The sequence below is a fragment of the Pseudopodoces humilis genome, chromosome 3, assembly GCF_049639895.1.
Source record: "Pseudopodoces humilis isolate 2021_Gansu_Grassland_sample_001 chromosome 3, ASM4963989v1, whole genome shotgun sequence".
NCBI lineage: Eukaryota > Metazoa > Chordata > Aves > Passeriformes > Paridae > Pseudopodoces > Pseudopodoces humilis.
In genome coordinates, this window is record NC_142202.1 from 64,070,909 (window position 1) to 64,215,087 (window position 144,179).

General features: G+C 35.6%; 1 protein-coding gene across 3 annotated transcripts; it reads left to right on the forward strand.

Moving 5' to 3' along the window:
- Positions 1-31,158: 31,158 nt before the first annotated feature.
- On the forward strand, positions 31,159-106,047 carry TBC1D32 (TBC1 domain family member 32). 3 transcript variants are annotated; one of them, XM_088052931.1, is made up of 34 exons: positions 31,159-31,227; positions 33,338-33,492; positions 36,796-36,957; positions 38,160-38,337; positions 38,960-39,031; positions 40,195-40,320; positions 41,188-41,266; positions 41,424-41,524; positions 41,611-41,672; positions 42,178-42,322; positions 43,042-43,101; positions 44,797-44,896; positions 45,165-45,302; positions 46,693-46,785; positions 47,039-47,181; positions 47,896-48,020; positions 48,963-49,164; positions 52,420-52,502; positions 54,131-54,269; positions 54,776-54,863; positions 56,314-56,432; positions 57,038-57,154; positions 60,583-60,671; positions 70,874-70,996; positions 72,284-72,392; positions 73,241-73,334; positions 81,962-82,087; positions 88,807-88,890; positions 97,475-97,544; positions 98,336-98,451; positions 99,435-99,589; positions 101,040-101,180; positions 102,983-103,171; positions 105,434-106,047. In XM_088052931.1, exons 1-34 carry the CDS (start codon positions 31,159-31,161, stop codon positions 105,551-105,553), a joined length of 3,972 nt encoding a protein of 1,323 aa, XP_087909057.1. In that variant the 3' UTR covers positions 105,554-106,047. The 3 variants fall into 3 exon arrangements, with proteins under 3 accessions (XP_087909057.1, XP_087909058.1, XP_087909060.1); XM_088052932.1 differs by lacking the exon at positions 31,159-31,227 and adding an exon at positions 32,871-32,951; XM_088052934.1 differs by lacking the exon at positions 31,159-31,227 and adding an exon at positions 33,079-33,084.
- Positions 106,048-144,179: the final 38,132 nt, after the last annotated feature.

Below are 144,179 nucleotides of genomic sequence, written 5' to 3' on the forward strand. Positions count from 1 at the left end.
AAACATAATTCAGCACCAGAAACATTGTGTGTCTTTAAACCAAAAATCTTTGACTTAATTCCAAATGTTATGCTGAGACGTAATCTTTCTTTCTGTCCCTGTTAATTACCGGTTTTACGACAAGCTCACATTTCTAATCAGCTCTGTAGACCAAGGTTGCAGAGAGATATTAGACACAATTTTCACATTATGCCAAGAAGAATAACTGCTGCTGGGCAAAAAGCCCAAAGGACTGTTTTGACATCCCAATCCTAACCAGGGTTGGAAGTTTTGGTGGCTAGAAAGAAGCATAATCTGCCAATACAACAAATTAGCCTCGAAGACACTGAAGGACGTAACATAAGAGTTTTTACATTGCCCCTATTCAGATTTGCTATACATCTGAATACAAAATAAATTCTATACTTAGGAAAAAAATAGACATAAAGCCACAACAAAATGCTCAAAACAAAGTTGTTTTTTTTTAATCCTAAAAAGTCTCTTTTACTGTTATTTTTATATTTCGATACTAAATAATTTAAAGGTAGGAATTTTGATTTATGCCAGACTGCAGAAGAAGAAGGAGGCAGGAGTTGGGCCGGGGGGAGCCGGGGCCGGGCAGGACGTCCGCGTTTCCAGCAGGTGCCGCCAGGGGGCGGTGCGAGACAGGGGAGCCCTCTGCCCCGCGGTGCGGGTGGGAACCAACCTCTGCTGGGGTTTGGTTTTTTGGGGCTATTTGTTTGGTTTGGTTTGCTTTGTTTTGTTTAGTTTTTGTTTCTGTTTAGTTTTGTTATGTTTTGTTCGTCTCAGAATTGACGAAATGTTAAAGAGAACATTTATGTTCTTTTGTTTCACTTATGATGTCAGGAGTCTCGGTTCATCGTAACCATTCCTCTCCTAGCTCAGGAATGAATATCTGAGAATTATAAACTAGCGCGTTCAGAAGGGCTTCCAATTGAAAGTAATGATTCTTGAAATGCATTTCAAAGTCTTTAAAATCATGGTCTATAATACAATCTTGTCATACCATTTTCAGACTTTGACAAACTGATCAACAACATTTTATTTGGTTCTGTTTTTCCCGTAAAAGCCAAGATAAGATGGCAGAATTCTCGCTTGGCTATCTATCAGCTTGGATATTCTGGAAGATCAATCTGCTTTCAACAAAGAGAGTACACCTCAGAAAGTTAATCCTTGCTTTTAATTTGTGTACCAGGATTTCTGCACGTCACAGAATCACACAATAAACTGCGTTGGAAGGGACCCTCAAGGATCATAAAGTCCAATGCCCAGACTTGCACAGGACAGCCCAAGGGTTACACCATGTGCCTAAGAGCGCTGTCCAAACACTTCTTAAACTCTGCCAGACTTGGTGCTGTGATCACTTCCCTGGGGAGTCTGTTCCAGTGCCCAGCCATCTTCTGGGTAAAGAGCTGTTTTCTAATATCCAACCTAAACCTTCCCTGACACAGCTTGAATCAATTCTCTTCAGTCCTGTCACTGGTCACCACAGAGACAAGATCAGTGCCTGCCCTTCCTCTTTCTTCCATCAGGAAGCTGTAATTGCCATGAGGTCTCCCCTCAGTCTCCTTTTCTCCAGGCTGAACTGACCTCATCTGCTCCTCATATGGCTTCACCTCAAGGATGCTATCCAGTGATTTAATCTCTTTTTTTATATTGTGGCTGTCAAAACTGCCCCCAGCACTTGAGGTGAGGCTACCCCAGTGCAGAGCAGAGTGGGACAATCCCCTGCCTTGCCCAGCTGGCCATGCTGTGCCTGATGCATCCCGGGACACATTTACCATTCACATGCTGTAGTGTTTTGGCTAGTACCCCAGGGTTTTAAAGGTCTATTAGTACAACTAATTAATTGTCATTAATTGTCTTCTTGGTGCTTTTCTGTCATTCATATTACTCTATTAAAATGTTTTGGTTCTTCTGGGAGCAATACGTTGCATACTTTTGTCAATAAACTACAGCACAGTCATTTTTCATTAAAAGTGTCAGTCAGTTGCACAGAATGTGAGTGATTACTTGTAATTGATTTGGTCAATTCCTTCTGGGAAATATAATAGAGCAATTGTTTTAACAACATTTCCAATTTCAGGGACTGTATGTCAAGTCTTAGTTTTTTTCTCTGAAGATTATGTTTACCTGCAGAAAAAAAGGACACTTAGATCACTTGAGATGTAATTATCTCTAGACACACTGAAATTCCTTTACAGTAAGTTAATAGGAAAAAAGTGTCAACTGGTAATGATACTTGAGGACATGTTCCCATCTGATGTCACTTCTAGAAAGGGCACTGAATGCATTTGGGAGAAGAAGAACAAAACAAGCTCTAAGGTAAATAACCTTAGGTAATATGTGGAGTCACTGGTGGATGTAAACAGCAGGAGTTTAAACACTTTTTTCACTGCTCTTTATAGGATAATCAAAGCACAGGAGGCCCTCCACTTGTACTGTAGATACAAGTTAATGTTGCAGTAAATAAATTAACAAAAAGTCAAGAATTCCATAAAAAAAGTTAGGAGTTCCATTAGTCTTAAGCTGTAGCAGTCATGCAATAGTAAATTATAACCATAGTAAATAGAATATCTCATTAATTTAGACAATTCATGTAGGCACTTAAATGGGATTTCCATGCACAGTTTGATAATTACCAAATTATCTATTTTTCAGCACTATCCATTTAAATATTTACATTCATGTATTTTAGGAATGTCCTAGGAATGCTTCTGTAACGTGTAATTCCAGCTCTTTATTTCCAGCATGAGTTATTTGTAAACTACAGTTTGTGGTTGCTGTATTGATTGACTTCTTAAACCCACAAAGGACCTTCCAGAATGTGTACTCCTCTTTTTCACCCCTAAAAATAAGACATGTTAATAAATAACCCATATTAATTTGTTTATAATATTTAATTTTCAGAAAAAAAACACTGATAATTAGACAAATCCTTTATGACTGTCCTGAAGGGAATGTAGAATACAGCATAAGATAGTAGACAAAACAGTTCCATCTAAACTCCAGCCTAGTAATAAAAGTAGAAATGAAGGACAGTTGTAAAGTTTGGGATTATCTTGTTTGCCTGATTATTTGGTTTTGTGCAGGGAAGGTGAGAAAATACAGTAAGTGAAAATGAAAGGTAGAAAGATGATCTTGAATGAAGGAAAGTATTTTCCAGCTGCCAGGGAAATGAGAATTTTTGTTCTCAGTCTTTGTATGGCCTGAGTTGTTTATAACTCACAAACCCCCAAAAGACAACATTTTTGAAACAGCAAAACCCTAGTTGAGAGGACATAATGAAAGCTAATTTCTAGCTCTAAATCTTCTGATTTTGCATTTCAACAATTGGGGTCTTCTCCTTCATTGTACTGGGGAGACTTGATGTATAGCCATAGGAAAAATGAAAGATGTCCTTTTCTTGTGTCTTCTTTGAAGGCTTTGAAGATCAGATGTTTTTAAACATCAAATCACAGAAGATGAAACTACCTGAAAAAGAAAGAAGGCATACAGTGATGAAAACTCCTTATTGAAAGCCATGCACTGCCTGATGGATATGCACAAACTTATTCAATATTGCTACATACTTTTCTAGTGAACTGCTATCTCTTTAGAATATATATTTTAGAATTACAGTAGCTGGAAGGAACAGGGAGTTGCTCTTAACAGTGGTGCATCCTTCAGAAGCGTGAGGGATTTTTATGGAAGAAAAATGCACGTAGGTCTGTGCAAAATATTAATCGTACAAAAGAGATAGTGATGTGATTAATGCTTCAATATGGGTTATATTTCTATAAATGTAATATAATTTGTTCTTGAAACAACCATATTGAGGCATGTATTTTATTGTGATCATTACACTCACGTAGATTTTCAGTTTGCCTTTTCAGTTTGGGTATTTGTTTGTCTTTTTATCTTGTTTTCTATTTGTTCTCATAATAAGCAGTGTGCCCTGCTCAGTATTAAACACTTTCCTGGATTAACAAAGTTCTCAGAATCAGATTTAGTACTGAAATAACTGGGACTTTAAATCAGGGCTCAGGGTGGAGCAAATAACGGATAAAGTAGGTAATGGGAATTATCTCTGTTTTAAGGGCTTAATTTGAAAGATAATTTCTAGAAGTATCTCATTTATGTGAGATTTAATGTTTGGATAGACTTAATAAGAAGTGTACCTCCATTATGAATTTTGTGCAAAGTTTTGGAGTGCACATATAGAGTTCTGCACCATTAGTGGTTTTTCTAGATCTTACTCTAACTCATTTGGTTACCTTTTTTTCACCAGTTTTTGGAAACTATTCTCTTTTTATCAAGTAGGGTTATATTTGACATATACCACCTGTGGCAATGTATTGAAGTAAGACATAGCTACGAATGAGGCTGTATTAAAAGAAAGATTCAAATTTTTTCAATGTAAAACTTCTGTGGTACCCATTTTATCTACTGTACCTTGGATAGATAGTCAGCCTTAAAGCTCAGTATTAGAAAAATCAAAATAACTGACATCTTGTAAGCAGGTGCAAACTTTTTTTTGGAGATGAAAGGCGAACAAGGTAATCATTTGGGGACTGTGATTACTAAATAGGGAATGATATTCCAGTCTGCAAGTCTGTGTCTCCTCCCAAAGCTGAAGGTTCACAGGTCTTCAGTTATCCCTGATCTAATTTCCTTTGTAGGTTAGTCCTTCCTGTACTCCAGACTGTGAACCAGTAATTGTTTCCAAGGCTGAGCTTTTGCACAGGTAAGTGCACTAGTGTGATTTGCCAAATGATCAACAGGTTCATATCTTTTCCCCATATCTTAGTACCAATAGTTCAAAACAAACTTTTTTTCCACTTTCTGAGATCAAAACTCCCATTTTTGCGGAGACAGGGTCTTTCCTAGCAGTGATTCTTCATGTGGTTCTAAGAGCTGGTTGCCTTACTGCCTTACCCTGAAATTTTCCTCCAGTTGTTAACACAAACACAGGAATATAAATTCCTGTCAGGTGGTTTGCAAAATACCTTGGTTATAGAAGGATTAGTATTCAATATCTGTTGCATAGTGTTCTTCCATCCAAAGCATAATTTGGCAAAAGACTTGAATTTTCTTTCTGTCTTGAATTGGCTGTTTTATGCATGTTTTTTTCATTTTGGAGTTTAATTACTAAAATTCTCAGGATCTGAATTTGCTGAATTATTAAATATTGCTGCAGGGCAATGTAGTTTTTACATGGTCTTTCCATTTTAAAGCATGCTGGCAATTTTATCTGTTTTAAATAATTATTCATACTTAGACCAAAATAGTTATTAATTAATGTGAACAGTTCTGTCATATGGAAGCAAGGATATTCATGGCTGTGTATTTGTTGGAATGCAGAACAAAATTATACTAAACCCTTTTTATACAAGGCCCTTTACCCTTCAGCAGCTGAAGTTTTCTTCTATTATTTATTTGAATAATGTAATAATCTGTTGCAGCACAATTAAAAAGACAGATTGGACTGAACCCAATGCTGCTGTAAAATTCTGCTTAATTGGCACTGAAATTGGCTGCACTTACCTTTCTACGTAAATTACTGTAGCCAACTAAAGTGCAATGTTTCCATACCTGTAAAATATTCAGTATAATCAGGAAGGAGCAAGTTGTGCTTTAGGGTTTTCAGACTCGCCTACAGATGTAGCAGAATGCACTCACAAATAAAATCTTTGCCAGTATCAAAGTAGCAGATTACAGAACTGGCAAATAAATTCAGATTTGTTAAAAAGACAACACAGCTATTCAATAATTAAGAGTTGAATCCATTACTTTCTTGTTCTGAAAACAAATCTGTTAATGTTTGATGTGCTCAGTAAAGACAGGCTGTGCTCTGTGTGTGTTTACGTAAGAGAGAGCAAGAGGAAGACTCACTAAGCACAGAAACATTAAGCTCCACATGTTCTCAATAGCTGCACAAGCTGGAAAATTGCTGGGCAATATCAGTCTAGCTATGTCACCTGCCTGAGAGCCTAGGGTGCATGGTTTTAATGTCACAGTCAAATTGCTGCATATGCTGCTGTCTCAATAATTGTTGTGGAGATGCAGCCTGTTCCACAAGCACCCTTCACCTTCCAAATGATTTCAGTGAAACTTGACTAGTGAAATTTAGTGAAATAGTGAGTTTCTGCCCAGGAACTCCTACAGAGATTCAGTGGGATGACTTCCAAGACAAGAGACTGCTTTGCTGAGAAAAGCTGGCAATCTTTGTGAATGGAGAATGGATTAGGTGGGAAAAGCTGAGGCATAACATAATATTTCTTTACAAAAAATAGTTTCTTTATATTTTTGATAATTTTTCATCATCAAGAATATAAATTTCTATCTGGGCACCAGGAATTTTAGTAAGTGGGAGCTGCACTGAAGGGGTTTGCCACCAAAGCATGATAGTTTTGTATCAGAGATATCCATTTGCTTGTCTGATCCTTCCAGCTGCCATGAACTCTTTCTGCTGATCCTACCTCTTCTGGCAGCAGCAGGGCATGGATTTATTCTTATGGAATACCTCTTGTGGTCCACCCTTGACACAGCTCAGGGACCTCAATGGAAGCAGTATGGTGCCAAATTACCAAGCACGAGTAGTTCATTGGTCCACAGTATCAATCAAATTTACCTCAGTAAAACACAGAATTAAATCCATTTCTCACTTGTCACTACAATATTATAAAATTGTTTCTATTGACACATTCTAAAGCTCTGCCTCCATTTGTCTTTGAGAGGCTAAGTTCTTTGAGAGAACTAAGTTCTGTGTTCCCGCTATGAAACTCACACCCTTTTGATGGCCTCTGAACTGGAGCTCTTCCTGGGGCTTGGTAAAGAACTCTTCAAGGTGACTTGAACTGTGCAGCTTTGAAATATGTTTTTGTAGTAGGAGCTTGACAAGTATCACATTTCTACCTTGTGCATCTTTATTTTAAAAGATAACTACAATCAGATGCTAATATGCCAAACATCCATGCCTCTTTCACCTGTCACCTAAAAAGAAATATTTTCTTGATATAGAAAACTAGCTTTTTATATTTTTTTTATTTTTTTTTTATTATTCCTGGAAAACAAAAGACTATGGGCTCTAACTTGAGTTAACCTGGGAAAACTCAAAATTGATAAGAACAGCAGATTCTAACAGAGATGTAACTTGGAGGAAAAAACTTGTATAACAATGGGGGTCTTCTGTGTTAAAAAGCATGTTAAGACAGTGGCAGGGCTGAATTGATCCTTCCACCAGAAATCATAAGCCACTGTATTTTATTTATAAAATAAAGAGAAGGAATTGTCTTTCATTTTCATTTGTTTAATTTCTGTCTTCACCACTCTGATCTCACACACATTATGTTGCTCAGAGTTAAGGGGGATGAGTGTATTAGTGAAAAGCAAATAGACTGAACTGACATGGTAGACTTCAGTGACAGGTATGGTTTCATACACAGGATGTAGGAGCCTAAACAGAAATTAAGTAAATGTTAAGGATAAAATCTAGTTGCATGAATTGCACATGCCTATATTTACAGGTGACTAGGGCCATTTGGTCCACTTTGGATATTCATGGGACAGAACAGAAATACAGGAGATGCTCAGCTCTTTTACAAGACTTTTCTTTAAGTTCAACTAAAGTTGGTTCCTACATTAGTTGGCTTAAACCCAGTTTCAGTTTAAGCTCACCTGAAAGTGAGCTTACACTGAAGGATTGATTCAGCAGACTCAGACACTGAGTGCCATTTGGGATGCTATAGGGCATTTCAGATATGTGCATGTGTCTGGCAGATGTGACACAGGACAAACAGGATGCCCACACTGTTCTGGAGCATCTGGATACCACACACTGGGCCCAAGAATATCTCAAACTAAATGCCATTCAGAGATAACTGAATCTGATGCTTATTGTCCCACAAAAGCTTTCAAAAGAATCACCCACAATAATGTATTGTAATATAGCAAAAGGAGGCCACACTTAACCCAGGAATTTTCATGCGAATTGCTCTACAACAGAAAATGGATTTTGTTAACAGATGGACCATTTTCCCATTGTTATTTTTATGTTGTTCCAAATCATGTTCCCTGCAATTGCAGGGTACTTTATAGTCCTCATTGTCAATGAAAACTCACAAATATCAAGTAAGATGCCCAGTTCTGCACAGCAGGGTGGCTTCACATAGCCACATAGCTACTTGCCCACATGCCACTGCTATTCCACCAGATAGGGACGGAAACAACTTTATGAGATTCCTTTGAGTTCACTAAACAGAATGTTTTAATCAATTGTCATTTGTACTTTCATTCTCAGCACTGATGATGTGGAAATTAATGACCCATACACAGACAGAGCTGAAGCAAAGGCTGGTGGTTGCTGCAAGAGCCCCTGAACACTGGAGCACTTCTGTCACTTGCAGTCTGTCAGGGGAAAGGGGTACACAGTTACATGCCAAAGGAGGCCAGGCAGAAAAGAACTTTAGCATGAAGTCTATGACTCCATGCCTTAACATGGGCCTCACCTGAGTTAATTCAGTTTGTGTTTCCTGTGGGCTGCTGTTTATGTGAATGGTACTGATGGAGATTTTGAATGCCTTTTTAGCCAGGTGCTCCCATCAGTTAGAATATTATAAATGGAGGCTGACTTCCAATGGACTAACTTGGTGGTGTAAAATAAGCAAAAATAGGGAGAGAAATCAAATCATTTTAGATTTCCTGCATGCCTTCTATCCATTTACCACTATGCCATTAAATCCCTTCTGATTTTGTTTTGTTTATTCTTCTAGTTAGCAGCCTCTCAGTTAAAGAATTCATTTTTGCCTTGTTTGTTATTCTTAGAATAATACTCTTGGAATAATCTAAAATAACTGACTTCAGTAGTATATAAACTAACTGGTTTATAATCCAGTTCCACTGAATAATTTTCATCAGCATAAACACTTTAAACAAATTAAGTGCTCTTCCCTCTTGTAAGGTTTGAGATTAACAGTTCTAAATTACTTCAGCTTTATCCAGCAGGATACTTAATAATAATAATTCAAGAAGAATGCAAGTCAGTGAGTTTTCAGAGTTAGAATAGGTAAATTAAAGAACTTTGAAGGTTGAGAAAGTCATGGGAAAATATTAAATTGAAAAAAAATCAATACTAACAGTGTAGCACTTTTGAAGAGAGGTGCTAAGTGTATGCAAACATTAATAGGGTAAAATGTCTACTATAGAGGAAGTATTATAGCAGTGCCAAGCTGAAAAGCACAGGACAAAGTTTGGGAGTATACAGAGACAAAGAATTGCTCACTGAAGGAATCCAGTTATGGTGAAAGGAAAAAAAAATAGTATTATAATCTCACTTTTTTTAGGAAGCACAGAAAAACCTTAAACACAGAAGGTTCCATGTTTCATTTGAAAACCACACTGCTTTTTAGTAATAACTATTAATCCATGTCATCCCCAAGCTGTATTGCCGGAAACTGAAGGAAAAAAAAAAAATCAGTAAACCAAATGAAAAGAGTGTCAGAAGTTAAAACCATACAGACAAAAAGAAGGATGCCAAAGAAAAGAGAATGCCAGGGATTCTGTATTCCTTCAGGAGCTTCTTTGCTGTTATTTTTTAGCTGGAAGACGACCAGATATTGTGATAATGAATTGGAGTATAAAACTATATTGAGTTATTTTCAAAATAGTAGCAGTGAGACTGGCTAAACACAATGCAAATCTGATTATGTGAACTCTCACAAAGGTTGTCATTTCTGCCACAGCAAAAAAATCCTAACAAAACAAGGCAAGCATGCACTAGAAAACTCTCCTGGAATATCTTGTAGGGGAAAATTCCTTGTCAGACTTTAGGACAGAGGATATGACCTTAAGAGCCAACTTTCAAAGGGCTTTCATCTTTGGCTGTAAATCGAGTATGTTGCCTGCAGGCACAAACAGGATCTATGCTTGCAGATAAGATTTTGCAATGTTCTCAGATCACTGCTGGGTCACTCACTCACTTGCATGTAGTAGACCTGCAAGAGACCATTAAAGACTCATGTAAAGTTGCTATGACAGGTCATTTCCTTCTCTAATTCAAGCATTTCTGAAACAGACCATGCTAATCTATGAATAGCTTATAGCATTAACATGTTCAGGAATGTTCCACCCTCTACATCCAGCAAGACACTGTTTCCATCAGCAAGAGCAAATGGCATTAAGCACTGAGTTTATTCCATCAGCAGGCTCATAGCTTTGCGCTACTGGGAGTGTAATGTCATTATATAATTTTAATGTCAACTTTAATTTCATTGTGTCTGTCTTCAACTTACCTCTTTCATTGTAGTTTCCTCAACCCTTTTTCTCTTTTTCTTCTGGTCTTTCATGCTGGTCCTTCTCTCTTTTTCTGCAAAAATCCTAGCTCCTACTCCAGCCAAAAGTATCTGCTCTGAGTCTGCAAGAGGCTGTGGGTTTTATTGTGCTTTCTGGCATCCTTATACTGAGGGTTTATTTTCAAAAGTAGTTGAACTGGAAGAATGCAAACTCTTTATTCAGCTTTCTTAAATAGAAATTTCAAATTTCAATTTCCTGCTGTTATGGGCAAGCACTACATGATAAACTGGCACACACACAGAACAGATGCCATTAGCTGGAGAGGAAGAGTGCACAAACAGAAGTTGGAATGCTTTATCCACAGAGGATATTCATTCTTGTGATGCTAAAGTGGCTCTTTTAATTAATTTTGGGATGCTTCTCCCATCACTTAGAACTGATGCAGGAAGGTAGCCTGAGATTTTCAGCAGTGGCTGGCAGCGATGTGTGCAACAGAGACACAAAGGAGCTGTGCGGAACATGAATACACAGCATTTCCTAAAGAGCATGCCCCACTAAAGTTCCTTAAAATATGCTTAAACACCCCAAAAATCAACTCTGTTTTCTAAAAACCCTCATCTCCACCTCTGAATAAGCACTCTGAGGGAGCTCTGAATGGCCATCCCCTTTCTCCTCCTAGTGGAACCTTCTTCCATACCCACTGAAATTAGTCAAATCACTTACACAGTGATCAAAATTAACACAAGAACCCCAGTGTGTTTTGTTGCATTAAAGGAGCTGCCACTATTACTTTAAATAATCAAATTCAGGTGGTATTTTGTTTCAAGCCTCCAGAAACCACTGCAAAAACCACGTGACAGAAATAACCCCTCAATACAAGCACACATCTAGCCTCCCTGCCTTTCCTTTATCCTTGATGCAACCACTTCTTTCCTGCCACTCAACACATAGATTCTGTTTTCTTTGCATCCAGTCTTCTATTAAAATGCATTGAGAAATCACTGTGTAGCTATAATTAATTTTTCTTCTCTTGCCCTCAAAAGACATGCTCAGGGTGCAGTGAGGGCTGAGTGCTCCTCAAGTGTTATAACTGCACTAAACCATGCCAAAGCCTCAAAATTTAGAGGATATCTTAGCTAGAAGCACAATGAAAAAATGACGGAAGTTTAGAAAAGATCCTCAAGTATCTGTGTTGGAGCAAACCAAGTAATAACCACAGTATCTGTAAATTTTCTTTTAATTAGCAAAGAAAAATAATATTTCATGTGCCATTTTATTAAACATAATGTAGCTAAATATCCTAGTAGCTTTTAAAGCAAACACACAGCCCCATCAATTTTTCATGTTTCTCTTTTTTCTTTTTTTCTTTTTTTTTTTTTTTTTGTATAATTACAATGGAAGTTGCAATATGGGACAGAAGGGTATCATCAGTAGATAGAGGGAAAGAAGAGGCTGCTGTGACTTCTATTGAATCGCACAGACACAGCACACATAGCAAGGTGTATAACCAGTGTTTAACAAGTATGCAGCACTGGTCAAACACTCTCCTCCTTGGTGGAAAAAGTGGGAACTTTATGGCCAGCTCAAATGTTCAGTCTCTGATCTATCAAAGGTTCATATGGCTCACTGGACACTGTACAGCTGCTTGCTTGCTTTCTCCACTGGACTGTGGGTTTTTAGTACTTTGTACTAGTCAGACACAGGCTGAATGGTCAAGGGCAGGGAAGGTAATATTGTTATAAATTCATGATGTGAGCATTATTTCTGACATTTATAATGGAAAATTAAAATGTTTGCTGTACACTTTTATAGTGTGTGACTAGGAATATGAGGCACTATGGTGTTGTGCTGAAGCAAAAGCCTAAAGCAATGGAAATTCTTATTTCTTAAATATTTCTGCCACCATCACATCATTATATTACTAGATAGAACTACTGTTGCTCTTGCTGTTAATCTCTTACTCAGTACATGCATAATCAGCATGGGTCTAATGACTTGTATTTGTAGCTAGATCAGTGGCCATAGGCACTGGCATATGGACTGTATGCTTCCTGAACTGTGCACTTTATTAGGCAGAGCTCATTACCAAAGGAGAAATGCTCCAGCCCTGCTGGGTGGGCAGGGATCCTGTTCTGGTTTCCTGGGACCAGCTTCCTATTCCAGGCACCTTGCATCTAGAGACCAAGACAGGATTTAGATTGTGAATGGCTTCATTTATCCTTTGAGTAAATAAAGTTCTACAGTTTAAAACTCGCATTACTGACTCTGGGTTTTTCCCCACTGAAAAAAATAGCAAGGAAAGGAATTCACTGTGCCCAGACCCATTGATTGGACTGAAATGCAGCTCAGCTAACACTGCAGCACCATCTCCTCAGGTCCATTAGACTTGTTAAGTGCCATCTGAAGGTCTGCTCAGGAACACTGATAGCAGAAGCCTTTACAACAGTCTGGTCCCATTAAAAATAACTGAAAATGATTTTGCAGCCTAGGGAAAAAAAAAGTAGGGATATGAATGAAATTAACTCTGACTTGTCTAACAGTAACTTAGTAATTCTAAAGAATAAGAATTTATCGAAAATTATTCTCCACTGTTCCCCCAAAATCTGACTCAAATATTTATTAGCTAAATAACTGCTTTAGATTTAGTGTTTTGTCCTGAAGATCTGAGAAAATTTAGACTTTGTGGGTTTTTTGGCCCCTCCAACCCTGTACAGCCTAATTCAGTCCAATAATCTTCAAAATACTTTAACTCTTAATTTACCACACAGTAAGCTATATTTTCATGTAAAATTGGTTTAATTTTCCTGTTAATAAAACCATTTAAAGCAACATTCAGTAATGTAGTGAAAACAGGTCTATAGATTGACTTCTTGTAACACAAGTTACCAATCGTCATGCGGAGAGGGAAAAACAGTACAGTAAAGCAAAATGCCTGATCAAGAGGAATACATCTAAAATTCAACAAGCAGAGTATCACTTCTACAAAGTACATCCATCCATAATTCTTCAAATGACTGTAAAGAATTAATAAAATTTTAAAATGCAGTTTCAGCTTTTTAAGAAGGAGTTAGTGAGGCACCTTGCCACTATGCTGCAATCCTTTTGCTGCTTGGTGCCTGCAGACACATTTTTCTGTCCGATTTCATGCTTTGCTCTTCTCCCTCACTTCAGCAGACCACCAGACAACAACCACAGGCACAATGGGGAAATGTTCCTATGATGTGGTTTCTGAAATTTGTCTGTTTTTCTTTTCTTGGCAAAAGCATATTAATTTTGAGCTCTGTGCCAGTCCTGTTCCCACTAAATGATAGCTGTGTGAATATATGTGAGTGCTGAATTTGGTTTTTTGTGTTTAGCTAGTTTCACAATGACTTTTTCTGACTCAGCACTCATTCTGGCAAATAAATTCAAATTCTAGTTAGTAGGGTTGCCACTTAGCAAATAAGCAATTTTTTTATCAGTAAATAGATTTATTCCCACTACTTTGATTTTCTTTTCTTTTTCTCTGACATTTAAAATCAAATCCTCATTTTTAAGAATCCTCTAGAGTCTACACTAGATTAAATTTTCAGGTGTTAGTAAGCTGTTGTTCAACCTCAACAGGGCTCAGTTGTGCCTGGCGCCTACTGTAAGCAGTTTAAAAAGTTACTGGCATGATAAGAACAGTCTTTCAAAAGGAAAAAAAATAGTATAATAATAATAATATTTCTAAACATATCCTCTACAGAATGCAGACACTGACAGTTGTTCAAAGGCTATATGATAAAAATGCTTGGGAGGTCTTTTCTGCAGCCCTGCTACAGAAGGCTCAGTGCTGGGGTTGGACTGGGATGCTCCTTTCTTGTTCAAACAGAACAGGTCCCAGGGCAGATGCACTGGTGGCACTCCACTGCCACCAGCCTCCAGGTAAACACAATCCTCTAACTACTCTTTGTCCTTTGAGCCCAACCATCCAACTGCTTTTTAACCAATTATCTGTCCACCCATCAACAGTGCAATGACTCAACTTAGTTCCAAGAATTTTGAAGGAGACTCTGTTGGAAGCCTTGCTAAAGTCAAGGTAAATGACACCCACTGCTGTCAGTTTGGTAAGGTGTGATTGATCACTCACCGGAAAATCCATGCCGTCTGTTGCCAAGCTCTTATTTCTTCACCTGCCCCCAAAATATCCTTCAAGAGGACTTGCTCCATGGTTTTCCCTGGGATCAGTGTTCTGGAAACTACTCTAACTAGTAGAAATTTTTCCAACTTCTATGTAAAATAAATTGTATTGCATGTCCTTCTCTACTACTAGACCGATTTGAAATCTTCAGAGTGGATACCACATTTAATTAATCACTGAACTTCATTTTAAGTTGGTGTCTTCAAGAGCCCCATTCATTAAATTCTACTTCTTTCATAATATCTTTTGTCCATTGTTTGACAGCAGAATTTAAGGCTTAGTTTATAAAATCCCCATCCAAGCTGCTGAAATCTATAGGTGAAGGAAACTTTTTTTATCCCAAAGAAAAATGATGACCATAATTAATTCATTTGAATTCAGTATAGGATAATGCCTTCATTTTAATTTATTATTCGAGTGATATGTTTATTTGCACACTCTTAATTGTCTGTTTTTAAAGAAACCTGAGTTATGGTTTTAAAGGTTAAACACAAAAAAAGTTAGAAAATATATTGCTTTGTGTACTAAACCTGTATTTGGGGTATACGCCCAATCCTAGTATATAAGTGCCTACTAAGATGCCCAAAAGCTGGTTTTGCAAGAAAAGTTCACTTGTAATTTCCAAATTCTGACTCAGAAAGTACATATATTTTTAGCATATTGCTTCTTGCTTTCTCCTATTATTTTTATTCTGTGACTGTAAACTGACAGGGACTGTTCTTTCTGTGTTTAGACAGCACCTGGGCAATGCAGCCCTGGTGAGTGACTGAGGCTCCTGGCAACAGTGAAAGGATCTGCAACATCCATCTAGTTGCTAAATTCTGAGACACTTCTAGATTATGTGTCACTGCCCAAAACGATTTTGCCATAGCTGTATTTCCTTCCTTCCCTTCTCCATACACATGTAGCTTAATATGATGAAATGGGGGTTACAGTTGCCTGGTTTGTGTGGGAGACAATTAACAAGAACTCAGCTTTTCTTCTCCCTGCTCCTGCTCTGCATATCATGCTTCAGGGAAACACAAAATTTGGGGGTACTGCAGCAGATTTGGAGATAGAGCTAATTCCAGTCCTAACTGTGTATTTTGGCATTCCATTAGAAGAATAACTGTTTTTTGCTTTGGCTTCTGAATCAGCCCAGCCACAGAGTTCCACAGTCTGTGAATACTTCAGCTTGCTTGTCTTTACTTGTGGTTCATGAGTTAAAGAAGGTCAACGGCAGTATGAGGCATTTACATCTCAGCAGAAGCTTACCAGAATTTAACAGGACAAAGAAATATTTCATCAACTATAAGTACTCCTCCTCTCAAAAATCCTCCTGCAAATATAGTATATATAGATGTATCTATCTATCTATCTATCTATCTATCTATCTATCTATCTATCTATCTATATATATATATATATTAAGAGTCTCGTAGAAAAATTTGAAAGAATGCTATTAATGCAAAGTGTATAAAAGCTGATATTTAGCAGAGTTTCAAGTTAGTAAAAAGAGCGTAACTTTTAATTACATCTCTGTAGGCTATCTGCAGAGCTATTAGCCAACAAAAATGAGGATATGCTTTAAGAACTGTGTCCAGTTTTCAACTCCACAATTCAAAAAAAGACATGCACAGCCTAGAGAGGGTCCAGATGAGGGCCACGGAGATGATTCAGTTGCTGGAGAACCTGACTTACACAGAAAACTGAAGTAATTAGGCCTTTCCTCTCATGAGAAGACTCATGTGACCTCATCACAATTTTCTAGTACTTAAAGGGCAGTTAAAAAGCAGACAGAAGGTCACTTCACAAGGATACACATGAAGAGGACAAGGGACAGTGGGCTCAAGCTCCTTAAGGACAGGTTTCATCTTGAAATAAGATACAGATTTTTCACAGTGAGAAGAATCAGCCATTGGAACGATCTCCCAGTTATGTGATAGTCTCCATCAGTGTAGGTTTTTAAGATAACACTGGACAGGGTGCTAGATAATGTCATTAGGGCTCCCTTTCACATGAAAGTTTGAACCAGATGAACTTCCTATCTTTTCCAACTTAGGCTATTCTATTATTCTATGCCCCATTTACTACTTTTTGTTAGCATTTGGACATGCATTATTAATCAGTTTACTTTTGCTGGGGGCTTTTTGTTTGGCTGCTTTTTGTTTTGTTGTGGGGGGTGAGTGTTTTGTTGGAGTTCTTTGTTCTGGTTTTCTTTTTTGTTTTTAATACAGGAATTCCATCCAAGCCTGAAATTTAGAAGCAGATGGGACAATTTACCATTTGCTTGCCTGAACAAGATAACACCAGAGATCTCTTCAAAATGTTTTATTATCTCCTTTGTCTCATCCTCCTTACAATTCTCCTGGAATCTAAACCAGATTTGATAAATTATTTGAGGATTTGATTTTGACATGAACAGCTGTCTTCTGCTGTGGCTCAAATTCATAGCATGGAACAAATGGCTTATCTGCCTCACACTACTATTCTTCGTCTGTCTGAAATAGCAAAATTATCAGTGTTGCAGTGACCTCTTTTTTTCCATGATGAAGGATCATGCTGACGTTTTTTAATAAACTAAATTACTTTGAACATCTAAGTTGGCAGGGATAAGAAATTAGAAAAAAAAAATTCTACAGTTGAGAAATTGCAGTAAAATGAGAGGAAAGGATTATAAATATCAACCAACAAAATGTAATTTGTGGCTCAGCTTGCACAGATTTTATACTACCTTCATTTGACGTAACTTTAAAGCACAAATCCAGCACATAAACCCCCAGGATTTAAAAACACATGAAATTCAGAAAAAAAAAATACTCCAGGGGATATTCTGATTTATTCTTAAAGGCTGGAAAAATTGCATCTTGAGGTCAGAAGTGACTGTGAAAAAAAAAAAAATTACAGAGGAAAGATCTTATGTAACTTATGCCAAGAACTCACAAATACTCAGGTATGCATAGTTAGGATATATGTGCCAAGAAGAAAATTAGAAGTTCCAAGACATGCAAAGTAATTTCTTTAATAGGCCATTAAAAACATTAATGCATCATGCCCACCTTGCTACACAAATTTACCAGTCAAATATTGAAATTTGAATAGGACAATTTGGCTAATAGATCAAGAATTTTTAAACTACTTTCAACAAGTAGAAAAACATTATAAGTTAAGAAATTCAGTGAAGAGTAACAGAAGTGGTCAGAATGTTGGGACTAATTTTAGGTACAATTAAGTATTGAATACCTCAAACATAGCAAGGAGTTGACTGAAGGACAAGTAACCAGTTACGGATATTTCTTTAAAAATGTTAACATTAATACGATATGGATGAAATAAACTAGGAAACAATTGTGTAAATATAAGTAAAAATTAGGAATAAGCATTTTATGGTTTTCTTTATGAAAAATAAAGAAATTGCATACCATAGGAATATTTGGTATGTGAAGCTTCACTGTAAAAGTGCAGATGTATTATATGATGCAGTTGGCCACTTTTTTATTAAAAAAGGAGGCTTTTTTTGTGGAAAGAGAGCAAAAATTCATAACATTGCAATCACAGAAAAAGTATATTTCCAATAGCTCAAGAAACCAATCAAGAAAGAGTTTCTCACTGCTGCTGTAGCTACCACTGACTATAACAGTGAACAAGTGTTTTTGAGAATGAGGGTAAGCCGTGGCATTCCCCTGAATTCCTGGATAAAGTTGCTACAGAAAGAAATTCTGACCAACACAGCCACAGTCTCACGGCCAGTACCAAAACCTCCCAGAAATTATTGGAGTCTTTCCATGAATTTAAATAGACTTTGACATTCTGCTATAGTGAAATGAACTTATGGCTTCAAGTTCAAGAAAGCCCCGAGGACAAGGTCCTAGTCTTTCTATGCCTAACAAAGGGAAAGAAGAAAAGAAAAGAAAAAAAAGGAAAGAACAGTAAGGGAGGAGGGCAGGCAGAAGAATGGTGGAGGCATAAATGAGAATAGCAACTCTGGGCTATGTACCTCTTGGATAAACTGATAGGGAAGAGAAAAGAGATGATCAAAGGAAACTGGCTTAAGGAAGAGGGAGGAAGAAGAACCTGGCAGAGGGACATGAATAACACAGTTGGCAGACGCTTCATGGACCTGCAAGGATTCAATATCCTCCAAGGACCTCTCCCACTTTCCTATTCCTATTGCAAATTCCAAGAAAACTGAAAGCAAAAAAGCAAAGAAGACAAAGAGGAAAGCTTTTCTGTTGGTGGCAAGAAGTAAGTATGCTAGTTATGAGAAAAAGAGAGAATGCAAATCACAGACTAACAAAATACATATTCTCAGATTCTTGCATTCATAAGTTAACAGTGGAGAGAAGGTTTTAGTTTAGATAAACACTTTTTGGTTAAAGAGAAAGACATATAATCCAAAAAGATGATTAGCTATCGGCATGATAAAAACGGTCCTATATTACTCATGAGCATGCATGAAGCAGAATGGGTGGCCTTAGAAAGGAATTATGGGAAGAGATGGAGAAAAAACAGAGCAGCCACATCAAAAAACTGATGAAATCCATAACAGCAATAAGCTTGTATTAAAAATATTTTAACCTAAGACTGCACGAAGAGAGCCTTAAAATTTTTCATCCTGGGAGATGGTGAGCAGACCAGCTTTACCTATTGATGAAGGCACAGTTCCTCACTGAGGCATGGGTCATGGTCCAGGTGGCAGGTGCTTCTCAGAGCTTTCACCAGCAGTGACTTGAGTGGAAGGGTTTTGCCTCTCTTCCCCTGCCAGGCAGTCCAAGCATTAATATTTATTCAAATGGGATAAACAGTAGAAACAATTTTTGGAAGAAATAGAAATTCAGTTTATTAAGACTATGGAAACTCAATACCAGATATTTAAAAGTATAATCAAGCACTTAGGTCCAGCCATAACATTTAGATTCTATTTAATCCTAATGTATTTTTGTAACTGATTTTTGATGAATCAGCCTCTTAAAAATTTTTACATAAACTGTTCTTTGGATTTATATGCAAATACTATCCTTTGTAAACCAAAATGTTGGCATATATTCCTACCACAGTTTACAAGTAGCCCTACAATTTACCCATCAGATTATTCCTACATTTTCGATGGAAAATAGCATCCAAAGAAAGGAAAGTGCTACCTTTTGGTATACTGCTACAATAAACCCGTAGAGATCACAAAAATTCCCTATGTTAACATTCTTGCAAGAAAGCTAATCTGAATCTGATGGGTTAGCTCAATTTTGTCCTGATTGCTTGACATATGCATTAAGAACAGTTTGGGAAATTATCCACATTATACATGAGCTACTTCAAAGACTGCTAGAGTTTGCCAAAAGTCATGCCATCTTGCAATGTTTTTAGTTGACCAAAATGGTATTCTTACCTCCAGCTGAAGTGAGACACCTGAATAGCACAAAATTCAAAACAGGCCACAAAGCAATAGCTTAAAGACTTGTTGATCTTCTGTACCAGGTCTGCTGTAGAAAAAGGGAAAGAACCTTTCACTTCCTTATGCGCCCTGCCTGCTACAGCAATGTGTGCTTTTTAAATTTCTCAAGACACTTGCTTCTGCCTACTCCTATAGAAACTTCCACACTTACATGTTTGCCTTTGTGCTACAGATATCATACAGATATTCCTGTCCAGTAAACTGGAGTGGTCAAAAAAGTCAGAGAAGTTACAGAAAACAAAAGTCACAGTCTGAGGTAACAGAATAAGCAGTGAAACAATTATTTGGCATAGCTAGCTTAAAATATAGTGAAGGGCCCAAAAAATGGCCTGTCAGAGCAAAAAGTCTCGAACCTTTTAAGAGGAGCAGAGATTCAAACTTTATCTTGCATCACCTCAGATTTCCAAGAGTTCTTCCCACACTCTACATTGCGGGTGACAGTGAAAGCTGTAATTTCTGTGAAATTTTGATAATATTCATTCTGCATTTTGGTGCAGTCTATAATTACAAGCTCCTACAGAGGCTTTCGGGGCTACTTCATTTATGTATTTCTCACAGTAAACCCTGTGAGTAAAATACCCTGCTTAACATACAGAAATATATAAAACCCCTTCAACAACACATTGTTACATCAGGCACCACACCGCTGGTCCAACATCATGTCACACAATTTTTAGCTAGTACATTCTATGTAAACACCCTCGAATATCACATTTGAAATGCAAACACACATGATAAGACATAATGAAATAATTTACTATGCATCTATCTATTTATGTATATAGATATCTATCTAGACATAAAACATAATGTAACATAAAGACAAAGCAATATTTTATTTTTCTCATCAGCCAATTAAATTTTGCTCAAACAGGCACTATACATAGTTAGGATTCAAGGAGTGAGACATTTTGAAGAGTTCAGACAAAGCTCTATACAATACTGAAATGTAGATAACAAATGTAACAAGGTTTACCTAGGGACACTTTAAGCTCATTGCCACGTATGTTCTTTAAACGTACTTTGTCCCTTGGTGGTGCAGAAGCAAATTAACAACAAGGGAAATCTACTAAGGAAAGCAGAAGGTGTACATTAATTTCACACCTAATTATTAACTAATTTTCTCAGGCTCTGCCAGAATAATCAGCACTTGAAACAGCTTCACTTGTTCCCAATGAGCCTCTGCTGCGCCTGTGTTTAAAATTCCAGGGGGGGACAGTTACAGCAGGATGAATAATAATGATTGCACGGAGCCTGAGTCTGGGCCTGGCTTGGGCACTCTTTCCATGGGGCTGGCACCACATTCCTTCATAGTACCAAGAATGACTAGGACACTAATGCTAGTGCAGATAGATGTAATTTCTTTCTGATAGCTGTGCTACACTAGCATAAAACTGAAGGGGAGGATGATACAAGTGAGGTAGCTCCATTGGTTTTGTGTTGCTATAAAATTGTAACAGGATTAAGACAAAGTCTGTGTTATTCACACTGGAAAAATTATTCAGGACAAATTAATTTTCATGAAGTATTATGAATGAAGGCTTTGGTGCTCTGATACAAACAATATGTAGTGTTGGGAGATGACAGGTTCAGCTAACAATAAATGAAATACAAATAATCTTTGACAGACAGATGACATGAAAGGCTGACAGGAGTTTTTTCTACATGCTGCCTCTTTTGTAGATAAAACTTCTAAACATACAGCACACTTAATCAGTTCCTTATATGTTTGATCCAGATTGCCCTTCACTTCCTTCTGTACCCCATGCAGATTTTAATTTGCTGTAACATCTGTCTGATAAAAAGTCTTACATTTATACAAAATAAGTGAAAATTTGAAAAAACCATTATGCTTACATAAAGATACAAACACCTTCTACACCCTATTCTTATTATATTATTCTAGGTAACAGAAATTGATATATAACCTGTCATTGACCTAGAGAAAGAAGCACATGTGAAAAATGGAAGACATTTAGGACCAGATTCAGAAGGTCTGAAACTGAAAATTAGGGTGCAGCCTCCTATTTGGCTCTGAAAACACCAAATGCCTACACAACTCTTTACACTTCAGTCTCACAGTGCCCACTGACAGTATCTAACTCAGCTCCAGGAACTGGGAACTCAAAACAAATCTGCTCCTAGGAGAATTTTTTAGTGTCTGAGAAGCAGGCTAGGCTGAGCAGGGCTTTCTTCTTCTGCTGAAGATTTGTGAAGGAGGTCACGATTTGCCAAAGAGGGAGGGAAAGCCAACAAATGGAAACTTGTCTCTGCAGAGACTCTTGGGTAGGAATGAGTTGTGGGACTGTCTCTATTGTCAGGACTGATCATCCATTTTATATTAAACAGTGACTGGACTTCATAAAAACAAAAAGTACCAACACTCCCACATTAGTACTTAACCACAACGCTACAGTCAAGCTTCATCACTGTGTAAGATTTCAAGGAATTGGGGTGTCATGGTTAACATGCAAAAAAAAAATCTGCATGGGGTAAATACCAAAAAGAATAAATGGTTCTGATCTGCAAAGTCAGATTCTTGGCATCCATTGCCTTCAGAAACAATTGAGAATGTGCAATGACACTCAGGAGTGATCTTCAGGTAGCTCTGAGGCAAAGCATTACAAATATAAACTAATTTTCAAAGACAAGAGCAAAAACCATAAAATCCTAGCAGAGCTTATTTACTGCTTTATACCAAGATCTATGCTTCCATAAGACTTTATGGAATTGCACCTAATTTACCATGGATTATTTCTTGAATAAAAACTAGGAAGAAAGGGAATAATAATTTCCCCATAATTTTATATTATTTTCATCACAGTAGGTAACCTACCTATAATAAAAATCCTCCAACTCTGTTTTGTAATACTATGTTTATTATTGAGTTATATGCAATATAATACACATCAATACCATATGGTGCATAAGCAGTAACATAAAGAGTATGAAACACAATGGCATTACAATTATTTAGTGCTATAAACACTATAAAGCATCAAAGCTAGCAAAATTAATCTAAAAGTAAGCAGAAATGTATTTTTAAAGTGTTCTGAGAGCTTTGAGAACTACTCATCTGTGAGTAAATCCTCCTTCCTCCTTAAAACAGGTTGAATCCTCCACTGGTATATTTTGATAGATCCATCAGCATAAATCAAATAAATCAACCTACAATAGCCTAGAATCTACATCCACATGGATTCTTTCTTCCAGCTACTGCATTATCCTCCAGTGCAAGCCCAGGAACCTCAGTTAAGCAGAAAAGAGTGCACCAAAAGGGAATCTAGTTTTAAAATAATAATTATCACATTCTTAGCATACTTTCCATGCTACAGGAGTGCTCCAAGGATTCCAAGTAGAATAATCAATCTCCAGTCAAATCACAAGTTCACAAAACCCATCTGACAGATGACAAAGGGATAAAGTTTACACTCAGCCTTATCAAAATGGAATATGCTCCCACTTGCTTTGACTGTAAAGCCAGGTAAATGAATTTCCAACCCCCATCTTTACTCCAGAATCACTTTACTTTTAGTCCAGAATCACAGTTTTTTCCACCACAGCAGCACTGACGCGCACACTGCAGGTCTGGTATAGTAAACAAGATCATTGACAAGTTGGAAAAAACATACCTTCTGAATCAAGAGACCTGAGTCACATCTTGTGTATTCAAATAAACTTCTAACCCAGGAGAACAGGGGCTCAGTGTGTGTTTGTTCTGGCTATTGCCCAGACAGGTGCATAAGTACAATTGCCTAGATGGAGAAGGTGATTCCCAAAAAAAAAAAGAATTGAAAAGATGAATTTTCTGAACTGAAGAGCAGAGAAGGGATCTGGACAGGCTGGATTGATGGACCAAAGCTAGTTGTCTGAGGTTCAACAAGGCCAAGCTCCAAGTTGTGCCTTTCGGTCACAACAACCCAGCTTTACAGGCTGTATGATAAAATATGCATTGCAAAATTTGTAAGAGTCCATGAGCAGGTGTATCAAGATATAGAAGTGTTTGTCCTATTGCTCAGTGAAAGGAGTTGGACTGACAAAATCCTGTCTCTATTGGAATTTCAGTCACATCATGAGGGCACTAAAAAATACCAGTGAAAATATTAAATATTCTTATTATTATTTAGAGATTATTTTTCATGTCAAAGAAATCGGTATTTGCAGATTTACTGAATCAAATTCGTTCTTAACACTAAAATTCACTGGAATTATATTGAGATGAGGGTGGCATATTGACTTCAATAATGCAAAACTGTAACACTTTTTTTTTCCAAAGACATTAGATTCATTATCTTAAGGAATGTGTGTTACTAATTAGATTCCATTGCACAACAGATTACATAATAATCTTAAAACAATTTTTTATTAAAAGACCATGTTTTGTGTATTAAGGCATTCAGGACTGGTGTTTTCCATCACCCATCTTTCTTTATTTCAGACACTGTATTCGTTCAGAAAATATCCAAAAATCTTTCTAAGATGTAATATTCTGTTAGGATCACAGACATTATATAAGCAAAATAAAAGAAAAAGTAAAACCAAGTGTTTTCTAGAATTTAAATAAACAGTGTTGTTACCAAGCAATGCTTTTACTATTTCTTTAAAACATCACTTTGAGGAGGAGGTCACAGTTTGCTAGGACACAAAATATTTGAAAAACAAAGCACACAGTTCATGTTGCTGTAAGTACGCAAAGGAATAAAGCATGGCAAAGGATGGGCCAAATTCTGTCTTCCTGGGCCTGTCTTTCAAAGAGTACAGCTTCAAACAAGCAGCAAAGAGTATGATTTGCTTACTTTTCAAACATTTTACAACATTCCAAAAATGAACAGAACAAAGTTATCTGTGCGTCACATCTGGCTAGATTAATCTGTACTTGTAGAAGAGACTCTTAAAAGAAGATCATAACTTATATTAACAAGAGAATATAAAACAACAGCTTACGTAGCAAATGTCTCCAGTATTTGACTCCCTGCAAATATTAAGATTACAGACAGCACTTGGTTGATGATGCAGGAAGGAAAATGTATTGTGTTTGACACTGGGATTCAGAACTATAGCAGGATAAGCCATTGGGTAAAGAGAGCAGTAGTTTATCTGGACGGGTACAATTTCCAGAAGACAAATGGGAAACAGGAAAGGGAAGGTGTGGTGGCTCAACACTTCAACCACAAGTAACAAAATCACTTTTATCACTTGTAGTAATAATGGTGTAATAAAGGAAGTGATAACAATGACACATTTTAGCGAAATCTAAGAGGGAGCAGAAATGCAAAGAGGAGTAGCAGTCAGTGTCTGCAAAAGAATACATCAGCAGCTCAGAGGAGCTGATGAATGAATTCTGAAGTGCAGGAATTAATGCTGATCTTGAGAGGAAGTCTGAAGGAAGTTACTTTAGCAATATTTTACTAAGGATGAACATAAATTGAGCAATTATAAAAATATTCAACTTCAGGATATCAAAGTACTGTTTTGAGATGTAGCACAAACAGTCATTGGTAAGGACAAAAAGAAAGATGGACAATACTAAGGCACAGGAATATTCACATACAATTACTGAAAAAGGCCAAGTTTGCTGAGCAAACTCCTTAAGAAGCACAGTGTAATAAATTCTGTCAGCATAATTTAAAATTGTAGCATTTGTGTTCCATGCACATTTAGAAGTGGAAATTATTTAAAAAAAAAAAAAAGAAAGAAAAAAAAGAAAAAAAAGAAAAAAAAGCCCACAATTTCTTCCTTACTTTTCTCTCAGGATGAAACATTCAGATCTGAAGGCATGCAAGGATTAGAGAGTCCATTTGGACCAGTGAAGACTCACAAAGGAGCCCCTGCTTATGTTTTGCATTTTCTTTGGAAGCATGGTCATTAGCAGCTACGCAATTGACAGAATCACAGCATAGGTAAGGATAGAAGGGACCACGGGAAGTCATCTGGTCTAAACTCCCTGCTCAAGTCACACAGCACAGGATTGTGTCCAGGTGGTTCTTAAACATCTCTAGAGGGAGAGACTCCACAACCTCTCTGGGCAACCTGTTTCAGTGTGTGGCCACCTGCACAGTAAAGAAGTTCTTTCTCATGTTCAGGTGGAACTTCCTGTGCATCAGTTTCTGCCCATTGCCTCTTGTCCTATTGCTTGGCACCACTGAGCACAGCCTGGATCCATTGTCTTGACACTCCCCTTCAGATACTGGTAGACATTGATGAGGTCCCCTCTCAGCTGTCTCTTCTCAAGGCTGAACAGGCCCAGCTCCCTCAGCCTTTCCTCTTAAAAGAGATGCTCCAGGTCCCCTCATCATCCTCATAGTCTTCTGCTGGACCGCAACAGGAGCTCCATGACTCTCTTGTACTGAGTCATCAAAGTGGCATTTCTGGGACAGCAGTACCAGTACCTGGGCCCTTGTCCTGGATGCATTGTGAGGGCAGCCCTGGAGCTGACAGAAGAGTGCAGGCAGAAGAATGAACTGACATAATGCAGTTCTGTTAGTGAAAGACAAAGGGGAGGAGAGCACTGCTGCAGAGATATCTTTGTGGGCTTCCATGATCCTCCATTTAAACTGCAGTGGGATCTGCAATTCCCTGACCAGGCAACCACTAGCAAAATGAAAGGAGACAAAAATTCTCTAAATTATTTTGTATTTCTAATGTTGATGCAACTGCCTTGCCTCAGTAGCAGAAGCATTTTACAACCATGCAGTGTACCACATCTGAAGCAAAAGCAGAAGTGTTAAAGTTTCTTTTTTAGTTAAAACTCTGCAATGCTGTGAGGTAGTTGGCCTGAGTGGCTCTAGCAGTGATTTTAAATGATTAAGATCAAATGGTGGAACTGAAAGGAATCCTACAGACAGGCTATAATCTTTTTTCAGTGATCACACATACTATTTGTAGTGTTTTGAACTGCTCATGTAGTGTCATTTACAACAAATGAGCTTACAGTTCACTTCAGAAAAGGCGTACAATACAGGCTTCAATGAAGACAATGAAATGGATAATTTTAACTGCAAGCAATAGTAAACAGTTACTTAAAAATATTTAATACTTTTGGAATCCTCTTTAGCTTACAAATATTTATCATACAAAAGAATAAGCAATTCTAACACTCCAGGTCAACATAGTTTCTTCATATTTTCTAGTGATATTGTACATCCTATGTCTACAACTACAATTATGTCATCAAATTTTTATTTAAGCATATTATTAACATACATAAATACAAGTATATTTACATTGAAAGAAATGTTGCATTAGAGGTCAATAGGTTCAATTCACGCAACTCCTGAATATTGCTGCCACCTTCAGGAAATACATGACAAAAAAGGACCAAAGTATTAATTAGAAAAGAAATGGAAAATTAAGTCAAGGTCTATGATGCCACTTGTTTATTATGTTGTACTTCTGTGAGATTAATTTTCATAATGGCATATAAAGATAATTTCATTATTCTCAATTTCCAACAAAGACCTAAGTCTGATGATAAGAGGTCTGCCTAAGGCCAGTCAGAGCTAGTAACACATGTCCTTGGCTCCTTGAAGTTTCATCAAAAGAAAGTTGTGGATTGGAAAATTATTTTATTGGCACTTGGATATTTATATTATCATTGAAGCTTATTTTGTCTTTGATTCTTTGAGGTAGTTACTTAGCATTCCAGTATAGATTTTATCCCCTCAGTTCCGGTAGTTATTTTTACAACCACAATCAGAGCACCTATTGAAAACTGCATCATAAAATACAGATGGAAAAATCAGTACCTATATATTCATTAAGTTATATTTTTAATCAATAACATTCCTGATTGGTATTGGACAGGCTGATTCAGAGTTGGTGTTTAACAATGTTATGCGAGAGTTCTATCGATTTCCTGACAGTTTCTCACTTTTCAGAAAAAAGAGATCAGAACAGCAAAGTAAGATCTTCAGCCTTTTTGAAGTGTCAGCATAACTGAAATTTAATCACCAAATAAGCAAACTGACCTAATTTGATTTTTGATTCCTGTAATAGTTTACATGCATCTTATACCAGCTTAGCTCTCAACAGGTATGTACAAAGTCATCTGATGTAACTCTAGACCTGTCAGGACACTTTACATTTTCCCTGTTACGGAACTGATATAAATTCTGTTTGCGTGTATTCTTACACAAGACTTCTAAGTGCAGCTGATAGCATAAGTTCTCCAGCCTGCAACCCTTGTGACCATTTACCCACCATTTCCTTAGTGTTTGTTTTAACGGAAACATCTATCCAGGGGTTAGTATTTCCCCAGAGTGCACAGGGAGGAAAGGACAGATGGTCTCCAAAACAGAAAATTTCCTTTGGAGATTATTTAAAAATATTTTCCCATAAGCAGTAATATTTTAAGCAGTTTCCTTTTTGATATTTATGATTAGATTATGATCTAAAGATGTCTTAAAACATGTTCATTGTTCCTCCAAATTTGGGAAACTGCCATAGATGTGACGTGCGAGGGCAACAAATGCCACAGCATTCATACAAGGCTTGATGAAGTGTCCTCGTTTTTTACTTGCAAGCTCAAGAACTGCTTAAGGAATGTCAGTGAGCAGAAAAGTGGTGAAGACTTCTTGTGCTACCTCCAGAACCAGAATTCACACTTTTTTCTCCTTTCCTAACTTATTTCTTCCTTTTCATATCTTAGTCCCAGTCTGGGAAACTCTAAAGTGAGGAAACCTTTGCTCCTTCTGATCACTTAGCTCTGAAATGGGAGAATAGAATATTGCTTTTGTTTGGGTTTGGTTGAGTTTGTCCTAGTCAAGTGGAGTTTGCCTTCCCTTTTAGTTCTTTGGTATATAATCCTTTGTAAACTGTATCAGCCAAGGAAAGGCTGATAAACTGGAATTTCAATAGATACTGGCTGTGCTACATTTTTTTATGAGATACTAAACCCCAATTCCTTTAGTAGGTCCTACATGCAGAGTTTGTGAAAGTCTTAGCTAGAGTCTTGGAGAAGCTAACAGTTGTGTATCAACTACATAAATCAAAAATTTCTCCAGACTTTGTGTATCATCCAGAAAAAGTACTCTTGTGGGAAGTTACAGTGAAGAAAAAAAGCTAGAAAGAGCAGAAAGTGGGGAAAGAAATTGTGTTTCTGGGCACTAACACAAGCTGTTTCCACTACTACCAGCTGTAAAGAAGATTACTCTCTTTTCCACAGTTTCCTTTTTTTTTTCTGGTCTGCCACATTGAAGACACTGCAGAAACTTTTCAAATTTACAGAAATTTGGCATAAAATGATAATTCAAATATTGGGACATGTTCAAGGTATGAGGAGAAAACTATATCAATTAAATTTAACTTCTCTATAATACTTAAATTACTCTATAATACTTAAATTACTCACATTCCTATAATGTTTTTCAGTTTGAAACTCTGCTTACTTTATATGCTAAACACTCTAGGAAGTTGTGTACTTGTATCCTTTAATTTTCTAAAATTAAAGAAGTCAGCACTGTAACTTTCTGATGATGCTGAGATCTTACGAAGAGTTATTTTATCTCATGCCTTCCTGAACTGGAGTTAGGAGCCAGGCCTTCCTGTTTGTACAACTGAGAGAGAACATCTGGAATATTTTTATCAAGGAGAAGGAATTTCTAAAGTAAGAGAGAGTGTAATTTCACCAGTGTGAAATCCACACGAACAATTTCACAGTGACTGCAACCTCTCTCATGTGACAGACATCCATCCATGTAAACATACTGTACTTGAGAATAGTGTTCACTCTGGAGTATCACCCTTGGAGGGTGTCTGTCTGGATGCATCCTTATAATCATGGCCAATGGCATCTGAGGTGTGCCGGCTTTATTCACAAGAAAAGGCTTCAGGTTCCAATGGCTACAAAGCGCGGCTAAAGAAGCTGGATGCAACACAGAGGGTGGGAGAGGGTAGAAAGAAATTGAAGGATTTCAGGAACATCACAAGGACATCTTTCTGTGATGACACTACAAGTGTAACTTTTCTTATAAGGTGTTTTATAAGATAAGGAAGGCTTCTTAAAGTGGAGGCTCTTTCAATGAGGACTACAGATGCTGAACAATATATACATAGATTTTTTTTTCTATTCCTTATCAGCTATGAAACTGAGATGCTGTCACTTGAATCAGTGCTTGTGAAGTGATAAAGGAATTAGAAGTGTTGCACCACAGCTCTCAGTTGGTATGAGGACAGAAAAGAAGCAAACCATTCTGCTGCCTGTGAAAGAAGAACCTGGCATGGATGAGGAATAAACTGCTGTCACTTGTAGCCCATTCCAAACAGTGCACTTTAGAAGATGGGAGAGTGCATGGCCAAGCTAACAGGACTTTGGTCAGTTTACTGGTGGCCCTTTGCAAGCAGCAGTCAGCAGAAAATTTCTCCAGTTTTATTTTGTGGGTACCTGAGGGCACTGGCCATGTTCAAGCACCGAAGAGCTCACTGCTAAAGGTATCACAGAAAATTTGTTGCAACCCATTAAAATCTGGTTTCTGAGAATAGGCAGTAAGAGAGATTTGTGTTCCTCCCGAATCATCCCTTTTCAATAGAAGTACTGTGGTTTACAAACTTAATTCAACTGTGCAAGTGGATGCCCACAACTAAGTAGAGCGCTGTTAACTGAAGGGGCTACAGGTCCAGTTAAAGGAACCAGCCCTCATGGAAGATTAGTGTTACATGGAAGATAACATTTAAGGGACACATCATCGTGGAAGATTAGCATCACCCAACATCAGAATCACTAGAAAAATGTAGGAGGAAAGGAAACTAATGCACTGTGTAATACCTTGCATGCAAGCACTGATGAACATCGTTATGAGTGCTTACAGTAACTAAATTCTGGTTTATTATAGCTGACCCAATAGAAAAAATTTCATATCAAACTGCTTTTCCTGTTTTTGTGTTATGCAAAACGTTATGTTTGATGTATTTATTTGAGAGAAAAAAAGTTTGTTATTTTTAATATTTCCTTAATTACAGGAGGGAATGTAGAGTTAAAGAGGACTGAAAAATTCCTTGCCATTCATTATTTTATTTATTGAGACAGCCTGCTCCCCTGCTGATGCAAATTGGGAATAACAGCACGACTGTATTCCTTTGAGTGGGAAACCTGGGGGCCACCACCCCCGGCTAAACAGAGAGAAGCCTGAAGCCAGGAGTGCTGAGCATTCCTGAGCTCTGCTGGGGATGCCCGTACAGCAAACACATCCCCGCGCCGGCCGAGCTCCTCTCCCGCCGCCCTCACGGAGCCCTCACGGCGGCCGCCACCGCGGCAGCGCCACCCCGCGCGCCCGGGCGGCCCACGCGGCTTCTCGCGATGTTTCCAGGGCCCGGCGAGACTCGGCGGCGGCGGCGCCGCGGTTGCCAAGGGCCGCGGCCGGCCAAGGTGAATCCCGCGGGCCGGGCAGCGGCGCGGGCTGCGGGCAGGGAGCCGGCCCGGGGCTGGGAATGCGGGGCTCCCGGGGCACGGGGGAGCGTGGCGGAGCTGAGCGGGTGGGAGGGGCGAGCGCATCCGAGGTGCCCGGGCAGAGGTCGCTCGCGCTGTCAGTGATAGCTGAGGGAAGCGCCTGAGCAGGGGTAGCATCTCCCGACGCTTGGGAAGAGAACGTCGCCTCTCCTCCTGCGTGGCTTGTCCCAGGAATGCTGGTTGTTGGCCAGCCCTGGTGCGAAGCCGAAGGACGGGGGTAAAGCGCCAGAAGGGGCAGGGGTTCTCGCACTGCTCGCGTTCTGGGAGCTGCTCTCCTCGGTTTGTTGCTAAAATTGCTTCCCTGTCCAGGCGGAGGCTTGTGTATGGATAAATGCTGGCAAAAACAGGCCGCTTCTGAATCGTTGCCTGAGTTGTGGGGCAGGATTTGCATTTGGGATAGTGCCGGGACCTTGAAAAGAGTGCCCAAACTGGACTTTGGGTAAAGCTGTAATTTAGGGAGAAAACGACCATTTAAATGTTGCCTGGAAACTGAATGGGGGATATGCCTGCTGGGCAAATAACCTCCAAAGCAACAACCACCAAAAAAACCCAAGCACAACAAACCACAGACTTTCACTAATGAAGTGTAAGATATGTATCTTTGTTAGTGGTTGCATAAGCCAGGTTAGACTTTTCAAGGCAAACTGGAGGTGAAGCTGCAATATTCTTACGATTTCTCTCTGAATAACCTGAGCAGGGCTTTGCATTGACTGCCAGCCAGTGTCTGGATACCTTGCACTTCTAAAAATGCCTATTTATACCAAAATACTTGGTGATTTTTTTTTCCTCCCCCAGGGAATTAGGATATTGTCTTATGTTTATATAGACCTAAAAGAGCATTGACTTTAAGTATCTTGAGATTCTATAAGACAGCTGCAAATCAGTAAGTTAAGATTATTGCAAGGGATTTGGGGTGTTTTGTTTGTTTGCCCTGAGTTTTAGTTTAATGAAATTTCTGGTAACATGATTGAGTTAATGTTGAATTATGATCAAAGTGGTCAGCTTTACTTACCACAGAAAAGTGCTACGTTGAGGATCTCAGCTGGTGCTATACTGCTGCTTTTTTTTTTTTTTTTTTCCTGCTTGATACTATTTGATACTTAAGCAGTAATTTACTATGTTGTCTCTTCCAGGTGTGTGTGTATAGTTTATTCACAGTTGCTTAGAGGGTCTTTAATTTTTAATTCAAAAAAGTCAAATATCTCTAAGTAATTTTTCCTTAAATAGGCTAGAAATGTATAAGCTAAAACTGCCTCTGAGGTTTGAATGTATTCCATGGCATATAAATATTTTTAAGCCATTGACTAATCAAGATCAAAAATGAGCTGGTGTATTTTTTTTTCAGCCTTTGAAAATTTAACTGATGTCTATCTCCTGGACTTGACAGATGTTTCCAGTTTCTCACTGCTTCTTCTCCTCCTAGTTTTTCCCAGCAGTTTCTGTTTAATTTAACAAGACTCTGTCAGGTCACTGCTGTTGATTAGCACAGGGCAATTAAACTGTTCTGATAATTCCATCTGGCCCTTGCAAAAGCTGGCAGTACTTTCAGTCATGGGCACAGCAATAGCTCTGAGCAGGGGGACTCCAAGGTCAAAACTGGGTAGTAATAGTGGGTGAGAAGCAGGTGAAAGACTATTTATAAGGTTTTCTTATCAAGATACAGTCATTACATCTGTAAAACTTTCCCTCCTTTTTTTTCTTTTTTTTAGCTTACTGTGTGGTCTTGTGCCTCTGTGATGGGCAAGTACAAATAGGAATATTCATGCTTTTCTTAATGTATAGTATATCTCCTTTAACTACATTATGCTACAATATCAGGAGTTTTAGTGAAACTGATTTGATTGATTTGTTTTCAATTTGTCTGAAGATAAGCTCTATCAAATATTTCCTGTCTGTGGTTGTGTCTTTTGATAGAAAATCCTGTTGATAACAGTAAAAAAGTGGCAATTTAAGGGATTTAAGGCTTTTCTTAGCATCTTGAGGAAAAACAAAACAATGAGTTTCTTTTCCTTCTATTTGTTTTCTACAGATGTCTCACTTTACAAGTGAAGATGAAGCTCTATTACAATCTATGCTTAGACAGTTGCTGCTGAGTGTGAAGGAAAAAATCACTGGAGCCCCATCAGTAGAATGTGCAGAAGAAATTCTCCTGCATTTGGAGGAAACTGATGAGAATTTTCACAAGTAAAGATAATTTTTTTTGCTATTTTTAATATTTAGAAGAAGTTGGTATGTGTTAAGCTGTATTATTCCTGGGAAATGTCTACACTTTATATTGCTTTGTAAATGTGTATGTACTTGTACATTTATAGATATTTCTGCCACTAATCAACTCTCAGATGATGCTAATTTAAAGAATAAAATTGATGTCATTTTCTTGGTTTGCTTTTTTCCCCATCCACTCTTGCTAATATATTTTTTTTACTGTAGTAGTGATTAATTAACTGTTTGTGAAAGAGGAATTTACAAAGCTCTGGTGCATGTGCACACATAATGTACTAAATGCACATGTGAAAAGGTGCTAGAAGAAGTAATCACTGAGACTCTCAGTATATTTGACACCTGCTAGACATCACAGTCTTGTTTTTCAAAATAGGGTTCTTTTTCAGAGGGCCATTTGGCTTTCATATTTGATTGTTCTCTCTGGCCTATATTACTGAAAATGTCTATCTTATCAATCTATTCAAATCATTATTTTAATTTATTTTTTAAGTAAAACAGACATGTATCCCCATCACACAGCCGTTAAGTCAGATTTGACAGTGTGACCTCACTTACATGCAATCTAGATTTCCAGATCCCACACTCCTCTTTCCTTTCCATGATGTTATAACTTGATTATTTTTTTGCTACGTGGGAGATTTTTAGTACATATTTTATGGCAAGCCAAGAGAATATCAAGCTGAAATGACTTGAATACATTTTAGTAAGAAACAGATCTCTGTGACATGATTTCTTCTGAGAAATCTGCTTTCCTATAATTTTTTTTCAGAAGTGGCACTATTTACATTCTCTTAAATTTACCTAGGTATTAGCATTCCTTTGTCAGTAGTAGGAGTTAGGTAAAAGTAAATAAGTGAAATAGAACTAGGGTTTATCTAAAATTTCACTGTAATTTTAAAATCTTGATGCTTGCATGTGTTTTGAAGATTCTTTAAAAGGTATTTTAGCTCAGTTTTAGTTTTTGTTACAAATTGTATTGGATTACACTGTTGCTTGTACTCTTGTGAATTTTGAGTAGTAGGTTGCTGGGTGACAAGCATGAGAATAAAAGAATTTGGTTGTAAACATATCAAAGTTGAAAGACATGTAATTCTGAAAGAAAAACATTTAAGAGAAGATATATACAATAAATCTCAAACAAAAAAAATTGGAATTATTTTTGTCATTTTTTTCTAAGAACCTAATAGAATAGGCAGGGTGAGGGAGTAGTCTGTAAGTGGTTGAAGCAATGCCTGTGTAGCTTTTCCTTTTACATCCATTACTCTTTCTTTTATTTTAGAAAATTTGTGATCTGATATATTTTATTTTCATGAGAACAGTTTTAATTTACATTTAATGGAAAATCAAGTGATCTTAAAATTCAGAACATGAAGATTACTGTCTGGTGCTGCAATATTTCTGGAGGTATTCTTGTCTTGTTTGTGACCCATGGCAGTAGAGAATGGTTTTCATGGAAAGTCAGAGAGGTCATATGGTCATTTATAAGTGAGGTAATTAATAAAATTTCTCCTTAACCTATCAATCGAGATAGCAAGGTCTGTTATTAGTAGTGTGTGCTTTTGGACTGTCCAGTGCTCTAGTTCAGCTCAGCATTTTCAGCAGTACTGTGTCTGCCTGCCTCATGTTTACTTGCAGGCAGTAATTTTACCAGGTTTAGAGGCCTTACTTTACATTTTGATCCCACTTTGATGTAGAAAAGACAGAAATCCAGGATCCTTAGAAAGCTAATAAAAAGGAAAATTGAATCAAGTACAAAACTTCTGTGCAGTAGTAGACATCAGAATTTTAAACTACATAATTAACATGTTTTCTGTTACATTAGAGGTATTTTTAACACCACCCCAAGTGTGATACCTTTGTAAATCCTACCAGATCAGTCTGAATTGTTTCTGTTTGTGAAGAAGTAATGCTGTCATTGCTGAAACATATAGTTGTTACAAAACATGTCTAAGGTGGAAGAATAATGCAGAAGGTGAAGACTAAAGTAGTGGTGTGAAGAGTGATGTGGTTACTCTGTATTTCAGAGTGAAGGAGTCACTGCAAAAACATATAGCCTGGAAGTGTTGCCCTTGTAAAACAAAGGGGAGACAGTTTCATGAAAGCTTTAATGCAGTGGAGAGTTGTGTGCAATTTCACTAATGAACACAGAAATAAATATGTTTTGCATCCTTCTTGAGCTGTATTTCTGTTACTTTCACTGAGAGCAAGAATGGAAAGGTAGGGGAAAAGAAATACACTGACCTTATGGAAACTGAAGTAGGCAATCTAGTGAGGAGGTATCTATCATGATATAATTTTGTGTGCGTTTTTTTGTTTGTTTTGGGGTTTTTTATCCAAGTTAGTGTGAAGTAGTTGCACATCTACTTTTGATACAAATCAGATTAAATTATGCATCTGCTCTTACTATATGATTACTTTTTTGTGTGTTTCTGTTTGCCTTGCCCTTTATGTAAATCACAAAACTATCCAAAAATGAAAACTGATTTATTCTGAGCAGTACTCTTTAGTAATTTCTATAGCTAATAAAAAGTTGGAGGACCCAGGGAGAGTCTTTAGTTTGAGATCTCCGTCTGATTATTCTATTCTTTCAGCAAGTGTCTGTGGGTATCTGATCATAAGATTGCATAGCAGTGAATCCTTGAATTTAATATGTTTGTGTACTCACAGACAGCTGTTTTGTCAGTTTGACTGAGATCTGTGTATTTTCATGGCACATAGAGTTTCATAGGCCATAGGTGTTCTCATATGTTCTAATTTATAAACTATGTTTTCTGTGTATCTTCTAATTTTGTATGCATAATGCATAAATAATATTAGGAGACAGTTTATACTCTTAAGGCAGTCTTAGACAGTTTATACTCCAAGACATGATCAGAGTGCTATAAGGAACGTTTCTTTTGGAATTTGAAATTTCTTGATACTTTGTTTCTTTTTTTAATACTTGACCTTTTGTCTGAGTGGATTTCTACTTTTAGAAGAAGTATAAAGTGAAATTGTGCTATTTGATAAACTAACTATTGGTTTGTTTCTTCTATTTGATATTGTTTCTTCTTACAATATGCTGATAATGACCATATTGAAGAAAATCAAACTGTAATGTGTTATTTTACACTCCTGAAATTTATTTCTATGCAAGTCATAAGCTCTTTCCTCCGGGTAACAGATCTACTGGGAGAGAAGATAGTGGTTGTTGATATAATGTTGAAAATGTTCCATGGTGAATTAAAGGAGATATTACATTTTAATTTTGCATATTTCTTGCAGCTATGAGTTTGTGAAATACCTCAGACAATACATAAAAAATACTGTGGGACCTGTGATTGAAGAAGAAACAGAAAAATGTACCTCTGCGCAAAATCAGAGTGAAATATCTGGCTATGACACACTTGTCCAACATCTTACTAAGAAAGCCCGTGAATCAAAAGAGTGAGTATATATCTGTAATTCACATCTCTATTTCTTCTTTTGTCTTAGTCTTCCTTTCACTTTTCTGTAACATATTTTGAAAAAATAAGATCTGAACCAATAAAAATTCTGAACCTGTAACCAAAATCAGTGCTAAGAAATTCAGATATTGCTGCCCTACATTGCAGTTTATCATGCTTTGTCTCACACTGGAATTAAGGTTGTGAACAATTGCATAAAATGATAGGTAGAAAATATGTGAAATTTTTGAGGTATTTAGGATTTTAGCATCATCAGTTATTTTAATGTGTTGCAAAATAAGAAAACAGGAAAATAAATGTTAGGATGACCATTTTTCAGACTGTTGAAATATGCTGTTTGCATAATTTTGTTTCAAGGATCAGGACCTTAGGGTTTTGTGCCCATTCAAATTGGTAGAACAAACTCCAGTGAGCTAAATATGTATCTTATATTTTTAATTTGACATGTAGGAGGATATTAAAGCACAATATGATAATTTGTATCTTTGATGACTGTAAAATAAATAATTGTAGCATTAACATAAAAAATAATTTGAAATAAAATATCAACATTTTACAACAGTAAGCTTCTTTGAAGCATTTTTTTATTTTGAATTGCTTCCCTGTGGATATTATTTTTCAATTTATGGAAATTAGAAAAACCCTGGTTTTGTTGAAAGAAAATTATTTTGTGTGCATATCCTGTACTCAAGATCTTGAATCAGGATGATGTGTTCATGTCTACTGGTTCTGCTTGAAGTTTATAGCAACAGTAAAATTGGATGATGAACTATGAGAAACAAACAGTAACAAGGATGAAAGCTGGCCAGTTTTTTCAGGGACAAATCCTCCTGTCCCTGAAAAGGAGGGTCCCTCTCTTCTAAAAAGGAGGCTTTTTGGTGGATTCATGTTGTTCTTTCTTGAGAACATCCAAAAATAGAATTATGATAGTGGTATTTCATTGAATATTTCTGGAAGGGAAAAAAGGAGTTTTTATTGTAATTTTAAAATATCATTAACTGAAACACGTCAAGTACATTTATGTTTCCTTGGATTTGGTATTCATTAATTGCTGTAAATTCAGTGAGTTCAAGTCAAATTAGCATTATGTCATTTTCAGTTATTCATGATGTAGCAATTTCTTTTTCTTATTTTTTACATAGTGATTTTTATGCTCTTATAAAAATCATCTTTACTTTTAAGATACAGAGAAATGATATATGCCTTGAAGAATGTCATGATGGCTGTGGTAGAATCTTTGATTAACAAGTTTGAAGAAGATCGGATGCATGATAAGGAGCTGGCTAGTAAAGCAAAGGAAGAACATCAGAGTGGCTGTTACACAGACAACTGTTCTGACAGTGACTCCTCCTTCAACCAAGTACAATGGGGTTTTTCTCTGTGTTATGAAATAATCATGATACTGCAAAATTGTTAAGCTTCTGTCAATGGAGTGGCCCTAGAGGAAGACTAATTTTTCCCATCTTTGTTGTATCTTAAACACAAATTATTTGCTTTTCTTTCAGTTTTAAGTACAAAGCTTATACTAGCTACTATAGGCATCATATGCTAGATGAGATCAATATATCAAGCCTATATGCTCCAAAGTACCTATCCAAGTATGGTATAGGAAGATAAAGTTAGTACATCATCTAACTTTTATGATTTTACTTTAGAAGCCAAATAACATGCAGTTCATTTCCAGGCTACTGAGCTATGCTACATTTCTTGCTGAATGAATTATTATAAGGGATTTATTGAAGATATAGAAAACATTGAAGTAAAGCCAACAATATATGTCATAGTAATTTCATTATCTTAAGTTTAACTTTGGGCAAATAGCAGAAAACATTTGGAATGTTGACTTTATAGTAAAATTAGTATAAATGTTGAAGTCCTAATTATTAAAAGTAACTTAGGTATCAGAAAGACTGATGATTTTAATCTTCTGGTGTTCAGTTTAATAAAATATACTAATGATCATTTTATAATGTGTATTACAGAGTTATGCATTCATGAGTCAAGAACAATTGCAGCTGCTCACAGAAAGGCTTGACCCTAGTCAGCCCAAGGAAGTAAGTTTAAAAGGAGAGATGAAATGTTAATACAAATGAATGTTTATGACATACTGGGGAGCAGCTTGTATGCACATAAAAGTTCATATGTGGAAACTTGTCTTTGTTGGTTCATCTCTCTTACCTTTAGTGCAGAAGCTACTCTGCAGTGCAGCTACTTCATTGTTTGTAACTCTTTGGTTCAAAAACTAGAGTTGCAGCAAGTATCTTTTATTTCTTTTTAGAGATGTATGTGCTATAGATTGGCATTTTTAGTTAAAAAGAAAAAAAAAAAGTTGTTCCATGATAAATAAAGTTACTGAACATTATTTGTCCTGTATACATGTCCCTTACCCTTCTTGGTAACTTCTGTGTTGCCCTTTGAGTTACCTCTGTCAGAAGAGAGAGAGATACCTGCTGATTTGCCAACAACCTGCTGCCAAATGGAAAATATAAGTCCAAGTTAGGTTTGCTGTCCTGTCAGTGGCAGTACTAATTTGTGTCTCTAACCAACAATCAGCACCAGCTGCTGGTATTTTTGAAGCTTGGAGAAATATCAGTTTGAGTGTGCTGTCTTGGTAAGACTTGTTGGGGCTTGTCTGGCAGTTGAAAAAGGCATGGTATGTAGGAGCTGCTACAAACATTGTTATGGAGTTTTATTAGAAAACTAGGTAAAAAGTCTGATGCTGTTAAATGTTATTAACATGTCCTACAGTTTCTTTCAGTAAGATGAAATAAATTGCTAGAGATGACACTTTCCTATGAATTAAAAAAAGCTTTACTTGAAATTATTTAGAATGCAGATGAAAATTCAGTAGTACAAAACAATGTTTAATAACTGTGTTTGCTTCTAGCTGTGAGCTTTAGTGACTATATACCTCAATAGCAAAATATTTGATTATAGGCAGAAAGTAGAACATAAACCTTGCATTCAGTATCAAAAACTCATTTAAAATGGTTTTATTACTTCTTTGAATGCATGCATTTCCCCACTCAGTGATGTAGTGTTTTGTCTAAATAGCCATAAAAAATATAGGAGAAGATAAGTATTTGTTATTCCTTATCCATTCTACAGCCAGATTCTGTACCTTCCTGTCCTTTCTCCCTCCCTCTGACTTGTAAATTACATATTTCAGAGGTTACTGTGAATGTTTTTTTGGTGTTTGTCTTTTTGACTGCTCCAGGTTCGCCAAGAAGCTTTGCAGACGCTGTGCTTGGCCCCAGCCTCTGATATCCTGAGCTCTGAGAGTTGGCCAAATCTGCGTAAGCATCTGACGATCTCCCTTGCAGATCCTGATGCAACATTCAGTGTAAGGGAATGTTTTGTATCTAATTATCTGATTTGTATACAAAGAAAGGACTACCAAAGAGGTGTATGAAGTTACACACATAAGTAGTCCAGCAGGGTTCAAGACATTTTATTATTATATAGACATATTTTCTGAAGTAACACAAATACAGGATTACAGTAAATTAAAAGTCCTTTGGTTTAAAGGACTGCAAGAGGCTTTCAATAGGATATTTAGACACCGAAGTACTCATTTGGATTTCTTTTAATGACAGTGAAGACTTCTTTTGAATTTCTTTTCGCAAAAATGCACGAAAAAAACATGGACAGAACTGCTTTGTAAAATAGGTCATGTTAATATTTTCTGCTCAAGTCAGGTTTATGCTCCATGATGATGAGAAAATGATACATAGTAATAATACACAGGCAGTGATGAGGAAGAAATGAGAGCTGCTTAAATGGCTTTTAGATTATTTGTTATGTCAAACTTCTTTGCTTCTTCAAATTTTAAAGTGATTACCAAATAAATAGGAAAGTGGCCCCAGATGCTGCCATATATTTCTCTTTCACCTGAGTTCTACAATTTCTTTTAAAACTGCGATAGTTACAAGTCACTGATTCTTAATGGAAAAGTAATGTTCCTTGGTCTGCTCTGTAACTCGGTGAAGCTTTGCATTGGTGCTGTAGTTCAAGTATTTGAATAAAATTTCCTTTGAACTGGAGATTTCTGTGATCAGGAACTATATTTTTATAAAAACATGTTTAACATCTGTACAGATGTCTAGATAAATAATACACAATATTAAGAATGATGATATATTGATTATTTTGCAGTTACAATACACAGTTAATGACTATTTCATACACTGCTTGCTTTTTTCACCCTTAGGAGAAAATTCTCAGGTTCTATGCAAAAACCTTTTCTTCTTCTCCATTTAATATGACAAAAGAAGTCTATACAAGTTTAGGTATGTGCATTTAATTACATTTTAAACTTCATGGGTCATGTACTTTTTGAAAAGTTAAATCTTATAATTATGACTGTATAAGACAGCCTGTTTTTTCATTGTTGTCATGGAGGTGAAATAGTTTTTTGTTGTTGGGTTTCTCTTTTTTTTTTTTTAGCAAGACACTTGGAATTGTACTTTCTTTCTGGAGAATATTCTCTTCATATTTCAGCTGGTCTGGATGTATCTAGCTCAGATGTAAATCGTTTACTTAAAAAGGTAAAAATGAACTTCCTGTACCTTTTCTATCAGTACTGAAACATTATGCATGAATTATTTTTTAATTTTAATAATTACGTTTTCAGGTTCGCCTTCTAAATGAGTACCAAAAGGAAGCACCATCTTCCTGGATTCGACATCCAGAAAAGTATGTCACCTTCAAAACCCTGTAACTGTTTCTTAATTTAATAGTTATTGACAGAAAATAAGATGCATGTAATTTTGGCAAAGGCTTGATTATAGGATGCACAGTGGCTGGTCAGTGATAACAGGGGAAATAAAATTAGAAGCTGGGAAAAATAAAATGGGGAAGTTACATAGGAGTAGTCATATTAAGCTGCTTACTTAGCTTTTGGAGTGTTCTAAGTACTTTTGAACAAAAATAATTGGGATGTAAGTGTAGCAAGTGGAATACTCAGCACTTAAAAGATGTAATAATTTAGGAGGATATAGATACATATTAGTTTTATTTGTAGTATTACAAAGAACTAATGCCCATACAAGATCAAGGTAAAGATAATGCTGTTGATACTTATGATTTGTCTGAACAAGGCTTTATGAGAAGTTTGTTCTTGAGCATTACTGGTGGAAGAACTTCAGTGACTTCAGATATTTTTGTTTTCTGCCCATTTTTTCCCCATTTGTGTCATAAGGTACATGGAAGAAGTAGTGGAGAGTACCTTGTCACTTCTATCATTAAAACACAAGCCTAATCATCCTGCCTCTCCAGATTTCTTGAGTCCAATGCACTTCTTGGCTCTGCTAGATATCAAAGCAGTGTGGTTTAAGAAGTGGACGGTAAGCAAATAACCTGCAACCCAACAATTCACAGCTTGTTCATGTCAGACATTTATTTTGAAAAGTTACAGTTCTGACATCATGGACCTATTGTGTCCTATAACAGCCTATACTGAGAACTGTAATTAAGGAAGTGTAGGGGTTTTTAAGACTTTGATGGTCACTGCTTTTCAATATTACTATCCACCTCAATTTCTGTTCAGCTACTTGTTTTCATGAAATTTCTGATTATTTTCTGTGCTTTATGTCTTCATTTCCTTTGGTAGAATTGACTGACAGCCATCAAAAGATACAAGTATTTTTTTGGAAGAAGTGATGAACATGAAAGGATAGTTATATATATTACACACTACACACAACTTGCAAACTTCAGTGGCCATTAGATATTTTTCCAGCCTACCATATATAAACTTAAAATTTAGGAATTGCTTGGCAATTTCAAAATGCATAGTTTAGCATTTCAGCATAGTTATATGTTTTCTGTTTTAACTGTGTGTTTTACTACACTTTCTTCTAATGATGTAGTTTCTTTTTGTCATAAATGTACTGCAAACAAAAGTCTCAGTTGAGAATAATACTGGCTTACTTGAGCTGGAGTTCAATACACTGAATATGTACTGTATATGGGATGTCTGCTAGGACAGAGATAATTTCTACTTTTTAGTTAAAAACCAGAACTTTTCTCTGCAGTTGACATTACATCTTCTTTGTCATTCAAGCATGCATATTACAGCAGAAGAGTAGTATTTAGGCTTCTAGAGAAGAAATATAAATCTTTGGTAAGTACTTCTATTAATATACTTTATTGATTATATATTCAATAATAGTCTGTAAATAAAATTTATTGATAGAAGACAGGGTAATGGCTTGAAACTGAAGGAGAGTAGATTTAGATTAGATATTAGGAGGAACTTTTTTTCTGTGAGATTGGTGAGACATTGGAAAAGATTCCCCAGAGAAGTTGTGGATGCCCCTTCGCCCATGGCATTGTTTGGAACTAGACGATCTTTAAGGTCCCTTTCAGCCCAGGTGATTCTATGAATTGCCGAGGCAAATTTACTTGCAATTTAGTCTTTTTTTTTTTTTTTTTTGAGCTGTTCCATGTTCTTCACCTAGAAAAATTTTAAATTTTTTTGTTTGTTTGTTTTTATTTGCTTAAATGGATTGTTGATAAACACAAAGAAGTATATAAGTATATATATATATGGCCGGCGCTGAGTAAGGGGAATTTGAATATTTTATTGCAGGTGTTTACTTAGGATTGTAATTTATTAATTTGTTATGTTTCATTCATATTTTGGATTATTTCCAAAAAAACATAGAAATGACAAATGGTGCATGATAACCACTGTAAATACACTGTGCTGAATTTGGATTTTTGATGAAAAGAGGCTAAAAAAACTGCATGGTATTCTTTGAAACATTAAGGGTTCAAAGTTGGCAAGATAAATCAAAATGGGAAAACACATTTAGTAATATAGCTGTTAAGCTATCATATATTTTGTCTGGGCAGATCTCTTTACAGGGATGGAATTTTCATTGTTTTTAGTAAGACCACTGTAGGTATGAGATCCGTTCATATAAAAAGGACTTGGCTTTGTTTTATAAAATCTTGTCATACAAATGAAATCAAATGTAAAACATATGGGATTGATAAAAATATAGAAAAGGACACAGACAACTATAAGAGACCTTATCTTTTCTATCTCCATGCATAGAACATGACATAGAATAAAGCATGATTCATACAACAGAGTTTATAATAGAAAGTCCATGAGCAGGGTAGTCTAATCTAATTTATAATCTGATTAAGGTGGGGTCTTTTTTTTATTGTGTATATCTGTATTTTTACACTTGTGAATAAATCTTGGCGGCTCCAAGCTGTAATAAATCTAACTATTCTTCTTGGATCATAAGAAAATAGAAAAAAATAACTCTATCCCGACTGAAACCAGGACAATATGTTTTGTTTTTCCTTGCTACAACAATGCTTAAAATTTTTAAAATTTTATATACCTTGATTAGATTATAGTGCTATGACAATGATACACCACCAAGAGCAGCACTAGCACTGACAGCACCTAGCAACTAAACCTACAGTTTAGTAAGTGTATTCAAGACAAACTTTTTCACATGTGGAAATTTAAAATCTTTAACAGTAATGACAGTAGGGCATTCATAGATTGCTGTTGACTTCTCAAAACACTTCCATGTTCTCTGTACTCCTTTTCATAAACTGTCTTTATGTGTATAGAGCTGATTGTGTGATAATGTAATAATAATGGTGATATATTTTAATAGTCCTGTAAATTTTGCCTCCTCTTGGTTAATCCATCCAAAGCACTGAAAAATGAAGTCGTTGAAGTGAAGTGGATATTTAAGTTCTTGTGTTAAAGGACAGTACTTGGATACAAGAGAGAATGAGTTTATTGTGAAATATCAGGTACTTTATTATTTTGTGCTTTATTCCACAGATTAATGCAGCGGTCCAGCAATGTCTTGATTATTTTGAATTTTGCAAGGCAGCAGTTAATAAAAATTCCGAAGTCAGTGACTTCTCCCAGCAGCACTGTGGTGAGTATCTTTGCATGTCTCACATTATATGCGCACACATCCTCATTATTTAGGCTTTTGAGCATGCTACCTCAAGAGCAAGACATTCTTCTATATTTCTTCCCCAAATATTGTATGATTATCTTTTAAGAGAAAACTAATAGCAGCAGTTAATTAACTTAAGGTGTCTTTATATACAAAATTATCTGCTTATGTTGCAGGAAGTAGCTAGGTACTGTAAAGTAAACTACAGGAGTAAAGTTCTAATGTTTTTGCTTTATTGTTACAGGTGATATGCAGAATTTTTCTTACACTGGACCAGAGTTGCAGTACATCTATTTTGTTCATTCACTGTGCCTCTTAGGAAGATTGTTGATCTATAAGCAAGGCCAGAATCTCTTTCCAGTACAACTGAAAAATAAAAAAGGTAGGATGAGAGTTGAGGAGAATGGAACCTGTTGAAAACAACTGTATCCATTCTTGGTATTTGTTTATATATTTTCACTGCAATAGTGTGGACAATGAAGAACAATACTTTGTTTACCGGTTCTGGGCCTGGAAACTTTCATAAAGGTGGTCTCTGTGTATATATCTATAAATGAACATCTATACACAGTTTTTCATTCTTTGATGGTTGTGGTTGAATGGTTTGCTAATGTGTTTTACTTTTAATATATTAATTTAGTGTTGAAGGACAGTTGGACCAGTGTGTAAGTGATTCAGTTTTTCTAGGTGTGAGTAATAGCTTCTGTCAAACCATTTGATGTAATTGGTTGGAAGAAAGACATGTCCAGGGACCAGAACTGTTTTTCAGGTCTGAAAGAAAAATCAGTATTTTAATATCAGCTAATAGCAAATTGAAAACAAGTGCTCTGAGCTTAATCTATTAATTAAGATAGAAGTAGAAGAAACGTTCTCTACCTGTGGAACAGAAGTGTTAATAGGGACACAAGGTATGAGATAGAAAAGTTCTTGGACAGCCAGAGAGATCTACATGGTGCAGAGCTGTCAAGAAGAAGTTCGTGAGGGCAATTGTAGCATTCCATTGCTTTAACGTCTTTATTAATTCAATGTGGAATTTGAAACATTACTGGATGCTAGTTCTGTGACTTGTCTTTTGTCCTTCTGGTTAGAGGATCAAATCTTGATTAATCCCATGTGGAGTAGTTGTAAGAAAGGTCTACTAATAAAGTGCTTTTCTAATTTATGCATTACCTGTGTAGCACCCATCCAGCAGAGATCTAGGGATGGTGGTTGCTTTTTGTTTCCTGTAAAAATGTAACAATCTTGCCATTTCTTAACAGTGTCCTTCTCAGTTTCATAGAAGGTAACTCTTTCCTCACAAATTGGCCGATCTATTACCATTATTACATTAAACTCAGAGCAATTGTTCCCATCTTGCATTTAGCTACATTAGTTGTTTTTGTTTCAGATCTGAGAGAGTTGTGTGACAGCCTCTCTCTTTTCCAGTTTCACTTAATCTAATAGTAAAGTAATGCTTTTTTTCTACAGTCATGTATATTCAGTATTTTCAAATGTTGGCTGCCATTTGTTGCAGTGAAAGATATTATAAAATTTCAATTGGCTAAATTGAGAGCAAGATCAAGTCTTAAAAGTCGATCATGAAATACCGTAGTAGAGTCCCAAGGACTTATATGTCCTTTGTTTTATCACTTATGTTATACATAACTGATTTCCTCTATACAGCAAAGCATTTTTACGTATATTTACAAAATCCATTTTTAATTTGGAAAATTAAGCTTAGTCTTTAATTTACAAAATACTTTCTCTTTTTTTAATTTTATTTTTCTTAATAGATAGCATATCGATAACTGATGTGTTGGTATTATTTGTTCAACTTATTTATTACTCTCCAAGTCACCCAAACACAGCTTTAGAAGCAAATACAGGTAAATGGTTTTTTTTTCCTTATACACTAATATATTTAGTTATAATGAGGCGTATGATAACTTCTTTTGCAATTTTTAATTAATGTCTGTTACTAGTGCAGTTTTTTTCTTACCCCTTCCACCCTTACCATTTTTTCCTCTATGTTGAATCAGCACTTAATAAAATTATTATTAATTCAGAAGCAACTACATAAATCATATAGAAATATTTGTCTAAGTTAAAATATGAATAAATATTTCTTGTGTTCACCAGACAATTATTCTCCAGAAAGTCTTGTTATGGAGATTCTGCAAGTTTTTTGTGATCAAACAGGATGTGCTGCTGAGTGTTTGTATACAGATACAGTGATTGATGCCCTGCTTCATCCTGTTCAAAGTTTGCTGAGTGGCACAGAGGTTTGTAATAATCTTCCAAATGATTTTTACATTGTAGAATATTATGCTTTTTCCATATTTTCTGTGTAAAAGGTTTTTTTACTCACGTACTTCTGTAATATTTTATACATTAATTATCATAGCATGTATTGAATAGTTTTGTTTGTTACTGTGAATGGTGTGACATGGAAGTCTTGTGAATAGTAGCAAAAATTGTGCTGTAGTGAGACTACTTTCCTTGGGAAAAAACACACTGTTTATTTTTTCTCATTGGTTTTGTCTTTTTTCTGATGCCATTTAGACATTTCTTGGATGAATATTTTCTCTACCTTTATTTGAAAAACAACCTACTTTTATTTTTAAATTCAGTTGGCAACTTGTAAGTTAGGTGTTCTCAATAACTAGTGTAAGTAAAATATATAATTCTACATGGAAAGCTACTATTTTCTGGATTGATAAAAGAAAAAGGTTTTTCTTGGTTTTTTTTTTGGTTTTTTTATTATAAACATTTCTGTAAGAATCATGAAAATATTGGGAAATTGTGCTCTTTGTGATGAAGATTTCTGTGTGCTGACATTTGAATGTAGACTGGTAACTTACTGTGTTTTAAGACATTAAGAAATCATCAGAAAGATGGCCTTCAAGTTCTGCATACATAAGACAGACTTGGAAAAACAGCTTTCACAAAAGCATTGAATTTAAAGCTTTCTTTTTTGATTTTCCTCTTCCAAATAGGTGTATATAAACTGTATTGAAACCACTTTACTTGATGTAGCTGATATTTTGGCAAGGATTGCTGGTTCAGAAGATGGTCTTTCTCTTCTTCTTTATGGAGAAAATGAAAAAAATGCCAAAGACAGGTAAGAGTGCATTAATGCATGGCATTAGTGAGCACTTCATTGAATTACATTGTTCTTATGAAACTCGTTTGCTCATCTTTCATTTGTCTATAACGTGATACATTTTGGTTTTGTTTGAGTAAAATATCTGATTATAAATTAGAGTAGTAAGTGTTTCATAGCTGTATGGGGGAGATATTTATGTGTAGGTCCAGGTGAAATGATGATTAACAAAATGCTTACAATAAGAGAGATTTTCATATTTTTCTTCTTTTTCTAATTAATTTGTAATTAAATGTTTCCCTTTCCGAATATAGTTCCATTATATTCATAGTGTTGCTTTTCAGACCAAAGGCCTCTCTTCTTCAATTGTATTTGTTATTAGAATAAGTGTTAAAACCAACCAAATTTATTGAAAGAATAGATTTAATGTAGCATTCACATTTCAATACATTTAGTAGAGACAGATCTTGTGTAAGAAGCTGCCATGTGTAACACTGTACCTAATTCAGGATCAGTGTGTTCCTATGGATGGAATATAGTTAGCTGATGCTAAAACTTGTAACAGCAGTAAAACTGAGATGAGCCTTTGAAAATAGCTAAGATGCAGGTCATGAAAACGTTTGGAGTGTATGTCTTCTAAGTGGAGAAATCTCAAAATTGTATTCCCAGCTGGACTCCTATAAAACACAGTGTGTAGTTCATAGTCCTGAAGGCTGAGTGGGAGGAATGGATATATTTTTGCATTGAATAGTTGTTTGCCAAAGTGACATCACTTGTGTGATGACATTTCTTTTCTTCTGACTGGCGTTACAAGTTATAATATAGTTTGTCCTTCCATAGTGGGTCATAGTCTCTTTCCATAGTTTCTTTTCCCCTAAAAAATGTAAATAAATTTAGTCAGAGGATTTGTTGCAAGGCTTACTACAAAACAAAATTTCAAGTGTATTATTTTATTTCTAGTCCTACAGCTGCTCATGTACTTGTTCAGTTTACAAAGAAACTTCTTCATGATGACATTCCTCTTTTATCTGGATCTGAACTTATGTCAGTTGTTAAAGGAACTTTCATTTTTGTATGCCGTCAAATATACAGAACTTGTGAAGGCCTACAGATGCTAATTCCTTATGGCTTGCATGAATCTATTGCAGAGGCCTGGAGAAAGGTAAATTTTGCTTTTGAATTGGAAAAAATCTTACTGTGAGAGGTTCAGCTTGTGTAATAGTTGTTCTTACAGGTTAATTATTTTTAAGCAGTTAGATAGTACTTGAAACTGTTGTCAAAAAAGTTCTACTTGCAAATTTTCCTTCTGAATGTGAACCTAGCTGAAGTTTAATTTGAGACTTCTATGCCTAAGATTAAATCAGAAACTCTTGATGCATTGGGAGACCTGTCATTCATTGTCCTTGATGGTACAAGTAACTTGGTGTCATGATAACCACTGACAGCCACAGATCTTGCCTTCATTCTTGATTTGGGATATTTTGAAAGAAGAAAATACTCCTGAGATGTGCTCTTACTAATTTTTAGTTGAACTGGTTTGTGTCAAGTGGGATATATGGAGAAAAAAAAAAAACAGATTGCAATTGTTAGTGAGGTAACATTGAAATATTCTCAAGAGACCATAGTGAGAAGTGTCAGGCAGGAGTTTTTGTCTTACCTGAGTACATGGATTTGTTAGGAAGTTTAGACTCTGTACTTCAACTTCAGTTTGATTGCTAGTCCTGTGTTTTTTCTACATGAGAGAAAGTGCTTGAATCCAACAGTTCTGTGTATTTTGCTTTCTGTTATCACAGAACCACAGAATGGGTAAGATGGGAAGAGACCACAATGGCTCAACTGGTCCAACCTCCCTGCTCAAGCAGGATAATCCTGTAGCATGTAGCACAGGATTGTGTCCAGAGGGTTCTTGTCTATCTGCAGTGGGGGAGACTCCACCATCTCTCTGGGGAATCTGGTCTAGTGCTTATTCACCTGCACAGTAAGGAAGTTTTTTTATGTTCAGGTGGAACTTTTTTGTGCATCAGTTTCTACCCATTGCCTCTTGCCCTATTGCTTGACACCAGTGACAGGAGCCTTAGTCCCTCCTCTTGACACCCTCCTTTCAGATATTGACAGATACTGCTGAGGAACCCTCTCAGTTGTCTCTTCTCAAGACTGAGCAAGCCCAGCTCTCTTAGACTTGCTTCATAAATGATGATGCTCCAGTCCCCTCATCATTGTCAGTTCTATTTTCATTGTTCTAATAGTCACATGCAGTGTGAAAATTCTTGTGATTGTAAAAAATTACTTACGATGGAGAAATTACGTCAGATTCTGCAAATGCTGTTTTCAAAAAGTTCACAGAGAAGCAAATTCCAACATTTGAATCATTAAAATAACATTGGCACAATTTAGGTAAAGACAGCAAACAAATCTTCAACTTTGGCTTCCAGCTTAACTGAAAGCATATTTAAACTGTATGTATTAGGACTCGTAGTGGAAAACCAGAGTCTAGGTGTGTTAATCACTTTACACTGAAAAGTGGGACTATCTTTTTTATATCTTAGAGAGGGATCAGATCAAACTGGAACAAAGAATGGACTAAAAGACTAAATTTGTTATTTCTGGAGGCGAGGAAGTGGGAGGGAAAATGAATGCAAGGGAAAAAAGAATGGAACAGCTGTTCTTCCTTCTTGTATGCTTCTACTGTATGCTTTTATTATGATGAGGTATTTAAAAATACAGTCACAATGTAAACTGAGGCAGAAAATACCAGAAGGGTAAAACATGAATAGAAGATACTTACATCACCAGTTTGTGGGTATTTCTCACTGTTTCATATATTAATATTGCTATGATGGCATACATTGTCTTAAAAATAAAATATATTAATATTTAAAATCATAATTACATCCCAATAAATTCTGTTTCTCATCAAAGAATGTTGGTTTTGAAACTTATATTCTTTCTTGCATTGACACTCGAGGATTTTTGTTGAATCAAGGAGCTTAGTTCACTTGATTCATGCTGTAATTGACGTAACTCAGCAGTCTTCTTTTTGATGCTTTCCTATTGTGTAACTCATCAGTTTTACTCAAAGTGGTCTGTTTTTATTCTATTTAGTGTTTATCACAGGCAGAGTGTTAAGAGCTTTTGATGGGCATTTCCAGTTATTTTCTCTAAAAATCCACAGCATTTGCACTTTGTACAGACTTCTTTCGACATTAAACTAGCTTATTATGCTATATAACATAATTTAGACAAATTGTCTTGACATGTACAAGATAAGTAGACTAAATGTGTTGAATAAAAACAAAGTCTACCCTACAAAATGCTATTTCTTCACTTCACTTTGGTATATATAAACTGAAGTAGAATCAACATATTCTTGACTTCAAGAATCAGGAAGTTATTACAGGAAAGTCAACTCCATCATCTTACTACTTGTAATAATATTTTATATCACTTTTCAATTTTAAAACACCTGAAGCTTACAAAATATATTACCATTTATAGAGTAACAAAAAACAGTGGACTATGTTGGAGTCTTTCCAAGCAGTAGTATCAATTTTTTAATGGTTGGACTGGTAACTTATATCCTTTTCTTTTACATATCTCCCAGAGTTTTAAGACTAATGGAGAAAGAAATTAATTTTCTTCTTTGCAGAATCTGATGGAATTCTGAGACAGAATTTATAGACATGATAATAACAGGGGAGCAACAGATCCAGTACAATTGATTAGTTTAATAGAATCTTTTGTTGATTTTGTGCATCAGATTTATAAGGCAGTAAATTAATAACTGCTCACTTTTATTTCAATGGTGTAATTTGACTTTTCTCCCATAAACATAAAGCAACTTAAATAACTAATTTTAAATATGCTGTCTTTCATGCCAGTTATTTTCAAATACAATTTAAATGATCAAATATAAAACTACGTATATAAATTTATGTCTGTAACTTTAATGACATCAATAACAATATAGATACATTTATATAATTTATAAAAAAATAAATAATGGCAGAATTAATTAATTAATAAGTTTGGTATAGTGAGTCTAGAGGCTGTTATTTCCATGGACAGAAATGGAGTTAAAGAGTTGTGTTACAATTTTTTCTTTTTTTCCTTTTCTTCATTTTTTTCTTTTAAATGCCAGTTTTTAATTTGGGAGTCTCCAGTTGGAAAGTAAAGTAAAATAAAAATATTTAAAATATACTATCTTTAAAATTGTTTATACCCAAGGAAGAAGTTAAAAATAAGCTTTTCTGGAATAAAAACAGTGTAGTGGATTAGTGTATTCTGTGCCAAAGACTAGACTGCAACTAATCACTGTGTTTTTTTCCTTTTGTATATAACAAGAGAATGAACAAGATCTGGAGTTTAAAAATGGTGTAAATAAACATTTAGGAGGTGTTTGTTTATTTTCATTTTACAGGCAAGTTTGCTTTCAGAAAGAGTGCCTACTCCTGTAACTGATGCAGACTCCACTTCATCAATAAGTCAAGAATCAAAAAACAGGTAATTTGGTACTTGACTTATGCACGTGAATAAGTGTGAACACACACTGCTGCTTTAACTACAGCTGAGACGTCTTGTAACCCCATGTCTTTGTTGTAGTTTGATTCCAGCTGGCAACTAAATGCCGTACAGCCATTTGCATCCCAATGGCATGGGGAGGAATATCAGGAAAATGAATTATTGGTTGAGATACAAACAGTCTAATAATTGAAACAAAATAAAATACAGTAATACTAATAATACTAATAATACTAATAATACTAATACTACTAATTGTAATAATAATATTAATAGTAATGAAAAGAAGAGAGAGAAGTAACACACAAGAGAAACAAGTGACGTACAATTCGATTGCTCATTACTCTCCAACCAATGCCCAGCTCATCCCTTAACAGTGATTTTTGGCCAACTCCCTGCAGTTTATTGTACTATGCATGACTTTCCATGCTATGGGATATCCCCTTGGCCAGTTTAGCTCAGCTCTCCTAGCTGTGCTCTCTGGTGGTTTCTTGTGTACCTGCTCACGTGCAGAGCATGAGAAACTAGAAAGTTCATGACTTTGATTAGCAGTACTTGGCAGTAACTAAAATATCTGTGTGTTACCAATATTATTCTCATCCTAAATCCAAAAAACCAGCACTTTACCGACTGCTTAGAAGAAAATGCACTCTATCCCAGCCAAACCCAGTATTTTTGCCAAAAGGATAGTGGTAGGTAGAGAAAGTATCCTAGCATTGGTCTCACTAGAGCTACAAAATTCTTCCTGACCTTTAACAACTTTTTTGGCTTAGACAGTCTGATCTATGTAAAATTGGCTTATGGTTGATTCTCTCTGACTTAAGAATTTGGTTCAAGGAAAATGTGAATTAGAAAGCACAGAAGAAAATAGCTGTCTGTTTATCTTATGCCTTTGATCTGGTGCTAATTTAAAATGCTCTTCTGCTGAATCATATTTACACCTTCAAAATACTATGTAGCAAGATTGGCAGCATTTTGGCTGAAAGCCTAATACATACCAAGTGAAAGGTGTCCTTCCTTTTGTACTGAAACTTAATGTCCCTTTATAGAAGTTTGTGTTCATTATGAGGAGAAATACACAAGTATTTGGGAATCTGAAAATTCAGTACGTTGATTTTCCATTTACTGCTCTTAGTATGTAAAGTTATTGTGTAAATACAGCACCTTTCTTCATAATTCTATACCAAGTTCTTGCAGGAGCCTTTACCTTCTCAAATGTGAGTTCCTCGTAGTGTTTTTACATTTTTGAGAAATTCTGTGCCTGTTTTGACAACATGTAACTGCCATGTTAACATCTTTAGACTGTATAGAGTCAGGTTGTAAGTCATATTTAAGGATAGCATGGGTCTTTTAGGTTCCCCTGTAGATCATCTCTCTTTTCTGAGTTCCTACCTAACCTTAGTTTTGCCACACTGAATTTGATTGTTTGAACAAAATGCAAAGTATATTATCTCTTTTCCCAAATGCTTCTTTTAATCTAACATAAACTTATAAATTAAGCATAGTGTCCAGTGAGTAAAGTACTGTTGCTCCTCAAAGGTTAGGAATTGTGCTTTTTTTTTCATGCCTTTTACATATTGTTTTTAATTACTATTTTGTTACTCTTGCAGTTTGTTATGGGAAGAGACTTTGTTAGATGCGTTGTTAAGTTTTTCTACCACACCCAAAGGACTATTTCTGCTTCATAGTACAGGCGCCATGAATGACTGCGTGAACTTTATGTTTAACAGTTTATCAAAAAAAGTCCAGGTAAGCATTGCAGAGTCCTTATAGTTTACTTTTTACTGTAAAGTTTGAAGTGCTAAAAAAAAATATTATTTTCTTCTAAGTGCAAATTCTTTTAGACAATGTTAGTAGGTCACGTTGAAATCTAAATATGCTAGACAAAGCTCGAAATATAAACAAAAAAATCAAATAATGTGCATTTTTATGACAAAAAAAAGTAATGCCAAAGGCATCCTACTGAATGTGTACAAGAACGTTATAATACTAATGGTTTTATTTGCTTATATTGCATGTCTCAACCACAGTATTTTGTGTTTAAATTTTTATAAGATATTTTATAAAGGTGTTTGGTTAGGAATCTGACCCTCGTAAGTCTGTAGAGGATGGTATCTATGAACTGTTCAAGTCTAAGCATAAAGTGGATTAAATTCTGTAAACAAGGGTAAGAAAGATCAATATTTAAGAGATCATTTGAGAGTTTCATGTCTTCTGAATTACCTACACTGCACTTTTATACTTCTTATCAACAGACAAATGAATATGAAGACTTTGGTAATAGAGTCATTGTTACACAAATGGCAACAACACCAATGGCTGCAGTAGCTCTGCAGAATTCAGGTAAATTGAAGAATGATGTTATTATGAGTAATTGCATGCTGTAGTCTTGCATTTTGGAAAAAGACAGTGAGAAAGATGTTAGAAAAAGATCAGCTGTGTAAAATAATTACACAGTACTAACAAAAACTCCTAAATGTTTGTTAATTTCTTCTTGGTGGAAATTAATTCTCTACCGCTTTCAAGTCATTCATTAATCTTGATGCAGCATTTTAGGTTGTTTTTTTTCCCTCTGATATTACACAAAATTTTTACTTCACTAGTTTGATTTCCAGAAATTTTCTGTATGTGTGTGAAGACATTTGTGCTGTTTAAAAATAAGTTTGCAGGTGTTTCTTATTGATCTGCAGATCAGAATTAATATCTGTTGATGTCTCTAATTTGTATGTACATTTCCATGGTTACTGACTGTCAAAAGGTGAGGAATTGCAAGGGCCTAAATGTCATTCATGCAGTTACATATTAGTGAGATGTAAATGAGATTGTGCTCCAAGAAGAATTGTCAATTCAGGCAACGTCCCTTCAGAGTGAATTTCAGATAACCCAACTGTTACCATATCATCAACAGTCCAAGTATCCATTATATTAAAACTAGAATTTCATCAATAAAATTAAGGTAGTGTCTTAAGTTGCTAAAGTCCAGGAGGTACCAAGGTTGCAAATCATCTCTCTGAGTATCTAGAAGTGGCTGGTGTTGACTGAAAGACTGTCAGAAAGGCAGGAAAATTCTGCCACTCAAGGAAACTGATGAGTTTTTTAGTTACTATTTATGCCTCTGGGATTTTTCACAAAGCAGGGAGCAGATCTACCAAGGAGTTACCCATCTGTCCTGTTGTAAGGTTTTCAGCCAAATTACTTCTTATGGCCTTTTTATACCCTTTGGTGTCAGAGACAAATTATATACCAAAAATATTCAGCATTGATTTTCAGCCCTTACATTTGAAGATTTCAGAGTTAGATGACTCTTTCCTCTTCTATTTAAATATTTAACTTTTTAAATTTTAACAATTTAAATTCAGCTAGTAGTGCTTCTCTTAAAGTTGGGGGATTTCTTGTCCTTTTCGCTGTGGTATGTTTTAATTTATTAATGAGTTATAGTGAATCTGTATTTTAGAACCACAGAGACAATACTAGCTAATCTTTAATCCATTGCAGTTAACTTTTTGAAGAAGGTCAGAAGCTCATTTACATAGAAGATATATAAATACAATTCTACTCTAGTGTAATGATCTTTGGAAACCATTGCTGCAGATTGTAGATAGAACAAAAGCAGACTGCTCTAGAAAGGTCGTTTTGAGTAAAGGATTGAGAATAGAAGGGATAGTAACCCTAAGGCAATCTGTGTTGTGAAATTTCAGCCTTCAGCATAGAGAATTTTGTCAATCTTGGTTAGAATTGTGTTGTAAAATATTCCTAATATGAACCTCATAATTAGAACAAACATTTGTTTTAGGCTTTATAAAGGCACTTGTAACTGAATTATGGGCTCTTCTGGAGTGTGGAAAAGATGATTTGAGAATAACTCAACCAAGATCTACTCCAGTTGATCCTATTGACCAAAGTTGTCAGAAGGTGAGAAATTATTTAATCTTATGCTTTTGTATGGAAAGAAACAGTGCTCTGGTTCAGATAGAATGATACATACCTTTCTGTAAATTTTTATTACAACTATACCTGCTTCTTGGCACAGGTATCAAAATTGGTATAATACACTAGTTAAATGATGACTGATAAAGGATTCTTGTGTTGCATAGCAGTTCACAATACCAAGGATTAACTATTAAATAATGAATAACAATCATGACAAAACTAAGTCTTAAATGCTGGCCATCAGTTTATGTCCGGATTACCATATTAAAATCAGGAAGAGTGGTGCGTTTAGAGTATTTTTTGTCTCTAGATTTTAGAATTATGTGGTAATGAAATACTGTAATTTTCAAAATTGCTTGTCTATCTAATTTGATAGATAATAGATATTTCAGACACTACCGCCCTTTTAGATTACACGAATGCCTACCAGGATATGCAGTCTTATTTAGGGCAGGTCTCTATGTTAAATTCAGCTTATGAAGCGTAAGAACAAAGGTAATGTAAATGGCAAATAATTGCTAACATTTACTTGGTTGCCCTTAACTGATTAATATTCCCTGCTTTCTCTCCTTTTTTTCTTTCTCTAGTCTTTTTTGTTTCTGGTAAATATGCTCACTTATCCAGCAGTTTTTGAACTCCTGAGTAAACAAGATATAGCAAATAAACCTATGTACTCATTCCGTGAAATACCCACAGATATAATTGTAAGTATTTTGAAAGAAGAATACTTCTGTGAAGACATTTTTTTCCTGAGAAAATGTTATTGTTACAAAAGAATAATTATTTTTTCTTATTGAAAGATTTTGAATTTTTCTGCATTTTGTATTATATACAGCATGAGGGCAGTATATGCACATAACACTTCATATTAACTTAAATTTTCATTTTGAAATCTTAAAGGTAATATAAATTTTGATGCCTGATTTAAAGATCGTCTTTCTTCACTTGTGTTAGAATTGTGTTTTCCCACAGAAAAAATGTAACATAAATAGACATGTTTGTAGGTGCATACAGGTGCATACAGGTGCATACAGGAAAATATTGGAAAATATGTATATACTTGTATTTTTTACAGCATGGCTCTACCACATTATCTGTGGATTTAAAAAGAGTAAAGGAAAAAAAACCAAAACAAAATGGAAACACAAAAGCCACATACCTCAGGCTATTTTTTTTAAAAGGACATATGATTCACACAAAGGAAAAAATCATCACTTGGAAAGCTACTGATTAAGCATACTTCAGAAAAATAGCTTCACCATTTCTGTATTTAGTATTATTTTGTATTCAATCATTCTACTCCAGTCAGTTACATCTTTTTCTCATCTACAAAGCACAGACAAGTAATTTGTGACCTTGTGTGACAGTTAAAATCAGGTTTTTTCCTAATGAGTTAGCATTTTAAATTGGTGTTACATTGAAATGTTTGTTTAGCACAGGCTCTGGATTGGTGATATTTTAAGTTGTTGAGACAGAGTTTGTCATAATACTGTATGTTATATTTGGAAGGGATTTTTGAGTTCTTTTTTGCAATATTGTTTTGCTGATTTTGGGAAGAAATTGCATGATAAATTTAATTTTTCCAGTCTACTCAGTGCTAGTGTGTTTACTGATAGATAGCTTTGTTCATTTATCAAGGTTTTAAGGAACTGGGAGTGAGGAAGATAGATCTATGCTGAGGATGATAAATACTTGAGAGCATTCAAATTGTGGTAGATCTCAAGAATGATTTTTGTAACTTTTGAAAGCCAGTGTTATTTTAGCTTTTGAGTTGCTTGAGTATTTTTATGAAATTTTCTAGGTTTCTAGAAATGCCAGTACTGATACAATTGTTCAAAGTTCCCTGGGGAGATATAGATATTTTGGATGAGGTTTGTCTCAACAACTACAGTGTAGCAGTGGGTTTTGTAAGCCTAACAATCCATTTGTAATCCATTTGCATCCAAGATTATGTAGTTAACAGAAAGGAAATAGTCAGATCCTCTAACATTAATTTAACTTATAATGGCTGAGACTAAGTACCCAGAAAACTTCTGAAGTTAAGAGATACAGGTTTGTTATAACCATGTTTTTGGGCAGCAATTGCAGAAAGCAAAAGATAAAAGATTTTGATCAGATATAACTACAGGAAGCAAAGTAAAAGCAGCTTCTCTGCCACTAGAAGATTTGAATGGAAGAACTAACTACTTTGTTTTCCTTGCTTTTTTCTCTATTTCTGAATTGTGTCACATTGCCACAGAATGTGGCTTGTTCATGCTAAACTATATTTGCTAATGCACAACACTTAATCGTTTTTGTATATCCTTTATTTCTTGAATACCCGGGATTTAAAAAATTTTTACCTCCTTTGTATTTTTATCTGACTAGCTATATCACTGGTTGAACAGATTATCAGTTGAGCTTTTACGACTTTTAACTGAAGACTAATCAGTTTTTTATTTGTGCCCTTAGGAAAATTTTTATTAATTCATGCAAGATTTCTCTGTACTATGTTTGGCATGTAAAATTATTTTAGAAAATGGAATCCATAAGTGAGGGTTCTTCTCCCTGCCTTTAGTCTATGAAGATTTCTGCAGTATATATATATATGTTCACTGGAATCTAGTTTGGAAGGTACCTTCTAGACCTGTAGCTTTGTAAGATATTAGAACAGGTGATTTTCTTCAGTGATTCTGAAGAATCTTAGATGGTTTGTGGCATTCAAAGTAGATTATATCTGACCTGTAATATTTAAGATATGCTCTGTAGCTGAGCAGAGCAGATCTATCCACACATTTTTGGGTGTAATCTTGTGTTAGGCCTTGTTCATTATCTTCCTTCCTAAAATCCCAAATCAGAGCTTAGTCTCCTTTCTCAGTAGTCCTTTCACTGTGCCTGGTCTTTGTACTCTTTTGCAGCTCCAAGCTTTGATTTATAAATGAGAGAAGGAAGTTGATGGCAGAGAAATGTCCCTTAGCATTTAAAACTCTTTGTGTGTACAAATATCTAAAAAAATCTTAAATCCCAAACAAATCAATTGTTTGCATTATCATTTTTATGGGCAGCCTTGAGGTTTAAGTTGAGTTTTTTAATAGAGAATTTTATTGTAAGTGTACTAAGTGAAAAAAGCAGTCTCCCCCACTGTCGCAAAAATCTAACAGGAAAAATATGCTTTCACTGTGTTTTAAATGAGTACATTCTATGAAGACAGTTTACTTTGAAAAGTTCTAATCTTTTTGTTCTACTATTGTGAGCTTTACTCATGATTTCTACTTTTCTTTGTTGAAAACCAGAGCTTTTGTGGATTTCATGAATGTATGGGTTTTAACTTTCCCTTCATATCTTATTGAAATGACTCAGTGATCTAATTAGGTAAATAATAACTCCCTCTGCTGTCTCTGAAACTGTACTTCTAAAATGCGGAGAAAATAAAACTCTGTATTTAATTGAGATTAAAGAAAGCTCATAAGGATTTTGTAATCTGTTTCTTCAAGCCATAGCATAGCAATCTGTCTCTGACATAATAACATCACTGAAAGTTTTTGTTCATTCCTTAGTTTTTTTAATGAAATAATTTCTTCAGAAACAGTTTGCATATGCAGAATGCCAGAGGGGAAGATAATTAGATTGGCTTTGTGGAAGAAGTGAGAAGTAGCCACAAGTCATTGTCTGTCATCCAAGATGAAAGGTATAAGCCTCAACATCTGAGCCAAGCCTTGCTATACTGAGACTAAATGGCTGTGTCTTGAAGCATGTAGTACCAGCCAGTATGAGAAAGGGTTATTGTACTAAAGAAGTTGCTGTTCTCTTCATTAAAATAGACATGTACACACTTCAAGCATACAAAAAATATTTAACTTTTTTTTGGTGGTTTAATAATAAAGAACTAGGATAGTTGATATGCAAAGATCTTTTTTTATGTTTATATTTTTAAACAGATTTTTTTTTTCTAACCTTCTACATGGGTAGGAAATTTTTACCATTTTCCTCTTCATTTTTGCAGTTGACTGTTGATAATAATTACATAAAATAATTAATTTCAGTATGTGTTTTAATAATAGGTTTCATTCAATAATAAATATCCCTATGAAACTATGATGTGCATAAATTATAAAAGCATACATGATTTTTTAAATTTCTCTTCCTTTGACAGGATATCATTGACAGGCTTATAATTTTGAACTCAGAAGCTAAAATTCATTCCTTATTCAATTATGAACAATCCCATATATTTGGTCTGAGGTAAGATGCAGGTTTTTTATTCTCTGGTCACATTAACTAAATAGGATATAATATGCTTGGATGTGTTACTTCTGACAAGATAACATTGTTTGGGTTTTATTATTTATAAAGGTGAAATTCCCCCCTTTTTTACTATAAGAAGATTAAATGAAAAATAGCCTACAAAATGAGAACAGTGGTGAATCTAATCCTATTATCTGTAAATGGATATATTGTAATATGAGAAGCAGTGATAGAAATTGCATGTTATTTTACCTACTTGACTGTAAAAAACAAGTTGTACATTTGCTGTACACCAAAATACTAAAATTATTTTTACTATGTTTATGTCACTTCGGTTTATGTAGCCTTCCTATACTTTTAATTGGTTTTTTAAGTATTTGTTTAATTATCACCTATTTCACAAACTTAGTTTGAAGACGGTAGTATTTCATTCCAAATATTTCTAGAACTTGAAGGTACACTTAAAAGATGCTTACACTGTTATGCTCATGTATTGAAATATTCAGTGCTTTATAATTTAAACAGAGAAATTAGTTTCTGCAGTTTTTTCTGTTTTCCAACAATGAATACATAAATCCTTGAATTCATATTTTTTTTAGGAATTTATTTTGGACAGTTGAGATGAAAATCTATTGGACTGTACTTCATAATATGGAAAACTTTGATAGCCTTGCTTGAGCAAGATATAGCCCAACTGATTAAATTCTGAAACTACCTTTTTGCAACCATATTTGTACTTTGATATCAGAGTAAAATTATTTCATAGTATATATGAGTAACTGTAAGATACAGTATACTTTGTTGATAAAGATGAGCATAGAGGAGATGAACAATGGCAGAAATTGGAGTTGGGAGATACATGACTGGGACTTATAAATCAGAAGTTATAAATGCTGCTTTGGAGGAAATCACTTGTTTATATAGGAATGAGAAGTCTTAAGATGAAATTTGAAAACTAAAATATTATTTTTCATTTAGGATTAGATTGATTCCATAGAAAGCTTGACAGAACTTCCATTGATTTAAATAGGATCAAGAGAAAATGAGAAGTTTTACAGTTTAAAATAAATGGTGGTCAGGCACTGGAGCAGGCTCCCCAGGGAAGTGGTCAAAGCACCAAGCCTAACAGAGTTCAAAAACGTATTTGGACAACACTCTAAGGCATGGGGTGTGATTCTTGCATTGTCCTTGTGGTGCAGGGCCAGAAGTTGTACTAGATCCTGATGAGTCCCTTCTAAATCAGGATTTACAATATTAAGACTTATTTAGATTATTAAGACTTGCAAGTAACTGTCGCCTATATTGCCTGAACATGAGAAGTATACAGTTCATTTTAAAGTTCCATGATCTTTTCTGTGAATGATACTGACTACAGACACCCATGTTCTGTAAAAGGAACCTTTCTTTGTGTAGTTGGTTTGCTCCTTGACCAAATTCCATCAAGAGTTCTAACTTCAGCAGGAGTTAGACCAAATAATATTAGGTGCTTAACAGATCTGAAAATGTGGAAATTAGAGCAAAAGATCTACATTTCTCTTTGCTGTTATGTAGAAATTAAATATTTAGGTGTTTGTGATAATTGCAGCATTGAAAAACAGTATGATTTTGTGAAGCATGTCTACAAAATTTTCTGCTAGACTTAATACCAATAGTACAGCCAAACCTACATTTTTTTAATTATTCACAGATCTACACAGCCATACACTCTATTTATATATGTGGTGCCCCCAGAGCTGAGTGCTGAACTTCAGATCAGTTTAACTTACAGGTTATACTTTAAAGTCCTTCTTTTGTTGTTCAAAACAGTTACACATTTATTTATTTGATGGTTAAACAGCTTCTGCAATTTAGAATATTTTCCTTATTGTGTATACTGAGCTTTAGTGTCTTAAATTATTTTAGTTATTAGCTGTGTAATTGCATATAAAACATAAAATACATAGGTATTTCCACAGCCTGTTTAATCCAAAATGCACAGGTGTATATATTTATGTTTGTAGTGTTATTATTGCATTCTCTGGTGGATAATTTTCTTCATTTTGAATAAGTATGAATTCTGAATTATAAATTTAAAGACAGTCTGGTAGAGGCACTGCTGTCAACTTCTCTTTTTAAGCTTAAACACTCTGTAAAGTGGTGTGCATGCAGTAGAAATCAAAGGGAAAACATAGGGAAGCTAGATATGCTGTGCATAGCCAATATCTCCCCATCTTTAAATGTCTACCACCAAAGACCACAATGGTGGTCTGTGAAAGGTGCAGTCATATAGATTAGGATTTCTGTGGTCAAGGGCAGAATACTAAATTCCACCACAAGCTGTAGCTAATTTCAAACCTGTGGTTCCTTTGGTTTTCTTGTGGTTATTTTTTGGTTTTGTTAGGTTTTGTTTGTTTGTTTGTGTTTTTTTGCTTGTGTTTTAATTTTTTAAGTTCTCAGAATTATCTTGGCCTAGGATGGTTATTCAGTTATTTCAGAGACATCTGGTCGCATTAATTGCATCAATTGTGTGTTTCTGTGATGAGATTTTTTCACTTGAAGGTCCTTTTAAGCTAACTGGAAAAACAAAAAGGGGTTATTATCTTTATAATTATTATTTATTTATTGGAAGTGAAACATATTAGGCAAGAAGTTGGAGATAGGAATAGAAATGTGCAAGTATATAGACAGTCCCTAATTTGTGTATAGAAAGATTTTCAAACTGTCAGTTCAGCTTTCAGCTTCAAAGCAGATTTACACTTACTTACAATTGATAAGTCTCCCAGTTGGCCAATATCAGTTGAAAAAAGAACACTGAAGGCTGTCTCAGCCACTGTTTTGTACAGGTTGAAAATCTGGATGCACAGGAACTAATGCAGAAATTCCCAGTGGTTTTTCTGATTTATGAGGCCCTGAACTTTGTTCTGAGCACAAATCTTACAGAAAGGAAATTCAGAGCCATAATTAAAGCAATATTTTTTTAACATACTAAATACAGAGTATTTCCTTAACTTACTGATCAGGTTTATTTCTCTGATACAAGTGTACCCATTGATCTGATTTTAAAAGATATTGCATATCAGAAATAACAGTATTCTTTAAATGTGACACTAGAAGTCTTCACCGCCTCTCATTTAAGGCCAAGCTCTTTGAATGTCTAACTTACATTAATAAAGGAATCTTTCAGATTAATGATTTTATATATTATCAACACAATTTGTCTAGTATTTCAGTACAGTAAATATATTCATGGGTTTTGAGTTTTTACAGCCTGCCAAGAAATTATATGCATAATATATATATTTTCAAAGTCTTTGCCTGAAGCATTATCCAGGCATTTACATATTGCTATTCTCTCTGTTCAGAAAATAAGTTTCCTGTGAATGTTAGTGACACCTTTTTGTTAGCTGAATTAAAGTGTGGCAGAGTAAAAATTTCTACCTTTGATAAACAGGTTCCTGTCTCTAGACAGTATCAATACCCCAAAATAAATTCAAAGATACTCAATTAGCATTGGCTTGAGTGAAAAACAGGAGAAACAACATTATTGGAATATGCATAGACTGTGGGCAGTGGGAGGGGATAAGAGCCGGTTTACAGGTAGTTTGCAAAAATTCCCTTTACTTGATAGAATACTTTTGTAACACACTGTTCCTGGAATCTCTTTTTTGTGGATATATGATAATATGGCAGTATGGGGTATTTGAATACTTTAAAGAGTAGACCTGTTCTTTCTTTGGCTATCTTAGTTTTTCCCCGCTGTCTTATTTTGACCATAAGTAAATAAAACTCTTAAATACTGTGAAGTTAAAAGGTCTTTTGTATGTACATGCTGAATCAGAAGAATCTTTGTTAGCTCCGCACTTGTTCACTAAGGTGCTAATGCTAATGAGCATCAAGCAACAAGGAGAGCACTCTGTTAAAGAGTTTGGCCTTCTGCAGGGAAATACCTGGAAAATTCTAAGGGTAAACCCTTTTCCTTCAGCTGTGCAAATTGTGACTGTTTAAGTTGAAGGACACAATGTGTTTGCCTATCATTAGAGATATCTGAAGATAACCCATTTTGTAGAAGTGTAATTTGAACTGCAATGAGAAATAGATCTATTTTAGATTTCTGTAAGGCAAGGCTGAAAACACAGTTTTTATTACAATGCTCTGTGTGAATAAATGCATTTCTGTTTCCGTGGAATTATAGAAAATTGTAAATATTAGTCTAAGTCATATGCTCATCTCTATTAGCCTCAGGATTGTAAAGCTACTGTCTGCTGCAAATATAAAAAGATTATTGGCTTGTTATTTTCAGGTTTGTGTAATAAGGATTTTGACATTGTTAGGTCACATTTTCTTTGTTATATGAAATATCATGGTAAATATATTTTTTATGTTTTCTCGCTTACCAAATGAGTGCAGAAAATGATAAAAATGCAGTGTATCTGTTTCTGTTGCCCTAAAAAACTAGCAGAGAAAGATTTAGGGAATAAAATTTAAATGGCTTATACTATAGTGACATCAAAATCAATCAGCATCTTGAAATTTGCCTTAAAGCAGTATGTATCTGTCAAAATTTCATCTAGAACACTTCAGTGAAATCCAGGTGAATAAATTAAATGAAAAGAAAAAATGTTAGGAAAAAGATAATTTGGTGAGTTTAGGAAATACAAATAATAAACACCTCCATTACTTTTGTCAGCTGCATTGTAAACACCTCACCCTTATCTTATTGAATTTTAGTAGTGAGGTAGCCTGAGCATATGAAATAGGTCATTCCTTAATTGTATTTGCATTATGTGTATTGTTAATTAAGAGAATGTGTGATTTTAATGATTGCAACACAATGCTGTTTATATTTAGTCTCTCTTTTCCTTTTTCTTTATTTGAAAGCATTATGAGTAGAAGAATCCAAAGGTAAAAGGAGACAGGGTATGGGTTAGATTAGTGACTACTAGTGATGGGGATTTGCAACAGGATTATGTGACAGTGCTTCCACATTATCTGTCATCATGTAGTTACATAGTTAATACAATTTTTTGCTAATTTCATACATTAATAGAAGTTTGTTAGGTTTAGTAATTTAAAACAAATAATTATTAATAAAATAGGAACTGTAGATTCTGTGATCAGATGTCACTTGTTGACTTTTTTTTTTCTTTACTTAACTGAGGGAAATTAAAACTCATCACTTCTGAGTCCTCTAGACTGGCAAGTGATGTTCACGAAAAGCATTTTTGTTTAGCTGGGGAAACTTTTTATCATTAGCAACCACATTACATGTCATTTGTAGGTACATTGGATAGCTGAAGCAGGTGCTCTTTTGAAAATTTTTTCATGTGGAAAACATTGTAAGGAATACATTAGTCTCTGAATTTTCTTTCTGGGAAAAACATGACTGCCCTGAGGTAGTACCTTCCAGCGCCCTAGGCACTAAAGGTATAACTTCTGTAGCCAGAAATTCATATTTTTTTCAAAACCATGTACTTCCTTCAGTGGAATAATTAGAAGCCTCAATCCTTTACCTAGACCAAATGCAGAGGCATTCTCTATCTGCTCACTGCTAATGCCTTACGTTCAGTTTGCAAAGGCAGTATGCAAAGCTTTGTTTGGCTGAAGTTTCCAAATGTCCTTCATGTTCTAACTGAGTGGTTTTTGACTTCTTTAGGGTTTTTTTGTTAGCCATTGCCTTTGTCTGCTGGTCTGGTACTTGATAATAACTACCATTCACTGTATGGATCCACGTCCTTATTGATGTTTAGGCTCTTACTCAAAGCATAATAAAGAATAAATCAAATTGTTAATGTAAGCTCTGATGTTAAATGCTTTGAGGCTGTCCCAAATAATGATGACATGGGAATTTTTTAAAGCAAATTTGGCTTTGGATTTCACCCTTGTTCTACATACTCATTTAGTGAAAAGGAGGTCCTGCTAATGCAAAGAGTTTCCAGTCTTTATTTTATTGCTCTTCAGTTTTTAATATTTATTCCCGAGAGATAAAAAAACCCACAATCTTACCTTGTCCCACAGCTGAGCTCTCTACAAATATCATGCTACATATTTTGCACTGGCCTGATTCAGCCATGCCTGTATCTGTAGAAGGCAGTAACTACAAGCCAAAAGAAAAGCTTTTGCTAAAGACTAGTTTAGTTCTCTATGCCAGCATCATGTTACTGTCTGTAGCAGTGATGTAAGTATTTTGTGTTTAGTTGGCCATTTTATGCTGCATGTAAACATCTATTACTGAGATTACAGTATAGTTTACTTTGAATGAGCTGCTTTATTTTTTCTATATGGTGGAAATTTCATCCTGCTTATAGCATAAAATTTTATTTCGTCTTGCTGGACTGTGTACGGACTGGGGTTAAGTATTTTAGTAGCACCCCACATGGGTGCTTCGTTTTGAATTTGGGACTAAAAGTGTATTGATAGCACAGCATGTTTCTACTGATGCTGTGTAAGAACTGCTTAGCAACAGAGCTTGCTTTTTTATCAACAGTACCCGGCAAGTTGGCTAAGAATGTGCAAGAGTTTGGGAATGAAAACAGCCAGGACAGCAGACCTGAACTGATCAGAGGAATGTTTTATACCATATAACATCCCTCTCAGTAATAAAAACTGAGGGGCTTGGAGGTTAGTCTTGCAGGTCTCATTGGTCAGAGACAGGCCAGGCACGCATGGCAAGGGAGTGAGCAGCTTAGTTGCTGACTGGTGACAACCCACCACAGACTGTTACAGCTTCTGTGTTCAAGAATAGTATCTTGTATCTTTCACCACCAGCTGAGCATTAGCAGATATGCCTGCAGTGAGGACAGAACATCAGAGTGGCTTTGGAAAGAACATATATTATGAAAGTAAGGAAGAATAGTGTATGGTGGTGTAGTGGGAACTGCAGAAAAATAGAATTGGGTTTACCATAATAAGGGTCATGTTTGAGAGAAACATGGTTTGACATTGGGAAAAAGAACAAGAGACATAATGTTTTGTGTTCTTAAAAGGAACTCGTATAAAAGGTATTGAGATGTTAAAAAGCTATCCTCATAATACACATTTTTAGCAACTCAGAGTAAATCATGGGCAGTTTAATTATATTATTTTCAGGCAAAAAAAATTAGAGAGACAACATAAAAATAGCAAGGTTTATTTACTTGCTGATTTATCTTCCATAAAGGACCTTTTGTTCTGTCATAATTAAAGAAGTCATTATGATTCCACATACCAAAACCAAGAAGATAGCCTGTGGAACAAAACACTAGTTAGAATACCTTCTTTTAGATTAGAGTTTTCTACCCTAATCTAAAGTGAATTTCTAAGTGAAGTATTAGTTGTGAAATTATAGTTGAAGGGGTGGAATCCAGGGAGCACCTTTCAAGTCAGATAGGGCAGGAAATGCAAAACAGAATTACTTCTAGCATATTTTCACAACTATGATATGTATTTTGATATTTCTGAATTTCTTTGAAATTATTCTTCTATAAAGGACTGCCTTCAGATAATCTTTTATTTTATATGCAATGCAGTTTGTTCCTCGGTATATGGTATATCATATTAGTAGTGATCACAGAATCGTATAATCAGAATTGAAAGGGAAATGGAAGATTGTGTAGTACAACTGCTCTGCTCAAAGTGGGTTCAACTACAGAGCACTACTCAGGGCTGTGTCCAGTCTGGTTTAGAATATTATCAAGCCTGGTGATCCTGCAGCATCTCTGGGCAATTTGTTCCACTATTTTACCACCATCAGAGTATATTAAAATGAAATTTCCTGTCTTTCAATTCATGCCATTTACATCTAATCCTTTCACTGAGTATCACTGAAAAGAGTCTGACTCAGTTTTCAAACCTTCCTGTTTGATATTTATATACATTGACAGGATGTCCCCTGAGGAGCCTCTTCTCCAGACTGAGCAGTCATAGCTCTCTCAGCTTTTCCCTATGTCAGATGGCCCAAGCCTTAGTCAACCTCTTGGCCTTTTGCTGGACCTGCTCTAGTGCGTCTGTGTGATGCTGTTACTGGGGAGCCCAGAACTAGACCCAGCACTCCAGGAATGACTTTACCAGAACCAAAGAGGGGCAGGGTCACCTCCCTCAAGCGACTTTTGGCTTCGTTACACAGCCCAGGAGGGCATGTTTCTGGCTCATGCCATCAGGACCCCCCCAGTCCTTGTCTGCAAAGCTGCTTTCTGACTGATTGGTCCCCGGACTATATTGTTGCATTGGGTTCTTCCCAGCTACAAGAACCTTATCAAAGTGTATCTTCCAATTTTCAGCACTGTTCAGGTTGGGAATTCTGTCTTCTGCTTTCCAAAGGAAATTTTAAAACATTTCTCAGAAATATATGCTTTAATCTTATTGTGTTATATCTTAAAAGGTTTCATACATTCTCATAAGCATGTACTTCTTCTAGATGAGATATTGAGATGGGCAGTCTGTACCAGTTCTTATGTTCCAAAAACAAACAAAAAAAAACTTCATAGCTCTATTCAAACATGGTTACAGATATACTCACTATAAAGTGTGTTTGTGTTTTTTAATTGTAAACTTTATATGTTTATGACTTTGGAAGGTAATTAATGGAATATCACATTAAACCAAATAACCTGTACTTCCATAATAGCATTTTTAAATATATTTTTCTGTATAGGTGAAAACTGAATTTGAATGCCCAAGCAGCAGCTTCTCACACTAGATCTTGTATATCTTGTCATTTATTTCACCACAGTTCCATATACCTAATTTTATTTGCTCATGGTTGGTTGTTCTTGTTCGGTTGGTTTTTTTTTCACTCTGCCTTGCCTACCAGAAGAGATGTTATAAAGCATTCTCAACTACTAGTCTTCTCCCAAGTGGTTTTTAACTGCTGGAAATAGGTCTTTGTCATTTATTGTACTTAACAGAAAAAAATTATCCCTCTTCATAATGGTTTCAGTGCTCTTATCTGGGTTTTTTTCTTCTAAATAATAAAAATTATAGTTGAATTGTCATTTCTTCTGTAACTTAGAAAAGTACTCAGAACAAACTGATGTCACAAAACAGTTAATGTAAAAGAAATAAAGCTGAAGAGTACTGAAACTGAACAGATCAAGTTGTTTTAAAAAAACAGGAAAAAAACCGAGACATATTCTCATCTTGACTGTTTAATCCTTGGCCACAACTGTATGAATTTTCAGGTGTTAAATTATTGAGAGAATGGCTTATGAATTTTGCTATTGTCAGAAATAGCAAATTCATATTTGGAAATGTATTAGGAATTACAGGGAAGAAAATAAACTTTGACTAACAGACTATGAATTTAAAACAGTATATTTTCTGGTTCATATCAATTCTTATGTGAATGCAAAATATAATGATGATCAGGCTTAATTTATGTTGAATTTTATGACTGTGTTAAAGTAGGAAATAAAATCAGTAACAAGAATGTTTAGTTACATTGTTTTCCTTGAACTAGAAGCCCTCAATGAAATTATTTTGTTGTGGTTATAGAGTGAATAGATTACTTAAAAGTAAATGTAATATGATTTGGATTGCTTTATTTCAGATTTATATGAAAATATATTTGAGTACTTACCCTGTTAATTTGCCCCAAAGTTATGGAAGAAAATTGTATATAATGTACTGTCTTGCACGTTTCTTATTATTAATTTCATTTACTATTTGTTTTTCTCTAAAAAATCCCTACCCAGCAGATTTATTGGTTATGTTACATGTTAAATCTTTTATTGCTTTTGAACTGTGTTAAATTTGCTTATGCAGAAGGGCTTAAAAGCCTTTTTTTCTAAAGGAAATATATTTTTTTACCTCCCTGCCTTCCTCCTCCTTCAGACAACCTAATTCTGAGTTGCCTTACCAGCCTATTATTGTATAATTTCCTTACATTTCATATGGAATGTCTTTCTAAGCCTGTATCATTTTTGTGACACTGTGATGTAAACTCAAAAGCAGACTGAGCTGACCAGTGAGTATTTCTCTGGTTGCTCAGTGCACATGAAAAAACTGTTGGGAACCATTCCCTGTTTGCTTAGGGTTGTGCCACCTTAGTGGTTAAAAGGGATATAAATGAGCGTTCCTAACTTATTTGTTTTGGTTTTTTTCAGACACTTCAAGTGGGTTTTTTTGTTGTTTTTTCCTCCCCTTCCTTTCCATTGCAAGATCTCATAAACATGTTCACCCTTGTCTTTCTGTGTGTTACTGGAGTCCCGACTGATGTGTTGCCATTTCAATGTGTCCTTCTGCAGGCTGTTAAATGTGCTGTGCTGTGAGCTCAATACCCTTTTACTCTTGGAGACTCAGTATAAGGTGTCTCAAGTTTTACTAACTGCTCAGGAGGAAAATGTCACAGAAACTTCAGAAGGACCAGGGTAAGAAATGATTGATGTAAATGTTATTTTAACTATCAAACTCTTCTTCTGAAAACAAGTACATGAATGCCTTAGTGGCTTTAAACATACAAATGCTTTCACTTAAGCTGACTTCTAATGTCCTAGTGTAAGTTTCCCTACATGCAGGATTGCCAGCAGTATTAAATTATGAAAAGATGCAATAGCTTTCTCTTTCTCCCATATTCACCCCAATAGTATAAGAAATAAAAAAGGAATTATTTTTCTACTTTTTACTTATATTACTCTTAAGTTGTTTCTTAAACAAAAAGGGTTTAAGACTTGTGAATGTAAGTATTTTATTAAATTTTTTATTAAAATTTTAATTTAATTTTTTTAAATGCTATGTATTTAATATAAAATCAGGGTATTGTTTTAATGTTTATGAATTAATCAGCATCATCAGTACTTTGAAGTTTTTATGGGTGAGTATTTTTGTTGTTGTTTTTATTGTTTGGTTTGTAGCTTTGTCAACACTCCAACAGTATACTTGTAGATCAGTCAGCTCTCCAGCTTCTATGACTTTCCACTGCTATCTTTTAAAAGAAATTGCACAGCACATCCTTTCAAAAGGAAAAGAGTATTTTTGGGACAGAAGAGGACAGTCATTTAGTTACAGACATTTTTTTTCCTTTCTCACAGCATGCTGAGTTTTAAGTATTTTCCTGTTTGTTATATGGGACCATTACAGAATGTAAGTCAAACAGTGTGGGTGATGATAGTTATTTTCTGTTTGAAGATGAAACCTGCTATTTCCCTACTAATGCTTAATAACTTAATAACTTTTATTAAGAAACTTTGTGAATTTTTACTGCTTTCAGAAATCCTGTACCTTGGGCTGCACAGTGACTTCATACAGCATGTTGTCTGTGTTTCAAATAGTGAATAACCCTGCTTATTTGTGACAGCAGAAGTATAGTGGTAGGCCAATTAAGGAACAAATTTTGATGGTAGATTAACTGTCACTGCCCTAATTATATAATTTTTATGTGACATAAGAAAACTTGTGAGATTTTCTACTCTTTTGGGTCTGGTACTTGCTCAAATGTTTCTAATCAGGTAGGGAAGCACAAAGTTAGAACAATGCTTGGAGACATCTCAAAATGCTTCATGTTTCTGTTTATTTATGCCTGTATGTATTCCAGGCTGTGTTTTAACTCCAGTATGTTTCTCAAAATATTCTTGCTTCTTTAATTTTTTTTAAATTAAATAGTCAGTTCATCAGAGTTTCTAATTTTGTTGTGTTTTGTTTGGGTTTTTTTTCCACAGAGTTTTTATAATTGATGGTCTGTCAGTGGAGAGAAACCATGTTCTTGTAAGGATAAATCTGATCGGAGGACCACAGGAAAGGATTTTGCCTTTGAGAGAATTAGATAAGGTTAGAACCTAAAGTTTACAAGTTTCTCTTTCTGTAACATCTGCCTTCATTAACTGAACATTTTTGCTGATAATTCAGCATATGAAAAATTATTTAGCACCAGAACACCTTTAGCTTTATGAAGTGTTAACATTTTAAAGAAGGAATACTCTGAGCAAATACATTGCTCCTGCTCTCTGGGGATTGTCATGTACCTAGGACATATTACATTCTGATGACATGTTTATTTTGCTCCATTTTAATGTTATTTTTAAGCAAATACAATTTGTCTGTGATTTTTTTCTTTTACTTTTAAATTTCTGTGTTTTCTTTACTAGCTTTCCATTTATCTTCATTGTATTTGATATTTTTTCCATGCTTGGATTTTCATATGCAGCATCTAATACGTGGAGCTTTCATTGATGTTTTAACAATGGAGTGTTTGTTAAGCAACTTCTTTAAATGTTCTACTTCTCACTGGCTGTCAGTCTCATAAAGATGAAATGCAGATTACTGTCAGCACAACAAAGACACCTAAAGCAATGTATAAATTTGGAAATACAGTTTAGTAGGTTGTTGGGGATTTTTTTAATAATTTTTATAAAACTTCCAATTTCCTTTGTGGTTGAAAAAAGGAACTGTAAAATCAAAACTGTCAGTGGAATATACACCATAAAAAATTATATTCTCAAATGCTTTTAGGATTTTCTATCTTTTTTTTAGTTATAGCACATCTCATTGGAAATTGTAGTATCAAGCATAATTTTAGTGCATAGGCAGTAATTCTGGGAACTGTACCTTTGCGTGTTAATCGAGAAAAAGCTATTAATTTTTCTGCTAAATTAATTTGTTTCTGGTCCTGTTTTTAGGGCAGTGGTCTATATCCTTGGCCAATGTTTTCATCATTGCCTGTGCCAAAGTGCTATCTTGCAGAAATACCTAGGAAAGTTGAATTCAGACAAGGTATGAAGAAAGCACACAAGCAGTGTAGATTTCATGAAAATATCTCAGTCAATTTAAAAAAATTTCTTTTTCCTTTCTCCCTGCACTCTGCTCCCCACCCTCACATCCCACAGATTATAATCTCATTAAGTACTTAAGGTTATTTCAGTGTTGGCTGCAATTGTAGCTAAATGAGTTGGTTTGGTTTTGCTTGTTTGGCTTTGTGCAGCTGTCAATCTGCAAAGCTCTGTTTGGTAATCTAATTCTTATGCAAACTTCAAGATTAACCTCCTGGCTCGTCTCTGGTGGGTGACTCATAAGGTACATTTATATCATCTCTCTAGTAACTGAAGCAAGACAGTTTGCTTAAACTGCAGAGTTTTTTGTACACTATTTTCGTGATTCACATCCCTGTGTTTACAGAGCTTGGTGGTGTGTGAAATAGACAGTGCTTAGGATAGTTGGTTTCCACACTGAACATCAATTTGGAATGTGAGCAGACTGAAGAATCCTTTGAAGAACTACCTAGGCACAGCAGTTTATTTCACACAGAGAAACTGTTTAAAGGTTTTAGTTTGCATAGACAATGCAGAAGAATCTGGTCAATGGTTTGGTAAATAAATAATTCATTGTATTTGTTCATGTTTACTATATCCCTGAGATGAACTTATTAGAAATTATTTGTGAATATCCTTAGCAGAGACAGATTTACAGAACTGATAGAAATTCTACATGAACTGTGGACTATAAAATAGTCTGTTTGTATATATCTGGGTGAAAAAAATTTAAAAGGTGATTTCCTGCTCTGATCAGAGGAAAGGCCATATAAGTTATAAAAGAAGGAATTTTTCTGTATCTTAGCTTTTTAATACCGTTCCAGGCTTCCTAAGGCAAGTTTCATAAGACAGCAATCAGATAATGGTAAAGTGGGTGTCTTCAAGGAGGCAGTAGTACCACTCCTGGGCTGGAAACACATTTTGTATTATTATTATTCTCATGATGTATTCAAAGGATCCCTGTGTTCTCTTGTTCAGAATAATTTTGTTGCTCATCATTACCCAGTGGGATAAAGAAACTGATATTAGAGTTGTCACCTTTGTGGGTGAGAGCCAACTAAGAAAACTTGGGTAAAAACTTTGGCTAACAGTAAATCTGCCGAAACGAAGTTTCAAAGGTTTGCAAATTTTTGATGTTAATGGTAACAGAAGTAAAAGATTGTATAACTGCAAAATGAACAGAAGGTTTGGTAGTGGAGTCAAAATATTATGTGTTTCTTGTTTGAAAATAAAAGGGAAATAAACCATTGAAAGTGTTCTATTTCAGTACTAGGTTAAAAAAAACAACAAATCACTGAACTGTGAACATATGATTTGTCAGATTGAAGCTTTCAGGATATGTAAGTTATTTTGAAAGAAAGCGTTAGAATAAATAGATCAAAAAAATAAAAGAATGAAATTCATAAATTGCTGTTGTAGTGCTTGCAAAAAACAAAATCAAGAGCATGAATAGAAAATGGAGAATGTGTGAACTATATTTTTAAGCACTATGATATAGAAGTGATAGACGTTTTCTTTCACAAAGAGAGGTTAAAAATACGATTACGAGATGGATCCATGAGATACATTTATACAAGATCTTACAACTCTGTTGTGAATATTCAGAATGCATGTTGTGTGTTTGGAGATTGCCTGGAGTTTAGAAAAATACTTCTTAAATTTTCATTCTGCTTTAGTGCAAGGAGATAGACAGGGTTCACACAGACTTTTGACTGGCAAGGGTTCTGCAGCCATGGTGTGAGTGGGAATGCATGACTGCTTCATTGTATCTGTTGACAAGGCTTGAAGGCCAGCTCCGTGTCTCTGGTTCCCTGAACCTGTCTGTGCTCAGATTTCATACTGTGGTATTTCATTATGTAACCTCTGAGGTATCATTCCAGTCCTCTTAATTTGAGTGTTTCTATGACATGAATAATTAAGACTAGTGGATTCTTAGTACTGTTTAAGAATGTATAGTTTCTTTGGCTGAAAAAGCTGTATCTGTAGGTTTTATTCTGTCTGTCCTGACTCTTATTTGTGTCCTCTTTTATTGTTCAAGAGACATGGACACCTCAAGAGAAGCTTACCTTTTCTTTCTTTCTGAAAATGCAAAGATCCTATATCCATCCTATATCCATCACGTAATTGTGATGGCAGGTTTAAAAAAAGTAACCTGAGTTGATTTTTTAATATATTTATATAATAGATATTGGAGATGGCTGGTGAGAGTAAAAAAAATATTTGCAGATGTGCTCTTGAATATGATACTGCTAATACTTCTGTTTCTAACCCTCCCTTCAAATGGAGTTGAATGACAGATGCCATAACAGAACATTTTGGAACTAGTGTGGCCAAACTAGATCAGGGAAAAGGAAGCTTCATTTCTAGATCCCTGGACTTCATTTATCCTGTGACTGTATCTGGTATAATGGAAACCATGGATAAAACTGAAAGTAGCTTATGAGGGGTAGTTACTTAAAAGGACTTGTTCACACTTAGTTTTCTAGCATGAAAACCCAAGAAGTGGGTAGGGTTTTTATTCTACAAATTCTTTTGAAGTGGTAAACGTGCAACACTGACACCTTATGGTTCAGTCTGGGGTACAAAGGGAGGAGAACTAATGAGCTGTAATAAAAAGCAGAGCAGTGGTAATTCTGACAGTGTATGGAACATGTTTACCAGCACCAAGGCAGAAGACTCTGTAATATAACTTTTTTTTTAACACTCTTCCTTTATTCATATAATTACGGTGATCACAGACGCTGGCAAGTGCATATTTTGATTCACTGAATAAAAAAGGACTCTAATGTAATTTGTGTTGGTAAATTTAGTAACTGAATTTGAGTAGTGGAGTATCTCTTCCATTTCATGGGGACACTTTAAGTAAGCAGACTCACTCAAAAAATATGTTTGTATTTGAGGAAAATTTGTAGTGTATCAGTGTTTACAGATGTTAGGTGTTTGTCTGTGTGGTATATGGGTCTGCAGGAAAGGATTTATGGAAAAATAAATTTGGTTGATTGTATATTAATATGCTCTAATCATTTCAGCTGGTAGTTAGAGTTTGAAAACTATTGGATAGTAGTATATTAATGATTCACTTCTGTCAAAGGTAATTTATAGTGAAACTTCAAATGATAACGTGGATCATTATTTACATATGAAAATTAATTCTGCCATTTCTACCTGTTTACACTGCAGCAAGATAGCCTGTTGATTTTCTTGTTTTAACTGTTCAGTTATTGTTTCATTAAGGTAATTTGAGGAAGAGCTATTAAGTGGTTTTCAAAGAATGACATAATCCTTTCATATTCAGCATACAACTGTGAAAAGTTTTGGGTTTTTTTTTTACTTGTTGTATTAATTATAGTGTAGATTATTAAAAGTTAAACCATTTTGAAGGCTATTAAATGGTAATATTCATTCTTGTATTTGCACAGAATATGTTTTCCTTTTCTAGTCCTAGCTCTGAAGTTATGACAGTAGGTGATGACTGTGGCTGAAGAATATTGTCCCTAAATGTCCTGCAACTGATGAAGATGCATTCACTGCTTAGCATTTCCCTAAACTTGGGTATCCCACCATTCATTAATCTTATTTTCTTCTACAGTCCAAAAGTCTGTGGCTATATCTTATCAAAAATATTTTGATACTTTATCTCAGCCACGGTTCTCTGTGTTCTTTGCTTTATACTTCTAACTTGAATGGGAACTTGCTGCCATGTTTCAGTTTTGATTTCATTGAGGATTTCTTGATTGTTTTGTTTGGTTTTGTTTTCTAAATGTGATTTCAGACTTTTTTTTCTTTTAATACCTAGTATTAGCAGTCTCATTAATTTTTTTTCTAAACTTTCTCTGTCAAAGAATCAGTCGTCTTCCCTGTCGCATAAATGCCTTTATCACCTACACTTCTTTCACTTGTTCTCCTATTTATATTTGGTATTCATGGTCATGGTATTCATGTATGAGACTATTGCCTTTTCCTTTTAAATCCAGTCAGTTAAAAAAAGATGAATGAGTAGTAAGTAGAAATGCAAATGAAGTTTCCTAAATTATATATCTCTGTACAGATTTGTTTCTATGTCAAATAAATTGTAGTCAGGTTATTCATCTCTCAGTTTAGATTTTGAGTAAGATATGCATGGATTTACAGGTCTTAGTTATTAATCACAAAGCACAGTCAGATGAGAAGGGGCTTGTTGCTTTTCTTGTGTTTTCTAAAACATTAATGAATTTTTCTAGTTCTTACTTGCTTTTGAAGAGCTAAACAAGCTAGCTAAAGAATTATTAGAAGAATTATAAAGCAGCATCTTTTAGAAAAGGGAGATCAATTTAAATTTGCGATTATGATGTAGTATGTAGTATGATTAGATTCCATACATGCATGTATGTGTAGCTTATTTATGCTACAATTTCAGAGCTTCATAAACTAGTAGATGTGGGGGTTTTGGCTTTTTTTTCATGGGATTACACAGAACAGCCAATGCTAGCACAGTGTAAGTCCAAGCAAGAGATGGGATGGCAAAATTTAACCACTTATGAAGATGAGAGAAGGAGTGCAGTAGATAAATTAAATTGACATTAGCTTCTTTTCAATCATGACCATATTTAAAAGCTTGTTAGTGTCAGTAGAGGAAGGTCTTAGTCATTTTCTTCCTCATATTTTCTCTTCTCTTTTTTTTCTCCATCCCATGTTCCCTCACCTTCTATTCTTCACATCATTCAGCAGGTCTAGTATTTTTTCAGGAAAAAAATAAAATATAGGTCATTAATTTATGATAACTAGTGAACTCATATAGTGACAAATCAGAAAAGAGAAGAAATAAAAGTAGGACTTCTGTTTCTTGGTGGTGTTGTGTTTAGAATACCTCTAGTCATAGTGGTAGTGTGACAGCCTGCCCTCAGAAACATGTAATGTGCATAGCCCAGAACTGTGTTGTTACTTAAGTTTCAGCTGCAAGGTAATACTGTTGGGAAAGTTATTGTTGCCTACTAAATTGTGAAAGTGAGCTGGCATTTTTGATATCATGAGTTTTTGTAAACAATTGTCATTCCAAAAAAACCCCAAGGTTCTGTCTTTTTTTTTTTACTGTGATGACCTGCTGGCGGAGTGATAGTCCGCATTTAATGACAACTTAAGGGAAGCAGGTGGTTTACCTGGAAGAAAATAAGCTACAGTAAGTTTCCACAATATGATACCAGTTACAGTTTGTAATGGATATATTAAATACATGACTGCACCACACTATTGTGGTTGCATGGGTCTCTGGTCCTGATTAAATCTCAGCTTGTAGTCTCTGGTCCTTGTCTGCCAAACTGAATTACTGCAATTCTTGGGAAGTAAAATAACTGTTTAGCTCGTATCGAGGTGTGTTTCTTTGCAGTTCTAGGATTTTTTTCAATACTCACCTGTTTCAGAAATAACAAAAAATTGCAGAGGAAGAACTAGATATCATACTGATTATACTGCAAGAGTTAAATCCTTCACATGAAATTTTCATAAATAAGCTGTTCTAAGCATCACTGCGTGTTATTTGGGAAGACACTAAGACTTATTTATTTGAGGATAACAAAGAAATTTCTGGTTAATTAATTTGGGGTCATTATTAATGATAATAATTAAGTTACTATAATAAGATTGTTTTGAAATCTTATGTACTGTATAATGAATTCCAATGGCAGGGCTACAAGCTACTAATTAGAAATCATTAAGGTTTTTAGATGAGTTTAAATTAAATTACATACAAAATCATAATTCTGTTGAAAATATTCTTAATAATAACGATATTATTATAATAGTATAAATAATAATCTTAAAAGAATAAGATTGTTTGAAAAGAGTGTTTTGAAACAGAAATGCTATAAATAAGCAGAAGTGACAGCAAATATTCTAAATATCCATAGACTGGCTCAAACAAATTGTTGACACTTGTCCTGGTTTAGGGCTAATTTAAGGAGGAAACTTCTGAAGGGGTCCCTCTAGAAAGCAAATTCAAGCAGCCCCTCCTCCCACCAGTTCAGGAGAAAAAAATCTGCTTGGAGAAAAGTGGAAAAAATCTGTTTATTTAACAAGCAAAGTATTCACAAACATGAGAAAATGAATGCTGTTAACCAATGGAACCTCTCACTGTTCTGAAGAGATGGCAAATGCAGAGAGAGAGTCCTTCTCGTGGGGTGTAGCTCGGCTCGCTCAGGCTGGTGTGAGTCCCTCCTGCGCTGGAAGGTGCCGCGTCCCAGTCCCGCTGGGCCACAGGTGTGAGCTCTGGGGTTTGTCTGGGCTTTCGGTCCAGAGCAGGCTGAGCAGTTCCAGGAAAAGAAAAGCCACAGTCTGGGGAACTTCTCTGCCTCAGCTAGGTAAAAAAAGTAAACTAAAAGCAAAGGTGAGCTCTGTCCCTGTCCGTGCTGCAGACAGCACAGTCCGGGAGCAGGAATGCGGGGGAGCAAGTGCAGTGTCTGCAAATAAACTGAGCACTGCTTCTTCCCCCCCTCATTCTTAGAACCAGTCTTAAAGGTGCAGAACTTAATATCCAGCATAAACAGAAGAGATGATTTGGGATACAAGAATCATAAAGTCACCCTAGGACAACACTTCAATAAGAAGTGTCACCTTTCATGGCAACATTCATTTCTATAGTATCCAAAATGTAGAAACAGGATAAAGGAGATCTTGTGAGGTATAAAGAATTTTCATCACCCTAGCGAACACTTTGTGTAGGTTGCATTATCTATTCAAGATAAATGATAGGAACTGCATAATCCAACAGCAGAGGAATTGTACACAGAGCAAATGCATGTGCACTTTTCTTGTCTCAGGTACCATCTTTATTTTTCCCCTCAAGATGGCCAGAAGAGATTTCATAGCAGTATCAAGTACTTCGGGAGCCACGTTACCTGTGCAGCCAGGAAAGCCAATCCTGTCCTGGGGGACATCAGGCACAGCACTGTCAGCTGGGCAAGGAGGGGCTTATCCCACTCTGTTCTGCACTGGGGCAGCCTCGCCTCAAGTTCTGGGGGCAGTTTGGGGCACTACAACATAAAAAAGACATTAAGCTGTTAGAGTGCCCAAAAGAGGGCAGTGAGGGTGGTGAAGGCTGGAAGGGGAAGCCTTACGTGGAGTGGTTGAGTTCCACTTGGTTTTTCGGCCTGGAGGAGACTGAGGGAAGACCTCACTGTGGTCTTCAACATTCTCATGAGTGGAAGTGGAAGGGCAGGCACAGATCTTTTCACACTTGTGATCAATGATAGGACTTGAGGAAATGGAATGATGCTGAGTCAGGGGAGGTTTAGATTAGATATCAGGAAAATACTATTCATCCAAAGGGCAGTTGGGTACTGGTACAGGCTTCTCAGGGAAGTGGTCACAGCAACAAGCCTTTATGAGTTCAAGAAGTGTTTGGACAACGCTCTCAGGCACATGGTGTGATTTTTGGGTTGCCCTGCATAGGGCCAGGAGTTGAATTTGATGATCCTGATGGGTCCCTTCTATGGATGCTAAATCTGAACCAGAGTGCCTGTAGCTATTACAGGCTACACAGAGCTCGATCCTGCCTGAGAGCTAGCCTGAGAAATTCATAGGAGGATTTCAAAACAATCCTCAGAAACAGAAAACAGCCATGCCAGGTGCTGTTTGTCTGTCCTCTTGTTTTCCTTGCAGGAGAAAGTCAGGAGGTGGTGTACACCACTGACCAATGATGGTGATGTAGTAGTTTACTAACCAATAAGAGTTTCCTTTCTGTACTTTCCACGAACTAGTCTATAAAACAAGTCTAAAGGAATAAACTAAGGAATTCTCCTGATCTGACTCCTTGAGAGTCTATGTCGCCTCTACCCAGCCGTTCCTAATTAGAGCGACACCCTTCCAACTCAGCTTATTCTATGATTGTGTAATAGAAAAGCAAAAGCCATGCACACAGACAAAGCAAAACAAGGAATTAATTCACTGCATCCTGATGGCAGGCAGGTGTTGAGCCATCTGCAGGAGGGCCTGACCCCATCCATCCGTAATGGTTACTTAGGGAGACAAACACAAACACAGAATCAATTAGGTTTGAAAATACCTCAGATATCATTGAGTCCAACCTTTGACTGAACACCACCATGTCAACTGTCATAATGTCAACATCACTCAAAATGTTCCTCCCCTTCCTCTTTCTCTTTGGTCAGTTTTGGTCTCCTGTCCCAGCTGTGTCTCCTCCCAATTTCCCACACACCCCCAGCCTCCTTGCCAGGGTAGCAGTATGAAAGAAGAAAAGGCAGAGTCTGTGTAAGAAGGATCTCTACAACATCTCTAGATTATCAACTCTGTGTTCAGCACAAATACAAAGCACAGCCCTGTATCCGCCACTGCAAAGAAAATTAATTCTACCCCAGCCAAAATAAGCACAAAACCCCACCAGTAAGCAGAAAGAATATGTCTGTTTTGTATAAAGCAGAATGTCATCAGCTTTAGGACTGCTTCTCCAGTTTGTCTTAGGAAAAGGCATATTTATGTAGTCTTATGAGGTCTGCCAAAATATACATGGCAATGGAATTGGGGCTACATGATCTTTCAACTCAAACTATTCTGTCAGTGTATGATCATTATATAATAACACTAATTTTTCATTTCTTCTAGATAAAGATCTTGACAAGCTCTTAAAAGTCTTGAAAAGTCCAGACAAGCCAACTGAGTGGGCAGAAATTTGTAGAAAGCAGTTCTGCAAAGTCATGAAAACCAAACCAGATAGCATCAGTGGACCAAGTGAGTATGAGTTAAGAGGTTTAACAAAGAAAGCAGGCAAAATGCCACTAGTAAGCAACTCTTCTTATTTTCATTGAGGAGTACATTATCTATACAAGTAGTCCATAATTTTGTGTTGATTATAAAAGCCATTTCAATGGGATGTTCCCAAGAAAATAAGGTTTATGCTTTTATGTCCTATTTTTCTCTTTATGACTGTTATCCCTTTATGTTGTCAGTGAAATTTGACAGAGAAAGAGGGCTCAAATACAAGTCTTTGTTACAGATCTCTAAAGGGTCCATTATTGAGCTGTTGAGAAAATGAAAAAGAAAGCCTGAAAGAAAACAGATGCTTAGAGATCAGTGAATGAGTTAACATGGATTGGGAAATTATATTAATGGGAAATTTCAATAAAAATATCAGAAATAAGCCATACTAAATATCAAAGAACCCATTCATTCAGGTTTTTCTTAATTTTCATATGCATTTCTAATGATCAGTGTGATCATGCAGGAGCATTGCTATAGCTCAGTTAAAAAAACAAAGTAGCCAAAGCAAAAACACAGATCATCTATATGACATAAATCAGTAGAATAATTCCCTTGTGATGTCATATAAGCTTGCGTAGCCATGAAGAACCAAGATGTTCTCAGAAATTGCTGGATTCCTTTCCCTTAGGAATTCTGATTATGGTCAGATGGTCAGTATGTAGTCTAACTTGCTTATAGGTGCCCAAGGTTTCCCTTTATATTATTTAGATAAGCAATTAATACAACTGGCTGTTGCAAAGCTCTTCAGTTCTGTATCTGCTTGGAGATATTTCAGAAGCAGCAAAATATCTGCAGCTCTGTGGTTTAAGACAGCATCATGTTCACTTTCACAAGAAAATCCATTTTACAAGAGACAGTTGTGCTACTGTGTATCTTTTGCAGCATGTGAAGCTCTCCCAGATTTCAGAGGAGTGAGTGACTTCAGTCCAGATGCCCAGAAATCAAAGCTTTCTCAATAGTTACAGATGGAGCAATCTCCATGGTTTACAGAACAAAGATGTACACTTGTGCTTTCTGTACTGGGCCCATTTTAAGGGGGACTGACAGGAACAGGAGTCAAACCAAAATATAACGAGCAAAGACAACATTAGATTCAAGGACTGTATAGTGTAATGTATATTGATTTGTTTAAAATTTTCTGTGATCTGGTGTCACGATTACCAGATTCTGAATCTGTAGAACCTGCTTGAAGTCCATCCAAAAATTCTTGAGCAAACTATACATTATCAATATCTCTAATTCACCGTTCCCATGTTGATTACTCTCCCATTAACTTGATCAATATTTTTGTGCTAAATGCTTTGGTAATGCATTGCTTTTGGGATGGCCTTAGACTGGTGTTTTCTCTGCTAAAACATCACCTCCGACTGTAGCTTTTAAATAATTTCTGTGCTCAAACATCAAGATGCAGTTTTGAAAGGCTTTATTTAACTTCTAAAAGGGGATACAAACCTTCCTCAGGCTTGCATGTCTTTTAATGTGTTAGGACTGAAAGTCTGGAATTTTTTTGGTCTCCTAAAAGCAAAACATATTGTAGTTAACCAGCTCCTACAGTCTGTTGTTCTAAGCACAATAAGCTTCCAGTCATTCCTTCCTTAAAGGTGCCACAGATTTGTGGGTGTTAGGGTGTATAGCTCCTAGTTTCTTTGGGTCACTTATCAGCTAGAGAACCATGGTCAGAGCCTTTGGTTGTCTTGGCTTTTGGAGTGCTCATTATAGTACTTGTAGCCTCCCTGAAGTGTCCTTAGTACATCTTGAAAATAGCTTTCTGTGTACAGGCATCTAAGATTTGGCAGAAAAAGAAGCGAGCAAATCAACTCCTCTGAACCATAGCTTAGATTTATGTAGAAAATTATTACTCTGTATGAATCTAGGCTTAGCCTAGTGCATGTTCAAATAGTTCACATGATTGAGAGAGAGGTGGCTTATGGTTTTGCGTTTTTTTTCTCTCTTGAACTCATCTTGACTATTTTAGCCATGCCTTTTTCAATTATCTTCTCCTTTTTGTCCTTCAGATATGGCAGAAGGCATTTCTGTTGTTTGCCATTCCAGCAACTTCTTTTTTCATCTGTTCCCAGTTAATATGGTATCAGCAGCTGACTTCTGGACAGATTCAACAGCCTTATTTCTCTCCCCTTTTAGGAGACTTTGAACCCAAAGCAAAATAAATTAAGGGTGTTGCAGAGATAATATCAATTATATGCTAACATTCTTCCCTCATAATGAGATATTCTGTTCCCAAATCCTATTCTTCTCAAGCTTTCATATGTGATATGGATAGGGATAGTAAATTCAGCTAAAATTACTTTCTCCATAGAGTCTTTCAGATTTTCCATCACCTGTCTCTCTGAGGATCTGGATTTTGTTCTGCAGCATTCTTTAGGCCTATTAATTTACCTCCAAATCGTTGGTTTTTTTTAAAAATAAAAATCAACCAATCAAGAAAAGAAAAGATAGCAGCTCTTGATCTTGCATGTGAGAACTTACAGTAAAACAGGAATTTTCTTCAGCTTTCGTAAATGAAATGTTTGATGGAAGCAGAGTGGTTACAGTCAACACAGTGTTCTGGAATCCTTTAATATTTTGTGAACTCTGCATCATCTAAGATAGCTCTATCAAAACCTGTTGACAAAAAATACAATGAGTCTTTGAGGCAGTGTCATTGTGATGTATGTGTGCTGCAGCCTTTAGCAATTGCAACAAAAACTTGAAGCTAACTACAGGATTTCCCCATAGGATAAATAACCAGTGACTGTTGTGTGCTGATTTATTTCAGGATAACAAAATGCTGATACTCTATTTGCAAAAGAAGCTTTTAGAATAATATAGAATAGATGTTTGCCTTTTTATGTCCTTGATTTTCCAAGGAAGCTTGTGTCAGAATTCAAATGGAACAGTGGGCCTTTATGTTATGCAGAAAGAACAATTTCAGAGCAGAAATTCTTTCTTCTGTCCCCCAAATCAGTTTGGAGCCACTCTAAGCAGTGCAAGTGCATGTGAATGTGCATGCAGGTGTGTAAAGATTTGGTTTGGATTTAAAGGGCTGTTTTTTCCGTTAATAAGGAAAATATTTGAACATTGCATATGTTACATAAACATATATCTCTAATGGAAGCACTGACAGAAGTTTTATTATCTTTTCTTCTTTTCAGAGAAAATGTACATTGTTCATTTGTCATTTTAATATATGATAATTGAAAGTCCTCCTTGTTGCCATCAATAATGAAATTGCTGACTCTGTTTTTCATATAGTTATTAAACTGAAATATGGTTGATGGAGTTAAAAATTTCTGACACTACTCTTGCAAAAAAGTAATCTAAGATTATCTTAGAATCTTGAATTTCTAGCCTCTAACTGAAGTCACAGAATCAGCTGAGTTGGAAAGGACCATCAAGAACCATTGAATCCAGCTCCTGTCCCTGCGCTGGACCATCTCCAGGAGTCACACCTTGTGCCTGAGAGCAGAACTGCTTTAAAATAATCCTTTGTATTTTCTTTTAAAAGCCTCTGAAACATCTGGGTCATAGAATATGATCCAGTAACACTAGTTATATTAGAGGATTTAAAAAAGTCTGATGCTTTTTGCATCTTTAGACCTTTTTTGGCTTAAAACTTTCAGAGTAGGAATTAGGTTAGTGCTTGTGGTTGTTACCTATTGAAACCGTTTTAACCACGTGCTTTTTCCAAAGCAGTGTTCTTACCCAGTTTTGAAGCTGTTTCAGTTACCTTCCTTTTGTACACTACTTCTTCAAGGAAAAAGAAAATCCTGCAGGAATCTAGGTGTTTTATGAGCATACTACAGTAATTTAAGATATTTAAAATCATTTCCATTTATTTCATATATGATTACACACACCTAAATTAAAATTCTCTTTATTTTGACTCTTAAAAACTTCCATACTAATACAGTCAAGCTACCATAATTTAGGAAAATCATAATTTTCGCTGTGTTGGTAGGCCACATAAACTACCTGAAAATTTTGGCTTTTACAGCAATACTGACTATACTGTACAATGAACCTGCCTAGATGTCATTTGTCTTTTTTCCAATTAATGAAGAATCACTGAACCAGTTTCTACAGTGTCCAAATGATTCAGTAGTAAAAGACAAAAATTTAAATAGCTGATTGTCATTTCACATAAATGTTCCTTTGGAAAAGGCAGTGTCCTCCCTCTATTTATGTATTAATCACATGTGTTTTGAGACACATTCTTGTGTGTCTTTGTCCCTCAAACTTGATTAAAATATTTTCAAAGATCCTTATAGGTACTTAGATAAATACTTTCAAATGGTGGAAATCAATTTAGTACTTGAGTTTCAAAATACTGCTTAGCAGCTGAACAGTCACTTCTATTAACTCAAGCACTGAATTGAAGTATTCACCTGTTAGGTCAAACATGTGGATGCCTTATGACACAAAGGGAAGAAATGTTCAATGTCCCAACTTGGTTTAAAAATTTCGGAATTATGGGACATTTTAGTCTTAACATAGCTCCCATTTATTATTACAGTATGGCATATTTCAGTAATCACCATACTAATAGTCCTGCAGTAAATATATAGCTAGTTACAAATGTAAAGTCTAATTTCTGCTTTTTGCTGTCTACAGTTTCAGGAATAGACACATTTGCTCATTTTACACAAATATTTGCTATGCTGCTTGTGGGCCAAATTCCACTAAGCATATTAGTGAGGATTAGTGTGTTTGTATATTCTTCAAAAAATAATAAATTGTTATTCTTCTATGCAGTAAATTGGTTTTTTTTAGCCCCATATGTTTTATTAACCATGATTAAAAATAGCTATATTATATTTAATTAGCAGTTTCTTTTCACTATAAGAGTGCATAAGAATATAAATTACACATGTAGTTTTTTAGTTTTAATTTAGTAGTCCTTTGCAATGCAAAATTAATTTTGTTACTGTTGGAGTTGGAGCTCTAACTGTAAATTCATGTTTAGCTGTTGTACTGAAACTTTTTTTAGCATTACACACATTAGTTTAAACACAACCTTTTACAAACTTTTTCTGGACTTATTCAGTGTAAATCAATTTCTGTAAATGTTTTAGGCAATTAATCTAGACCCAAAAAAATTGTGATTTAATTTTAGTATGTTAGCTTAAAATAATTAGAAAAATACTCAATTGTCTTTATTATATAATCTTTTTCTTCATTGTTTTTCTGGCATAACAAGCATCAGACTGTGGGTGGAAGTTCTGTCTTACTCCTCCTCCTCATTCCCAAAGGAGCTTGCACTGCTCTTTAACTGCTTTTCATCAGTTTTCCCATCATCATGGCTAGCTCAAGAGGTTTCTAGCTTTCTCCATTTCCACCTCCAGCATGTGTTTTTGCTCTGCCTCACTTGCAGTGCTGCAGCTGCTCCTGCCACTGTCCGCTTAAAGGATGTAGTGGTACTGGGTGTTCTTTATGATCCCTTCCAACCCATGCCATTCTATAACGCTGTGAATATTCAGTTTAAAACCAGCAAACCCACCTGGGCAGTGGGTGCCTGGAGTTATGTGCAAGAATGGGGGAACAGGAGCTGAAGCTTCATTGCTATTAACTGGAAGTGCTGCCGGGGAAATGGTAGCATGGTCTTTAAACAGGAAATCCCACAGGTAGCCGCAGTTGTTACTCTCTAAATACACTCCCTTGCTTTGCATTCTTGTGAGAAGTATCAGTATCCATTCTATTTATGGAGTCAACAGCAGCTCTTTTATGATAGCATTTACTTATTAAAAAAGTTCATTGTTGCTATCCTAAATTCCTAATATGGTTTACCTCATATGGGCCTCTTCTATGCAGGTTGTGTGAACCTTTCTCATAACATTTGTTTAAACTTGTGTGGTGTCACATGTTCAGTTGCTATAGCCTCAGACTTGCAGAATGGAGGAATCAGGGACAGTTTGGATAACGATTTGTCACCAAGAGTTCTTGCTAACTTCCTGGCTAACACCCTTTCAAGGTGGGAGATAAGATTTCCTCCCTAGTGAACAGATACCAGCATCAGACTTAGCTATGCAGTATCTGCAGACTCAAAGCTCTGTAGCAAGAAATTAAGAACATTATGGTCATCATTAAATGCAGATTTCCCAAATGAAATACTCCTATTGCATAAATTTAAGTGAATAATTTTTATCTTATGATGGCATAAGCCTCTTTATATTGAGGTTTTTTGGAAACAGCCCTTAAACTTCACATGCTTTTGTTAGCATAATTTTGGGATGGCATCAGCTTTTTGTTCTATGTGGGTTGTTGGGTTTATTTGGGGTTTTTGGTTGGTTGGCTGGTTTTGTGGTTAGTTTGTTTTGTTGTTTTTCTTTCCTGTCTCCATACACAAGCAAATGTGTTAAGATATTATAGTTTAATTATAGTTAATTTTCGTTTCATATTGAAAGCATGTAACAAATTCTGAAGTAATCATTGGAGGATATAAAGATAATATGAGATTCTCTTTCTGTTTGCACTGAATATATTCTCAATAAAGCTATTAAAATTTAATTTAAGTTAGGAATGGTTTTAGGAATGTAAAAGTGCAATGCATGTTTTGAGTTGTTCTCCCATAAAAAAATGAATAAATATGCAGGAATTTAAATAGCTTTACTTTCCCACATATTGTCACTTAGTTAGGTGACGTATTTCCATATTTTGTTGCCTCTAATGTTTTAATGGGTTTTTTCTTGCAGTTTTGGCAAAATTAATTGAAAAGTTCGTGTCACATCTTTCTGAAAGCAGAATAGATTGTTATTTCAGCATGGGAAGCTATAAAGGTCAGTCTCCTAATAATTTATTGCCATGCAGCCTCTTCATATTTAAATTGCCTTTCTTCTAAATGTATCTGTATCATTTTGGGGGTTGTTTAAAATGTACTTTAACAGCTCAGAAATTCATTACTTCACTGGTGGGAAATACCTCACTTTGGAGAAGAAAATGATGTGTTTGAGTGAATAAAACAGATAATTATTAGTGATGGGCTTTCACATTTCTATGTATAATAGAAAAATGAAGATGAAGAGTAGGTGAGGGTGTGATTCAGAGTATTTGTTGACACCTGTTATGGATGATTTGCAAAGCTGGTGGCTTAAATATTTAAGATGGTGTAAGCAATCTGACTCACGTTTTGAAAGCTCCACAAAGATACATACTTTATATACTTTATATTGTATTAAAGGATATGTATTTATTATTGTCAGAGTAATCTGAGTGTTAGTTTTATACAGATATTGTGCTTACAGCCAAGAATAAAGGATGAATGATAAAGCTGATTTATTCTGAATGTAAAGTAATGTGTTTTAATACTTTGAAGCACAGGTAAAATTAGAATATTTAGAACCAATGTTAATATCTGCTGGAAAATGCACTTTCATTCTTCACTGTTTATCCACAACTCTTCTCTCAGGTTGTAGTTCAGCCATTTAGACACAGTTCTAACTGTGGAGAATCAAGCCTGCTTTGGGGAAGAGTCTGTTATTTATACTGATATTTTACTCTCCTATCTATAGGATGCAAATATAGTATCCTTGGAGACTTGGGGCCTGCCTCTGAAGTTTCAAAGCATAAAACCCCTCTAGAAATTTTCCAAGCTGTCTTTCTTTTTATGTAGTGGCTCTTACCTTTCAAAAGCTTGCTAACAGGATACCCTTAATTTAATTTTAGAATCTCTTTGTTTTATGAAGAAAATTGTTGATGGGACAGTTATTTCTATCATAATTTTATATTTTCTTGAAAGATACTGGAAGTGTTTTGTCTTGTCCTGTTTTACTTTTCAACTTCTCATGAGGCATAATGAGCAATAAAATAATTCCATGGACTCACAAGGTTTGCTAATTACATATTTCTGAGACTTCCTAATTCAAATAATAATTTTGTCTGTTCCTTCAAAAGCTTAAAATGCTAAAACTAACTAGAGGAAGAACAAAAATCTGACTGTGCATCCTCCAAATGGATGTCTTGCCCAGAAAAGACAGCAGTCCTGTCTTCCTTAATTATGATAGCTTAGTGCTTCCAACTAATGTAAAAGATCTCTAAAGACAAACAGTAGGCCTTATGCCATTCACTTAGTCAGCTACCTTACTTTTAATCCACTCTCCTCAACCTTTTGATCAAAGATGGGATTTAAAATACATTCAGGATGGTTGAACCTAGATCTTCTATTTAATTGATTTCACCATGAACCACTGATTAAATGGAGGTGGCATAAACATTGCATTATTTCTCTAAAATTTAATGTCAACTTTGAAAAAAGACCAAGTTTGAAAATCCTGTGACAATTGCATCTATTCAATTAATTATCTAGAATGAAAAATCTGAAAGAATAGATACAGAAACAAAGATAACATAGTGAAAAGCTCAGTTCTTGCTTTTCTTGAGCCTTAAAGATTTTCTTTTAATGATTAACTAACTCATATTTCTTTTTGCATTTATGAACAATATTTCTTTTTGTATTTTATGAATGAGGGGTTTTTTTGGGTCTTATACAGGCACTATTGGACTTTAATTCTGGTTATGTTTTGTGTTCAGTTATCAAATAAAGGCTACAACATTTGTAGGGTTGTCTAATGAACAGTTTCCATGTGCAAATGTTTTTATAGTCCATGTGCTTTAATGAAGACAAGTTTGGAAATGGGAAAGTGAGAAGTCTTCTCAAGGGTAGTCAGTAATCTGGTGGTAAGAGGTAGGCAAAGGACTGCTGGTGCCTTACTGAGTTCTTTCCCCGTCAGCAACAACATTATCATAGACTTCTTTTGTGAAGAGCTCTCCAGCCCAGTAAAGAGTGTTGTTCAAGCAAACAGCACATTTCGTCAAAGGTTTATTTTAACTTTTATAGAAAAACAGTTATTAAAATGTCATAGCACCTTTTCAGGCAGGTATAGCAATAAGGGTTAACCAGGGAATTTAGTTTAGACCAATAAATTCATGCTGATTGACATGAAGCAAAAGTCTGGCTCTAAAACTGAATCTGTGATCATATTCTAATTCTGCTTTGAAACAGTAAAAGGGCATGATTTTAAGAATCAGTCATATATCTAAATTTTGGGTTCTTTTTTACATCATAAAATAAACAGTATGGTCTTCCTATGAAGGAATGTTAATGCACTTTGAGAACCCAGGTATCAATTATGCTTCCTATGTTTGTACCAAAGGGACAACAAAACACACTCAAATCTTTATCAGACCTTGTTTGTTTAAAATTAGATTTCTCACTGATTGAATAACGATTGGCCAGATTTCTGTGCATTTGCCAAGGTTTTCTGGTAGTCCTTATGAAGCATTGCAATTTCTTCAAGGAGAATTACTGAATGCCATGTTATTTCACAGTATTGTTTTCATATGCTCCTGTAAGAGCCATCCAACCTAAATTCTAAAACTAGTTACAGAGTTTTTTCTGTATGAGGTAAAGCTAGTGAGTTGTTAGATGATAACATCTTTCTAGCTTCACGTATAAGTAAGCCAACATGAACTTGGCAATTGTGTGTGTCCACCATTCTCTTACATAAATTTGGTTCTGAGGAACTGAAAAACAGTTTCTAATTGTTGTTTCATTTCAATGAAGAAAAGTCACATTTTTCATGAAAGTGGATTCAGTACAGCACATACATATTCAGCGTTTATCATGTTTCCTGAAATGAGAATTTGATTATCTTAAAAAAATGACAACTTTGTAAACCTGTAGCTAGTTGTAATTAGAATAACACAGTCATCCATCTGCTATGGATCCCCTCAGGATTTCAGTCTCTTATAAAATTTGCAAATATGGAAAAATTAAATTAGATTGGGTTGTTACCATTTTCAAGATAAGAGAGAAGGAAAAAATATCTGATAAAACACTATGCAGTTGCAATGTTCAGTTATAAACAGTAACACAAATTTTACATGAAGTTTACTTTCTGCTAGCAGCAATGATACTGCTGTGACGTTTATTCAGATGACTGAATCTGTGTATATGTTAATGATCTGTCTGTCTCCTTTTGTAGAATTAATAATTTCTAGCTTGCTTTTATTTTTTCTTTCTCCTTTACAAACCCTAAAACACTGAAAACCAAATCATTGGTGTCTAGCTGTAATAGGTAATAAAATGGCAAGAAACTAAAATTTGCTGTAGTAGTAAAATTCCATAGATTATATATTAGGGATATGAAGTTCCTAAAATAGCCTCCTGCTCTTTCTGTTAGCAAATTCCAGTTCAATATAACAGAAACGCTTTGTGAAAATGTCGTATTTTTCTCAAGGTTTCGATAAACCCATTTAGAGGAACTATTCAGAGAAATGTGAAGTCATCTAATGTATTGGTGTCTTTGCCTCTTAATTGATCTCCATGGTGTGTTGCAGACTCTCCAGACTTGGGACTCCTGAAGCGTTTTGTGATCAGCAGAGTTTTTTTGGTGGCTCTGCTTTTGCAGATGACCTTGCAGTCAAATCCTCTGTTTCCACTGGACTTTGTCTCTGAAACAGCTCTGTTGTGTACTGCCAAAGGGACAGAACCTCAGGGATTTCAGGTCTTGGCCATAAAACTCAAATATCATGGTGTGTTCCTTCTCCTAGATGAGCTTTAGTTCTCTGACAGAACAAAATCTCATAGAAACTTCCTGCCATTTATTGAGCTCTTAATCTTTGAGGGGTCAGGTGGGTTGGGTAACAAACTGAGAAATTTAAAAAACACCAATGGGAAGGTGTCAGTATAGAGCTGTTCAGAAGAAGTAGCAAATGAGAAATATGGGATTACATCCTGAAATTGGGCTGAAAGGGAAGGGGGTAGGAAGGGAATTCTTCCATTCTTTCTGAATCATTTGATAAATGCAGTTCTTCAAACTGTCCACCATTTTGAAGATGCTGTTATCAGAAAGCATTTTACCCATTGCCAATTTAGATAACAGGACTGAAAATGTGGTTCATTCTTAATGAAGCTGTTGCCAGAAACAGCTTGAGTATTCATGATGATCATTATATAATGAAGTTCTAGATATGAATATTTTGGTCTTGTATTGTTATGACAAGACTACTGATGACATAACAGATACTTTTGATAGTCCAGGTGGAATTACACATGAGATAACCTCTAAGAAGCCATCAGCATTCTTCAGCAGTTGCTCTTGGATCTTGTTAACATTGTGTTCATTCCCAGTTCAAATGCAACAAAAGTAATACTTTACTTTGAACAAAGGTTTTTTTATAGACAATTCTAACTGAATATGAGGTCAGTCAGCCTGAAGTGTTCTAGATGAGTAGCCTGGTTACAGAGATGACATCATGAAGAAACAGTAGCAAAATGGCGTAACAGAATATAGAGAGAAACTCATAAATTTTGCTCTGCCACAATTCCAAATAATGTTTAAAATAGAAAACTTCCATAAGAATGTCAGGATGAGAAAGGATAGTTACTGACAAAGCATAAAGATTAATATTGACTGCTTGGGTTTCTGCCAATGGGCAGGGTCAGTGTGTAGTACTTGTTGAAAAGTAAGTGAAAACCTTCTGGTTTGTTAACAAAAATAATAAATCATAGGAAAAAATTACGAGTTTCACAGTTTCAGTTTATATGGACAAAGCCATGGACTAGAAATCTGATATCAAGTATACCTATATACTTATAAGTATTTTAAAGCATTTGTGGGTATTATGCAGGTGGTTCTGGCTATCTTGGTATTTTCAGATGTTTTCAGAATCTTTACTTAAATATTTTCTTTGAATCAAAAGTCTTTTTCATCCATAGCAAGAAACCTAATCTTTCTTATTGTCACTGAAGTTAAAATTTAGCTTCCGTTAGAATATTCTGAAGATTATTTATATAGACATAAAACCATTTGGCCTGGACATCAGGAAGTGAGAAAGCTAAACCAATAATGTGAGTGACAGCTCTAGTAATATTCTTTACTTAGGCCAAAAGGGAACCCAGTGGTGTCTTTGACAGAGTGACAGCACTTTAAACAGGGAAATAAATTAAATATTACCCAAAGACCACACAAGTTACATGAAATATGCTGTAAGGCTGTTTCGGCGTGGCATCCTGTCATTTCAGTATGAATGTGATGTAGCCCATTTTCTGACTCAAACATATAAAAGCTTTGTCACAGTAAGAGGGAAAATGAATAAAAACCAATCTTTAATATAAATTATATAGTTAGTTGAAGTGTAGGCTGATCAAAATGAATGTCACAGGACTATGGATGGCAGTTAACTTGCGCTGCTGGAGTGTTTTTAGTTATAGACTGAGTTTAATAATAATAATAATACATCCTTGCCTATGGGAGTCATGCCTCATGGGAGTCTCTTTTTTGTGCTCCTGAATACCACAAAACATTTTGAAAAGTGCTGCCCATTGAGGTGCTTTCTAAGAATTTTCTTAAATTGTAAATCAGCTCCTAGGGAATTCCTATATCCTTCAAGTCACTAGTTTAATTTTGGCTTCTGTTTTACAGTGTTTTCCATTTTTAAAGAAGGAAGTGTGAAATATCTGTTCACCATAGATTTTTTTGCTTTAAGACAAATAAAAAGGAAGCTGCCAAAGTATCTTGTTCATTCCATTTAATAATAGCCAGAGTGCTGTATCATATTATTAATTCACGGTTCATAGAGGTGGTCTAGTCTTTGAGGATGAATGGGATTCTTATTTAGAGAACTGATTTTTCTCCATGACTTTTTGTTATAAAGCCTTTTGTGTTTCGAGACAGTTATATCAGGTGTATTGAAAAATATTGGTCAAAAACCTTTTGTATAAAATTAAGTTAGTGCATTGAATCACATGTATGGGCATCATCACAATAATACAGTCACAACAAGCAAGCTTTTTGTCCATGGATTGCAATATGTAGTATTTAAATATTCCACTTGTTTTTCATAGCATTTTTCTAAGTCTAATTTAAGGTTTAAGGTTTCTAGGTCCAGTTTTTAATCAGTGGGAAGTAATCCTCTGAGTATTCTAAATGACTTTGCAGTGTTCTTAAGCCTACTCTTTCCAGTTTAAGTGAAAAACAAAAGGGAAAATAAAAACTTTTGACCCATGACAAAGAAGCACAATTTGTGGATTAGCAGAGTACGGAGCTGTAATTATGTCGAATACAGTGGTATCTGAAAGCAAGAGGTTTTGCCTTGATAAAGTACTGTGTGATAGAGAATTATTATTCAATCCAGACTTCAAGTTAATTTTATTTTCCTTCACAATACAGAGGAAAATATCAGAGGGAAGTGTGGTGGGGAAAAAAGCCCTTTCCAGCCACTAAGAAATTGTTACAACAGAGGAGAAAAGTTAATGAAAATCAGTGAAGTGAGTTGTATTCTTTCAATGTTAATGGACAATGAGCATTCAGTACTTGTAAACTCTTACAGAATGGTTACTGGACTCACACAGTGGGTTGTGATACAGCTTTTCCTCATTGCACCGTTGCTAGCCTGGGATACCTGCATTTCCACCTCAAAATGGAAGCAGGACTGCATTGGAGCTTAGAATTAGAGACTCATTGTCCTCCTTGCCCTCTGCTGCCATTAAACCTGGTGGTGTTAGGACTGAATTAGTCATTAGCCATAGCAAACTCATTTAAATTCCCCCTATTTTCTAGGATGTATATATGCCTCTTGCCTTCCTACTTGCACACACAAACTTGAAAATGAATTGATTTAGTTTGGCAATTGCAGCCTGAGTAAACAGGTAACTTGGAACAAGAGCTGTTAAAAGTTATGAATATTTCAGTTATTTCTGTGGGATTTTAACTGAAATGCCCTGTGAATTTATATGTATTCTTCCAAAGATTGCTCTTCTGGTGTGCCATGCAAAAGATATTTGAACTTCTGTTTTTGGGTTGCAAAAAACCTCTGTGATGTAGGTTTACTGTTTCAGTCCCACCAGATTATTGAATAAGATCATTTTACTCAAAGAGCAGTAGATTTTTATTATGTATAATGTCAAAGGTATAAGGTTAATTTCTCACAATCATAACACTTAAATTATTGCTCACTGTCAAAGTTATAAAATAGAATAGGGTTTTATTCTTTCCATACTTCCTCTGCTGAATTTTATTGCTTCATTCTTGAGTGTAATTTTGCTATATTATTTTCTTCATAAAAATTTTAACCTACTGCATCTCATATGACCAGACAGAATCTTCCTTTTGGTGTTTTTTTGTTTGTTTGTTTTGCAGTTTTTTGTTTTGTTTGGTTGAGGGATTTTTGGGGGTTTTTTTGTGGTTTTGTTTGTTTGTTTGTGTTTTTTGTTTTGTTCTTGTTTTGGTGGGGTTTTTTGGTTTAGTTTGGTTTTTGTTGTTTGTTTGAGGGTTTTTTTGCCTTTGAGTCCTTTCCTCTCTGAACTTGTAACTATTTCATCTTTAATGCCTTAGTCCCTGTTTGTGTGCCAGGAAAATGGGGTGTTTACCTACATGAATAACCAGGGAATCCTTCACTTTGATTTCTCTGTCTGAGGATATAGGAAAAATACATAAGAAGTTACTGTGTGATCTACTTAATTAGATTTTTACATTCATCATTTACATGAATATAATAACTGCTGCTACCATGTCAATTATTTACATATTTAACAAATGTCAGTTAATAAGGGTTATAATAATATAACCCTTAATAAAAAATAGTTAATAATAATTTCCTGCTGGTTTTTTTAGTAGCACTTTCAAAGAAGTATATTAAAGGTTTATTCCCTCAGCTTTGTAACTCATAATATTATTAGACTTCAATTTTTATCTGTGATATAGTTATCTTAGATGATAACATGTACCTTATAGGGAAAATGCCCATTTAAAATTTAATTTAGAATTTAATATTTTGAGCAAATTCAACATCAGTGGTTGCTTTAAATCATTATTTATTAATTTTTCTAAATTAAACAACTGAAGAAAATGGAGTATATTTTACTGTATGAAAAAATGCATGTAAATACAGGATTTAATTAATTTTTAAATCATTCAGTTCTAGAGTTTTCTGTGATTCATATCAAAATAGAACTTTATTAACAAAAGTTGGAATTACAGCTAGGAAATTTTGAGGCCTCTGGAATGGAAGAAAGTGGATCAGAGTAGGCTGCCTTCTCTGATTTCTAGACCGGAAAGGATAAAATTCTGCTAAGATATGGGGCTGGAAAAAATGTCTCTTGCCATAAATCTATTGATAACTGTCATGATAACCATACTAACCATGAAGATTTCCTTATAAAGAGGGTGATTTTGATTTTAAAAAAAGTCTGTGAAGAATGCAGATTCTTTATGAATCCTTTCCAAACACTACCAAAATAATTTTGAATAGGAAACAGTTCTCCAGAATTGGTATTCATACACGGAAAGAGCTTTACATTAGCATGCAGTTCAAATAATATTTCTTATGATACTTTATTTAATTTATTTCCTTTTGTTTTAGCCATGGATGCAGATGTGAAGAAAGAAAATCTTTCATCTGTGCAGCAGCTTGGTGTTGAAATGACAGTCAGGTACATGGTATTAAAATATTTCCCTGGAGTATTTCTAGGATTTGTTTGATTTTCATGGAATGACTTTAATAATACTTAATCCATCAACTCATTGCTTTATACCATTTAAATCTAAGATAAACTTTAAGAAAATTAATTCTAACTGGAATTGAAAAAGGTATTAGTACATAATTAAATTATCTTTACAGTTTATATATGTTATTATCCTCTACTTTTGTAAAGACTAATTGTAACGTGCTAGTAAGATTTACCATAAATTTGCATTATCCTGAATTATGTATCTTTTTTTCCCTCACATTACTTCTCTAAATGGTTCTGTTTAGCTAAGCTTAGTTATATGCCATTTAAACAATCTATTTGGCTGGTAATTTGCAGAGCTGCGATGATGGAAAAGCTTAGATGTCTATATTTCTACAGATTTAGCATTAATGTTTGAATTCTGATCATAATAATTACGCATACAATAATTATATAAAATTCTAAATATTGTGCATGAAGAAATGGAGTTGTGTGTATTAGAGTACTTGTTTATCCCCAGCCCAGTCTCTTAAAACTGAACTAAAGGGAATTTGAGTCAGGATTTGTAACAATGAGCAACAGATGGTTGCTGTGTATCCTTTCTAGATAGACCATAGAAAGTTATATCTACAGCATAGTTTTAGTGATGAACAATTTTATGACAGTTTAACTTTTAAATAAAGGTTTATTAAATATGAGGTCTTCTTTTTAAGGAATTTAAAAAATATGTAATCTTTAAAGAGTTTGGTTTTTTTTTTAACTTTTTGAAATAGATACGGAAAATACTTAAACTTACTAAAAGAAGATGCTGAAAATGGGCTGTGTTTTGTGTTAATGAATTGTGAGGAGTTTCTGAAACAACAGCGAAGAACTGTGGTGTCTTCACTTCGTATCCTTTCCTGATGGTATAAGTTCTATAGTCTTCTAATTTCAGTGGAATTTGACCTCCTGGTTTGTACTTTTAATAGAGGTGTAGGTGTGTAACATTTATGGAATTTATTTATTTTTTTAAAAAGAACACTTTTACTTTGAAATTTTGTTAAGTTAAATGCATACCAAATGCACTCAAGAAAATATTCACCTTTTTGGTTCCCATACTTTGTTAGAAGTGCAAACCTCATTCATTTTTGTCATCAACTGTTTTGGAGTGGGATCTCATCTTTGAATGTGATGAAGAGCCCACAGCAATGTACCTTTGAACATTAATGAGTATTTCTGGTACTCTCACAATCCCAACACTGGTAATGATACTGCCCATATAAGCGTAATAAATGTGATAAGAAGATGTAGTCTGATCATCAGGAGCAATTAGACTTTTGGTTCTTTTGGATCTACTGTGGAGCTTCTTGTGAAAAAAATAAATCAGATAACAGCTTTTCCACAAGCTTTGCTATATTCTTTTCTGTTAGATTTGCATACCACTATTAAATTATACTTCAGGTGTATTAAGTCAAAATGTGCCAAATCTCATTTTAAGGCTTTTCTTTTACTTTTTTTTTTTTTTCAATAATTTTAACTCCTGTTTTATTCCTCCACTATTCTCCTTTCTTGCACTTTATAAGCACACTTGTTTTGGTGCAGGTTTTTTTGCATTTGCTTGCTTTTTGTTTACTTTTATTGATTTAGCTTGAATACATACGAACTGAAAAAAATTAGTATATGGGGAAAACAGCTTAAATTTTTTCTCTTAATTCAGTTTGAGAGACAACTGTGTCTTGATGATGCCTTCTGTGCAGCTCTGCTCCCCCTGGCTATGTCTAACAACCCAGCTCCCATCACTGTATGTCTGGGCCTGGGAAGGAGGAAAGCTGTGGTTGATGCAGGAGAGTGAGGAGGAGATCTCTGCCCAAGTTCCTTAACCTTCCCATTCAGGCTGCTTGCAGGAGCACTATGCAGGTTATGACTGGTTTGCATCTTCTATTTTCCTCATAATGTCAGGGGACAGGGAGAAGACACTGATGTTTCTTCAGCAATTTTCACAGCTTCTTGTTTCAGCATTTCTCTGGCAACCAAGACTGCATTTATCCGTAAGAATTTATAACCTATTTCTTTCTGAAAGGCTGCTTTGAAAGTTTACAAATGAGACTTTATTAATCTCCTTAGCTTGGTTTTTTTGGGTTTCCTTGTTTGTTTTTGTTTGTTTGTTTTTGGTTTTTTTATTATTATTTTTTTTCTAATATTTTATATTATATTTTCCTTAAGGCCCCCTAGCTAAATACATGACCCTGAAAAATTCATGGGATAATGTAGGTCTGTTATTGGGTCAAATTTTTGTTTAAAAGGAGAGAAGTAGCAGGTAGACTAATAGGAAGACAATGATTACGAATTTTAAAGCTGGCAGTAAAACGAACTTTGTTAGTGGCATTAAATTCCGTGTGGAGGTTGTGATACTGCTGAATGACCTTTTATTTTAATTAGTTCAGTAAGAGAGCAAGTCCATCCATCTGATTTTTTGATTTTTTTTTTTTAGTGACAGTTTTGAAATTTACATAATACGTTTGAGTATATTTAGTACGTTTTAAAAATTATTACTGCAAAAATACTCTATGATTGACAATTCTAAATTGTCAGTATTCTGAATTGAGGTTGTAATATAGGAAGCATCATTTCTATCTTTCATTATGGGTCTTCACAGCTATTTAAAATAAAACCCTTTGTACATTCTCATGTTGTCTTGAATGTTTTGAACATAAACCCTAAACTATAGTCTCTATCAGAGAATTCTGGGGTACAAGAAACACAGACTAGATTCTGTACTTCTGCATGGAGGCTTCTGTAGTAATACCAAGTGATCTGTCTTGTCACCAGAAGAGAGGATGGTATTGGTCCGTTCGGCACTGAGTCTGGCCTGAGGTTGTTCCAGCATAATTAAATTTGTGTTGAAATTTGTTCCATTGTGCAAGTGCTGAAAAACCACTGGTGCCAAGGGTAACTGGAACTGGGAATTGATATTCAGAGCCTTCCACAGTGATAAAACCTCTGCTCCTTTTGCTGCACATAATAGAATTTCACTCATACCATCCACACATACTGCAAAGATATGTGCACTCATAAAACAACTTCAAATATCATGGAAGTTCTGCTCCACCACTAAATGGAGGAAAAAATCCAACAGAAATCAGTCTTTTTTTCCCCCCTTTGTTCTCCTGCTTAAAATATAACAGCAATTTCTCCATCACTGTTTTGACAATTAAAGCCTGTATACATAAGGAACTAGACTGCAAATGCACAGTAACAATCAAGATATATTTATCAACACTTTTCTTTAGTTACCTACATGTTTTTCTTGATGGAAGTACAACCTATTTTGTTTATGCTGTTTCCTGTCTCTAAAATTACCGGAATTACTTATCTTACATATAAAAATATATATTTTTACATATTGTTCACAGCAATATATTAAAAACCAGCACATTTCTGTAGTCTGTAATCCTGTTCCTCAATTTTGTTGATGATGATGTTGTTGTTGTTAACCAGATGCACCTGCCTGTTACAACAGTGGAATATGGCATCCACCCAGTCTATTTTTGCAGTGCCCACCACGTTGAAATGTTGCTGAAAGCTGAGTTGCCTCTTGTCTGTTCAGCCTTCCACATGTCTGGTTTCACTCCATCCCAGGTAACCAATCAAAATGTATTAAAGTATCATCAGTCTATTGACTTAAAGCTACAAAATCAAGAACACAGAGGAACCACTGTCCATTTTTCCTAAACAGTGCTTGTGTGGTGGTTATAAAACAGGGTAAGAGATAAGAACATGTAATGACTTAGAGATTCTGAAAATAGAAAGTAACTGACTCATAGAATAATACCAGTGTACTCGAGCTGATGACCTTTTATTACATGTTCATGCACAAAAATTGCTAAAAATAATATATACTAAATCCTCATATTTAGCATTTAAACAGAATATCTCATTTCCTGAAATAATTATCTCAATTTCCCATGGGAGAGAAATGAGTAATTTTTAGTAGTTACATACTAGGAAGCAGTTCCTGTGATATTAGAGAAAAAATAATTTTATATGAGCTACCATAACTATTACAAACAGGTAACACACTATTCTTTCGTATTAAAGAGGTGTTACAACAGAAGAATAATTATCTATAACACCAACTTTCATTTTGCTTACAAACAATTGTTTGGTAGTATGGAAAGCTATGGATGAAGCATGTTTGTAAAGATTGCATTCATGATGAAGGGTAAAGAGCTCCATGCAGTGAGTTAGATTGTCTGTGCAAAGGACATCTCGCCAGTGAGAAAAGGCATCGCTGTGCCAGGCAAGAAAAATACTTTTCATCTTATGCCTTCAAAATTCCTTTTTGCTGTGAGATTTCCAGCAGAAGAGACTGGCAGATGCCAGTGTGGTACAAACATTGCTTAAATTAGTCAGCTTGGGGTTTGGTTTTTGAGGAGAGAAGAGTTGCAGATAAAGGAATTTATCTCAGCATAGGAATAAGGTGCTTGTAATAAGGTTCCTGTTTTGGGTTGAGGAAAACATATGGGGACAAGCACTCCACCAGCTATTCTTTTGCAAGTTACACTGTTTTTTAATTGTGTAAACTTAGTAATAGTCTAGATACTGTTCTAAACTGCTAGCAAGGATTTTTTTCATTTATTTAATGAGTTACTGAAATGCCACTTGTGGGTGCCACTGTATCTTCTGTGTGATTTTACAGTTCTTCTGCAGCATTTAAAACAAAGTTTGAACTGTGGAAACAGCTCTAATATATTTAAAAGTGATTGTGTGCCTCAATAAATACCCCAAAACAGATTTACTCCCATACTATATTTGTTGTCATCTAATTAGAATTGTGGTAATTCTTCTGCGTATTTTTAAACACTTTAAGGAATTATTAGAAGAAGATTTGTGGCCTAGAACTAAATGAAATGTGCATTATACCTCTTAATATCTTGTAATTTAGAACAGGGCAAAGGAGTCACGGTGTTCGTACTCACTTCATTAAAAGAAAATGTGTCGCAGAGAAGGGCCTAACATTCATTTATAATGCAGAGAAGTACTTTAATTGAAAGGAAAACCCACATTGAACATGCCTTCATCACTGTCATTACCCTTTAGGCCACATTTAAAACAAAATCTTGAAAAAAAATCACTTTTGCTTTCATTGGTATTTGAGTTTCAACCTCAGGAAGTGCCAGAATATACTCGTACAAGTGAGATGCATGGATATAGGGTGTTATGTCGGTGTTATATCTAGTCAAACTCACTAGGAGTCTGTTCAGAGGCTCTGCATTAAAAAATGGTGAATCTTGGCTTCTTTTGTACTTTATCCCTTTTATTTTCACAACTGTGGTAATGTCATCGGGAAAAAGTTCTCTAATATAGAAAAGAGATAAAGCTGATCATTATGACTGAATGTATAGAATGATTTAATTATATACAACTTCATTCTCATCTAGATCTGTCTGCAATGGATAACTCAGTGTTTCTGGAATTACATGGACTGGAGTGAGATCTGTCACTACATTGCCATATGTATTTTCCTTGGTCCTGATTATCAAATATATATGTGTATTTCTGTGTTCAGACACCTACAGCAAGACATCCTGAAGCACACAGAGGCCCGCGATCTTCAGGTTTTTCTGAAAGTAAGAGTTTCTTAATTTTTCTACTGCTGAGGAGAAGCAAATCTCTGAATACTGAGGATATATACATTACTTAATCTGAAACTCGTACTGAATTTCACTCAGTCATTTTAAATGAGTGAAATAGTACTTTAATTTAATTTGTTCCCTGTAAGGAAATTATGTATAGTATTTTCTAGAAAATAGCTTTCCTACATTTTGGAATGAGAGATTTCTCATGAGCAAAGAAAATAGGCACATTAAATCATGAGAGCATTTGATTCAGTTCTCTGTATATGGGCTCAATCTCATTGAACAACATGCTCTCCAGAAAGATGGGTTTGCACTGTGGTCTCTTGCTGAAGCTTGTAGAGATGTGGCACAAAGCTGAGCAGCAAGCTGATAGTTTGAAGAAATACCAATTACTATGTTACCAGCCTCACAATTTCATATTATTTCCCAGTTATAGATTATGTTTGGGTCTGGGGTTTTTTGAAGGGTAATGCATAGCTATAGCTGTAGTCATAAATAGATACAGTATCCTACTCTTCTTCACAGGAATATTTTTGTCTTTTTCTCTGATCTTTTTTCACCTGTCAAAAAAATTTTGAGAACTAGATATCTGCATCATACTCTGCCCTAAGGATAATAGTTTTCTAACTGGTTTGCATCCAACTTACATATTCTTAAATACGAAAAAATATCTCAGCCCAATCAGCTTCCTTGAAAATGTTTGGTACACAGTCTAATGAATGTATCCACAGTCTAATTGAATGTATTGTTCTGTTTTCCCTGATTTTGGACATGTCTTAAAAATCTTGTATATTTTGATGGCATTATTGGATAGAATATGTAAAATATTGAAGAGAGAATTCATATTGCAGCATGCAGTATAAACAGACTAAAGTTTTTGCATAGTATTGTTAAATTAATGAGAAAAGAATGTAAATTAATGCAGTACTGGAATATTTGCAATTTATTGAGTGACCACTGCAGAAAAAAATGTGCATACTTAACTCGTCCTCCTTTAAGTCTTAATTAATTGAAACTAAAAAAAAAACCAAAAAACTGGAACTGTAGAATAGTTTGGATTGGAAGGAACCTTAAACATCATCTAGTTCCAATACATCTTCCACTACACCACTGAACCTGGCCTTGAACACTTCTAGAGTGTTCCACAACTTCTTTTCAGTGGCTCACCATTCTCACAGTAAAGCTCTTCTTCATACCTAATCTAAACCTACCTTCTTTGTGTTTGAAACCATTCCCCCTTGTCCTCTCTCTACATGCCATTTAGTTCCAGATATATGTGTGTGTATATGTATATATATGTATAAATTTTTATATTCCACTGTAGTCAGCCTTCTCACAGTGTATGAGGAGCAACTTGGAAGGTAAAATCTTACTTTCACTTGCTTCTGTGTAGAGGAGAAGAAATATAGAAACTATTTTGAATTCCTGTTCAGATGTCAAAGTGCAGTTTTCCAAGCCTGAGCAGATGCTCTCTAGAGAATTCTGTTTAGCAGAGATTCACAGTTAATACTCCAGAGGTACAACTTATGTCCACAGAGACTGGCTCCAGAGAGTTTTTTGCAGCACTCACTGCCAGCAGCGGTAATACTGATTAGTAGACGATGAGTATGCAACAGCAACAAATTAACGCTTTTTACCTAACCATTCTTTAGGATCCTGTGTTCTCTGGTGCATCTTCCTTATCCTTCCAATACATTAGCCATGAGGAGGAACTGTTTGTTTCCTGAGGACACTTTATTCTACTGTGTTTTAGATTTAGTAAGAATTATTCACTTGTAGTGGTACGGAACAGTTTATTCTATTTTTATTTAAGCACTTCAGAAAGATCTTCTTTTATCAATGATTTTAAAAATATACATCTATTGTTTTTCTTTAGAATCTAACTGGATATAAAAGCCACACTTATAAACTTATGCCATGTGCTGATGTAGAAACCTTCTTTCAAAAGAGTATTTTAATACCTGACTTTCTCTTAAAGCTTACTTTGTTTTGCTTAAAAATCTTCAATGAAATATTCTCCAAAAATGAGGTAAACAGTGTCCCCATGCAAATTGTTTAGAAAAAAACTGCCTGGAAGCAAATAATGCCAAATCTGTATTCCTAAATAAAACATAATAAAATCCATTTTAAACAGCCAGGCTCTAACAATCAGAACAAAATGAGCTATCTTTAGAAGCTTGGAATTGATTAAATTTGAGTTGTACTTTTTTTTTTTCCCTAGCTAATAAATGCTTTCTATGTGTATTTGTGCAGGAGGAAGCACTGCATGGATTTCGAGTGAGTAATTATTTAGACTACATGGAAAGCTTGGAGGAGCTCTACAGACCAATGCTGCTGAAAGACATGAAGACCATAAGAGCACAGAATACATAGATGAAGCAAACAAGCACTTTATTTTACAGTTTTGATTAAATCCTTTAAAAGGATGCTGATTTATTGATTGATTGATTGATTGATTGATACATCAGTCTCTCCTAAAATCTGCCAGGCTGTTGAAATGTACATACTGTAAAATAAATGAGGGGTTTTCATAATATAGTTTTTCAATAAGACATAACCTACTTTTGGTAGCCAGATTTTCCCTGACAGAATATGTGCACAGCCTCATTTTCCGTTAGCAGAAGGCAGCTTCAGAAGCCACCTGTAGGATGCTGAAGTGTCTTCCTTATAAAGCCTTGAACCTGTTCTCAGCTCATTGTTCTCTTTGTCATCTCCTTGTAGCACCATCCTAAAACCTTCATATTTTGCTCAGGTCTGACAAAAGGATTTATTTTTTATATCTAGGCATAACTGCTATTGCGTATTCATATGCATGAAAAGTCAACAAATGAAAATGAAATTATCTGTTCCAACTTTGTGCATAATGTTGAGAAAATGGGATGTTCAAATATATGTTCAAAATATGAAAAAAGACTTGTTAAAAGACTTCTGTCTTGTTTTAAAAAAATAATTTTATGTAATAAAGTATTATTAGCCTTTGTTCTGAATGAAATTAGAATCTTTAAAAATTATTATTTGGGTAAAAAAGAAAATACTGTTTTCTCAACACATGTAGTAACTTTTTCTTTACAGAATGTCCAGAATCTCAAGATATTTTGATTAGAAATTAATGATAAAGTAGGTGTTTTGGAAGTCCAATGGAAACCACAAATGTTGAATTTAGCTTTATCCAATATTGTTACCACATTCCTGGGAGACAAACTAAACATTACGGCATAGTTCCTGAAAAACAACTTTTCTAGATAAAATGGATATATACGTGAATTGAGCACATACTCAAATTCAAATTAGAAAACACATTAGAACCTGCAGTGAAATTTCTGAAATTATATGCAACCTAAGAGTGAACACTGACAAAGGTTTTGCCACTAACTTCTACTTCCCTGACTCTGCATTTCATGAGTTCACAAGTTTAGCTTTTTTCCTGTCTAGCAAAGATATGTTTTAAATATTTTTGCACTTTTGTGAACTGTGTTAACTCACCTACATGAATAAAAGAGGCTGGCAGGTATGAGGAGGGAATTATGATGAGAACTGATAGAACCAAGTGTTTGCCTGACACTGAGGCCAGTGAATGTTATGACTCTCATGATACCCATTCTTTTAACCTTAATAGCAGTTTCTCTTTTCTTAAATAACCCTATTTTGGCATATATCTCAAACCAAGAAACAACAAATAACAAACATCCTGGTGGTGAATAACACTCAAAGACTAATATATACATGTTTCTGGACAGACCATGGTTGATTAAATATCCATTATGAAGTAAGTCATCAGTTCCTTTAGCAGCAGTAAAAATTTTTAAGGAAAATAGGCCTTTGTGATAGCCATATGAGTAACCCAGGGACTCTAGCCATGACTCTAGTTCTCATTTTGTATTCCGTGTCCCCCAACAAAGGAGAGGTGCTGCAAAGCTGACCCTTAATATTAACAACTTTCATCGCTATTGCATCAAATTAATCCAAAGAGATCCAGTACACAATAACCAGAAAGAAAAGTCAAATACAAATAGTAGAAAGCCTCAGTACTAAGCAGTGCTACTGATAAAAGCAATTTTTGCATTGCTTTCAGCAATTCAATCAACTGCAATTTTCCCATCTACAAAACAGCTACATTTTCATACAGTCTGTATATGCTGAGATTATTAATTAGAGAACATCCATAAAACAGTGCATGAAAATTTTATGTAAATGCTAAATCTTAATACCTAATAATAATTTAAAATTCTGTTGTGCTCTATGACAGAAACAGGACATTGATGCCTATTACAAGTAGACTGAAATAAAGCTTGAAGTGATGGGGAAACCAATGGCATCTTCTTTAGATCAATAATGATCTGAAAACAAATGACCATTTTAGCAACAGATACCTGAAGACATGCTCACATGCTATATTACCTCCAGTCTGAAGACTCCCTTATCCAGCTTTGCTGGTTTATATATAAGTTTCTCCAGTCAGCTCCCTATTTTCTGTCAAGGAGCTATTCTGCTGAGATGTAGACAGTTTGTATCTCAAAATCTGTTTGTATTTTTCTGGTTTCCTCTTCCAGCTGCTTCCTCCTTGCTTTCCATCATGACTGTATTTACCTCTGTTAGGCTTTTTCTCTCTGTTATTTTCTGCTGTCTCATTGTTCCCAATCCCCAGTGACAGCCCAAGCACTAAAGGATAAGAAGTATTTCCTTGCTTGTACCTAAAATGTGTAACTAAACTTGATTTAAAATAAACATAATGGTGCAAAACCCCAAAAACAAGACAGTAAATAAATCCCCAACTTGAGAAAACTGAGAAGCTGGTTGTTAGGAAGACAAGAACCTCCCAAATATGTTGATATGTTGTCAGGCTCCTACTGGAGGTAGCTGAGCACTGCTGCCTCTGCCTGTCTGTCATATCTCCCTGACCATCAGCTGGGATGTCATGCTGGATAGAAACATCTGTGTTATCTCTTAAAGATACACAGTTTCCAAACTACCACCTCTAGTCTCTGCAGCATGAGTCAGCCTTTTGGGATAAAAACTGTTAATATCCAAAAATACTTTTTACCTCTTCATGTCTGCCCACTTGCCTCTTGTCAAATTATTTTATTTCTGGAAACTTTGAGTGTCTTTCTAAAAAAAAAAAATACAACAGTGCTTGCATTTTTTTTTTTTTTTTAATGACAGTTCTGCAGGTGGCAACAGTTTCTCCATTACTATATATAGTGTTCATGCAACAAGAGAAATAGTGACAGTGAAAGCAACTAGAAACTTTAAAACAAAACATTTTAGATGTGGTAGAGAAAAAATTAAATCAATAGTAAATAGTTGCATGCAAAACATTTAATATGTCCAGGTCAATCACTAGGACAACAGATAAAATTTTCAGATTTTCCAAGCCATTTTGTGTTCTCTTAAAGGACTTTTTCGCTAATCCATAGCAATTGTCCGTAGATTTAAGAATAGATGGTAATATCATATATTTTGCCTTTCAAATTATAATATCTACCTATATATCACATTGAGCTAGATCTGAAGATAAAATTTTACCTAGTTGAGCAGATAAAAATTAAAAAGTTGTTTGAGATGTAGCAGTGTATTTGTACCAGAAGGAACATTCTTTTTTCCATGAGGAAGTAATTTGGAGAACTGCAGTGTTTTTTACTGTTTCTGCAAATCTATGGACTATATTTATGACACTTCTAGCATTTTGTTTATTAACATAAGTAGACAGAGATATGACTCTTTCAAGCTAGATTACTCAAGGTAGTTTCGAGTGATTTAAAATGACATTTCCATATACATGGATCCTGTCCTTTTAGAGTTCATTTTTATTCAAAATCTAAGCAAAAGGAGAGCAATTCTTTACATTTCAGATTGTGAATGAGGTACCAGCTTTATTTACCTAGCAAGAACAGATTCAAAAAGTTTTGTATACTCAGCAGTGTATCAGGGAAAAAACGTCTTCCCTGTTCCTCTGATATGAAAACACCAGTAAATTAAAAAATCCCCACAGCTCCAGAGCATAATGTTTGATTCTGTTTCCTTACAAAAAACAAAAGGCCTTAAAGCATAATATACAGAGCACTGGTGCATAGGGAGGTTTCAACATGGTTTGAAAAATTAGTTTAGATGGTGCTAAATCAGGAACTGACACCTGACTAATATTTCATAAGGTCAGTTTCCTGTTCAGAAATAGAACAAGACATGGAGAATACATGAAATTCACTTAAAATGATGTATGAGGAAAGCAGGCTTTTTTGGAGTAGGTTTTTAAGGAAACAAACACCACAGGAATAAAAAAACTCCAAGGGAAATTAACCACTTAAAAGAAACTAGTGTTTACTCTCTCAGAAGACTTTATCTGCTCTTGGTATTTTCTCTGCTATAACTCAAAGCCTGTCACGGAATCAGACACACCCATGTTGTGGGAATTAACTCCTTTAAAATTTTACTCAGTTTTTAAAATGCTGGTTTAGTTGTAATACAGATATTCACAAGCACAATTCCCACACCTCAAAGTTTTTGATAGTTTAGGTATGGTAAATTTTTATCGAGTTATCCAGACTATCTACTGCCACGCAATTTTCACTTACAAGGCAAATTACAAGTGTTTTTTTCAGATCAACCTTTTCCTGATTTGTAAAACCCACTGTTGTGAGCAATGTACTGTCACAATTCTGAGATTTCTTCTCCAAAATAACTTATTCCCCATGTTGATTCAGCATGGTGTTTGGTTATAATGCACTTTTTACTCTAGCTCTAAATCAACAGAGAAAAGCCTCCTGTTAGAAAATAGAAACCAAAGTTTGGAACAAATACAATTTTGGCAAGGAATTCCTTCTGAGGGAAATTATAGGCCCATGAAGCCAGTTAGACCATCTGTCTAAATCGCTTTGGAGTCATTCAGATATTTGTAGGAAATTAATTTTGTACAGAATCTGGAAGTGACAGGAAACCATGGTCTCTAGATGTCCCAAACCTTTCAGACTCCCATGAAAATTAAATTTGATGAATTTTCAGCCAAGTCACTTGGAGCCATGCAAGTTTCTCCCTTAGAGAAACTAATTTTATATCCTGAACAATTGCCTTGACCTTCAGTATGCAGTAGACTTGAAACTTCCAAAACATCCTGAACTGAAGGACCGTGAGAATATCAGTGTTTAACAGCTATTGTTCTGTTTTTAGCCTGCAATACTGCTGCAGCTACCACTCTGGCTATTCTTAGTGCCAGCTGTTTCACACAGCTATGGACAATATCATGCAGTACTAGCATGCTATGTTGAGGAAAACGGGGATATTTTCCACCCTGAATCAGCTAGCTCGTCCTCTATGCTGAATAATAATGAGACAGTTTGCCTCAAACGAATTTTGACAACGGATTTCATCAAATGTTTTCCAAAAGCACAGTGATTCTTTTCAGAGTGGCAAATCCTTCTAAATGTCTCTTATGAAAAAGTAGCCCACCTCCCCATCAGCACTGCCCCCCAGAATTTCAAGGAATTATTTAAAATGTAACATTCATTACAGAAAAACAATAATAAAGAACTCCTGGAACATGCTGTTTTGGGCAGCTAAAACAACAAGCTGCATTTGTAATCCCTGCCTCTGCAATAAATACTCTCACTGCTTGCACCACTCTGACTCTTACCAGATCCTTCCACTAGCTGGTTTGTATAATTAAAACAGCAGGATACCATCTTATTTTGTGAGGGTTTTTTTCTAGATGTTCTGGTGGGGTGTGGGAACCCCATCAGGATTACAAGGAAAACCTATAACATGACTAATAGTGTGCACATGGAAAAATGTCTCCTCCACTTGTGTCACAAGCGCTTAAACTGTCATTTGTTACAGTAGAGAAGATGAAAGTGTCAAAATCCCAAAGTAAGAATAGTTTGTTTCCCCCAACATGAACTTATTTCTACTGTAATTTTCAGCCACTGGAGAAGTTTCAAAGATTTAAAGGAATACATTAACATTCTTTATGGTACAACATGTTCTGGATTGTGAGCAGCCAGTTTGACTTTGAAGAGCAGAGGAGATAAATGTAAGAATTGGTCTTCCAAATAACCCTTGCAGAGGATAAAAAAAACTTGAAAAAATCCAAATGTTATCTGTGGTTCTAAGTGTCCTGGTTTAGGGCTAGTTTAGGGAGGAAACCTCCGAAGGGATCCCTCTATAAAGCAAATTCAAGCAGCCCTTCCCCTCACCACTACAAGAGAGAACAATCTCATTTGAGAAAAGTGGAAAAAATCTGTTTATTTAACAAGCAAAGTATTCACAAACATGAGAAAATGAATGCTGTTAACCAATGGAACCTCTCACTGTTCTGAAGAGATGGCAAATGCAGAGAGAGAGTCCTTCTCGTGGGGTGTAGCTCGGCTCGCTCAGGCTGGTGTGAGTCCCTCCTGCGCTGGAAAGTGCCGCGTCCCAGTCCCGCTGGGCCACAGGTGTGAGCTCTGGGGTTTGTCTGGGCTTTCGGTCCAGAGCAGGCTGAGCAGTTCAGGAAAAGAAAAGCCACAGTCTGGGGAACTTCTCTGCCTCAGCTAGGTAAAAAAAGTAAACTAAAAGCAAAGGTGAGCTCTGTCCCCGTCTGTGCTGCAGAGAACACATACAGAGAGAGAGCCAAAGCTCTTATTTTTATGTTTTTGAATACAGCCACCTCAGACATTCCATTGTTTCTCCTTCTCCCCAACCCCCCACTTCACTCTCAGATCTAGTTTTAAAGGCGCAAAACTTATGTCTGGATAGATGAATGGGGATACAATTTAGCATCATAAAGTCACCCCAGGACACTAAGAAAACAAGCTCAGCATCTATAACAAAACAAGTTTTCCTTTGGGAAAAACCCTGCTGAGACTCTCAGCAGATTTTCTTTGGCATACAGCTTTTATTTCAGCTTGCTTATTGAACTGTCCTTTTCCTCCACTATATACCACAGCTGCCAGTGTCTATCTCTAAGGTCCTTGTATACCCATGTTACCTGCACCTTTTAAAAAACAACAGCAAAGTTACACAATTGCAATAGTAGAAGATAACAAACTCATCTTAGGGGTACTTAGGGGTACAAATTCTAAAGGCTCAAGTACCATTACTTGCAAATTCCAGGTTGATGATAATACAGTCAACTCTGATTTTGGACTCTCATAATGTGGCTTTGGATGAGCCAAGTTTAGCTTTTCTCCAGCCTCTCTGACACTAACCGCAGCCTCTTCACACAAGGATTTGTCCAACTTGCTACTCTTTAAAAGTTGTCACAGGTCCTAACAGAAATCTGTCAGGAAGTTTGTCATAAATTACATACTCTGTTACTTAAAAGTATGAGCAGTATGGAGAACTCCACATATATGTCTTCATATGTCTTTTGTGAGGAAAGTGTTGTGCTCAGTTCTTCATTCCACATCCCTCCTCAAGGGCAGTGGCATGCAAATCGAGTTCTCCATGCTGCAGATCCACAACTCTAGAACATGGAGAAGAATGTTTTGTCTCTTTCCACCTTAGCTTATGTAAGATCTTCAGGAAAGAGCCTTTTCCTTGGTATTTGTACCAGCAGTTCCCACTGCACTTTCAAAAAAATTCAGGACATGGGACAGAATGTATGAAGAATTCCTTGAAATACGGTATCAATCTCATGGACTGTGTTTATGAAAAAGTCATTCACAAAAAGGATGTGCTCCTCACAAAAACCAAGGGACTTAACTGCTCTTTATGACTGTAGCAAAACATTCAACTCTGCCATATAGTAAAGGCCAATGTTGACACATTTTTGTTCTATTTAATCCTGATGACAATTTCACTAAGATTATATAATTTGCAAATTCTACCTCAAAAGTTTCATCTGTGAATAGATAAAGCAATGCTAACACTAAATCTTTTTCACAAAAAAGGTAAATTAAGCAATTTAGGCTAAATGTGATGGGTAACTTAATATGTAGTTTTAGACATACTTAATCTGTCTGAAGAAATTAAAGCTTTGTGTGTTCTGCTTGTAAAGAAAATTTTAGCATCATAAGCTCAGTGCACAAGGCAAAGCACTCTATACACTTTATAGTTTAAAACTATAGCTTGGAAAAGTACGTGCTTTTCTCTGTTGGCCTCAAATTAAATTATATTAAGATACATCATTATTTATACAAATAACAGTATTGGGATTTCTTTTAGAAATATCTTACTTTTATTAACTCCAGAGCAACTGACCTAATAAGATCCTGGTTTCTGTTCTGAAAGAGCTGAATGTTCGGCGAAGTTTCTAGCTGGGTGTCAATAGAGTGAGAGCTCATAAATTTCAGCAGAACTTTGAGCAAACATACCTTGATCATTTGTGAGGTGACTGTGCAGTTTGATAGATTGCAATTATTATCAGTTAAAAGTTCAATTCTTTCCACAAAGTAATCAGCCAACAAAAATTAGCTCATTATGCAAATACAGGCAGTGAACACTGTGTGCACAGTAGTGTAGCAAAGATGCTGCACTGGCAGCAAGCTGCTTAAGGTACAGAGAGAAACCAGAGCTTAAAACAGTAAATGTAATAATAAAAAACAATTAGAAGGAGTGTGAAGATTAGGTCTGAGACTAAGAAATTAGAAAAGAAATAACTATCAAATTAGTATGCCAGCATGGAGCTGGAAAGCAAGGCCCTTCATAAAATAATCAGAGCACAACAGAGACCATCTGAATTTAAAATTGCAGTTTCAATGGATATGAAAGCATCATCTGCCTGCAACAACAATCAGCCCCTAGGGGTACATGAGCTCTTACCCTACTGTAGAATGGTGTTTTCTGTGCAATGCCTTGCTATGTTTACACAACTAAAAATTTCTTGACAGAACCCTTTTTTTTTTAAAGTACCAGTATATTGAACTGAGGCAGCTCTTCTGGAACATCTTAAAGTGAAAGTTCCCTATAAACACACGGCCAGTATTTGGAAAACTCTCCTTGCCTTACCTGAGATCAGGCTCTTCCTACCCTCCCAGTCTGGCTCCTCTGAAAGTGGTGGCAACAATACCAAGAACACACTTACAGGCAAGAATGATCAGCTTTGAACTAGCTTGTCTTTTCCCTTCACCATGTCAGCCTAGCCAGTTCAAGTCTCACTTGAAAAACTGCAAACTCTGAATACCTTCTTATAAACCAGAAGTGCTCAAATAATTCCAGGTTTTTCAATCAGAAAAAAAAAATCTACTGGAAGTCTCAATTAATTTGTTTAGATAGAGTTATTCCAATAGCATTACAACAGATAGTAATTCTTGGAGCATAGCTCAGAGAAACAGATTTGTTTCAAAGTGTGGGGCACCACTCAACATCTAGCATCCAATTCCTTGTGTAGGCATTCAAATTACCATATGTACTCAGATCCTTCTGAAGGTGTTGTTCATACTGAAACCTTTAAAAATGCTCTTTGGATGTTTCACTGCTAGCCATGGGTGTGTGACATAAGAATTTGCTCAGTTTTGCTTTACAGTGTTTTGGTCGTTCGGTTAGTTCAAATATACATCACTGAGACATTACCATTCAATATCTAGATGCAAATTGTTCACTGCTTTACCATGTGGCTTTCTTCAAACTTTCTTCACAAGCCACCAATAATCCATATCTCAATTGCTTTTTGCAAAGCAGGAAGCAATATGGATTTTAATTAGCCACTCACAGTAGGAAAGCATTCATTCAGGAGACTGCTTTCTTTCTCACTCTCCTCAAATTGTGACTAGCCCCATATCATTCTGCAAGAGCTATTCATTCCTTTGTGAAGAGAGAATGCTGTTAAAGAAAATCTGTTCATAAATGCAGCAATGCAGCACTTCACCTGGTTTAGAGATGAAAGGTACAAAAGCTCTTAAGGAGCAAAGGCTGTTCATCAAAGAGAAGGAGTTCAGGAAAAAAAAAAAGTAAAAAATTCAGGAAAAAAAATTAATGGCCTTCACTAACAAAAATGTAGGTATTAAGCACATGCATAGTTTGATAGATTACACATCCCTTTCCGTATGTTAGACTGAAAGTGAAACACAAGTATTAGAACCTGATATAGATGAGATGTTTTCAAAAGAGGAATTAATGACAAAATATTTTGGTTTCTCAAATTTCCAAGTAAACACCAAAAGTTAGTTGGAGAAGGAAGAACGGAAAGAAAAAAGACAGAAAATCCTCAGACCACTAAAAAGAAATAAAAATGGAGCTTGAGAGTGATCTTTTGCTGATTGTTTTTTAACATGACTTGAAGTTTCAGTTCTACACCACTCTCTAATGCCAATGGGAGAAATGTATTTATAATTTCTGATCTTGATGAAATCATGATACAGACCACTTCCCAAAATAACAAAAGAATTGAGACCCAACTATTAATAGTATTTAGGCTAATCTGTCTTTGATATTTTAAGATTCACTGCTGTTCTCTGATCTAACTCTGTAGACATTTCAGCCTGTGAAACTTCAGGCAGGGAGATCTCCAAACCTAAATCAAACTCTAACATTAATACTTGGCTCTTCTATAATTCATAGATCTATACCATATAATGCAAAATCTTGGGTGTAATGTCAGCCTGCCTGCACACCAAAGAGGTCAATAAAAGAAATTTGTGCCAGCTAATATTGCTACATGTATAACATTTCTAAAGAAACTGTAAGGATCTGTTATTTCACAACCTAAGGCCTCTGTGTTTACTAGGAACACTTTTCAACTTCACCTCTTTTACTGTAATGTTCGTGCACAGGACAGTGATCCTTATTTGTGCTGCTTTGCTTTACCTAGAGTCCACTTTGCCCATGGCATCAGAGCTGCAGCAAGCTCATAAATAGCTGTGGATTAAAGCAGTAGAGATTAATGAATTGCAGGCCAGAGTTCTTCAACATAAGCTTCATAGCTAATGGCCCACCCCAAATTATATCAGAACTTAGACAAATACTTATTTGAGTAGCATTTCTCCTCATTCTCTTTCTGCTTTATCTCCAGGAGCCTGGCAGGAGCAAGCAGGGCTGCAGGCTGTGCGAGGCCCAGCTTGTCCACGGCTCCATGATGACACGTGCCACCTCCAACGTGGCTTCAAACCTGCTGAGTTCCCAGCAGATCATTTGAAACACAGAAGTCTTTTGTTTTTTTGATATGATGTCTTTCTGAATCTTTGCTAAAACTGAGCTTGGTATCTTGCATCCAAAGCCAATATTTTAAAAATCAAAAGAGCAGCAAGGCAAGGCAGGTGGTCCAGCAGACTAGTGTGGGAACCACACCATGAAAATAACAGTAAGAACATTTTAGCCATCCTTTCTAGATGTATGGATAAATTATTACTACAGTTTTTTTCTTTTTTTCTCTCTCTTTTTTTTTTCCCCCCCGTGTTCCTCCCAGTGTCTCTCCCAACATCTCTTCTGTGCCAGAATGAAACAGTGGCACCTTGATGGTCTAGCAGCTGGCCAATATCAACCTCACACAGTCTGTTTTCTTCTGATATTGTTAATCACCTGTTTTCTGCACTTTAACAGGAAATCAAATACATTGTCTCCAATTCTTACAGCTTCACTCTTCTTCCACACAGAAAATGAATAGCTATTTTTGGTATTTTCCACATTTTTGTAACACTGGAATAAATAATGTAACTGGGTTTTGTTGCCTTTTTTTTATATATATTTTTTTTTTTAACAGATAATATTTACTTCATTCCTTCCCATCCTTTCAGGTGTTACTTTCCCAGTATACTGATGAATGGTGTCATGCAACTTTCACCATTTTCACTGCATCATCAATAGCCAAGTTCAGCTTAAGGCAATTTAAGAATTCAGCTGTGGAAAATCTCATTTATTCTAACCCACTTGAAAGGATAAACCAAATCATAATGTGTGATCAACTGAACAGATAGCAGGATTTTCTACAGTGGCTGCATTAAGAAGGCATTATTTCCAAATGCAGAGAGAAAAAATATGTCTATGACAGTGAATACAGACTGAAATTTTGAAGCCCTTCCCAAAGTCCTGTTGCATTCATGTTTAATATCCAGTTTTCAAAGGCATAAAACCAAACAAATTGACCAGAACATAATCAACCATACCTTGACCAAATACCTGGGTAGAATTTTCTTTAGTGATGATACTTGTGTGTGCCTCAGTACAGCAGAGGTTATCACACGGATAAATTCTGCATGTCCTTTTCTGAAGTATAGAAACAGTTAAGTCAGAGCTTTGTCTTGCAGACTTGCAAAAACAATTCAAAGGCACCTGTATAATTAGTTATAGTCAATTTTCACAGGCTTATGCACAATTCTATTTATGATTAAGCTATCTGAACCCTGCATACAGTACTTGGCAAAAGAATTAACAGACGTTTGCTGATTTTCCTTACCACTTTTCACAATATACAGATTTTCTAGCAGGAGACTCTAGTTTTCAGTACTGTTCAGGGTACACACCTCGGTTCCACTACAGCCTCTTCAGTCAGCCCAGGTAAGCCAAATGACATTTCTTTTTATACCCTAAAACAAGTTTCTCTGCAGACTGCATCCAGACTGATCATTAAGTATTCATTTGTGCTTATGGTCTTAGGGCCCCTCATGGTCCTGTGCCTATGCTTTCAAGACTGTTGTTGCAATCTCAGGATTGTAATTTGACTTCCTTAAGGGTTCTAAATTATCTTTGCCCTGAAGTGCAAACTCAGCAGACCTTCTGCACCTTATGCACCAGCAGACTGGTATGCACTTTTATTAGAGGGCAGCTGAAAATTTTTCTTTATAGCTGTGTTTCACTAAGATAATCTATCAGTACAAAGCATGCATTTATTATCCTTTATTTTGGCATGGAAAAATATAGATTCCCAAAAATAAAAATTTCCCAGCCCGTGACCAGTTAATGACTTTTAGGAACACTTGATGTTCCTGACCAAAAATATACCTGGAAAGGAGATGTGCCATTGATATTACTGTTTCACACCCAGCAAAACACCCTGTCCTTTTCTTGACCCAAAAGGCTTTCATTATATTCCCTCTCCCCTGTCCATCTGAGGGGTGGAGTTATAAAGAATTTTGGTGGGCATTCCATATCCAGTTGGAGTCAACACAACCATACTGGTCTGGAAAAAAGAGAAGTATCTTACAAATATTGTCTCATTGGACACCAATTATTCTGTTTTAAAGGCATTTTACTGGCACAAACTCTTCTGTCCTAAGCAAAGCAATATTGGGTACACCCTGGCAGACCTGAATGCTACAAATAGACCCAGGGGAGACATTACCACCACCCATTGCCATAGGCCAGTGATTGAAGTTCAGGAAGATTCTTTTTCTCTTGATGCATAATGCCAGGTATTGAAATAAGACTGAGTAGAAGCAAATTGAGCTATATGCTAGCATGGAGAGAATTTTAATGAGAACGGAAGCTCCTTTTGCATCAGCAATATTCACAGTAAATTTTTTTTTTCTGTGGGTCTCAGAGCAGTAGGCAAACATTTATATTCTTTAATAAAAATAAATAGGCTCTTCTTTTAAACCTCATAAGAAATCTACCATCATCCATTAAACACTACATCTCGCCTTCCTCTTGGAAAAAAAATTTAGAAGGTTTAGATTCCTCACTTTTTAATTCTGATTTCCCTTCCCCACTGTCCCCACACAAATAGCAAACGAGTGGGATGTACATCCTCTGGAACGGACCCTACCCAAGCTCATTACCCTTCTACCACCATCACCTGAGCCATGACTTCAGCTTAGAGGCAAGTGAATGGGTGCCAGTGGGAGGCTCAGGTGTCTCAACCAGCCAGCCATGCTTTCAGTACTGCCAGAACTGAACTTTCAGTCACTTAAGAGTTCGTTTTAAGTTCACACTGGTCTCTGATTAATCAGGGTAATTTTCCCATCTACTTCAACAGTCTCGATAACACACTTCTTCTTCCATCTTTATTTGTATGTAAAAGGGAATATTTGGTGGGAATATCTTTCACATGCTCAGCAGTACTTGCTATGGGAAAAGCACTGAGAAAATTACACAAAGAAAAAATTATCTTACTGTTATCACCTTGCTGTTTTAGCAGCATGCTAAGAGGTACACATGTGAAAAGATTACAGAATGCATTACAAAGCTCCAACATTTCATTTTGCTTCAAAATATCCAAGCAACCTTTCCTAATTGCATTGAAGGTTACAAAAATTATGTTCCTAAATTAACAATGGATTATTACCAACATTTTTTCACCTTTTCAAGAAAAGCAAAGCAGTTCTTCCAAATGATTTAATTAAAGGTACATTAAGCCATAAGCATCAGAAATAAATACTTGCGCTATTAACATTCCAGTTCCACTTTAATGGTATTGGCCTTAGCAGCAGGTCAGTAACAAACTAAAATTTTTGATTACAAGGTAATAATAAAGAAACATAGCCGGTCATTCATGCCTTTCCTTAGCACAATTTTGTTTTACTCTATTTGTTTGTCATTATTTGCTCTCTCTACCCTGCTATGCTGTCTGCAATGTTTAGCTCTAATTCAGCTCTAAGCTCTGAACCAGACATTAACATGCCATAGCTGCACCTGGGACAAGGTCAGCTCTGCCAGCAGTTGGATTTCTGAAGGTCCCAGATGATTAGCTCATTCCAGGCTTTTTAATGTCATCCTACCTAAGTTTTCTAACACACCATGATGTGGCATAAAATGGACCATTTTTTTCTGTGAGGATGCCTGTTAATCTAATAGCAGCTGCAAGAAAGAGGGGAGACTTTGTGAGCAGGTATCAATTTTGTGCATTCAGTGTGTCAGGGAAAACTGACATTTGGTTCCTGTAGATCAATAATTGATTGCTCTTCAGCTCATAGAGAGTGACTGGGTGTCTGAGCCTCTTTGAGGTATTTAGGATCATCCTCTGGGCTCTCAGAAATATCAGAAACATAATCCCCTCTAAGAAAGTAACAGCCACCATCAGAAGTTCATACTTTGAGAAAGAAGGGAAATAGAATATGTCCATTTTGCCTGGCACTGTGGTCTTGAGCAATAGCTTTCTCTGATAGGTAATGAGACACCTCTTACAGAATGCCATTGCTGATGAATTGATGCAAAACTAACACAGACAGCTAAAGAGGCAGAAGAGGAAAACAAGGAAATGTTCATATTGCTTTCCCTGTCCGTGTAAGTACTGATGCCATGCTTCCTGGACAGCTGATTTACAAGTTGTCCCTTATTTGCTGTCAAAATAATTGACACTCATTTGATCAACTCTCCTTATCCTCACTCAGAATTAAATTGGTCTTTACCAAACATGTAGGAAGATTTCATTTCTGTAAATAGAAGTAACGATTAATGATCAGTGCATGCAGAAAATATTACAATGCGTGGATAAAGGTATCAAAAATTTAAAAATTTTCCACCCTCTTCAATTCTAACAGAAGTTGTAAGACGAAGATTATATACATTTTTTTGGATTTTAGGAAGAATGAGAAATGATACAATTTCCATTATTGTTAAGTTCTGATTTATTTTTAATAACATTGAAGCTTATTTATGGCTTCATGTTTATCTCCTTACAAGAGCTGATTCTATGTAAACATATAAAAGACTCCCAGACACTTAAATTTTTTTATAAATCACCATTTAAGGATCCAACTTTCATAGCTGAGACATTTCCTGACTTCTCAGCAATGCTCACATCACTTATGCAAAAGTGATATTCCACAGTAACACACAACACTAAAAAGAGACTGTGGGTTTCAAACGTTAAATTGTTGTTCTCTTAAAAACTAGTCAGAGATATAAATGAAAATTAAATGAAAAAAGGCCCCAGCCAGTGCTTCTTCCTAGAAACTGTGAAGATTTTTACACACCTTATGTGATTCTGTAACTTTTGTAATCTCTAACTATAGTATATAAAACTGTTTCTCTTACGCATTCTGTTATTTATTTCTGCATGCATCCCAACTGGCAGTGTCAGTCCCTGCACTATTCATTCAGCAGAGACTGGAGAGTAAGACATATCTGAGAGAGAGTATGACATCCTGTCAAAGATGTACACTGGGAAAATGTTTCCTTTAAAATTTTTCTTTCCTTCCTTTAGCTTCAGTAAAATCAAGAGAAACCCTCAAAACAGAGTCTACTGGGTATCCTGGAGTCCATTTAAAAGCCTTCCCTGAGGCTGTTTAGGTTATTGTTTCCTGCTGTAGGCATTAGAGTATGAGGCCACCTTCAAGAGCTCCTTTTAGCAAATATTACTATGCCGAAACTTCTACTTCCTCAGATAATATGAAAAAATAAAAAATAATAAAAAAAAGAAACTTTTGGTTCACTGATCTCCAAGTATCACAACTTTTCATAAAGCACAAAGCTCAAAGTTCTATTTCAACAGAGCCTTCTGGGACAATGTAATTTCTATTCTACAGCAGCACACAAGGAATGATGTGTCTACGCTGTCTCCTGGCAGCACTGATTATACTACATCTTTTAAACCTGTTATCAGCTCAGACTGAATACTGATGCCTTTCTGTATAGGTAGGCACAATTTGATGAGAAAATCACTTTTTCCTGACTTTAATTCATCCACTGGCATTTTCTAGTGCACTGAGGTCTCACTGTACCTCCTAGAGGCACATTTGGGGGCAGAATGCTCATGGCAGATAGGTCTAAGTGCAACTCCTCCCCACAGTTTCCTCACCCACTGCAGTGCTGCAGGCTGGACATGTACAAACTCTTACAGATGCCACCTTTGTGTGAGAAAGATCTTTCCTGAAAGAAACAATATATGGTACTGCACTGCAAAAATTTCCCATTTTGTTTGCCTGTTATGGCCAAATATCTTACCTCTTATACCTTTATACTGTTGTCTCCCCATCTCATCCTCCCACCAAAATCAATCCTACAATGATTTACAGTTGCAGAGGATATTGTCTCTTTCCTATAACTCCATTTTTCCTTCAAGAAGAGATGAGAAAACTCGCAGCAGGATGAATGGAATATTAAACCTGAGCAGAGACAATGCTCTTCTGACAAAGTGGTCAGTTCTTCATCAAAATATCTGGCAGCTACAGAAATTAACTCATATGAGGCTCTTCTACTAAGACTGAAAAATCAGGGTCAAATTTGAACAGTGGTTTTAGCAATAAGAAATGTGAAAATGCACAAACAAGTAAATGTCACGGTACTCTGTGAAAAATGTGAAGACTTAGGTAAAAAAACCCCAAAACAACAAAGCAAAACAGGTATTTAATCTGCCTTTCCCTGAAACACAGATGTATGGAGTCTCTGGCTATGACAGTGCAGGAGTGGAGTAAAAGCAGAAGTGCTAAATAAAAGCTGAAATAGGCTGCAACTTGAAAAACACCAAGAATAGATATTTTAAAAGTCCACTAAGAAGATTAGACTATTCAAAATATCCTGAAGTGCTGTTCTGCACCTTTATGAAAGTTCATACACATTTCTGTCCCAGAAATGAGTACCAAAAAGAGCAAAGGGCTTATCTTTTCTGTTCTTAGCTTCACTACAAGCTTTGTTAGTAAAAGCCTAGTCTCCATTCTAGAGTCACAAATTGAATTCAGCTGAAAAGATGTAATGCATTTGGTCTCTAGTTCCCTTACACTGTATAAATAGACACTTCAACTGTTATGAAAATTGTTTCAGGCCACATCTAGAAAGCACAGCCCACACCACGAATGACATTTCATTATAAAAGCTAGTGATTTTCTCCAATTTTTTTGGGGAAGCAATGTCATGAGTTCAGACTTATGTGACATTTCTGATTTAGCTAACAGGGGCACTATAAACCCAGATATAGCCAGCATTGCAAGTTAGTGAAGCTGACTTATCCATTGCCTTTGGTTTCCTGATAGTCCACCTCAGACTATTGTTTAATGATCAGATCTGCAAGAAATTAATCTTACTAGGGTGAGTAAAGATGGCACAGACTGTTTAGTTCTTACCACTTCAAAAATCATTCTTCCCTGCTGGGTTTTCAGTCAGAAACAAAGTGAGCAACTTTCTTCTATCTGAAGTGCAGTTAGAAGATTTCCACATTGGAATGAAATCTGGCCAAATCTCTTTGGAATCTTTTTGTAAGCTAAATTAAATGATGATAGAGACCATACTAGATGAATGTAAATGATGATAGAGATCTCTGACTGTCACTACCAGGCCCACAACGACTCCATAGATGGCCAGACACACACTGTGTACAAAAATGTGGCAATGCTCTGTGAGGGCCCTTCCTTGTTTCTGCCCCAAAACCCAAACCACCGCATAGTCAAGGAGCCATGAAGCTTGATCCCAAATCCATCCAGCTAGGGATGCAGAGGGTACAGTTTTATCTTCAAAACTGACAAGGAGATGGATGATTTTGAGGGAATTAGAATGTAAGTGTTCAAGCATTCCTAAAAAACATAAATTCTCTGAACAAACTCATCTGTAAGTAAATTGAGAATTAAGAGACTTTTTACAGTATGGATTAAAGCACCAGTAAGAAAACAGCTTCTACAGAAAAGCCACAAATCTTCAGGCTGAACAAGTGATTTGTGATCAACTACTTGACAACAACACAGGCCACACTCCTCACCCAACTATCCAAACTTGCTCTATTTGAGCTATAAATCTTAACATAAAGCTCAAGCATTAAGGGGTTCTCATGCTTCTTGATGGTCTTATTTAATTGCCCACCTTAAGAAAACTAAAAAGCAGCAGTGTATTCCTTGTTATGGAAACACATCTGCTTAGACTCTGCCTTTCTGCAGTAGTGTACAATTTTTTCTGCTACTTTATTAAGCTACTTACTTTCAGAAATCCCCAATCCAATACAGGTACCCCTGTATTTAAATCAATTTACCTTTTAATTTGCTTCAAATTAAATTAAATACCAAACTGACAGGGCTTCTTAGATCTCTCACTAAGGTGGAAAAAAATTTAGGGTTGTTTTATTTTTGTAGAGTTTTTACTTTTTTCCCCCCCCTTCTTTCTCTAAGAGCTAAAATGTTCTTATTTCTTTGTTAAACCAAGTTTTCAGTGTGCTCCATTGCAACCATTTAACTTCTTCTTTGATAGATCCGTGCTCTTGCACCCACAGAGTCTGTTCTAGCACAGGAGAGAGCCAATAGTTCATAGTGGACTGATAACCTACCATGACTCATTCTCATCTCCAGGTGCATTCTGTAGAAGTAATCTGGTTTTTTGTTTGTTTTTTAATTTATTTATAAATACATGAACTTACAAGATGAGAACTTCAACATGGAATTGTTAAATGTAACAGCATAAAACGAAAATAATTGTTCAAACAGAAATGCATTTTTTAACACAAACACTAACAGAATTCTCCTTAAGAAGAGCACACATTTTACACATATCTTTTTCTTATTCCTAATAATGCATTAGAAAGGTTGGACTATGCTCCTTGGTTTGGTTTCTTTATTTTAGTTTTTCTTTTTCAAAATGGTCTTTCTTCCTTGAAAAGAAAACTTTTTCATGAATGATCACTGGTTTTAATTGGTCATAGGACTCCTGCTATGCCAAACATCTTGTTTGGTTGTTTTAAAGGACAAAAATATCATCTTCCTTTCAACCTTCGCAATGAAGCAAAACGCCCCACTGGATACATAATTTCATAATTTCATCTACCACTTATGAGATAACAAACCTTCCCACTGATATAGCAACCTCCATGATCCATGGGGACAATTTGGCCTTTATGTGAGAATAGGCCCAATAGATAAAAGAATATATTCATCAATCACTGCAGTGACTCCATTTATGAACTTACAGAAGTTACTGAATGGCTGCACTTAGCCCACTTCTTCTGTCCATGACTGAAGGCTAACATTCTTCTGCCCTATAAGAGGGTTATGATATTAAAGTAATGTAAACATCTTTCAGATAAGTATAAAGGTATAACCACCAGAACAAAAAAATAAGAAAACCATACTCATTATTTGACCTGTCAGATGACAATATGTATTTGTTTTTGTAAAAACAAACAAAAAACAAACAGTTCCCAGCAGTTTACCAGAAAGATACATTTTATGTAGTGTCATCAAGGTTTTCTTTTGACAAAACCTTCTGCAGTAAAAATTCCTTCCTAAGATTTTGGTCTGTTAAAATACATATTGAAATTCTCCCTTGAACATTTCTTGCACCAAAGAGAAGTAATAGCTAATATTTTACTTCTCTAAGGAAAAAAGACCAAAATTTGCAAGAGGTGGATAACAGATGAATAGCTAGTTTGATTGAAGAAATAAAATATGAGCAGATAAATATTTTCTAATATTTACTTATTACAGGCTTGATCTTTCTGTAAAGTAGTTCCAAAGTTATATTTCACTGTAAGTGGTAAGTCCAAGGCTTTAGCTTGGACATACCACTGCATTCAACCTACTACCTGCATTCAAATGAAATATAAATTACTGTGTTCTAATTCATTCTGCATCTGAAAGGCCTGAAAGAGAAGATAAAAGGCAAGTCACAACCTTTCTTTTGTATTCAAATGGTAACCCACATAGATTACAGGTTCCGTTTTTTGTGCTCATGACTTTCTGACCTACAAAACTGAATTAGATCCAAGATTCTTTGAAGTCACATCAAGGTTTCTGCAGGACCCAATCAGACTATTTCCCATCATTATTATATGAACTTTGTCATGTTTTCTGAGTAGTATTTTAATTAAATCCCATTTCTTTCATCCCTAAGATCCCTAATGAAAAGTTCTTACTAATACTCAATACACCTGAACTTCATGACACAGGAGTCGTTTATACAGCACCTGCCTTATTTTAAATGCTGTCTCATGTCATTTAGATAAACATCTGAATACTAAAAGTTTTTGCAATTTCCAACCCAAGAAGGCCCACAACATGCAAGTTCAGCCAATTTCTGTCAGTGCAAGAAAAGTTTTAAAGTTCTACATAATTTTCACTTGTTTAATTAAAATATGTTGGGGTGGGGGGGGGGGTGGGGAAGAAACAAAAGCTTCTTCAAGAAAAACGCAAACAATCAAACAAAAGAGACCACAAAAGAGGTCAACAATAATACTAATACATCTGAAAAGCAAGTACAATACCTATACTTAAAACCTGAGAGATTTTAAAACGTAGCTGTTTTTGCCCTGTGAGGTTTGTTCTCAATTGCTGCAGTGGGAAGCTCTAGTGTGCTGCACATGGGTGTTTCCAGGGGATCCAGGGGAATGTCAGGAGAGCAGAGACACCTACTAGGAGCTCACAGCTTGTGCCACAGTGGCAAATGAGACCTGGGTGAGGCCAGAAGCCATATCAACCAAGCACCCCAACCCTATAAAAGAAGTCCTTGGGGAGTGCACATAGCCAGGGTGTGGTGTGTCAGCCAGGGCATGGAATGACACCTTGAGCAGAAAGGGGCACAGGAAGGGCACTGAAGCCCAGACAGCTCAACCAAGGAGCACTGTTACCCACTGAGCAGAAAGCTGCTGCCTCACCAAGCTCTGTACACACCATGACTGATCCAGCTGCCCAGACAGTGCTCCTATGGCAACACAGAATCATCCAGTTTTATAGTGGATATTATGAAAAAATAATTTACCAAAAAGGTTGTCAAGCTGCATGAGGAAGTGGTGGAGTCATCATCCCCCAATGTATTTAAAAAATGCATAGACGTGGCACTTACAGACATGGTTTAGGGACTTGGGAGTGCTAGGTTAACAGTTGGACTCAGTGGTCTTGAAGGTCTTTTCCAACCTAAATGATTCTATTCTTTGCAACTTATTGTCATGCAGCATTTCTCAGCAGATAATAAATTATTTTTCATATCATTCTCTGCCCTCAGATTTTGCTAGTTAGGGTGCAAATCTTCGGGGATGAGGATAGAGTAGTTCCATATATCAGTTCAAATCTACATAGCCTATACTGAAATGATATCTCTTCCATGGACTTGTAAAAACACAGTTCATTGTAGCATCCAAGCATTTTTCACAGTCCCCAAATTTATAGACCACTGTCTGCATAAACAGTGTCCAGTCTTTTGCTGACTTTCCAGAGGAATGTCTAAGGCATATTTTATTTTAGTGGGGCCCAGATTTGAATTTTCTTTAGTGAGTGGTGCTGACTTTAAGCCCTGCTCAAGATAGTTCAGAATATTCCTGCATCGCACCGGGCCAGAGCCAGTGAGTTCTCTTCCTCCTCTACTCCCCTGTAGAAACCTCTGTTTTACCTGAGCCAACTTTTGAGACAAGGCTTCCACCTTGAAGTGCCAGGTGTCAAGGAATGGCTTTGGAAACACAATCTGGACAGTGCTGAATCCCCAGCTTTGTCTTGCCATTCTACAGGAACCCAATAAGCACATAAAACAAGCTGGTCTGACGTGCACTTTGAGGGCCTTCACAAACATAAATGCTATTACCTCAGCTGGTATTCCTCTGGATGAGAAGAGGTTGGGGCCGCTGCAAGAGACTCAAGACAGAAAACATTAAATGCTACTTTACAACATCTGCAAAGCCAAAAATGTGTCTGCTACAGATTCAATTACAGTAATCATCCTGAAACATCCCGTACTGCAGAAACTAAACACACCATCTCTCCTGTTTGAATGAGGCAGGGAAGAGAGCTATGCTGCTGTCACTGTGCCCACTGTCTATCCAGCCTTTTCATGAGTAATTTATCAAAAGCATTTTATGTATCCTAGGATAAGGGCCAAGCATTATGAATGTCATTGTCTGCTTACAAGGTAGATAATGCAATACCTTTTATTGGGCCAACAAATTAAATATTATGCTTTAGCTTTCAGGTCAAAAAAGCTCTGTCTTTTGGACGTTGTCAGTATTTCCAGAGTACGGCATTTAAATGAGGCAACTGACTTGAGGCATTTCAGCTGTCCAATATCAATCACATCTTAGGGGTACATCGAAAAGCATTCTAGGAGAAAAAAGACAGGCAAAATAAAGTCTCTAGGCCCTATTTCCTGTTTTAGAGAACCTGTTCTGATATCTCTAACCTAAAATTATTCTATGCTTTTATTTAAAAGTGTTATACAGCCTGTGTAAAAATTGTCAAAATAAGGATCAGATGTGGAGATACACAAGTAGAAATTACACTGCCTAATTAATTTGAAAGTGGCTCAGGAAACCTGAAAAAGAAGCAGAAGATTCTTAGAACATCTTTCAACAAAACTGATGAACATTGAGAGAAGCAAAGTAGAAACAGGAAGAAGCATTAGAGCCCCATTTAATTTAACATAAATTAAGCTAGCTAGAGAAAAGATTTCAGCAGGAAAAATAAACAAAAAAAGACAAAAATTCCTGTGGGCTAACTGCCCTGATCTAATTGTCTGAGTAACAGGATAAATATCTTATGCATAACTAGCTTATTTGGTGAAGGTGCATTAAAGATCAGATCACATTGTCATTAAAGATTTAACAATAAGAAATGCAAGAGTAAAATTTTAAAATTTCCAAAACGGTGTTAAAAGTATCTTGCTTGCTGCTCTTGATTGAAACTTTGAAAACTATAGTCATCACAAATGTGGATGAAGTTTTTACCTGACTTTTTCCAAAGAGTAATATAAAATGTTGAATTACCTTCTGAAACCGTGTGTAAGAACTGCAGAACCTGAGGATAGAGACCTTCTCAGCTCTAAGCTTCTGTCAAGGGGCTGAGCTAGGCAAAGAAGTCTAGATAAAATGCTGACAAGGGCCCCTCTGTAACCTCTCAGCAAAGCTGTATCTGGCCAGGGAAACTAGAACAAGAGCATACATTCCTCCTTTGTCTGAAATCCCTCAGCTTGTGAATAAACAGGTTTCCTTAGGAAATGATTGCTCTTAGGCCTTCAGCTATTAAGATGTCTTGGGCTGTTTTTCCAGATAGTTTCTTTCACTGATGCATCTTTGGGGAGATAAGACACCATTTCATTATTAATAAGGCCTGATGCTACATGTGAAAAAAACAGATTATTCCCATTCTACTTCATAGTGACCAGTAAGTCTCAAATATAACTTCCATTGCTTTATGACCCATTTAATATTTTTACATCTCCTCCAGAATTGTCCCCAAATCCCTTTCTCTTCTCACAAGACCTAAGTTAACCACAACCCCAAGAAGATGACAAATCACTGTACTTTTTAATCCTCTTTTCAATGGAAAATTAGTACTCTATGCTAAAAGGTGGCAGTAAGCAGTCTTTAAACAAGCTTATTTCATTCCCAGTGTAATGGAAGAATCAGAACTAGCAATATGCAGTAGCTTTAAAACAATCATGTAAGGACACTGGCTCACCAGTACCTTGGCTTAAAAGATTTATGGTACCCTCAAAATCAGGAAACTGTTTAACCTGAGCTATACAAAGGGCAATTTTATACCTTGAATGCACAAGAACATTCTGTATCTTTACAATGAAAGCAGGAGATGTAGTTGTGTAACATCTTAGACTCAAAAGCCTGCCACTAAATTAGAACAAATTAAGTAACACACCTAAGCTGTCAGTAGCTTGGTTTTCGTAATTTGTAGGATAAACTTTCCTATAATTTGAAATAAATTACACAGTACTTTCCAACTAGGAAACTAGCAGACATTTTTTTTCTTATCTTCTTACCCTCTGGTATTACGTAAACATTTTCTAATATATTACTCATATTGTCAAAATGTTGATAACAATTAGCAAAGCAGCATTATAAACAGTATTATGTTATTTGTTTTGGTGCTTGTTTGGTAGATTTTCTTTTCCCCAGAGGTTCTGAATCTTTTAAAAGACATAAGCCAAAATCATAATCTGATAAAATGGAAGTCTCAAAAGAAGAAAAAGAAGCAACATCTTCAGGTTAGACAGCCAGATTTTCAAGTAGAACAACTAACTCTTCGTGAGATCAGATGGTCTCAATGATTTTGGTAAGGCTACCCTTGATCTAACTGAGAACCTGCCCTGCTTTTTTAGCACTGGGTAAAACATCAGGACATGAAATATCCTGTTATAACTAGAGGCAAAATATTTCTTAGTCCGCATGAAACAGGTGTATCTACATTAAAAGATAAAGGATTTCCAATGTAGTCTCTTCTAAAGATGGTATAAAAAGATTTCTAAATTTCTTTGTAAAGCAACAGCATTATGTACTTGCACAGGAGGTTGGTGCCAGAATTTAGGATCAAGTTTAGATGCTCTGCAAAGATACTGTACACCCCTGCAGACCCAGCTCTCAAAATTTCACATCCTCATCCAAATATCACAACTGTCTTTTTTCTAGGGAAGACTTTTAGAAAGATCATCCTTTACTTCCTCAGCACTTTGAGCATTCAGTGTTGATATAGTCTTGAAGAATATACCAAAGTATTCCAATTTAGAAGTAAGCATATTTTAAATCAGGCATGGATAGGACTTGAAAGAAGCTAAAAAAATAAGTGGCAAATGCTGATTTTCTTAACATTTTCACATCATTATCTTGTGCCTTCTTGATCAGACATGTCTATCAAATACTGATTAAACAGTTTAGTGAATTTCTTTCAGTCAGTGACCTGTGAAATACAAATGAACAGATGGGATCCTGTCATCTGATGTTACACACTGTGAATTTCATGATAAATTATCTTTCTAGTCCTAACTTCAAATGGCTACAAAAGTTGGTCTAAGGCTTAACTTCTGCATCCATGTTTGAATATTTTTCTGTATACATAAAAATATCAACTGTATTCAGCAGCCCTTCCTGAAAGTCTAACTTTTCTTTCATTGTTAACAGTGAAGCACTGAAGTTTTGAAAACATCACAGACCAAGCCAGTGCGTAAGTCCTCAAGGAACAACAGAGTTTTGCACCAAATGCTGTACTTGTTTAAATTGAAGCCCATTATACTTTGGAAAAGAAAGGTTTTCCTGTTAAGTGGTTTAGATTAAGATTATTCCTGTCTGTAAAATTCAATAAATGTTGCTATTTCCTGGTAAGTTATTTTAAAACCAGTTTCAGTCTGCTCCAGCTATTAAGATAAAGTGGTAAAAGGTTGCATTTCTTAAAATAAATGTTACAAATACTCAACTTCAAAAAACTTGAAAGTTTTATCTGTCATAAAAGCAACACAATTTTCCACATGATATTTGCCAGTTTATTAAAATTACTGAAACTCCCCTTGAAGACAGATATCTTTCAGTCCTTGCTATTAAAACACTTGAGAAAGGAAAAAAAAAAAATATATATATATAATAGATGTTCCAATCTGCTGCTGATGCCTTAGGATTTAACATTTACATTTTTCAGGTCCTATACTGTTTTAGTGTATAACTCTAAAGCTCCACAGCCTGTCAAGTACTACAAAACGATTCCTCTCTAGGCCTGAAACTCAAGGACACCTTACTGTCTCAGGCCCCAAGACATGTAAATAATAGTGAATTGGGGGGGGATAACTTGGAGTAAATTACTTCAATACCTGAAGCTGTAATTGCAGGATTAACTCCTGATATGTAGAGGGGCCAAACTTATAATTGTATGAAAAACTTGTGACCATTGTCTATCTCGGGTGTCGCCCCTCTCAGAGGCTTTTGACTGCCCAAGGTGTACCTATGGAAGGTCTTCTATAAATACCCACTTTAATTCTCTTCATTCTGTTTAGTTTCTGTTTCAGGTAGTCACTCCAAGGCATCATTAAATGGCTTCAGATTTGGCTGATAACCTGATCTCAGACTTACTAGCACTTTCCTTTTCTGAACAGTCCTTCCTGGGTTTATGGTGAGGTTGTATGCTTCCACACACTGATTCAAAAGGTTCCAAAATTACTTTTGCCTGTACAGTACTCTAAATCCCGTGTCTGTCCCATGTGCCTGTCACTCACACTTCTGAACTTTACTTAGCACCTGGTGGACATAAAATTCTCTTTGATGAAAGCAGAGACACAGTTCTTGCTCTTCATGAAGTGTGACAGCAACTTTCAAGACAGTGCAACACAGCTCACTTGACAGAATTCAGAGTTTAGTACTCACATTAAAAAGTGATTTAGTTTCCACATCCTCAGAGGGCAAACATATGCTTCTAGTCTGAACAAAATTAAGCTTACATTAAGAGAAACATTTTAACAAGAGTGAAGATTCCAGCATTTATCCAATTCCTCTTGTGACAGTGCAGGGATGCTGAAAAGAGAGAGGAGAGAGGGAAATACTCTGCCCTGTAGTATCAGCTTTGCCACTTGGTTCTTCCTGAGACAAGAATGTCTTTTCAATATTTTAGAGATACAGTTGTAAATAAAGCCGTTTCTCTTATGCAACTAAGTATCCTACCTAAGAGGAGTCTGGAGATCAGTCATCTGTGCAAGGTTCATAGAAGAAACTGGGGGTGCCATGTGTTTCAGGACTCTATTTGTCAATACTGAGAATAAGAAAAAATCCAAAATGGGTGTGGAAAATATGTACCTGCTTAGCTAATAAGCTGTATCTCCACAAAGAAGATTTCTGGTTGTCTAAGCAAATAGACTAATGTTTTTATTCTGTAGAGACTCTAAGTAATGAGACATGCATACCAAGTCCACTTCATAGGTTAAAGGCCATTTTAAAAGTCAGACTGTGCACACATTTCAGAAATGTTCCTCAAAACAGTGTTGTAGTCACAAGTCTCAAAGCAGACTAACTCTTCTTAAAGGAGCACCCTTCTACAACATGTTAAAAATAAATAATATTAACAAATAGACTATACAAATGTAATATTTTCTAATATTTGCTTTTTATGTGTTCAAATGTACAATGTTATGTCTTACCTGTTTGGTACATTTCTGCATTCTCTCATAAATTTTGTTGAGTTCACATTGTCAGTATTAAGGAGCACTCAATGGATAAAGTACATGAAGTAGAACAATGAAAAGGCAATAAGATGAATGAAGAGGCAATACAAAGAGAATGAGCGTGCCAGGAAGTTTTCTGCCTGCTCCAGACACAGTTGTTAATGTTAAATGTGCTCAGCAGCAGTGTGGGTGTTTTTAAGCTGTGACATAAAAGCAAAATCTTGATTACTTTGTTCTACTAGTAACAAACGCAATGTGCAACAATTACTAAATTTAACTGAAATTTTCTACTGCTTGACTATCCAGAGAGCAGGTCAACAAGTTAAATATGTCTGGAAAAATTTATAATGCTATTAAGTACCCAGAGTTACATATTTTAACTGTTGCATGCCTATGTAAACAAATGTACAGCTGGATAATTTTTCCGTTTCTATAATTTAAATGGTTTCTGGTATGGTTTGGTTTTTTAACCTTAATTTTTTTTTTTTTTTTTAGTTTAAAAACTTTACACATATTTGGTGTTTCATTGAGAGCTTTTGGAACAGAGAAAAATTGGATGCAGGTATCAAATTTATTCAAAGAGGCAACTATTATTTCGTTAATTTGAACACAGGCTGAGACTATGTATTCTTTTGAATTATTATGCAAAGGCTCAAAAAATTCTACATTTGGAGATGATACTCAGTAGTACTGTACAGAAATAAAAACAAAAGAGTACTTATATGTTTCAACTGTAAAATGGATTTTTTTTTTTTTTAACATTGTATGGAAAACTGACCTTTCTTTGTGTCTACTATGTTAGATATCACAAGAAATTTTGGCTCTTAGTTGAAGGAAATGTGTTCCCTTAATTACAACATGCAGAAATTTAAAATTGTTTAGATTGTTTGTCTTTACACTACAAATGAAAAGTACACATTCATGTCTAGCACAAGCCCTTTAAAACTGTCTCCAAAGCAGATGAATAATATTTATTTTTACCTATGGAGCCAGCAGTAAAGCTTCCATTAGAGAACCATGACCCAAGAAACCTAAAAGCACCATTCTCTCCAAAGAAGAGACCACTGCAATTCCCCATTCTGCCTTTTTCAAAGGGAGAAACAGTATTTAAACTTCTTGTGGCTGAGAAGTAATTTTTTCAATCAAAAAACAAAATCTGAAGAGTTGATTTAGTAGCATGATGAATTATTGTCACTCTTAACATGCAAACATTCTTTACATGAAAGTATTATACACATAAAAAGTGGTTACAAAATACGTGACAAAATATTAATTTACTTATATTAAATTAGGACAATCACAGTGGAATTTGAACTATATAAACTTATAGTGCTTATAAACATATAATAGTGTTACATTGGCCAGCTGAGTAATTTTTTATTAGTTAATAGCTATGGGAGTTCACAGATATTAAGTTACGCCTGGGGAAATAAATTCTTTTTCCATTACTTCAATAGAAATGGATTAAGAATTTCAAAGGAATACTAATAAAGATGCTGAATATCAGTGCTTACACATTTTAAAGCCAGTGCTTTCACTATTTTTTCCCATAACCAGATTTTTAAATGTCCCAGAGATTTGTGATGAGATATCTTGTATTTCTCACAAACACAAAGAGGAAATAAAGGTTAAAAAGCCAGCTTTATAAACACATTTTGCATAAATTAGATTAACTAGGTTTATGTAAGAAGAAAAGTTAAAAGGTTTCATCTACCTATTAATATTGTCTGGATAGTACAGCAGCTTTCCTTACACATAATCTGATAACAATTAACTTGAAGGTAAATATCAAAATTCACATTGAATCAAGCTGAAAATTAAGAAATCATTTTGCAATCTGGCTTAGAATTATCATCAAGACACAGAAATGAAAGAGGGTTAAAAAAAATTCTTTGAGTTATAGACCAATGTAAGGTGGCAGCAGCTAATTCAAACCAAAATGACAATGTCTTAAAAGTGTACTACTAATGGAGAAAACCTGATGAAAGTGAGACTTTGATTCATCTGGAAAGCAAAAGGAAATAGGCATCTTTTCAAATCTGTGCCCAGGAATTCACAGCATATTCTTAAATGGCAGTGCTAACGATGTTAACAATGCTGAACACTTAAGATACAACGGGCATACCTTTTGTGCTTCCTTATGCTGCTGTTAGTTTCTGACACTGAAAGATATTCTTTAAAATATGCAAGTAGAATATTAATGAGCATAGGAGGCTTTTTATCTCAAAATAAACATTTAGAATTGGTGAATTAACAACTGGAGTGGTATCATAGTCACCAGCTCTGTGGTAGCTCCTGCCTTCCCTGTTAAACCTTCTGATAAGGGAAAAAAACAAGCTATTAAAATTCATTACCACATCAGAACATCATCACCACCAAAAGGGAAAACAGTCATCACCTAACTTCTAATCTTTCCCTTCTAGCAAGTGCTGAAAGAAAATACAGTTCCTATTCTTTAATCACACACAGTTCCAAATCTCAAAATCCCAGTCTATATTTTAGTTTGAGAGTGACATCCAAGTCAAAATCTCTTCCTATCTTTCTCCTCCCAGAGTCTGGGATATCTTCTGCTCAAGCATTTCACTTTCAAGATCTAAATATCCAATCTCATTTGTATCCATGTCTGACAGGAATTTGTCAGAAACACAAGATTTCACGTCCCGTCTATCTTGAAGTTTTAAAATCTCAAATTCCCATCTGAGCACTGTCATCAGAGAGTGCATCAGCAAATGAAGTTTAAGAGAATTTAAAACTTCATCATTGTTTTAAATTACTTCTTTCTTCAATGCTAATTAGCATATTTTAAATCCATGGGTTGGGTTGCTTTTCCTCCTTCAGTTTTGAAATACATATTGTAAAGAGGATTTCTTTCACATATTCATCCAAGCAATGGTGCCTGAATCTAAATGGAGATCTTCTGCATGTAACTGCTTTAATCTTCCAGATCATACTTGCCTTTGTCAAGCACCAGAACGTGTTGATTCCTTTTCTAAGAAAACCTTGTGACAAAATGGCTTATACACCTGCCAGCGTAATAAAGGATATTTTTTGTTAAACAAAACTAGAACTCTTCCCCCCTCCCCCAGGTTATCACTTAATTGCTGTATTGTTTCAAGAAAAAAAAAAATCATGTAGAAAATAACAACTGCATATACAGCACTGTGTATCTACAGATTATTGGAAGCTAATTGGAAGAAATTTAAGCCAGTTGCTCCAGCACTTGTATTTCACAGTGCAGAGGTTCAGGAAAACTAATTCTTTCATATTTCTGGCTTTTGAAACCTTGATTTTCTTATCAGTTTACTTCACATGCAGTCACTCTTAGTTTTCAGTAACTACCACAATACAAACTGTTACTTAAATTAGAAGAGTCACTGATTCAGGCAGAAATAAATTTCTTGGAGAAATTTCAGAGTTTCAACAACACCCACACCTCTGTGGCTTCACACCAGGTGTGCTGTAAGGCACCAGGTGCAATAGTTTCCCTCCTATCCCTTACTTCAGACCATAACCCTTCTTGCTTGTGATTTTTATAAGCAACTGAAATAAACTTCTGTTCAGTTATGACTGAATACATCAGGGAAAAGGCGGGACATGACAAAATAAAGAACAGGAAAAAGACTCATGACCACAGCAAAAAAGCCCAAAAGAAACCTTTAAGTTAGTATTCTGGGAGACCACACTCATTAGCAGGAAGGAAGAGTGTTAGCATCTTTTTTACCTGCAAATAATGTTATTGCTGCAAATTAATAATAACCCCTATAAAAATTGGAATACCACTTTACTTTTATTGCCTGCTTAATTTAAAATCCCATGTTTTTGAATAAAAAAATAGAAGTGAACTGTGAATTGAAAATAACTCCTTAAGGTTGAAGACACCTCTAGTTTCTCAGTGTAACAGAAAAGGGATTTTGTGGGATTTTAATAGAACATCATCAGATCTGCCCCACCAACCTGAACTAGGAATCATTGTCAAGAATCATGCAGCCCTAACACGAAGACCTCACAGAAGCATCACCTGTTCCACAAGAACTTCTTCCTACAAAAATATCTGTGGTAAAGTCCTGTCAACTTGAACAGGCCCAAACCTCATTCACAGATCCATTCTCAAACAGTACCCCAACTATGTCTCCCAAATTCAGAACTTAGCTTTGACCTTAACTGCAATAGATTTGTTACACAAACCTTTCTGGATCCAGCCTACAGAGATGAGGTTGAGTGGAATTTTTTTTTAAATTTTAAAATGCAAACAACAGCTCAAAAATGGCTGTAGATATATATGTTTGACTAAATATCAGTATCTGAGTAATTCAACACAGACAACCTTTTGAGTCAGAAGTAAGCAAGTCAGAGTTAATTCCATCTTAAAGCAAATGCTCACCAACATTAAAATCAGCTGAATTGAAAGTCCTCCTAGGGCATCCAATTCTGTCCACTTGATAAAGAACGGAAAACTTACGCTGTATCACAGGGTTAGAATTTTATCTTAGGAGCTCTTACCTCATATTTAAAGTAAAGCTTTTTCAATCTTTTACAGAGCACATCAAATTCAATGACCTTTCTTAAAAAGTAAAAATCAAGTGACTATACTTTCACTGTCCCCTCAACGGGTTTACTTTGTTCACATTTGACAGTAGACAAGTTTTTAAGGTTATTAAAATATTACTTTCTCCTGCTTCCCTATTAGAAACTTACTTCCAGGGAGAAGACACTATTTATTCCTTTAGTAATGGAAAATCAGAAAGAGCTCAATCCAAATCTTTTAGAAGGGGCAGGAGCCAACATACAGGAAGAAAAATAAAACTCCTTTAGCAGGTGCACAGCTCCAGACAAACTACACTCCTGCTGTAGTGACTGCATACAAGTGTGGGCTGGTGTGCAAGGACTGGTGACAATAGGAGAGCAAGTTTCATTAGTTCTGCTACTAATGGAACAGTTTGTTTTAGCTTATAAACGTTCTAGAAAAAAATTAATGGCTATTAGAACCTTTGAAGATTACATTTGATCATTAAAGTGTGAAATAGAGAAATTTATGTCTGTTTTAATAGAAAAGCTTAATGCAACCTTTATGGCAGAGTTACCTTCTGATATATCTTCAAATGTCTGCAGAAGTTTCTTCTGCTGTGCATATTTTACATACACCAGGAGATTTTAACTAAGAGAATTAGATGGTGACGACAGAGAAAAATTAATGGAGATTCAATTAAGATTTTCATAATTAACAATTGAGAGCAATCACTTTGTCCTTTCTACCTTTTCAAGTTGTATAAAACAAGGGAAGTAAATTGGTGCAGTCCTAAAGAGGTCTTTAATATATAAGTATTTTAATACTTATGGGGGGAATAACTCTCCACATAATGTATACTCAAAGTGTCAACTCAAGGGTGTGTAGGTCAGCTCCTCAAAACTTCACCTGCAATACTCTAAATAGAATTTTTCTATTGAAACTAATCAAGTTTGTACTTATGTGAGATAAAACAAAGCTAATGTTTAATCTGCAAATCTTCAAGCATCAGAAAGACAATTCTGCTCTCTGATGGATTTGATGTCTTATAAACCTTGTGCACAAACTACCTTGCCCCTGAAGACTGTCAGTTTTGTGTGTCAACACAGGAGCTTAAAATCATTGCCCCGTGTCCTGTCACTCTAGGCCTTGGAAAAATGTCTCTCTCCCTCTTTTTTATAAGCTTCCTCTAAATATTGAAAGGCCACAATCAGGTCTCCTCAGAGCTTTCTCTTCTTCAGTCTGAACAGCCCAACTTTTTCAGCCCAGCACCAAAGAAATGCTCTGAGCACCTTCATGGACATGCTCTGGACTCACTCCAGAGTCCAGTCCTGTGGACTCTGTGACTCCACAGGATGTCACCTCCTGTGGACAGGAAGGTCCACATCCTTCTTGTGCTGAGGAGCTGGACACACAATTCCAGGTGCAATCCCAGCAGAGCAGAGGGGCAGAATTCTCTCTCTTGCCATGCTGGCCATGCTGCTTTGGATGCAGTCCGGGACACCATTGGCTTTCTGGGCTGCCAATGGGCTTACCAGGTCATGTCCAGCCTCTCACCCATCAGTAACCTTAAGTCCTTCCCCTTAGGGCTGCTCCTAAACCCTTCATACCTGAGCCTGGCTTTGTACTTGGGATTATCCTGATGCAGGTGCAGGACCTAGCAATGTTATTTGATTATATATATATATATATATATATATATATATATATATATATATATAGTCACAACTGAGACCCTGTAAAACCCACTGGGACATACTGTGAGTTAGCCACACCTTTTGCATGTGAAAATTTGTATTCCTTTCTCCTCAGATTCAAGGTGTAGTCAGGAGCAGCTCATCAGATTTCAGCAAAAGCTCTTGCCTTGAGTTTGATGGCACAAGTTGATCAGAAAGCCTTCAATTACTGGCTTTATTTAGATAAGAAATGACATAGGAAACCTCTCTTCACTACAAAATATGTGTTTGCACCATATAATGGATAATTTCTAGCTACATTACTGAAGCCTGCAAGCTCTTTGCTCCATTTAGAATACTTTGAATACTGTCAGAACAGATGTGGTGCATTCAACTCACTAGTTGAGGTCAAAACAAATGTAGCAGCAAAAATCCCACTTCAGTATCTGATAGCTTTTCCACAGCTTATGTAAAAGAAGTTGAGGGAGGTGATTTCTGAATGGGACCTTAGACAGATGATTTGATAGAAAAAAGAAAAATATCTAAGGCTGGCACATAGTCACAACTTCATTTAACCTGGCAATTTGAGATTAGGAAATACAATTTGCATCCTTGCTGTGCAGTATGGAAAAATGCCATGGCAGCCAGTACACAATAAGATACTAGAGGAAAAACAAATTCTGAAGAAAGAACTTTATGATTAATAATTAAATAATTAAATTAAATCATTAAATTAAAATTAAATCATTAAAATCATTAATTAATCATTACTAAAAACCTCTATGACTCAGGCAGTCTGTGCACAGGAGAGGAAAACTCCAACTTTTAGAAGTTCATAGAAAATAATATCCCTATAATTTTCTACATAGGATTCAGAAATCTAACATTTCTATAATATGTTCAATTTTGCAAATACTAGATGCTACTGATGACCACTGATTAATATGACAATGTGATAAGTTTTCTATTGTGCTTAAGGGTTTCAGTATAGAACTCCTTAGAAGATTTTTTGTCTTCCATTTTTTTTTAAGGCAGTTTTACAAAATTAAATTAAGAGCAGGACAACCTAGCAGTACTGTGATTTCCACCTTATTCAGATAGCAGGAAACAAAGCAGCGTGGGACCAGACTGCAAAGAAAACATCCCTCCAATGACACAGTATCTCTGTTTTATCTTTATAATTTCAAACATCACTGTTCTTGGATTACCTGTCTTTCACAATTTTTCCTTACATCATAATATTTTTTCTTACCTCAGTTATTTGGGGATTCTCTGGTACATATTTCATACCTTAAAATTTTTATACAGAGTTAATTTTTTCATCTACAAGATAACAGAATGAAAGAGTATTACCAAGACTTAAGAATATTATTAGAACTGGATAATAGGTTGAATTGTTTTGATGAAAAATTAAACTTATGCAATTTAAATTGCAGTCAAATTTTCTGTGAAACCATTTACTATTTCATAATTTTAATAACATACTTAAACTGAAAAAATGGATTGAAAATTAAAAGCAGACACTTTGTCTCTTCTGGCATTCTCAGAATACCTTGGTTTTGTAACAAAAATAGTCTCCCTCCTCGTGCATTATGATTTAAAAAATAAAATTTATTTCAGAAATGTAATGGATAAAATGGGATAATTTCCCATCAGAAACATGTTGAATACTTAACACATTTTAAATTATCATTCATTTTTTGTATTGAATATTTCTGTAGGATTTTTGTGCATTTTTTGATATCTTTTCCACTCTGTTCATTATTTACACCAATTCAGTTCTTCTGTTTTGAAGTCAGCTTTTAAAGATTCTACGTAGCAACGCAGCAACTCTCAGTATGTGAATCCCAGACAAGAGGTTTTCCAGATTTTTGATTCTGAGATTAAAACTATGCATCTCTACTTAGTTTTGGTGACATTTAAGGTCTTATAAGTGATCCAGCAACCCCTGTGAAGGTCAAACCTTCTTCAAATTCAAACTTCAATTAACTATTCAAAGAACCTTTTTCTCAAAGAGCCTGAAACTCAGGATAATCTGCTTCTAGTTGGTCAGACTTATCTCCTTTTTCAGCACTGTCAAATTGATTCTTGAACCATTCATGCCTTCAAGGTTTCTGTCAGGGCATTCTGTAGAAAGTCAAATGCAGGGTTAAATGTGTAATGCAGAGGATCTCATAGAAGTTAGAGATTTAAGCAAATGAGAAAATCAGGGTCTTTCCTGTCAATAAGACACAATCTAGACAGCAGTGCAGCTCATATGTGGGTCAAACCACTCTCTTAAGAGTTGAGGGCCATACAGTAGGCATATCCTAAGGAATAACTCTGAGATTTCCTTAGTACTGTTTGCATCAAAAAGTCACAGAAGTATGTTGAAGGGGGAGAGCTACTCTGAAAGTGCATCTATAAATGAAAAATATCTTAGGCAAATGCCCTAACCAATAGACTAGAGCCAGGCAGCCAGCTGTTGCTGCTTCTCTCACTTCCAGGATGCTCTACATTTTAAACCAGGTTTTAAGACTGATGCTTATTAGCCAAGCATCTTCAAGTCCACCCAGTCACATTAAAGTTTCTCTTTGAATCTAGGCTAATTATATTATAGGACACTAGGTGATCATCTGCGGCACTTTTTCCTTCCAAATCCCATATATATACATAAAAGCAAGTTAGATTGTTTTATATATGAGTATGTAGATGGTAGTTTTTAGGTATGTTTATCTGCATTCAGGCTCAAGCCATTATTTATAAACCTATCATTAGCTAAACCAGTACTAAAACTTAGGAGAAAACAAAATAATATATTCTCCTACAGGAAATTATGTCTTTTAAAATTATGTCAGTTTTTCCCCATGTTATTCTTTCCTTTCTGACCAAAAGCTACATTTGAGTCAGTTAGATGAAGAATTTTCCCTTTTAAATCAATGAAGGTTTCAATTCTGATTTCAGTTTGAGAATAGTGGCAGCTTGTGAATTGCAGGTTCCTATACACTTCTCTGACTCAGATTTATCAGCAAGGTCAGGCACGGCAGTGCGGGAATAGCATTGTAAATACAAAGGTGATTGTTCTGCCAGCTAGGTGTAAATTGTCCCAGCAGTACACAGTGAAGCCTTTCTTTTATGTGTAAATTAATTGCAGTAGCTATCAAACTACAGCTGGCAAGGCAGCCAGCTGGGCATAAATGGGAATTCCAGACTGCCAGAGTCTTCCTGCTGGAAAAACATCATCTTCACAACATGAGTCTTCAGCTGTTTGAGATGAGAAACCAGAGAGGGAAAATGCCACCTCACACACCTGACTTGAAAGTGAACATCTAACAGCTGATACTCTAGACAGAGCCAAACCAGAACACAGAAAAATCCTTCATGGCTGGTTATATGATACAGCACAAGATCAAATGTTTGAGATTTTATGTTTTTTCTTGCAAACTGGACTTGAACTACATTGCCTCTAAATAGAACTGCTAGTTTCTATAGCTTTTATACTTATTTATCCCTTCAACCACCTTTTTCATCTTTTGTGTATGGAGATGAACACCATTTAAAAGAAAACAATTATACAACAGAGTGGCAGCCCCACCGATACAAAGTATCAGTGATACTTGATAGGTCTTCAACAACATTAATAGGAATTTTGAGATTTTTCCTCTTCAGGCATATTCTTGCACCTCAGTGACACAATCATCCTTTGAACTGGCTCACTGAACATGCATGAATGAAAATAAATCCTGAGGGAAAAAAGTTAGTGTAGTCAAAATATGAAGGTGAGGTAAGAACCTCAAGAAAACATCCTTCTTTTCCAGAAAGCTCATAAAAATGTAATTCTACTACAATGTCAAAAATATATTTAAATTTTATGGTCTTATTGAGTTTCAAAATTGTGGTTTTACTGCAGTCATTGACTGAACATTTAGTGTCGGGAAAGAAACAAAAAAGGTATAGAAATGATGAATAATGATAAAAAATATCTCTTCAGCTTAAGAAAAAGAAATAATCACAGTCCTAAATTTAATTTACTTCTACACAATAACAAAAACAATGGACTTCCTTTTTTGTTTAGGAAGCTTGTCATTCCGGCAAAGCTGACACAGAGAGGTGTAAATCTCTAAATTTCTGCATAGACCACAGGTGTGGATGGATTCAGAGTTTAAACCAAGGTGAAACATAGAGCAGAAACCAGCGAGCTCATTTATGTCCTGTGTGCTTGTGAAGAAGGCGGCTGCTCCTGGTTGAAAACACACTGATGAGAACATCTGTGCTGGACACTTACCTCCCTTTCTCTTTTCTTTTAAAGCCTGAAAGTTCATTTGTATGGGCTCAGGTTGTAGAGAAAGCTGATTTGGAAAAGCATTTTCTAGGCTATGCTGATCATCCAAGGTATAAATAACAAATTGAGAATAACCTTTCCTGGAATAAAACTTTCATCAATCAAAACAAGGAGGAAACACATCCACTCATTTACAAACGCAGAACACATAATCTATTTTTTCTTCTTTGCACCTGCTCACTTGACAATCTGTCATCAAACAGGGAAGAATAAAGTTGTGATTAGGCATTAAGAGTACAGATCTCATACTGTTGAAAATCTCCAGTGGGCTTGTCCACTTCTAAAAAATTGCATTAATTAAGAAAATTCATGTCAATATATCTGACACAAGATTGTGCTTGTCTGTGTCAGCTGTTCATGTATCAAGCCCAGTGACCATGAGTTTAAGTTTTCAGGACCATATATAAACATGCCCTCAAGCCTAGCTGTAATTACACAAAAACAACACAAACAGCCGCTAGAATTTCTACTAGGACCATATTTTCAAGATATAATCCATATACCCTTAGAAAAAAATTTGGCCTACAAAATACCAGCATTTGAAAATAACTAAGAAGGTGATCTCTTCAAATAACTTATGAAAGAAAAGGAAAAAAAAGGAGGAAAAAAACCAGTCAATGCCAAAAGAGAATGGTGAATGAGTAGAGGCTTTGGAGCCTGAAAGAGGAGGCCTATGGATTCAAACTGCTGACAATTCACAATTTTAGCTTCCTAAGGCTATTTTGTGTTATTTTAGATAGATGACAAGAGGTAATTTTTTTATGCTTGAATTAAAAAAGCTTCCAAAATATCTGCCCTTTTTTCTTAACACTGAATATACATTTTGACCGTAGAGAAAGAGCATATTCTTTAAGAAAGCTCAATAAAAACCATAAAACAAATAAACGATGA

Bases quoted from the DNA above. Each gene is read 5' to 3' on its own strand.
- TBC1D32 (XM_088052931.1), top strand. From the start codon at position 31,159: ATGTTTCCAGGGCCCGGCGAGACTCGGCGGCGGCGGCGCCGCGGTTGC. The intron at 38,338-38,959 runs GTACAATGGGGT...TGTGTATTACAG, and splicing joins GTGACTCCTCCTTCAACCAA to AGTTATGCATTCATGAGTCA. The intron at 54,864-56,313 runs GTAAATTGAAGA...CATTTGTTTTAG, and splicing joins AGTAGCTCTGCAGAATTCAG to GCTTTATAAAGGCACTTGTA.